Below are 103166 nucleotides of genomic sequence, written 5' to 3'. Positions count from 1 at the left end.
CAGTCAATGGCTGAACTGTCCGCAGAAAATCAGTAAGTCTTTATTTAGTTTGTACTGGCTCCAGATAATCAGATTTCACAGTTCAGGGATTCAACATGAAAAACATACCAAAGTCCCAAAGCCATTTAAGAGCTGTTCACAGACGGTAGGTATGGTTCAGTGGTGGAGCGCTTGCCTAGCATGTGTGAAATCCTGACTTTAAACCCCTAGCACTGTAGAGAAGACAAAACAAGTGTTCACTGGTACAAATTCGAGACAAGTGGCAACACAGAGAATAAGTAATTTAGTAATGCCTTGTTTTTAAACGTTTTTTTTTTTTTTGTTTTTTGTTTTTTTTTTTTTTTGGTTTTTCGAGACAGGGTTTCCCTGTAGTTTCTAGAGCCTGTCCTGGAGCTAGCTCTTGTAGACCAGGCTGGCCTCGAACTCAGAGATCCGCCTGCCTCTGCCTCCCGAGTGCTGGGATTAAAGGCGTGCGCCACTACCGCCCGGCTTAAACGTTTGTATTTAATATGTGAGCACTCAATTATTCCAAATATTTTTTTACTCAAACCTAAAATATGAGCATATTACACATGACTAAGATTCTATAACATCAAGAGGGGTGGGAGTGGGAACTGGGATAGGTATGTAAAATGAGAAAAGATTGTTTTAAAAAATTAATAGTTAAAGATTCTGTAACATCAGTAAAAAAAACTGAGAAGGCACTGAAATAGAACTAAATTTAGCTGCACCTGTTCCTGTGGGCCCATATTAGAGTCTAATCGCACAGCCATGTTAATAAGGAGCCGACGTCAGATCAGTCTATCGACCAATTTCCAGGTAATACCATTTGGAAAGCTAAAAGATTTTCAACTTTAGCCAAAATTCAATTAGATGTCTACTCATATTTAAAGCATCATGGGAATTCATTTGCCTTATAGTCCTTTTGGGTCACAATGGAAGCAAATAATCAACAAAGGCTTTCTGAACTGCGTCCCCAAGTCTCAAGTGTCACATGTTCCTGGACACTCAAGGACTTCATCAGGCAGGTGGGGAACAATTTTTTTTCTCTAACCAACAACTAGATGTTTTTGTATTTATTTTTGATTGCTATCCAATGGGTGTCTTCTAATGCAACCTAACTGAAATGATAAATACTGGCCTTTCCTGTCAGGCTTTTATCCTTTCGGAGCAGTAAGTTCCTTCTCTGTCTGTTTAGCATCCTTGTCTCTGCCCAGTGAATAGTACCCCTTGTTAGGAATGATGTCGATAAAGTGAACAAGGCGGTTGGCCATAGCGTAGAAAGCTGTGATGGTAGCTATGTCCCAGGCATCTTCTCTACTGAAGCCATGCACTTCAAGCTTTTTGAAATGGTCATCTGTTATGTCATCAGCTTGGGAAACAGCAAGTGCAAACTCTATCATGGCTTTTTCTCGAGCAGGGAGGTCAGACTTTCTCCAGTTTATACAGACCTGCAATGAAACACACAATCAGAATCTTAGTCTAGTACAACACAGCTAATAAAATCCAAGATCCAGTGGAATCAATGGGGAAAATCCCTCAAGGTTATTCTAGAATAAAGGGAGCAAAGTTAGGCCAGAACGAGAAATATCTTGGTCAAACCCAATAGAATATAAACCTGGAAATCAAGCTCAAAACCATGTCTACCAAGAAGTGTTTTTGCAGGACTAGAAAGACGCCTCCATTAGGAGTACTTGCTCTTGAAGAGGAGCTAGATTCAGTTCACAACCATCTATAACTCCAGTTTCAGGGAACCTGACACCCTCTTCTGACCTCTGAGAGCACCAGGCATACACATATGGTACACATACATGCAGGCAAAGCACACACACACACACACACATATATATATTTTTTGGCTTTTTGAGACAGGGTTTCTCTGTAGTTTTGGAGCCTGTCCTAGAACTAGCTCTTGTAGACCAGGCTGGCCTTGAACTCACAGAGATCTGCCTGCTGCTGCCTGCCTCTGCCTCCCAAGTGCTGGGATTAAAGGCATGTGCCACCACCGCCCAGCCAAAAATATTCTTAAAAGTCTGTTTGTTCTAGCTTCAAAACCCTCTTTATTTTCAGGCTGGAAAAATGGCTCAATAGTTAAGAGCATTTACTGCTCTTTCCCAGGACCCAGGTTCAGTGCCCAGCACCCACATACTGGCTCACACCTGCAGTAACCCCAGTTCCAGGGGATCCAATACCCTCTGCTAGCCTCCAAGGATACCTGTATACATATAGTGCATATAAACTCATGCAGGCTTGCACACATACCCATAACTTTAAAAAAGAAAAAAGCCCCCCCACCACTGGACACAGTGTCAATCCCTTCTACTCAAAGCTGAGACAAGAGGATTATTAGTTCAGTTTAGTAAAAGTCTGTGGGGGCGGGGAACGGGCTGGAGAGATGGCTCAGTGATTAAGAGCTTTGCCTGCTCTTCCAAAGGTCCTGAGTTCAATTCCTAGCAACCACATGGTGGCTCACAGCCATCTGTAATGAGACTTGGTGCCCTCTTCTGGCCTGCACTGTACACGTAATAAATAATAAATAAATAAATCTTAAAAAAAAAAAAAAAACCAAGACAGTGTCTCTTGAAAAAAACCAAACAAGTCCTCCCTTTTCCTCTAAACATTTGTAGCTTAAAAACTCTCAGAGTCAGCCGGGTGGTGGTGGCGCATGCCTTTAATCCCAGCACTCGGGAGGCAGAGGCAGGCGGATCTCTGTGAGTTCGAGACCAGCCTGGTCTACAAGAGCTAGCTCCAGGACAGGCTCTAAAGCTGCAGAGAAACCCTGTCTCGAAAACCAACAACAACAACAAAAAAAAAAACCTCTCAGAGTCAAAACCAGAAACCTCATACCTGAAGAGCTTGCCTTCCAGATGAGAACAGTAGAGCTCACAGGCTACCCCGCTGTCCCCAGTGATGCCAATCAAGACACAATATTTGTGATATTAATAGTTTCTACTTATCCAAGTATGGTGGCTCATGCTGAGGCAGGAGGTTCCCTGAGTATATGAGTCTACCTAGGCTACACCATGAACTCTAAGCCGTCCTGAGCTACAGTACAAGAGACTGTCTCACAAAGCTAAATTCATAAACAAAACCAAGAAGACCCTCACATTTTAGCCATAGGAGCTTTAAGAATGCATCTGACATTTCACATTAATTGTCTCACTCTCCGAGCAGTAGTAGTATTTTTATTATCCCCACTTCATTAAGAGGAAAGAAACTGCAACTCTGAGAAGCAAAGTAACTTCCTAAGGTCACATGGCCACGTCATGGCAGAGCTGGGATCAGGTTCCAAGTGCATGAGGTCCCACAGACTCACAATCATTTTCTCTGCTGGAGTAAAATACTGGAAACCCCTAAAACTAAACTTAGCAACAACAGTATGACAACTTGCTTCCTGGCAACCAGGAGGCAATACCTGAGAAACCCTGGATGAGCAAGGATCAGTTGACTGGAGGGGCACTCTAGGACAAAGGGGCCAATATGGAAGTTACCTGCAGGCTAGTCACACAATCTCCACCCAGGCCAGGCCAGGAGAGAAGACCATAGGGGCAGAGAGACTGATGAATCTCCACTTGAGAATAATTCAGAGAAAATGTTTTAGTTCCCCAGCTCCAAAACCAAGGGACTTCATTGTAGAAATTAGAACTAGGGAAGCTTTGTGGCTTCCTCATTGGCTGTCTCTATCCTCAGCCATCTTCTGAATAATTAGGATCACCTGTGATAGTCAAAAGCCTGACTTCAGATGAACCAAGGGCAAAGTAAGGCACCTACTGGGGAAACAGGACCAACTTCACAATCAATCTTGGTGATAAGAAAGGACAAAACCCATTCCAGAAAAATAGCAGATTGTCCCAAAGCCTGGGGCCAGCGCTAAAATAAAATAAATAAAAGGAAAGCTAATACTCTGACTTGGTTCCCGTTGTAATAATCAGTGAATGTACCATTTGGCACTGAGAAACGAAAGCAGTGCAGCATAGCAGCAAAGAACAGCTTTGCAGTAAGATCAGCTTACAGTTGGATGGTCCATGCCGAGGGCAGCCTCTGAACTGAGAGTGTAGAATAGTTAAAGACTCCCTTAGAGAAAAGGGAATGTAGGCCAAGTAACCAGTACTTCTGGATAAAGCCTGGGGGTCCAGTTACTCCCTCCCTCCACATGACATGCATACTGAACAAAGCAGGGGACTAGTGGTGGGAACTCAAACGGTGGGAAGAAGTTGAGGTGAATGCCCCACATCTTACAAGGACATGGGCTCTGCCCTTTCTCCAGGTACAGAGAGGCCCTAACACTGACACAGGAGAGGTAGGCACTGACCTGGTCAGAGAGTCCTGGGTTCTTTGAGTAGACCCTGTACATGGCGCTGTGGACAACAACGCTGTATAGGCACTTGTCACCCAGGCTGGTCACTATGATGATGAGTTCCTTGTCAGCTTTGCTGAGCCGACCTGGAGAGGAAAAGGAAAGGAGACCCATCTAGAGAGCCCAAACAGCAGCTTAGAAAGAACCCATCTGGCCTAGGCTTGTTTATCAACAACTCTGCCCACATGCCTACTTGCCGACCCTCGCCTACATAGTCATTCTCGTTCTTGTTATCTTCCGTCACTTGACTCTTCCTGAAGTCACCTTGTTCTTCTAGTGCCTGTTTCTCCTCTCGGGAGTATTTGTGAAGGTGCTGGTAAGGCCCCATTGCTGAAGGCAGCACCCATATATCTCACTGAACATGGAGAGTGTGCTGTTGTCTAGCCAAAGCTTTCGATCCTACTGTCCAGTATTCATAGTACCAGAAGGTACTCTGTATACTACCAGAGGAGAAAGGTGACCACCAGCAGCCCGGTCTGCAATGGTGACCTATCTGCAGAAGGCTCAGGTGCAATAGTGGCACCAAAGCTGTGGGAGTGACCAACAGCTATGATAGGATTTAAGGTCCACTCTGTGAGATGGAACCATGCCTGGCACTGCTCAGGGAGCCAAGGACCAGAGACCAGGTAGATCATGGACCAAGAGGAAACCCACATACTATTGTTCTGCTAAAGGAATGTATAATAAAATGAGTCCTAATGGACAGTCTGCTGTGCCTGCAGATCAGTATCTCAGGCAGCCATCATCACAGAAGCTTCCTCTTGTAGTAGATGGGAACTAATACAGAGACCCACAACAGGACAATATGCAGAGAGCGAGAGACTTTGAAATACTAAGTCCTAAGTGGATAAAGTCATCAAACCCCTTCCCTCAGGGCTCATGGAGCTATGTGGAAAAGGAGGCAGAAAGATAAGAGTCAGTAGGGATTGGGGACACCAAGGAAACAGTGGCTTTTTAGACACAGCAGAACTGATAGGCGTATGAACTCACAGAGACCATGGCAGCATGCACAGGGCCCTACAGGTCTGCACCAGGTAAGGTCCCAGTGCTGACAGGGGAAGTGAACATGAGCCCTGTCCTTCACCCAGAAGCTATCTCCAATTGCCAATCACTTGCAAAGGAAAAAACTTTTCCTCAATGAATTCCCACTGGATATATAAACCACACTTAAAAGAGTAGGCCCATGCCCAGCAGGAGATTTCCAACACTAAATGAACTCCATGGTATTTCTGGAGATTTTTTTGTCTCATAATGCAATGTTTGGACTTTTTTTTTAACCTTACTACTTATGTTTGTATATTATGGTTCTGATTTTGTGTTTTTATGCTATGTGTGTGTGTGTTCCTCTTGTTGTTTTTCTGTTCCCCCCCACCCCCATTCTGATTTGTTTTGGTTTTTAATTTGCCTGTTCGTTTTCTAAAGAGAGAGAAAGTGTGAAGTTGGATGAGTAGGAAGGTTGGAAGGATCTGGAAGGAGATGAGGGAAGGGAAACTATGATAATAATATATTGTATGAAAAAAATTCATTTCCAAAAAGGAAGAGTATATGTGAAAGCCCATGCATTTCTCTGACTTTTAAAACTACTCTGACCACAAAGGAGTACGGACATACGGCAGCTATCTCAGATGTGGTGAAGGAATTCCTAAGTTGCAGAGTTAACAGTTTTAAGATCAGAGACTACTTCCTAAGCTCAGCAAACCTGCTCCCACGCATAGCCTGTAGAAGCGGAAGTGACTTCATGTCTGGCACAGTTCTGGGGACTATATAAGAGCTATCCCTTCTCTCCTCACACCAGTTCTATGTGTTTAACAGTTCACTAGGAAGGAAAGCAGGGCTGCGAGACATTTCAATACTCACAGAAGTCTGCTTGTATTATTTTGAGCATTACTGGAATACTCATCAGTCTTCTCCCAGTGGGACAGAGAAGCTGCAGAAAGATGTGCTGCCAACACTATGGAGGCAAATCCTAAATAGCACTGGGAAGGGAAGCTGGCAACTGTAATAGGTCACAGGGGGAACAGTCCCTTGCTATTGAAAGCAGATGAGGAGGATTTTGGAGGAAAGAGCTGGTTTATGGGCATGAATAAGTGAAGAGACATCCTGGGGCATGGCAGAGTGAGCAGTTAAAGCGAAGAAAAATCATGAGACCCCTGTATTGTGAGAATTGAATGTAGCCTCTGCTGACTCAAACAGAACATAAGGAGGGGCTGTAGATGAAGCGGCAAAGGTAGCCTGGCAATAAGCCGTGAAGAACTACTGTGACAGACTGGCTATTTCCCAATGTGCTACTTACTCATGGTTACTTGCCAGGCACTGTGCTGCATGTGTTTAATCATAGCAATAGGAAGACAGAGGCAGGGGGAGCTCTGTAAGATCAGCCTGCTCTACATAGTGAGCTCCAGGCCAGCCAAGACTCATGGTAAGACCCTGTCTTAACAAACAAACAAAACCAATCCATATCTTTTACTCCCTTTTTTCTTTAGTAATTAGGATCTTCCAGTGCCCCTGAGCACATGGTCATGCACCTTCCTTTGTAGCTAAATGTGATGGACAAAATCCAGCCTATGAGATCTAAGTGGAAGTAATGTGTGCAACTCCTATGTCCTGACCTTATGGGAAAGGGACAAGTGACCACCATTGCTACTTCTTTTTGTTAGTGACATTCATGAGCCAGCATAAGACCGAAGGCAAGGGCAGTTCCTAAAATTAAGTAAACAATATATTGCTGGGCAGTGGTGGTACACATCTTTAATCCCCAGCCCTCAGGAGGCAGAGGCAGGTGGATCTCTGTGAGTTCAAGGCCAGCCTGGTCTACTGTGTGAGTAGAAATATTATTATTACTTAATTTAAGTTCTATAACTATAGTCATAAAGCTGCATTCAGACATTAGCTTCAAAATCTAGAGCTGCCACTGGATGTGGTGGTATGTGATTGTAATTGCAGCACTTGGCACGCTGAGGTGGCAGGATGCTGTGAGTTCAGGACCAGCCTAGGCTACACAATGAGTCCTGGGCCAGCTAAGACTATATAATCAGGCACATCTATCCATTCTCTCTCTCTTTCTCTCTCTCTCTCTCTCTCTTTCCTCCCTCTTTCCCTTGCCACCACTACTAATAAAACAAGAATCCAGAGATATCACAGAAGCTGAGCTGCTTGCTGATGTAGTAACCTAGGACTCTAGAAATGCTAGAGGTAGGAGCCCAGCAATATGGGCTTTATCCAAGAATGTGTTAGTACGCCTTTTCATTTACCTGTTTCTTTATTATAGATGGCATTGTAGTAAGCAAAGAAAGCTCTGAATTCCAAAGGCCGGTAAGACAACACTTTAAATACATTTGGTAAAAATCCTATCTGCAGGAAAAGAAAAAGACAGAGTCACACAAAATGAAAACTAGGATCAGAATAAGTGACAGTAACGAGGTGCGCCTGTGTTAAATACAACCTTGAGAAGGCCTCTCCTATGCATCCCTTCACCTTTCAGGGTATAACTGTTACTTCTAAAGTGCATACGATAATATCATTTAGGTTCTCCAGCTTAGGTCTAATATATTCCCAGCTACTAAAAACTACTATCAGAGTTCACCACACAGATGCTACAGAGCTGCCAGACTCCTGCCATGTATATACTGCTCTTCCTTGTTTCCATAGAATGTTAAAGCGCTGAATCTACCTTGGACATTATGGTCAAAAGTCTTAAAGAAAAAAAATCAGATTGTGTAATTATTATTGATTTATACAGAAGATATCACATGGATATATAGAGATACATTATTTTGATTCAGCTTTATTAAAATATGCTTTCACAAAATTGTTAAGGAATTAGTTTAAGCAATGCAGTTGATTTGATACTGTGGATTTTACAATGTTACTCTACAAATGGAAAAACAAATTATTTAAAGTGGAATAAAAACTAAACTACAATCAAAGGGCAATTCATGGATATACAAAGAGCTATATGGATAAACATATGCACATACAAGTCCAGTAATGGTAGATTGCTGAGATGAACACAGCATCTTTATTCAACTGGCCTCATAAAAGGCACCACTGAAAACAATGATGTGCTGGGCAACAGTGGCACCCGCCTTTATCCCAGCACCGGGAAACAGAGGCAGGCAGATCTCTGTGAGTTCGAGGCCATTCCGGTCTACAGAGTGAGTTCCAGGACAGCTAGGATTGTTTCACACAGAGAAACATTGTCTCTAAAACAAACAACAAAAAAGTATGTTTTGACCTAGAAACATATTCAAGATAATAATTTCATTAAAGAAATTTACATGGATATTTTTACAAAGAAAATAGGGAAGTAGAAAACATCAACATATTAATAACTAACTTTGTGTAATAGAATCAGATTGTTGTTTCACTTTTCTGCTTGATTTTAGAGGAAAAAGCAAGATACCTATTCCTTAAGCAGTTAGCATATATCCTCACTGAGATATATTGGTTATATATCTGCACTACACTAATTATATATACATACATATATATATATATATATATATATATATATATATATATATTCACAGTGAGCAAAGCACTAAGGGACAGAGTAAAGACGCAGAAGCCAAGAGGAAGAACATATGGTCTAAGGTACCTGGACCCAGGAAGGTTCCACCCGCAGTGGTGAGCTTAGGCAGACTGTGGCAAGCGGTACTGGCAATCACAGAGGCTTATACAGGGCTCCCCACTGGCACTGATCCCTGCAGCAAGGTGTACCTCACCTTTCTTTCCATCTCCTCCATGAGCTCTACGATGTCAAAGGGCAGGTCCTTCTTATAGGGAATAGGGTAACGACCAATGGGTTTGGAATTTTCTTCTTTCTCATCTTTGAAAAGGTAAGAATTCAGGGTCATCACAGGCAACCTTTTCCCAACTTTACTTGTCAAAAGGTGAAGAAGAGACTAAAAGAAAATAAAGACAAGTTTAGATGAGCTACTAAAGGAATTTCCTTCCCAGCCAGCCACTCTGTATCTGGTCCTAAAGGAGAGAGAACACACAGTTCCAGCTCCTGTGTCACTTTCCACTGGTTAGAAGTCACTGCCTTGAGGACTGTAACAAGGATTCTGGGCCCAACATGCAACAATGCTCAATTAATCAGTAATGTTAGATGGAGGGAGGGAATATGGTCTCATGGAATTGAGACTTGCAAGCCCAGTTCAGGGCTTGGACAGGGGATAAAGCTGCTATTTAGCATCTACAAGGTCCTGGGTTAGCATTTTACAAGGTACTGGGTGGGAGATAAGAGAAAACCAATAAATAAAGTTCATGTGAGGAACTATCCAAAGCAGTAAGGAAATGGAAGTGTATTAAGTAGTTACCAGGATACCTCTCACAACAGTACTCGTTACCAACCAAGCATCAGGATTTCACATGCACTTTCTAGCATTCTTAAAATCTTTCATCTTACCAATATGAAGATTAATGATCAGAAAGGGTATAGTGATCACACAGGGATAACTGTTTGCATCTGTTTTCAAATCCAGAACTGTCAGATTCTAGAATCTATATTCTTCCCACTATATAGTCCTGTCTCTTAAAAACTTATTCAGCTGGAGAGATGACTCAGTGCTTAAGAGCACTGGCTGCTCTTAACCCAGGTTTGATTCCTGCCACCAGTATGGTGGTTTACACTCATCTGTAACTCCAGTACCAGGAGGTCTGACACCCTCTTCTGGCTTCTATGGACGTTATACACATGCAGTGCACAAATATAACATGCAGACAAAACACCTAGACACATAAAATAAAAATCTTTTATTGGTGATCTTTTGTTGGTGTTTTAACAAATAAAGCCTAGTCTACAAAGAGAGTTCCTAGACAGCCAGTGCTACACAGAGAAACCCTGTCTCAAAACAAAGGATTAGGAGGTGTGACTTTGTTGGAAATCCCGGGGTGAGCTTTAAGGTTTCAAAAGCCCATGCCAAGAGAGTCTCACTCTCTGCCTACAGATCACGATGCAGCTCTCAGCTCTCACTCCAGCACCATGTGTGCACTGTGCTCCTTGCCATGATGAAAATGCACTAAACCTCTGAAGCTGTAAGCAAGCCTCCAATCACATGCTTTCTCAGAGCTGCCTTGGTCACAGTGCCTCTTCACAGCAGCAGAACAGCAACGAATGGCTACATTAATGTGTCAGTGTGACTGAAGGAAGTGACCCCAGGTGACTTCTGTATTAGTTACTTTTTTGTTGCTGTGCTAAAATACTAGGACCAAGGTGACTTAGAGGAACGGGAGCTTACTTGGGCTTATGGCTTCAGAGGGTTAGACTTTATGATGGTGAAGCAGAGGCAGGCATGGCAGCTGGAGCAGAGCTAAGAGCTCACATCTTGACTCTTGTACTGCAAACAGGAAGAACAAACTAGTTGTAGGTGGGGCTTTTTATCTCAAAGCCTATCCTCGGTGATATACCTTCTCCAACAAGGCCACACTGGCTAAGCTTCCATACACAGCACCACCAACTGGGGACCAAGTGTTCAAATGCCTGAGACTCTGGGACATCTCATTCAAACCACTATAGCTGTTAACATTGGTCAGTGTCTTAGAAGAGATTATCTGAACAGGTGGGCAGAGTAAGGGTGATACTCCTACTCTTGTTGGAGGAATCCTATTTGACAAAGACCCAACAGAAAAGAAGGCTACAGAAGGACAAATTCAGCTCTCTTCTTCTTTTTTTTCTTTCTTCCTATATATATATATATTGAGACAGGGTTTCTCTGTGTTAATAGTCTTGGCTGTCCTGGAACTTGCTTTGTAGACCATATTGGCCTCAAACTCTCAGCACTCCACCCGCCTCCATGCCTGGCTCAAGCTCTCTTATACTGGAACAATATCTCCTCCTGCCCTGAGGCATTGAAGCTGATATTTCTCACTGCCATCTTAGGTTCTCAGCTTTTAGCCTTAAACTAAATTCACCTCTGGTTCTCCAGCAGGTTCTATTCTATACTAATATGATCAATCCTCAGATGTCATACCTATCCTGAAAAGGATCCTGGGCCAATCATGAAATGATGCCATAGGCAACTATAGTCTTCTGTCAGTTCTACTTCTGTGAAGAAGCTCGTCATGGGTCCCAGCTTCCGTAGCTGCCTACTGCTGATGCGCACATTTCACACCCCGTATTTCTATCGACACTTGTACCTACTGAAAATGGAGGCCCGGGCTGTGAGGTCGTGTAGATGTCAGTCAGCTCTCCTACCCAGTAGCCAGGATGGGGTAAACAGCCACAGGCCCCAAAGCTCTGTCTTTATAACTCATACACCTGGGAGGTTTCCCTGGGCAGTCAGAAGCTGAGGCAGCTGGCAGTAATGTCAGGGTTAAAAGTCCTGAGGTATAGCACGTTGACTAGAGTCAGGACAGGCCAGGAACACACAAAGGAAAGGAGGAACTGGGAGGAAGAGAAGACAGCATAGAGGGAAGAAGAAAGTTTCAGGGAGGGACAGATACGGGCAGATAGGAGAACCAGGAGCAGCTGGGTCTTTTCTTGGTGGAGTCCCTGGATCCTGCTGCAGAGGTCTCTTGAAGGCTTTGAATGACTTAATCAGCTTCCATTTTCATATGAAATTATCACTGGGTTTAATAACACCTGAAAAGGGCTCATGCAGTGACAAGAATCAGACTTAAAAACCGAAACCTGTCCTTTCAACTACGTCATACAATGCATCCAGGAGTAAAGCATTCCTATCACAGTCTTCATATAAAGTCAAAACCCTTATATGGATGCTGGCAGCGCACACCTTTAATCCCAGCACTTGGGAGGCAGAGGCAGGTAGATCTCAGGGTTCGAGCCCAGCCTGATCCACAGAGTGAGTTCCAGAACAGCCAAGGCTACACAGAGAAACCCTGTCTCAAAAAAAAAAACAAAACAAAAACAAAAACAAAGCAAGCAAAAAACATCCCTAGAATGTGTCTAATAGTCTCCTAATCTGCTATATATACCATATAATAATATATACATCAGATTATATATATTATATATAAAATTTGAATACACTAATTCAAAACTCAAGATTAATTTGTTGGGTATTCTTCCCATTTTAGAAATGAGGAGGGAAAAGCACAAAAAGGCAGGTTAAATTTAGGCAATTTAGCCTCAAGAGCTCACATTCAGAACCATGTGCTATAGTGTCTAAACAAGCTCACTGCCTAGGATGACAACCCAATAGTAATTTTTTGTTTGTTTGTTTTTGTTTTTCAACACAGGGTTTCACTGTAGCTTTGGAACCTCTCCTGGAACTAGCTCTTGTAGCCTCGAACTCACAGAGATCTGCCTGCCTCTGCCTCCCAAATGCTGGGATTAAACGCGTTTGCCTCTACCACCCAGCACCAGTAGTAATTTTTAAAAACCTTTTTAAAAGATTTGTCTCTTATGTACGCAGTGTTCTGTCTGCATGTGCCCCTGTGTGACAGAAGAGGGCGCCAGATCTCATCACAGATGGTTATGAGCCACCATGAATGTGGGTGCTGGAAACTGTCAGGACCTCTAAAAGAGCAGCCAGTCCTCTTAACTCTGAGCCATCTCTCCAGCCCAATTTTTAAAATCCTTTAAAGGCCATGTGTGGTTACACAAACCTTTAATCCCAGAATTTGGAAGGCAGAGGCAAGCAGATCTCTGTGGGTTCAAGGCCAGCATGGTCTACATAGCAAGCTCCAGGACAGCCAGGGCTACAGAGAGAGACCTTGTCTCAATAAGCAAACCAACAAACGTTTTTAATTTTTAATGTTTTGGTTTTTCAAGACAGGGTTTCTCTGTGAAACAGTCCTAGCTATCCTAGAACTAGCTCTGTAGACCAGGCTGGCCTGGAAGTCACAGAGATCTGCCTGCCTCTGCCTCCTGAGTGTTGGGATTAAAGGCATGTGCCACCACCACTAGGAACCACCAAAATCTTTAAAGGTTTATTATTATTTGAAAAATTATGTATATGGAGGAATTATGTGCATGGACTGTAGGTAACTGTGACGACCAACTTGTCTGATCCCTTAGAGCTGAGGTTATAGCTGGTTATGAGTTGCCTAACGTGAGGACCAAACTCTAGCCTTCTGCAAGAACACATTCTCTTAAACACTGGGCCCTTTACCTTTAAATTTAATCACATCTATAAACCCAAAGCCTGTTTCCTGCTTTCCTCAAACACATTCAAGCAATTTAATTCTAAATCTATAACATCATAAGAAAGAACAACTTTCATTTGTTAAATTCACCAGACTTACTGGTAGGTGTCCAAACCTAACAGTTGATGTTGCTGCTACAGTTTGGATCTGAAATGTCCTCAAAAGGCAGTGTTAAAGGAGTTGCCTGGTGGCTAGCCTCTGGTATGACTGGAAGATGTTAGAACCTTTACGAGAAATAGCCTAGTGGGAAAAAAGTTAGGACATTCAAGGTGTGCTCTTAAGACTAGACGACATAATAGTAAGCATTTATTTGTGTGCTTATTGGCCATCCATATATCTGCTTTGAAAAAAAATTTATTTGGATCACATGCCCACTTACATTTTTAAAAAGATTTTTTTATTTATGTGTATGCGTGTGTCAACATGTGTGAACACGTGTGTGTGTGAACGCATGTGTGTGCATGCCCATGGAGGTCAGAAGAGCATGCTGGAGTTACAGGCAGTTGTAAGCCACTAGACATAGGTGGCTAGGATCTAAACCCTGGTCCTCTGCAAAAGCAGTACACATTCTTAACTGCTGAGCCATCTATGCAGCCCCTACATTAGTTTATCAGGACTAGGAGGTGGGCATGCCATAGTGCACACGTGGAGGACAGAGGACAACTATTTGTGGAGCTGATTTTCTTCTTCCACAACGTGGGTCGTGGTGATGGAATTGTTGTCAGGCTTGGCAGCAAGCACCATCTTCACCTGAGCCATCTCTCAAGTCTTCTTGCCCACTTTCAAATTGGAAGAATTGTCTTTTTATTGAAATGTAAACTTTAAGAAGTAATTTCCTTATCAGATAATTTAAAATTATTGTTTTGGTTTTGTTTTCTGTTTCTTTCTTTCTTTTCTTTTTTTTCCAAGACAGAATTTCTCCTTCTGTAGCCCTGGCTGTCCTGAAACTTGTTCTGTAGACCAAGCTGGCCTTGAACTCAAGAGATCTGCCTGCCTCTGCCTCCACAGTGCTGGGATTAAAGGCATGCGCCAACACTGCCTGCCTGATTTAACATTTTTATTCATGTACATTATGTATGTAAAATAATGGGTTTCATCATGACATTTTTATATGATGACATCATGTCTCCTATTTCACATGTTTTCTGTTACCTGTGACAAAGCCAACTTTTTTCCCCTTTGAGTGGCTGTGGTTGTGGTGATTTCCTATCTGGGAATCTACTGTCAGATTATTTACTCTCAGATTGTTATTATGTCTATTAAGAGTTTCAATTTAGTTCTAACATTAAGGTCTTTGATCTACTGAGAGAGTTTTTGTATGTCTTTTGAAACAAGGGTTCAACTTCATTCATTTGCATGTATTAGGTGTCCTAACATCTGCTGGAAAGTATCATTTTTTTTTCTCTACTGAATTGTTTTGGCATCTTTGTTAAAAATCAGCTGGACCTCAGGTCAGGTATGGTTGTACACACCATTAATCCTAGCATCCAGGAGGCAGAGGAAGGAGGCCACCTGATTGACATAGTAAGTTCCATGCAATACAGGGCTGCACAGCAAGAACTTCTCTCAAACAAACAAACAAACAAGTCAATCCTAAGCATAAGGCATAAGGGCTTCTTTTCTTTTCTTTTTTTGAAACATGGTCTATGTAGTCCAGGCTGATTTCAAACTCATGATCCTCCTACCTCAATTTCTGAATGTTATGATTATACACAATACTGGCTTTCTCAGATTCCCTCCCTCCCCCCCCCTCTGAAACAGGGTTTCTCTCTCTGTAGCCCTGGGTGTCCTGGGACTCACTCTGGCCTAAAAACCTGCTTCTGCCTACTGAGTACTGGGATTAAAGGCTGAGCCACCACCACCACCACCCACTACATTTCTTTCCTGCAAATTGGTCTGCTCATGCAGCGGCTCTGCCTCTCTCTGCCTTTCATTATGGCAGATGTACCTGGGACCGCCAGGTAGGAGCTGTGCTCACCACTTTAATTCTGAGAAGGAGTGTGCAGCACATAAACCCTTTTTATCTGAGTAATAGCTAAATCTGCCATGCAGCACACTGCATGGCCTGGAAATATCTCTGTGTATGGCGGTGGGAAACCGTCATGCTCTCCTGCCTGTGAACTCCTAGCAGACCTGATTCTGCTGCCTGCCCAGGCAGGGCCGTGACATGGTCTCAGGTACTTTCCTCCCGATCCTCAGTGGGCACAAAAGCATCCATACCTGAAGTGGGTGGCAGGCATCGGCCCCAAATGTTTCAGACCGCGTTATGGTGTGGGAAATCCTTCTGTATATGTGTTGCTTTTATTAGTTAATGAATAATAGCTGTGATAGGGCAGAATAGAGCTAGGCCGGAAAACTAAACTGAATGCTGGGAGAAAGTAGGCAGAGTCAGTGAGAAGCCATGTAGTCACCCGCAGGAGACAGACATGCCAGAACCTTGCCAGTAAGCCATAGCCATGTGGCGATACACAGATTAATAGAAATGGGTTAATTTAAGATGAAAAAGCTAGCTAGAAATATGCTTAAACTATTGGGTAAATAGTATTGCAAATAATATAGTTTCTGAGTGATTATGTCAGGTCTGAGCTGCCGGGAACAATGAACACCCCCCCAACATGCTCCAATAATCCATGTCTAGTCACTCCACCACGCTCCCTGTCTTCATTAGTAAGGTTCTGTTGGTGCAACTCCAAAACACAACTCCTCCACTCTCACTGGTGTTCTTCATAGTTGAATTGCTACTCTGGGTTCTTTCAATTTTCCCATGAATTTGAAAAGTAATTTCTCAGTTTCTGCAGTGAAACCAGTGGGGATTTTGATGTTTTAGAGGTTCCTCAGCTTTGAACTGCCTCTTAAGTGCTAGATCAAACCATTAGATCTCAATGCCTTTCAGCCATCTTAGAAAACAGGCTCTCAAGTTTACACTAGCATTTACAGGTTTAAGGGGTAAAACGTTCACTTTAGCTCAGTGTTTGAGAGGATGCAGTCCATCATCCTCATGCAAGGGAAACCCCGGAAGCTGGTGGCTCCATGGCAGCCGGAATGTGCCCTTGGGCTCTGCATCTTGGCTGGAGCAGCTCAGCTGGCAGCTTGTTCTGTTTCATTTGCTCTTCCGTATTTCATTCCCTTTGATGTGCTTCCCCTGGAGTCCTTTCCAAACTCACGTATGGCTCATTTCTTTCCTTTTTTCTAGACAAGGCCTCATATAGCCCAGGCTCTCTTCGAAATCACTATGTTGGGATGTTTTCTTCAAGTGTACAAAGATACGATTGGTTTCCTTATATTGTTCTTGCATCTTGCCCCCTCACTGAGCTTGTTATGCTTTATTTTATATAACACTTAGGATTTTCTATATGCTAGATCATGTCACCTACATAATACATGTATCTTTGCTTCTATTGATAATTTTTATTACCTTTTCTTACAGAATTGCCCTTGGTAGAATTTCTATTCTAATGTTAAACAGAACACGAAGAGCAGACTTCCTTGGAATCTGTCAAACGGTACACATGTATTCACTGAGTTGTGTATTAATTCTTTGTGTTTGGTATTTTTCATCAAGGAAGTCATATAGGACTAGCTTTCATTGCTGTTACTGATAATCCTGTGAGACCTTACACTATTATTTATCACTGTGATGCCTCTGTTCCAAATTCACCTGCACCAAGTGCTCTGATAAAATAGATCTAGACATTTAAAACATTTTCCTTTGCTATTATGACAATAAGCTTAGCATACAGAAAGCCCATACAAATATATGAGCCTGTGGGTCATTTCATGTGTGATTTAGAGTCTTGCTACTTCTTGCTATCCTCTTTGAAGCTCAGCTTTTTCCTAACAAAAGGACACAAATGGGTGGCATGTGTCACACATGCTTATGTTATAAAATGAGAATATAAACTAGAAAGATACATCCTTGTTTTAGAAATGCAATTGGCAGGGGCTGGTGAGATGGCTCAGTGGTTAAGAGCACTGACTGCTCCTCCAGAGGACCCTGGTTCAATTCCCAGCAACCACATGGCAGCTTGCAGCTGTCCGTAGCTCCAATTCAAGAGAATCTGACATCATTATACCAATGCGCATGAAATGAAGTTAAATAAAGTTTAAAAAAAAAAAGAAATGCAACTGGCAGGCCTGTGGTGGTGTCCCATGCCTTGAATCCCAGCACATATGAGGCAGAGGCGGGTGGATCTCTGAGTTTGAAGCCAGCCTGGTCAAAGGAAGAAACAAATGCAAATGGCAAATCTGTTAGAAACCAGAAAAATCATGTAATTGGGGCATTTAATATTAGTTCTATATTGTAATACATGAGGACCCAACTTGAATGCCACTCCAAATGAGAATCCATTAATAGCTAATAACACAAGTTCAGATCTGGGGGATGAAAATGAAGAAGCCATATGATATTTTATGGAATTGCAAACACATTTAATGTTTCTGTAAGCCTTATATTTGAGAAGTTATGTTTTTTGTGATTAAAAATCTGTGTAGCAATCTTGTGGAATAATCCTGTATACTGTGAAGATGTATTGTTCTCATTGTTAATAAAAGCTGATTGGACAATAGCTAGGAGGATTTTCAGGGCAGAGAGAATGCTGGGAAGAAGAAGGGTGGAGTCAAGAGGAGTGACCAGCCAGATGGAAAGGAATCAGGACACACAAGAAGTAAAAGCCAGGAGTATTGCCTATATTAATAGAAATGGGGTAATTTAAGTTGTAAGAGCTAGTAATAAGCCTGAGCTATCGGCCAAGCATTTATAATAAGCAGCTTCTATGTGGTTACTTGGGAGCAACTGCTGGGACACAGAAAATTCCACCTACACAGCAACTAATCTCTTTTGTGATGTGATAATTGTGGGAAATTACAGATTAAATCTTGTACTTGAAATAGATATTAATAATACCTTCATGAGCTTTTTTAGCCTGTTGTTATGGACTTCATTTTTAATTTTTAGAAATCAGTAAACTAAAAACATTAAAGGTCCATTTTAAAAGTTACCTCTTGCCGGGCAGTGGTGGCGCACGCCTTTAATCCCAGCACTCGGGAGGCAGAGGCAGGCGGATCTCTGTGAGTTCGAGACCAGCCTGGTCGACAAGAGCTAGTTCCAGGACAGGCTCCAAAGCTACAGAGAAACCCTGTCTCGAAAAAAACAAAAAAAAAAAAAAAAAAAAGTTACCTCTTGTAGGACACATATCTTGCCTCACCCCCTTCCTCCCTGTACTAGGAAAGGAGACACAGAGGATCCCTTTATCAGGTTACTACTGACAACATAATGCTAAGCATCTTCCCATGGAGTCAATGAATTCTCCAAGGACAGAGACCAGGGTTCAGCTTGTCTGCCTTACTCAAATAACCTGCTCAGAACAAATCTTCACACAGTTGTTATGTCTCAAACCCAGGACAAACAGCTGAAGGGCCTATTTAACATATCAAAGCTGGACCTGGATGCCAGGTTCTCCCAGCATCCCTCAGTCCTATCTGTTTCAGGGTATGAGGCATACCCTGCCCTCTACCCTGAACTGTCCAGCCCAGGAGCTTGGCTGCCTTTCCCCAGAAGCTCTTCCCTATATAACCCAGACTTTTTGGTCACCAGTCCCTTTGGACCTTTGGCCTTCTGGAAGCTGCACCTGGTTCCCCGTCCCCTCCCCCAGCCCCTTCCCTTTCCTCTCTTCCTACATGGCCCAGCTCAGTCAGGTCCTGTCTACTCTGGAGTCTCCCAGATGTCCCTGCCTCTGACAACGTTTGCCCACATATCTGTAGTAAACTTTCTTCTCTACCATACCTCAGGGCAGTCATGTCCTTTGCTTTTAATCTCTTTTTTCATTCAATAGTATCTGAGAGAAGAGAGACGTGTGGGGGTGGGGAAGAGAAAGCCTGATTTCATTAAGGCAGGATAGAGAGTTAGGAAATAAAGGGGTGTCAGAGAGGAAAGCCTCTTATCCACTTGGTTATAGCCTTTCTCCAGATGACACCGAAGAATCGTGAACATAACTGACTTGACCACCTATAAAAAGAACTCTACTGTTTGTGAGCTATCACAAGTGAAATTGTTAACAATGGCTAATGGGCTGAAGGGATGGCTTTGTAGTAAAAAGTGCTTGCAGTCCTTGCAAGGACCTGAGTCTGATTCCCAGCACCCACTCTGGTTAGTTTACAACCTCCTGTAACTCGAGCTCCAAGGGATCCAGATGCCCCATTCTGGCCTCCACAGGTACTTGCACCCACATATGTGTTCAGACATAAACATACACATTAAAAATTTAAAAAGCAATTAAAAGATTGCTAATGAACAATTGTTTAAGTCCAATCTCTTGTGACCTATGTGTAAGTAAATATAGTTTTGATTAATGTTTATTCCTAATACTTCTCCAGCCACAATCTGTAGTCTATATCTTTAAAAGTATCTTCTGTGAAGGCAGAAAAAGGAATATGCCAGCACATACTTTTTCTAACATCTAAACTTAAGTAAGATAGATATTAAGTGGCTTCAACCCCAAATCGATAATACTATTCTCATTCACAATCTCACTTGACTCTTTCCAAGTCCTTTATTTCTGCTTAATATAATAAACTTTATGTCACTCTGACTTGTCCTGAAATTTTTTTCTGTGGTACTATAATAGATACAGGTGAGGCCCCTAGGGGATGGGGGGGGGGTGCTGTAATTCCTTTGACTTCAGATATTACAAGTAAGCAAGGAAAAGAAATAAGAAGTTCCATCATTCCAACTTTGGCTTTGACCACCACACCTGATCGATAACCTGAGTTCTACCTATGGAACTAATGTGGTAGGAGAGAAATGGCCACTGCAAGGAGTCCTCCTACATCCACGAGTGTGCATCCTCCACCCCATACAATCAATGTAAAAAACAAACCAAAAAATTTTTAGAGAGAGAGAAAGACAGAGAGAAAGACAGAGAGAGGAGAGAGGAGAGAGGAGAGAGGAGAGAGAGAGAGAGAGAGAGAGAGAGAGAGAGAGAGAGAGAGAGAGAGAGAGAGAGAGAGAGAGAGAGAGAGAGAGAGAGAGAGACTTCTAAGTCTGGAAAACTTGGTTTGAAGTCCAACCTTTCTGGATGGTAATACTAGGCAGGCCAAGCAGAAATGAAGGCCTGTGGTACTCAAACACCAATATGGCCTCCACTAGAAATTCTCAATACAGAATTAGCCAAGTCCACTCAGGCAATTCAGGGGAAAGTCACACGCGCCAGATGGAGAACGAGACACCCACATGGCCTGCACTATCTTCTAGTGTCCTCGTTATTCCCCATGGCCACAGCCATTTACGCCACCATTTAAAGGGACTGTCAGCCCACCCGACTTCAGGACGTCCCTCGCGCCGCTTCAATCAGGGCTCCCCCGGCATGTGGGAGAGCTAACACTCACCGGCTGTCGCAGGACCCCGAGGAGTCGAAGCACAGACATGGCGGTGCACACTGCGGATTTCCCAGCTCGAGGCCTTCTGGGCACGTCCGGTGGGCGGGGCTTACAAGGGTCCGCCTTTTCCGGCTTTGAGCTTTGGGTCTCCAATGACTTATCCTCCGTGGTTTTTTTCAGTCCATCCAGGAGTATGATGGACGCTACGTTTCCCTTTCCCTCACCCTCATAAAAGTTCACCCCGTATGACTCCTGCGCTAGATTTTGTATTCTTATTTCTTTGGGAGACTTCAATCTACCTGGGGTAGGTGCTGAGGGTCAGTCTTGGGAACCTTGTTCACTCTCCCTCTGTGCCTTTAAGAGGCCTGAAGTCATTGAATACCCTAAAAAGCATATCGTTGAGCCATTTTGGGCTTGGTTACTTAGGTTCCAGAATACCTATGGGGTCCAAGCCTTTTGGAGAACTAGGTTGTAAAGGAAGAAAGAAGCACAATTTACTACTGCCCTGGGACTGTCCACCCCAGTAAGAGAGACTAAGCAACTGATAACAGTCTAGAGGTCTTGATCAGGTTCATTTTCTCTGCCAGTTAAAGAATTAGAAGGCAGGCGAAATCTGGAAACTCAACAGTTGGTAGCAGAAACATCGCAAACACGGAAGACAGAATCGGCAGTTGCGGAAAGGTGTTTATTAGGGGTAAGGAAACTCATACATGCAAACAGACACACAGAGAAAGACCCTCTGCGATCTAGAGGGCAAGGGACTCCGAGAGTCTATAACGCCAGTCTCTTCCGGACAGCTGGAGGTTTCAAAGTCTCGGAAGGGTCTTCCTCCCCTGATTTAGGGTTGGTCAGTTTGAAGAAAGCTTGGATGGTTGATCGGTCCAGAACTGTTGTATGGCATGTCCTGAGCAGGCCTTGAGCTTGTGGAACCAGGGAGCTGCTGGTGGGAGACAAAAGTCTGGGGGTCCCCGTGAGCTCTGCTGCCAGCGGAGAAAGATCCGTGTGAGTCTGTGTCCGTTCAAACTTCTGGAATCTGACCCTGAGCAATTTATTTTATATTTTATTTACGTATTTTAACTTTTCTTCCCCAATTAATAAAGGATCTCTCTGTGAAATAGATGTTTGAATGTGGTCTGTGTGGGACCCAAGCCACACAGCTGCTATGGCAGGCTTGATAGAGACAGCTAAAAAGTAGGCCTGAATTTCTCGGTTTACTGGTAGGCAGCAGTAGGTTCCAGAAAAAGCCATAAGCTGACACTACCCAGGGAGGGCCAGCATCTAAAGGGAAGTACCTGACATTCCAACCATTAGGTAAAACCACCGGACGTTCCTGAGCCCAGGACTCACCTATTCCCCTTTGCCAAGACCCCTAGACAAATGTTGGTGGGAGAGGGACGCTTGTTTGTCCCAGCTGCCCGGCTAGCTTACACCCGAAATAACCACACAGAAACTGTATTAATTAAATCACTGCCTGGCCCATTATCTCTAGCCTCTAATTGGCTAACTCTCACATCTTGATTTAACCCATTTCTATCAATCTGTATATTGCCACATGGCTGTGGCTTTCCAGCAAGATTCTAACTGGCGTCCATCTCAGGCAGAGAATCCATGGCGTCTCTCACTCTGCCCTTCTTCCCAGCATTCATTTCTGTCTTCTCTGCCTACCTAAGTTCTGCCCTATCAGGCCCAAAGCATTTTCTTTATTCATTAACCAATGAAAGCAACACATGAACAGAAGAACCTCCTACACCAGACAAATGTCAGCCAATCAGGGTCCTGAACCCTGGAAATCCCCTTACCCCCAACCTCTACTATGAAAAAAAAAAAAACCCTACCCCAACTGGGCTGGGCACTCTCTGTTTTCAACTGCTGTGTTGGACAGATGGAGAGTCCAAGCTTGAGCTTGAATAAAGGCTCTTTGCTTTTACATAAGGGATTTTGTCTCTGTGGTGGTCTTTTGGGAGTTCCCACCATCTGAGCATAACAGTTTGTGCCTAATGCAGTCCCAGAGGAAGCCCTCCACCCCAGCCTCTCCTTCAATTAGTGTGCTCCAAAAGAAGTAGGGGCAAGAATTGTTCTTAGTTACTGGTTTTCCTAAGCCATGTAGAGATAACTCAAGTAGGTGAAAAGGTATTGTTGAATCCGCATCACATGGAGCCCCCACCACAGAGCCTATATCCCATGCAGACACACTGGGATTTATTGATTATAAATTGGCTAACTTGGACTACAATCTGACATGCCAACACAGTGGATGGGGGATAATGCCTCCAGGCTTCAGGGTAAAGGGCTTTAAAAGGGAAAACCCACAAGCAAGATGACTTGAGCCTTCACATTTTGGGATTGGTTAAAAGTATCCTGTTCTGGTAAAAATAAAACGCTGTAGGTACCTGAGTGGCCTGTGGGCCATGAGGACCAGCAGATCCCATGCTGGGAGCCACGCAGTGGGTGAGAGACAAAGATACGCCATGCAGAGAAAGTGGGTATTTATTTAGTGGGTTACGGAGGGGAAAGGGAAAGGGGGAACGGGAGAAAGGAGAAAAACAGAGAGGCAGAGAGAGAGAGAGAAAAACAGAGAGGTGGAAGGGGAGAAATGGGGAGAAGGCAGCAAGGCAGAAGCTGCCTCTTTGGGAGACAGAGACAGAAAAGGAAGGTACTCAGACTGGAAGCTGAAGAAAGATCTGCTTGCCTCAGCAGAGGGGACGGAGGAGTGGGCGGAGCCTGTCTCTTAAAGGGACAAGACAGACCATTCTGTATACAACTTTTGAATTTGTTGGTTGGGGTATAGGGAAATTTTAAAACAGTGACTGCCAGCAGATAAGAATTTCAAAACAGTGGTTAATCAGATACCCACAAGGGCATCTGAAACAAGCAGATGTTATCTGGAGACCCTGGTGGGTCACTTTGACCAGGGCTGGCACAGTTCTTGGGAATGTTTATGACTTTGCTGGGCTGCATTCACCCCCCTTGTTAGGTCCTGTCTAAAATGGAGTTCTCAAAATGGAGTTTGTCCTGTTCCTTCAGTGTGATATGTGTTGTGGGAGGGGGTGTCTAGGGATTAATACACATAAAATTTATTTACATTAATTTATACATTACTATTTCATTATTAATTACTTAATACACATAATATCTATTAGGTACTGTGAGCTACAAATGACTCGAACTATAGCTGACAACTGTTATTCTTTCTTTTTTAAAATATTTTTATTTTATATGCACGGGTATTTTTTTTTTTTTTTTTTTTTTTTTTTTTTTTTTTTTTTTTTTGGTTTTTCGAGACAGGGTTTCTCTGTGGCTTTGGAGCCTGTCCTGGAACTAGCTCTTGTAGACCAGGCTGGTCTCGAACTCACAGAGATCCGCCTGCCTCTGCCTCCCGAGTGCTGGGATTAAAGGCGTGCGCCACCGCCGCCCGGCTATATGCACGGGTATTTTGCCTGTATGTGTGTCTGTGTGAGGGTGTCAGGCCCCTGGAATTGGAATTTCAGACAGTTGTGAGCTGCCACATGGGTTCTGGGAATTGAACTCGGGTTCTCTGAAGAGCAGCCAGTGCTCTTAACCACTGAACCATCTCTCCAGCCCCTACTGTTCTTTCTTTCTTCTATTTTATGCAAGTTAAATTGGTGGCAACAACCAAACAAGTTATATTTTGAAAAAACCTTTTTCTAGTTAAAACTTCAACCACCTTTATGTAGGCAGAATAGAAAGGTAAAGCCTCCAAACCTAGCTCATGTTCTATTCCTGGAGACCCTCAGTTCCAGCACCGGTTGATACTAAGCCAAAGACCAGACACAGGATGGGAGAGCTCCAAACGGACTCCAGCAACGGGCTTCTTTTTCTTTTCTTTTTATTTGTTCGTTTTGATTTTCGAGACAGGGTTTCTTCTTAGCTTTGGAGCCTGTACTGGAACCAGGTCTTGTAGCCCAGGCTGGCCTCGGACTCACAGATACCCGCTTTCCTCTGCCTCTCAAGTGTTGGGATTAAAGGCGTGCGCCACCACCGCCTGGCCAGCGGCGGGTTTCTTTCACCCGCCCTCGATGGACCACAGGATGGGTGAGCCGCTAGCACAGTCACGGCTGTTTGGGGAGGGGAGAAGTACCTACGAGCTGTAGGGACTAGTCGGCTGGCTAAGGTCTAATTCGAAAGCCCTCAACCACCGGAAAGGGATAACCCTGGTGGGCGGGCTAGTGGATGCGGAAGCGGAAGTAGAATACCGGAAGCTGCGACGACTCCCGCAATGGCCGAAGTACTGTCGGTTACGGCGGATTCCGTGGCCCGCTGCCAGGCGCGGGCAGCACACAAAGTGCTGAATCAGGTAGTCCTCCCTGGAGAGGAGCTGGTGCTGCCGGAGCACGACGACGTAGACGGCCTCGGCGGCGCCGGGGAGCAGCAGTTACGTCTCAATGCGGGGACGCGCCCGCGGCTGCGCGTTGTTTGTGGCCCGGGTTTGCGACGCTGCGGGGACCGCCTGCTGGTCACCAAGTGTGGCCGCCTGCGTCACAAGGAGCCCGGAGGAGGCGGCGGTGGCGTTTACTGGGTGGACTCTCAACAGAAGCGGGTGAGCAGACTCGGAGAGGCAGTGCTGCTGCGAAAACGGAGTCCTAGTTCCGGGAAGACTCCCTGCGAGTGGGAGAGGTTAAGGCGAGCCTAGCGCCGCGCTCGCTTCTAGGTCCCTCTGTGCGTCGGTTTTAGAGGAACCGCAATAGAAACACATCCTGAGAAGGGCGAAAGGAGAAAAACGCTCAAGAGTAGGAAGCAGCAGGCTTGCTGTTTGGAGTCCCAGTTGCAATGAGCCTAAATCACAGGGAGTTAAATTTCTCGTAGAATAAGTAAGAGCTTTCACATAGGAAGTGACTAATGGATGGGCGTCCTTGACTGTAAGGATGTATAAAAGATGCTGAAGTGTGAAACCCGATCCAGATCAACCCCGGATTAGAGGCTATAAAGTTGGACTGGTGCGGGCCGGTTTTGAACTTCCAGCTACTGAAGAGTTTAAGCTGGGAGGATTGGTTGAGACCCACCCTGAGTATCCTTGATAAAACTTGCTGGAGGTATTTTATAGTGGTATTCGTGTCGTTTATGGTTGTTCTTTCATTCTGTTTTGTAGTATGTACCGGTGAAAGGAGACCATGTGATTGGCATAGTGATCGCTAAATCTGGAGATATATTCAAAGTTGATGTTGGAGGGAGTGAGCCAGCCTCTCTGTCTTACTTGGCATTTGAAGGAGCAACTAAAAGAAACAGACCAAATGTTCAGGTAATGATGGGAGCCTTTGGTTTCACCAATGATAAAAAATAACCATTCCCCATAACTGTCAGAGGGTGACCTAAATTGTCTCCAGAGCATAACCGGTCTTTTCAGTTCTCCGAGATGCTTTCCAGGAGTTACGGAGGCGCTGCAGCTCCAGAGCCAGGGCTGTGTGCTTGGTTCTTCTCACCCAGGTTGAAGGGTTATGCCTGCTACCTGTCATGTTCTTACCCAGCTCACAAGGAAAATGGCCCTAGTCTAAGGGACGCTGGCACTGTCACCCATTGTTCATCTTGGCTCTAAATCCTTGGAGCTGACAGAGGCGTAATCTAATCTCGTTACTGCGGGATTTCAGGGTGAGCTTGCTGGGCAGACATTCTTCCTGAGGATGCGTGTGAGCCAGAAACTTGATGGCATCTATGGCACTTTTCGTCCAACTCTCACTGGTCTTTAGCCATTTGATCTGATTTGTTCCAGATCTTTTGCCTGCCGATCCCTTTGTCTCCCCATGTTCAAGCACTTGTTCCCTTTTGACAGAACCGGGCAGCGATCTCATTAATACCCCTGCTTCCATCTGTTGACATCCTCATGGTGACATACTCCCTTTTTTAAGAAGAAATTTACTTTATATAATGATTTTTTAAGATTTATTTATTTCATGAATATAAGTGCTCTATTGACTTTATGCTAGAAGAGGGTATCAGATCCCACTATAGATGGTTGTGAGCCACCATGTGGTGGCTGGGAATTGAACTCGGGACCTCTTAAGAGCAGCCAGTGCTCTTAACCACTGAGCCATCTCTCCAACCCCCATATTCTCATTCTTAACAGGAAAAACAGGATTGTTCAATCCCTACAGCATTTACTGACACTGTGCTCCAGGGGTCTGCCCTCACACTAGTGCACTTCCTGTAATGATGCTCAAGCTTCACAGCACCACTGAACTTTGTTTCCTTCCGGGATCTTTATTCATGATGGTCCTCTGAATTGCAGCGTCTCCTCAGCCTGGGAGACACCCATCCTTTGAGGTGACTTTGTAAAGTCATTCATCATCATCACTTTCCTGTATCTTTACCATAGCACTGGATTTATTCTTGAACTTCTTGTGAGTTTATTCACTCTCATTGCCCCGTGCAAGACCATGTGTTCCAGAAAGCCATAAAGTGTGTTATGATTCTCTCTAGGTTTTATAGTTACCCTAACCAGTGGGTACTTAAAAGCTATTTTTTAATGTATGCCTATTGAGAGTGTTTGGCTCCGTGTATGTGTTTATCAACTGTGACTGCTGCTTGTGGAGGTCAGACAAGATCGGGTCCCCGAAACTGGAGTTACGACTGGTTGTGAATTGCTAGGAGGGCGCTACCCTGGGTCCTCTGCAGGAGCAGCAGTACTCGTGACCTGTGAGCCATCTCTCCTGCTCTCAACAGAGAGTGTTTTAATGTTGAGTGAAGAGAACAAATGCATTGTTTCCTCAGCTTTATCATTTTAAAGTTGGGTTTTGTAACAATTTAAAGCAAATCTTCCATGAAGTAGCATTTGTGAATTACCACTGTCCCATTTTATTTTGAATATGGATGTCATGAGTTTTTCCTTCCTCTGGTCAAATATGTAACTTTTTGTGAGTAGTACTGATAGAACATTCTCTAATGACGCCAGGTTTAGTTTTTGTATCTGCACTGACTGCTAATGGCTAGTTACATTTGGCTGTTGGGCAGCTGAAAAGTAGCTAATGCAATGAGGAACTGAATTTTATGTCTTAATTAGATACAAGGTTAAATGTAAATTTAAATTAAACCACGTATAATTTGGACTGCAATTTTGAAGGGTGTTCTTAGACCTTGAAATGGCTCTTGTTGGAGGATTTCATGGTTATGAAGGGAGGACTCAACTTGAAAGTAGTATCACTGGTCCCTTAGCTTGAGAACTGTGGCTTGCTGGCATTCTTGCCCACAGAACAAAACCAGCACAGCATTGATAGGATATATGATGAAGGGAAGATAACTTACTTTTCTTTTAATCTTATAGGTTGGAGATCTCATCTATGGCCAGTGTGTGGTTGCTAATAAAGACATGGAACCAGAAATGGTCTGTATTGACAGCTGTGGACGGGCCAATGGAATGGGTGTGATTGGACAGGACGGTCTGCTCTTCAAAGTGACTTTGGGCTTAATTAGAAAGTAAGTTATGTAACCTTCCTCAAGACCCAATAATACCACTTTTGGGTATATATCTAAAGGATGCTCAATCGTGCCACAAGGACATGTGCTCAACTATGTTCATAGTGGCTTTGTTTGTCATAGCCAGAACCTGGAAACAACCTAAATGCCCCTTGATCGAAGAATGAATTTCAAAAAATGTGGTACATTTACACAATGGAGTACTACGCAGCAGAAAAAAAAATAACAACAGCTTGAATTTTGCAGGAAAATGGATAGAACTAGAAAACATTATTTTGAGTGAGGTAACCCAGACACAGAAAGACAATTATCACATGTACTCACTCATAGGTGTTGTTTTGTTTTGTTTTTTGCTTTTTTTTTGGTTTTTCGAGACAGGGTTTCCCTGTAGTTTCTAGAGCCTGTCCTGGAACTAGCTCTTGTAGACCAGGCTGGCCTCGAACTCAGAGATCCGCCTGCCTCTGCCTCCCGAGTGCTGGGATTAAAGGCGTGCGCCACCACCGCCCGGCCTCATAGGTGGTTTTAAAACATAAAAGAAAGCCAGCCTACAAACCACAATCCCAGAGAATTTAGACAACAATGCAGACACTAGAGACTTACATAGATCTAATCTACATGCGAAGTAGAAAGTATAAAAAGACAAGATCTCCTGAGTAAATTGGGAGCATGGGGACCTTGGGGGAAGGTTGAAAGGGATAGGGGAGAGGCAGGGAGGGAAGCAGAGAAAAACGTAGAGCTCAATAAATATGGAAAAAAATTTAAAAAATTAAATTAAATTAGGAAAAAGAAAGAAAAAAGAAAGTAAGTTATGGGCTGGAGAGATGGCTCAGAGGTTAAGAGCATTGCCTGCTCTTCCAAAGGTCCTGAGTTCAATTCCCAGCAACCACATGGTGGCTCACAACCATCTGTAATGGGGTCTGGTGCCCTCTTCTGGTCTGGAGTCATACAGACAGAATATTGCATACATAATAAACAAACAAACAAACAAACAAATAAAGTTTTTAAAAAAAGAAAGTTATACCTGTTAACTGCACTGCTTTAATAAAAATTTAAAAATATGTTTTAGCCGGGTAGTGGTAACTCACGCCTTTAATCCCAGCACTCAGGAGGCAGAGGCAGGTGGATTTCTGTGAGTTCGAGGCCAGCCTGGTCTACAGAGCAAGCTCCAGGACAGACTCCAAAGCTACACAGAGAAACCCTGTCTCAAAAAAACCAAAGAAAGAAAAAAAAAAGTTTACTAGTTGTTTGAGAATTTCATACAGTTATTTTGTTGCTCATTCTCACTCTTCTTCTCTCTTGTAACTTGTCCCACATCCTTCCCTACCTTCCTCCCTCCCCGTCCTCCTACCCCTAAGTCTGTATGCCCCTCAAGTTTGTGTGCTCTCTTTTTTTTTGTTGTTTTCTATGTAGCCCCGCTGTCCTGGAACTCACTCTGTAGACCAGGCTGGCTTTGAACTCAGATCTGTTGGCCTCTGCTTTCCAAGTGCTGGGATTAAAGGTGTGCGCCACCACTGCTCCCTAGCCCCCCAAATAAGCTATGATCCTCAAGTCTTAGAATTAAGGTGTTCAGGGGAAAGAGACTTTATACATTTATATGTTATACAACATTGGTGACATGACTGTAAATTCCGGTATGCCTGAAAAGTGGAAGGTTCTTGGAAGAAATGGGGCATTGAGCTGGGCACAGGTGGCATATTCCTGTAGTCCCAGCTACTTGGGAAGGCAGGACAGTTTTCAAATCTACAAATCTTGAGACTAGTTTAAGTAACCTAGCTAGATTTCATCTCCAAGTAAAAAGGGGCTGGGGGAGGGAGGTACAAGAAAAGGGGCATCAGATGGCATCGTGTGCTTTGTATTGGGAACGATGCTGAGGGGCTTTGAATAACCACGGGAACTACCCAGAGAAAGTCTCCTTAGGAGAGCCTCAACATGTCCAACTGCTTCATTAAACTTTCTTGTCTGTCTTTCCTACCAGGTTATTAGCTCCAGACTGTGAAATCGTGCAAGAGCTGGGAAAACTCTATCCATTGGAGATTGTGTTTGGAATGAATGGAAGAATATGGGTCAAAGCAAAAACCATTCAGCAGACTTTAATTTTGGCGAATGTCTTAGAAGCTTGTGAACACATGACAACAGATCAAAGGAGACAAATCTTTGCCAGATTGGCAGAGAGTTGACAGAGCACCTTTAATGGCTCATTTTAGTCAAGACTGTTTCCTGGGGAAATCTTTTTTTCAGAGGAATCGCTTCCTGTCAGATCTTTAGAAGATGCATATTGTCTTACTAGAATCCAATAAAATATTTTTATAAGAGTTACTGGTCTTGACTCATACATAGATAAGAAAATTATAAATTTTTATATAATAAATTTTATATATAGCATTGTTTGAAGTTACCTCCCGTAGTTCTGTAGGGAACTGATGTAGTACAGCTTCTATAATGAGCTATAACTCAACATTAAAATTGTTTGTTATAATAGTAAACTTGTTTGCCAGAGGGAAATCCATCTGTAATCCCATAAGCCAGCTGTTATGAATCCTGTAAGAGCTCATACTCACATACTGACCTTGTTGAAAAGTTCCAAGTGTTTTTACACCATTAGCTCATCCCTGGCAACTGCAGAAGACAGCAGTCCTCATACTGAAGCTCAGTGTAACACGGCCCAAGGCTTAACCACTGTATGGTTTTAAAATTGAAGTTATAGGATGTTATAACTTAACATGATATGTCTTCAGTTTTTTTCTTAAATAATAGTATGATGAGGATTTCGGATCTTATTCTAGCCAAATGTTAGTTAACATCAGTTACCACAATCTTGAAAAAAAACTACATGCTCCAGGTTTTAGATAAAGAGAGGTTTGGACATGGGTCGGAGAGAAAATTCTATGCTATTTATGTTAAGAGATAAAAATGTGGACTGGCAAGAATTACAAGTTAGTGGTTCTGGGTTTTCAGGCCTCTGAGTATGAGTTCTGCACCCCTGAATCCTATGTGGCTGTGGTCCATCCCGCATGAGAACTTAAGAGGTTTTCTGAGGCATAGCCTATTTTCAGTAATAACGTAAAATATATCAAGAAATAGTTGCCAGCCGGGCGGTGGTGGCGCACGCCTTTAATCCCAGCACTCGGGAGGCAGAGGCAGGCGGATCTCTGTGAGTTCGAGACCAGCCTGGTCTACAAGAGCTAGCTCCAGGACAGGCTCTAAAGCTGCAGAGAAACCCTGTCTCGAAAAAAACCAAAAAAAAAAAAAAAAAAAAAGAAATAGTTGCCAAGGGATTGAAAGGGAAAAGGAAGTAAGCTGAGAGGTCCTTTTGAGAAACAGAAAACATCTGAATTTGCTAGCAGCTTGACTTTCAAGTTAACCCAAAATGGGAGGAGTAACAGTTTTATCTGAACATGAGAAGCCTTCTGTCTGTATAACGGATGTGGGTAAGTGTGCTTGTGTGTCAGAATGCAGCATTCCTGGCTGCTCTATGCTTACTTTTTGACTAGATCTGGGGTGTATGTATGTGCAAAGCACTTGGCTTGTGTGAGGCTCAGAAGGCTATGCAAAGCTATACAGACGAGAAGAGAGGAGCGCTCCATGACCATAATGAGGACAGACAGCCACAGGAAAGAATGCCAGTCGGGCCCGCCCGGCTGGGCTAAGACAGCAAAGCTGATGTGTGCAGGCGCCCACGCCAGTGAAGAATCCACACATATACAGGTGAGAGAAAAGTAATTTTATCCAAGTTCAGTAAAAAGCTCTGACAATTAACATCTCTAAAGGTAGACATTTCACAAAGAGCTCAGTGTACAAAACATGAATTAACATCCAAAATGCCATTTATTTTGACAATTCCTTCATACATAAACTTTTTTTTTTAAAAGCCATAATATTAGGCTTTATCAGGGCATTGCCAGTGAGCACTGTAGTTTCCAGGCACTGTAGGTGACACAAAGCATAAACACGTGGTAAAGGCAGGTGTGTGTCACTGCCACCCTTTGCCCTGCCCTTTGGTCAGGACACCTTTGGTGCTTCGCCCACTACATCTGGAACTTACGCTGCCCATCATCCACTGGATTCCGAAGAATGTAGCCTTTTCCAGGAGAAACTCCTTTCTTCAGTGCTTCAGGCCAGCTGTGAGTCTCGAAGTACGTGGACAGGATATCAAACACTGTTGGAGGGAAACAGAACAGACTAGTGAAGGACTAACATGGAAAAGGGTGTTGTGGAATGTTCCACTGGCCCAGTGTCCTCTTGAGTTACGTGGTGGTAGATGATGGGAGGAGAGGAGCAAGGACACGGCCCTGCCTACGCACACACTGAGAGGAAAGGCTTGTGAAGAGAGAACTGCAACAGAGGAAGGTAGCACCATGGGAACACAAGCAAGGGGCCTGGTGTGGCCTGCAGTGGGAGGAAAGGCAGCCAAGAGGCCCCTAACTGAAGATACTGGCCAATGAAAGCAGACAGCAGGGCATTCTAGGCAAAGGGATCCTTTCAGCCAGGAACAAAAAATGAGGAATGCCTCTCAGTGGCCAGATGCCTGCCAGCAAGTACAGGAAGGAGAGTCACAGGGACTGAGTCAAGAGACAATACACTCAGAGCAAAGCAGCAAGCTAGGCGGTGGTGGCACACACCTTTAATCCCAGCACACGGGAGGCAGAGGCAGGTGGATCTCTGTGAGTTCAAGGCCAGCCTGTTCTACAGAGCAAGTTCCAGGACAGGCTCAAAAGCTACCAAAAAAAAAAAAAAAAAAAAAAAGGAAGAAAGAAAAGAAAAAAGAAAGAAAGCAAAGCAGCAGTCTGAATACACAGAAAACATAGTGACCAGCCAAGAAAAAAGACTAGTAAATGGCTAGGAAAAAAAACATGTTGGGTTGGATGATGTTAGCAGTACCTTGATTGATGGCCAGTATTTCTGAATGGTAGTTTTTCTCATTCTGGCGCCTGACCATGTATTCCTGGATTGGCAAGCGGGCTGTCTTCACAGAATGTTCTCGAGCTTTTTGGAATGTCACCTTCTGTAAATCAAATTTTCTTACTATAAAAATTATACATGAAGATGTTCATTGTAATGGACACCGCCAACATTGAAAATTCCTACACATTGCTACTTTTGTTGGCAGAAAGATAAGGAAGGACAATGTACTCAAATTACACACCCGAACAGTGCACCCCATTCGTGGCCGCCAGGAGGTCACCTGCCTGTCTCAGGAGGATGTGACAAGGCAGAAGGTGAGTGTGACCCTTGCCTCTGCAATAGCTCTTCCCCATTCTCAACTGTTTCTTTTAAACATTTCAAATCTAAGAAATCTCAGAGACTCATTAAATTAATTCCCATTCCTGTCATCTTCGTCTGCCAGCTAACATGTTAACAAATTTGCCTGAAAGTGAGCACAGACATCTAACAATTAGCCTCTCACTGAGAGCAATGGCGTTCTTTAATACACTACTTCTTTTTCATTTCTGAAAATCCTGTAAGATTATTTAACACACAACCATTATACTATTAAAGTCTCCCTGATGTCTCTTCTAAAGCTTTCTTCTAGTCTATAATCCAATCAAGGTGTCCAGAGTGCACTTCACAGGTTTTCATTTGTAAAAGAGCTCAATCCACAGGCAGGATTCTCCTGCCACAGGCTCCCAGGCAGATGGGGCCATAGACACATCACTGTATTTAACAATGTGTTATTTTCTACATTCTTTTAAAACAACTCGTTTTAGTTTCTATTACAGTGGCCTTTTGGAGCGTCCTTGCAGAATGTCCCATCCTAGACTTCTTGTTTCCTCATGATTAAATTTATATTTTTCAAATTTTGAGCAAGAATACTTGACAGGAAAGAGTAGCACACAGAATGTCTTTCCTAGTGATACTCAGGCTCATCAAATTTGGAGATGATGATAACCAACAATGGCTTCACTGTAATGGTACTGTGCCTTGGTACTCTGCCAGGGCACACTGAGTATGTATCTCAGATAGCTGGTAATGGCTTCACTTAATCCGTGGCCTGAATCATTGACTACACTGGGAGCAATAAAACAATGACTTCCTAGTTCCTATTAGCAGACTTCTGTAGGAGACCACTGCCCCTTTTTAGATTATTATTATGATACCAGGGAACACTTAGTTCTGGGATTAAATGCATGTGTATTTAACCATGCCCTGGCAGAACACTTAATTTCAAATACTTAGCTGTACTTAGTTTTAAAACTAAGTATCATCTGTGTTAAACATGTGCTTCATATATGTCTGTCTCATACAAAATACTTCTACATACATGATAAGCACATGTAAAACAGACCAACAAATATACCCAAGGAAAGTGAACCACGGCGCCTTGTGAGTTGGGGTCCAAGGTGGACGGACACTTATTTCTCACTATGTTCCTTTCTGCAAATGTAAACTCTTATGTCTTTTTAATGTACGCTAATTAGTGAACAGAAGCAAAAAATTAATATTTGTAGAATAGAAACAAAAATTAAAACTTCAGTAACAGTTTAATTATTCCAATGAAGCTCCAATTCAACAAAAGACACCTGAACAAGGGGCTGGACAGATGGCTCAGCGGTTAAGAGCATTTGCTGTTCTTTCAGAGGACCTGGATTTGATTCCCAGTACCTATAGGCGACTAACAAGAATCTATAACTTTGGTTCTAGGGGATCTGATGCCCTCTTCTGACCAGGCGTGCACATGGTGACAACAGACATACATATGAGCAAAACATTCATATCCATAAAATAAAAAATAAATCTGAAGAAGAAGCCTGGACAGTTCCACTGATTTGAGATCCTGTGGGAGTAAGACTCTCACACCAGTAAGAAAGTTAGCCTAGAAGAAGCCAACTATCTCTCCCAGAAAACCAAGTATGGAAAAGTGCTAAGCCAGGATCAGAGCCATCCTGGCAGAAAGAAGAGAAGAAGCAAAATGGCTGTGTCTACATCACCAAGCACGTCTACCCTGACTTCAGGTTCTGCTCCTGAAGGCCGGCCCGAGGAGAAGGGGGACCTCCAGGCAGGAGGGTGTTCTAGGAACAAGCTCTTCTTCTTGTTCCCATGCAGGGAACAGGGCTAGGCCTTCTGGGTAAGATAACAACGGGGCAAATGCCTCTACTATAAATGAGCTAACAGGATCCTTACCTTCTGAATGCTTTCATCTACTAGTCCACCGAGGATGTAAACCGTGTTCTCATCAATGTCTTCAAGGGCTAATGAAGGAAATGATATCAAATTTGTTTTATAATTTCTAAATCCAAAGAAAACAAAAGGAAAGAAATATCACTAATATTAATACAAAACAACAAAAAGCTAATCCTCTGATGACAAAGCAGACAGCAGATGTGAGAAATGCATGCCATGTGCTCAAAGCGACACTATGTTAGGAAGGAAGCAGGACCAGAGCTGCAAAGAAATGTGAGGAAATGAGAGGAGCACGACCAACCTAACACTAGCAAGTGTGAAAACTGTATCAGACAGGATATTCTGTGTGTGTGTGTGAGAGTGTGTAATGTAATATATACCCATATATAGAGAACACTGTTTTTAATATATATATATGTATATATATATATATATATATATATAAAATTTATTTATTATGTATACAATATTCTGTCTGTGTGTGTGCCCGCAGGCCAGAAGAGGGCACCAGACCTCATTACAGATGGTTGTGAGCCACCATGTGGTTGCTGGGAATTGAACTCAGAGCCTTTGGAAGAGCAGGTAGTACCCTTAACCTCTGAGCCATTTCTCCAGCCCCCTTTAATATATATTTTAAATATATGTTATAAACACACACACAGAGTCCAACTGGATCTGGGACTAACCTTGACAGCACTGGGTATCTGCCCATCCCCCAGTTTCTCTTCTCCTCCCCGTTCTCTTGGATGGAGTGAGGACCAATGATGACGAAACAAAAAACGAGGAACAAAGTCGTCCATGACGTCAGGTGGGCAGAGAAGGTACTTACCCCGTTCTGAGTCGGGAGTCAGGTACACAAGGCTTTCCAGAGGGAATAAACTAAAGCAGTCTTCTTCTGTCACATCTAGCTGGAAACACAGAGATTAGCGCACAGGTGGGGTGGCGTTCAAACAGCATGGTGCACACTCACACAGTTCCTGGGCATCTAGTGCTTCTCAGGCACAGCTCCACTGTCCTGGGCGCTGCAGGTCTGAATGATTCTTGCAAAGTGCTTAGCTGAAACAAACAGACAAACCACAAGCACAGACACAAACCACAGAGATGAGACAGAAAGTGACCAGGGCTCCCAGGACAGGGAGCACAGGCCACACTACAGGTGCGGGAGTGCCACACTAGGGATGGCTTTCCAGTGAAGGGAATACCAGAGCCCAGTTTCTGGGAAGAGGCGAAGATGACAAGTGAGAAAGGAACTAAAGCAAAGGAAATCACCTCAGACAGGACACAGGACACAGGAGAGGCAGCAAGTGTGCAGCCCTACACAACACACCTCACACCTATGGCTTCTGTGGCTCTGCCAGGGAAGGCTGCAATAACTTAGTCCAGGCTACACAGCGGCACGAAGGGAGGGGCATTTTTAGTGACATTCCTTAAGACAGATCTGGGTCTCACTTGCATATCTGCTGCTACCTTTATGAGCTCCTCAGCACAGAGATGGGAAGTCCTATAGTTCTTCCTAAAAGACACCGTAAAGCCACACGGCTTCTAAAAACAGCATTTCTCTTCCTCTTAACAACCATGTTTCCTGCCTCTCCATGACTATTTCCCAAAAACATTACGAGGATATGGGTTAGTATGAACTAGACAGGGTGTAAAACACAGTCCTAGACACTGGGAATATCAGTTTGCCAAGGCAGGGTAAAAATGAGAAAAATGTAATACAAGAACTAAGCAAGAATCTGAGACTTTTTAGAGTGCAACAGTAAATACATCATTTCTGTTCAGACACTGCACTACACTCAGCACCATGGGACTGGTTCCAAGATGGTCCCACAGACACCAAAATCTAAGCACGCTCAAGTCTCTTATAAAAATGTCAGTGGTTACATTTAAGCTAGATGCTCCTGAAGACTTTACACCATCTCTAGACTATCTTAATGCCCAGGACACATAAACGGTTCTTATGCAGTACTTTTAGTTTCCTGGTTTTGGAGATGGGGTCTCACAATGGCCTAGGACTCACTTTGCAGTTCAGGCCAGCTTCAGATTTGACAGTGTTCTATTTAGTCTTTGAAGTGCTGGGTTACAGGTGTGAGCCACCACATCCAGCTATATTGTATTGTAGAGAATAAATGACAATAAAAAAGTATGTGTTCACTACAGATGCAATGTTTTCTAATTTTTTTTAAACTATGGTTAAGCTGGGGGTAAGACAGCTCAGTGGGTAAAAAGACACTAGCCATCAAGCCTGACTTGAGTCTTATCCCAGGACCCATATGGTGGAAAGAGAGAACAATTCTCATTGTCCTCTGACCTCTGTATTTATGCCACGGGATACACACATACACACACTAAATAAAAGAATAAGCAGATGCAATACAGATGCAAGTAAATGTGTGGATGTGAAAGTCACAGGTAGAGAGCAAGCTGCACATCAGGGAATGGAAGAGTAAAGTCTTCCTACTAGGACAGGAGCACTTTCAGACAGTTCAGGGGTCAAAGGATTCTTACCAAGTATGCAGAAAATCCATCATTCATCCTCAGACACTCTTCATAGAGGGGACTGTCGGTTGAGAATCCAGTGAGGCAGATCCAAAAGGGCCTGCTGGCTTTTTTGTTTGAACCATACAACCTTCGGATCTGTGCAGCCAACCTGCTCAGTTCCTGTAAAGCAATGAGGACAACTCAGCAAACAAGAGGGACGGCTCCTGCCAGCCCACTACAAGCTGTGGTCCGCAGCAGTCACCCAGTGCACGCTGCGCCGCAAGACCCTCATGAACTAGCCTGGACCCCTTTACTCCAGGAAATAGCACATGGAGAAGTGTTATACTCCATGACATCACACACAAAGACCAAGGTTAAGACAACAGTGCTAGTTCAGAAATATTCCCAAGTGCAAAAACTGAGAATTCCTACTGCTGACTCTGCCATGGTATATTTAATGATATTTGGAAAGATTGCTTCTGCTTTTATCTAAAGTTTTTTTTATTATGTTCAGTATTTAAATTATTTAAAAAGGCTAGAGTAGCAACACGTGTGTGCTCCATTGGGTACATTTGGCACCATCACCCTAACTTTAAGAGATGCCACAGTGTGTTAAAGTTTTAACTTTCCCCTACAATCCTAGAAAGTTGTTTCATAATTTAGCTTGATTTGTGCTATACTGATTAAAAGGCGTAACAGGCGTTGGGTTTGATTTGATCTGTTCTCCCAGCTAATATAAAGGGAGACTGCCTTGTTCATGTTTTGTCTTCTCGTTCATGGCTGCTGCCTCTGCCTCCAAAGACCTGGGATTAAAGGCATGCACCATCACACCCTGCCTCCTTGTTCACTTTTTTTCCCTCTGTTTTTCGAAACAGGGCTTTCCTGTGTAACAGCTCTGGCTGTCCTGGAACTTGCTTTGTAGACCAGGCTGGCCTCGAACTCACTGAGATCCGCCTGCCTCTGCCTCCCAAGTGCTGGGATTAAAGGTGTGTGCCACCACCTTCTGGACATGGCTCACTTTTTGGAAGGCTACAGTTAGAGTTCTGCTGAGAACCTTAGAGATGCAGTCCTCCTAGTTTCTCTGAGAAACATGTACCATTAGCACACATAACAGTAATGCCTGAAATAAGATTCATTATGGTGTAAGGCCTCAAATTCAGCTCCAGTATTATGTGCAGGCTTGACTTCTGGCATAACTGAGAAGACTCAAAAGCCAAATCCAAGCTCCCCCTGCAGTCTGCCTTTCCAAATGAAACAAGTACCCCCAGCTAAAAGGCCTTTCTAATCGAGTGAATGAGGCACAGTTCCTGTTTATTCTTCTTTGCCCCCGAGCAGCCAGTGAAACCATCCAAACAAGTCAACCATTTTGTCCACTGGGACCTGGGGGACATCTCGCCCTTGATACTACAAAGCCAGCCCATTGCTTTCTCTTCCCAAGTGGCTTTGTGTAGCAGGCCATATCTTCCCCCCTAGGCTGTGAGTCCATGAGACTAATACACTGCTGTCAATCTCATCTGTTTGGGATCATGTGGCATGTGTTCAGCCATCACCAGAACCCTACAGGGTAAATCCCTCTCTCACTGGAGGAAATAACGAGAAATAACTAAAATAGAAACACTGCAAAGACCTCCCACAAGGAACCCTCCCCACAACAGGCTGCCAAGCTAGTATTTCTCTTCTAAGCAGGACAAAGGCTTTGTGTCTGGAGAACTGAGCCAGCAAGGGTCCATCCAGAACACATTAAGGCCAGAGTGGGAGACTCGAAGGAGACAAACTGCACAATAAACCAAAGAGCACATGTTCCTTTCCAACAGCCACCGTGGAACTCGGTCACCGAGAATAGAAAACCAAACCCTTCTGGATTACTAGAGAGCCACAGACGCTGGCGATGGTCACCCCTTCACAAAGGCTGCTCCTTTCCACGCCTCCCTCAGGCTCTCAATAGTCTACCTTCTTTGACATGTGCTGGGTCATGCTCAAGTCAACACACAGTCTTGGTCCTGAGTTTTTGGCTTCCAAAAGTTTCTCTTTGGTTAAGGCTTTCAAAAAACGCTTGCTGTGCTGGGGGCAGGTGCCTGCGACAGAAACACCAGAGAGGATTAAGAGTGGGCCAGCACAGGCACAATGGTCAACAACGAATAAATGGGACCTGGTGAAACCGAGAAGTTTCTGCATGGCAAAGGACACCATTATTTGGACAAAGCAGCAGTTACAGAATGGGGAAAGATTTTTACCAACTCCACATCTGATAGAGAGCTAATATCCAAAGTATATGAAGAATTTAAAAAAAAAAACTAGGTATCAAGAAACAAAATAACCCAATTAAAAAATGGGATATAGATTTAAACAGAATACTCAAAAGAGGAAACTCAAATGGCTGAGAAACAAATGTTCAACATCCTTAGCCATCAGAGAAATGCAAATTAAAACTACTTGGAGATGTCACCATCAGAATGGCTAACATAAATAAATAGAACAAGTGACAGCTCGTGCTGGCGAGGATGTGGAGCAGAGGGAACACTCATCCATTGCTGGTGGGAGTACAAACTTGTACAGTCACTATGGAAATCAGTGTGGTGGTTCTTCGGGAATATGAAAATCTACCCCAAGATCTAGCTATCCACTCAAGCAAAGAATGCTTCACCCACAGAGACACTTGCTCAACCATGTTCATTACTGCTTTGTTCATAATAGCTAGAAATGGAAACAACCTAGATGTCTCACAACAGAAGAATAGAAAAAGAAAATGTGATACATTTATACAATGGAGTATTACTCAGTAGTTAAAAAACTGACATCATAGCTGGGCGGTGGTGGTGCGCGCCTTTAATCCCAGCACTTGGGAGGCAGAGGCAGACGGATCTCTGTGAGTTCGAGGCCAGCCTGGTCTACAAGAGCTAGTTCCAGGACAGGCTCCAAAAAAGCGGGGCCGGAGAGATGACTGAGTGGTTAAAAGCATTGACTGCTCTTCCAGAGGTCCTGAGTTCAATTCCCAGCAACCACATAGTGGCTTACAACCACTGGTAATAAGATCTGGTGCCAACTTCTGTCTGCAGGGACACATACAGACAGACCATTGTATACATAATGAGTGAATGAATGAGTAAATAATAAAAAGCTATGGAGAAACCTTGTCTCAAGAAACAAACAAACAAAAAACCCACAAATAAACAAAACAAAAAACCAAAAAAAACAAAAACAAAAAAGAGTTGAGACAAGCCTAAGCTAAAGGCCAAGCTCTCATAATTAATAATGAGTCTCCAGGTCGAATTTGCAGGCTAGGGATCCAAAGATAGTCTGACAAGAAAGCCTGCAACACCAGTCTGTTGCCAAGACTATAAGTTGTTCACCACAAACTGACAGCAAGGCCCCATTGCTGCAGACAACACCTACACAGCACATTGAACATGGAGAAGCTGAGCTGGTGGCCTAAATAGAGCCTTCACCCTTCACCTGTCTTTGGTACAGGAAGGTACTCTGTATGCTAGCAAAAGAGAAATGTAAACACCAAGACGGCCACGAACCCTCTGATATACAATGGTGTCCTGACTGCAAAATATGCTGGGGCAATGATGGCATAAAGCTTGTGGGAGTAACCATCCAATGTCTGACTAAAGGCCCATTCCACGAGATGGAGCCCATACTGACACTGCTTGGATGGCCAAGAACCAGAGACTAGATAGCCCAGGGACCTAGGGAAAACCAAGTACTAGTGAACTAAAACAACCAAAAAAAAAAAAAAAAAAACCCAAAAACCCACATAAATAAAAACCCTGAATACATAGCAATAAAATGACTCCTAATGACATTCTGTTGTACTCAGATCAGAGGCATCCTCCTGCAGCAGAGACCCACAGCCAGACAATGCAGAGTCAGAGACCTTGGAACACTCAGCCCTAAGGGGATGTCTCTATCAAATCTCTCCCCTCAGGACTCAGGAGTCCCAGGGAAATGGAGGACCCTACGAAAACAAGGCCCTAAATCAGCATGAAGACAGCTCACATCAGTGAACGCACAGAGACTGAGACAGCTTGCACAGGACCTGCATGGATCTGCACCGGTTCCTCTGAGCATATATCTTCCAGTTTAGTGTTTTTATGGGATTCCTGAGTAGGTGTTTGACTATTGCGCCTTCTCTAGGGCTCCTTTCCTTCTGTTTGTTTTGCTCAACTACAATGTAATAGTTTTTGTTTTATCTTATTATGTAATTTTACAATTTCTAAGTTATAAATTATACGATTGCAGTTATCATTACCTGGGTGTTCTGCACGCTTGACTTTTCTTCTTTCTTTTTCCTGCTTCCTTTTGCTCTTCTTTGAGGAGACTATCCTTTCCCAGTGTCTCTGTTTTCTCTGCACATTTTTCTTCCATTATCCAGAAAACAAAATTATTTGAGAACTCCGTAAGAATCAGAAAGAAAAATGGACATCAGTTACCTTTCTTCATTTACATATAAAGTTAGAGAGGAAAAAACAAATCTACTGGCTTGTGTTTATTTTTAATTTTATGATTTCTTTGCTATTTTATTTCCATTGGTGAATATTCACTATACACAGTGCTGAGTTGTTATTATTACTGTATGCATTGCTTGGGATCTGACTCAGGGCCATGCAAGGCAACAGCACCTATAACTGAATGATTATAATTAGAGAGAACATTACCTCACCCCAGCATCATTAATAGTGACTTTCTCAGGTTATAGAAAACTCATTTTGGTATAGAATCTTAAGAACAGAGTTGGGAGTCCTTGACCCTTTTAGAGGCATATCAAAATTTCTTTTGAATTTCTATTTGCATTCTTAAGACTCAAATGAAAACGAAACCTTAATCAACCTATCAGGGAATGGATTCAACACTTAGAACACACAAAATTCATTCTCATCTCCTTTCATCTGCTGATCGACCCTTAGAGCCGGGTTCTCTGGGACACTCCTCACGGCAAGCTCACCGAGCCCCATGCTGCACTGTTTGCAGGGCACGCCTCTTCCTCTTGGTGCTCGTATTCCACATCCATCTGCAGCAGCTGGAAGATCTCAGACAGTCCATCTTCACCTCTGTCCTCTTGGGAACCGTCTTGTCCCTGCACCCCCAGTGACTCTGCTTTCTGAGCACTTTCTTCTAACTTAGAGTCCATGCGCTCACGGCATTCACACAGCTAACTCTACAGCCAAAAGAGAAATAGCGTTAACTGTGTTAGTGGTGAGCAGGTGTGCAGTACTGGTCCAGACTGACTGAACTAAGGAAAGCATGCAGCTGAGTATTCCAGAGAGGTAATTTGGCAAATGGTCAGCAGTAAAGAGCCAAATACACTAATAATATTCTAAATCTCTAGCTCTACTTAGGAGTCCTCCTCCCTTCTTTCTGTGTTACTAAGGATCAAATCCAGAGCTTTGCATGCGCTACCACCGAGTTAGATCCCCGGTTCTCTTTCTACTTTTTATTTTGAGACAGGGTCTCACTGTGAAGCCTTCAATTCACTCTGTACTCCAAGCAGGCCTCAAAACAGTAAACCTCCAGTCTCAGGCTCCTGTGTAGCTAGAAGTTCAGGTCAAAGCTACCAGGTGCAGGTTAAGTTTGAAATGAATTTATTTACTGAGTGTATCAGAAAGTTAACGGCATATACAAAATTCAATAACATATAGAATTCTTCCAGAGAAATGAGAAAAACAACACATTCTCTAAGGATTCTAGAAGTACCACTCTTTTCATGTATGGAAAGCAATGCTGACTATAAGGCTTTTCAAACCAAAAACATCTAAACCCGTGTGACGGCTCTTCTCTTAGCCGTGTACACAAACTAATCATCTAAACCCGTGTGACGGCGCTTCTCTTAGCCGTGTACACAAACTAATCATCTAAACCCGTGTGACGGCACTTCTCTTAGCCGTGTACACAAACTAATCATCTAAACCCGTGTGACGGCACTTCTCTTAGCCGTGTACACAAACTAATCATCTAAACCCGTGTGACGGCGCTTCTCTTAGCCGTGTACACAAACTAATCATCTAAACCCGTGTGACGGCACTTCTCTTAGCCGTTCACACAAACTAAACATCCACATCACGTTTGCTTTTTTTGTTTGTTTGTTGTTTTGTTTTTCGAGACTTGGTTTCTCTGTAACTTTTTGGAGCCTGTCCTGGAACTTGCTCTGTAGACCAGCTGGCCTTGAACTCACAGAGATCTACCTGTCTCTGCTTCCCAAGTGCTGGGATTAGAGGCATGCACCACCACCATCTGGCCATAATCTCTCCTTATTAAAAAGAGCTAAAAAAAAAAGTCAAAGGAATTGTAAGGGGACCTATGGCTCAGGGGTAAAAAAGTTCTAGCCACAGGAGTCGTATGAGCTGATTCGGCAGGAAGACCTGAGTTTAACCCCTGGAACTCATGTAGATGTGAAGGAAGGAACTGACTCCACCAAGCTGTCCTCTGACTTCCACACATGTGACATGGCATACGCACCAGCACATTATGCACACACACACACAAATAAAAAAATAAAGGCCCTGTTGGGGAGTGACTCGTTCTAATGTCTCTTTGGAAGTCTGGCTGAGAAGGAAAAGAGATAGGAAAATTTTGAGGGGCTCTAGAATCTTCCATGGTTGCTGCTTAAGAAGCTCGAAAACCGGGGTTGATGTTTTCCTGCCAAACTGAATTCCTTTGAGAGACTCTGCGAATAAGACTGGAGAGACAGTCCAGCAGTCAGGTCACTGGCTGCTTTCACAGAGGACCTGGGTTTAGTTCCCAGCACCCACACACCAGTTCATAACCCTCTCTACCTTCAGTTCCACGGATCCAATGCCATCTCTGGCCTCCAAAGGAATCAAGTTCACAGACACACATGAAGGAAAAACAGTTGTACACATAAAATATAAATAAATAAATCCTAAACAACAATAAAGACCTTGCGATCAGCAATATTTGGCATTTGTTGAACTTAACTACTTTCTTTTCTGTTTGTTTTTTGTTCCTTGCACCTTCCTAAATTCTGTAGTCCCTAAAGATGCTTTTTATACGAGGGAATCCAATAAAGACAACACCAACCACTACCCTGAATCTATATTGTATCTGCCTGCACACTCCTGAAGGCAGAGCCACCTTTCTCGAGCTTCGCACCTTTGGTGGATGGCATGAATCTTGGCACGCAATGGAAATTCAGTAGGTGCTGAAAGAGGTTATCATCTCAGAGTCCTCAAAAGACAAAGGTGCAGTTGAGCATCAAAACACATACACCTGCTGCTCTTAAAGAGGACCCGAGTTCTATTACCAGCACCCATATCAGGTGGCTCACTGACTATAGCTGCTCTCTAGGGGATTACTCTTTTCTAGACTCTAATGGCAACTGCACCCACATACACTTGTGTGTGCATGTATGAGCACATATACACATACAATTAAAAATAATCTTAAAAAAACACACAGATCTGATGAACCTGAACAAGACATTATCTATGCCCAGATTTGGCATTTCACCCCTTAATTAAAAAAAAAAAAAAAAAAAACTTTTCTCAAGGCAGAGAGCCTTTTCTCAAGCCTGTAACCCCAGCAGCTAGGAGGCCGAGGCAGGGAGACTGACTGTGAGTTCTTGGCCAGTCTAGCCTACACAGTGATTATATCCCACCTCAAATTAAAACAAAAGAAAAAAACTTTCCGAGCCTTAGTCATTCAACAGAGCTGCTAAGTACCTGACACAACAATGGTGTATCTGGGGAATTTGGCAGTGACATTTATTCCACTTTTATGAGGTTCCAATTTTCGACTGCTTTGAGTTCAACTCAAACTGGTTGTTCTCCTTTTTCCTACTCTACCATAAATCCTTCCAGGGAAAGAGGTCAAACATTTACCTCTGCACCCCAGAACTTGTACTACGCAGGAGCAGCCTAGGATGGGCAGAGGTGGTGCACGCCTCTGATCACAGCACTCGGGAGGCAGAGACTGGTGAATCTCTCTCAGTATGAGGCCAGGCTGGTCCCCAGAGCGAGTTCCAGGGCAGCAAAGGCGAAAGTAACACAGCAGAGGGCTTGCCCACCATGCAAAAAAAGAAAAGCCCCAGATCCAATCCGCGGCACTGCCTAACCAGGAGTGACCGCTCAGGTGACACTAGCACTAGGAGGGTAGAAAACAAGAGAGTCAGAAATTCAAGGTCATCCTTGGCAACACGTAAAGTTTGAGGCTAGTTTGGACTACCCGAGACCCTGTCTCAAAATAAGTAAATAAATCCATCAACTATATATTCATAAACAGATAGCAGCAGATAGATGAGTAAGGGTTTGAAAATTATACCACCCTTCTGCCTAGAATCTACGGCATTTTCCAGTTCACTTACAGTAATCCAGTATCTACACAGATCATAGCAGGCTATCCCTTCCACCAATTTCCCTTTTCCTAAAAGGTTCCATTTATTTATTTTTATTTGACTGACTGATAGGGTCTCACTAAGAAGCCCAGGCTGGCCTCCAACTCACAGATCTGCCTCGCCTCTCTCTGCCTTTCAAGTGCTGGGGTTAAAGGCCTAAAATTTTAATTCATTTTTTTAAAAATGATGTATCTATGCGGCTATGTGCACGGAAGTGTGAGGCATCAGAACCCCTGGAGCTGAGGTTTACAGGCAACCATGAGGTGCCCAGATACGGATGCTGAGAAGCAAACTCGGACCCTCTACAAGAACCTTCTTTCCTGCTAGCTCGGACTCCATCGATTTTCTTTAGCTGTCTCTCGTCTACCTATTCCCCCAAACGGACTAAATATCCCGATGTCCCTGCATAAACTGTTCTCTCTGCCCACAATGCTCTTTCCTTAATCTCACACGTCCTCGGCTCACGCATATTTTCACTATCCAACGCTACTCACTTATTTTTTTGTCTGATTTTCCCACACCCTTACAAGTAAATGTTTACTCGGGCATTCAATAAATACTTTTTGCATTAACTCCGCCATCCCCGCCTCAGACCTTTCACAGCCCAAGTGCCACCGGATGCGCACAAACGCCAACGCTAAGTGTCCAATCATCCTCTGCGTGCACAGGTCTCCCATTCTCTCATTCTGGGTAGTGGGGCCCCAAAGCTAACCCCTTCAGCACTGGAACACCGACCTGGACCACAGGCTGCAGGGAACGCGGGTGGGTCCCGCTGGCCCGTCGGCTGCGAACGACTGTGGGTGCCGCGGCTTCACGGTGGGACCCAGTATTCTCTAGCCAACCTTCAAAACAGGTATCGTCTCCGCGCCCTGCCACCCACGTACCTGACGACCACACTTCGCTTAGAAGAGATCAAAACGATTGGTCCCGCCCCCGAACTACTTCCGGATCCTGCTCAGCTTCGAGTGGCATTCTGGGAGTTGTAGTTTTCAATCCAGCAACTCTATAGAGGATGCCAGTAGGCTAGCTGGGCATCTGTATTGTGGGCACCCGTAAACTAGTTGAGGGTGGCAATTCCGGCTCCTCGCAGAACTCACGCAGCTCAAACAGGTGACCAGTCGCTTTCTGGCTAGCTGGACACTGCAAAACTGGGCCGAAACCAAGCTTTAAACCTTGTCTATTGTCAGTATGGGGCCCTTATGGTTTCCTGAATTTCCCCTCAACCAAAAGGGCCCATGAGCTAACACAGAGCCTTCCTGAGCACACTCTGCCATCAGACTGTGCAAGTTCAAAACCCAAACAAGATTTAAGAGGCAAGAGTCTAGTGGCGGCTACATCCCTGTGTATCTCCCTTCACATATCAAACCAGAAACTGGCGAAACGACCTTTCCTGGTCTTTTTTAAGATTTATTTTTGCTTATGTGTATGGGTGCTTTGCCTGCATATGTACGTGCTCCTCTTGAGTGCCTGGTACTTGGGAAAGTCAGAAAAGAGTGCTGGATCCCCCGGGAACTGGAGTTACGGATTTATGAGCAGCCGTGTGGATGAGAGAACCAAGCCCAGGTCCTCTGCAAGAGCAGCCAATGCTTTTAACTGCTGAGCCATCTCTCCAGCCCCCGCCCCCTAGCCTTGTGTTAAGACAATCTGCTACTTTCAGATTAATTTATGCAGTCCCAGGAGTTGCATTTTTAGAGAGACCATACGACAGATGAGCCTGAATTGTCTCCCTCTCATGAACCCAAAGCCTGGTTGTATTCCTTCTTGGTGCACTATTTTCTATGCACGGCTCTTCCCAATCCATACTTCAATTAAAAACAAAAACAAACAATAAAAATTAAAAAAAAAAACCCAGGGTCCTATCATGTAACTCAAATTGACCTCAAATTCACTATCATCCTGCCTCATTCTTACAAGCGCTGGATTCCAGTTGTGTTCCACTATACCCAGTGCTTTAAAAAAATATTTAAATTAATTTGTATATAGTGTTCTGCCTGCATGTATCCCTGCAGGCCAGAAGAGGGCACCAGATCTCATTACAGACGGTTGTGAGCCACCGTGTGGCTGCTGGGAGTTGAATTCCGGACCTCTGGAAAAGCTGCCAGTGCTCTTAAGCTCCGAGTCATCCATCTCTCCAGCCTTTCTCCTATATGACCCAGCTCTACCAAGTCTTCTTTGTTTCCTGTTGACTCTGGCTTCTACTCGCTGCGGGCATGCTTTGGCGCAGCTTGAAAGGTGGGTCAAGCCGCCTTCGATGCTTTTAGAGCTGAGCTCACAACCACGGGTCCCTCTGCCTCATAGTCAGCCATACTGCACGCCTCTCCGTCCTCAGGTTTTGGTGTCACCTCACTTCTCCCACTTTTCCTTCTGCCTTCACTCCTAGAGCTGCCACTGCTGCTCCAAAGACGCCTCTGCCGATCCCAGTGGCACCTGGGTGGAGTAAACTCCAACCCTGTCCCCCAGCGCCTTGTTCCACCTGATCCTGTAGCCTACCATTTCTATCTGCTCTGGTCTCCCAAGGCTTTAAACACACCAATGGCATTTGCACACTCTAGTCCCTCTCCTCTCTCTCTCTCTCTCTCTCTCTCTCTCTCTCTCTCTCTCTCTCTCTCTCTCTCTCTCTCTCTCTCTCTCTCTCTCTTCCACAGCTGGGTTTTAAAGATGATCATTAAAAGTTTTGTTTTTATTTATGTGACTGTGTGTGCCTGTTATTCTGTGTGCCATGCAAGTGCCCATTGAGGTCAGAAGAGGGAGACCAATCCCCAAGAACTGGCTGTTGTGAGCTACCTGATGTGGACGCTGGGAAGGGAACCCTGTTCCTCTGCAAGAGCAGCAAGTGCTCTTAACTCCTGAGCCATCTCTCCAGTCCCTGGTTCTTGCTCTCTAAGCTTCCACTTGAACTGTCTCCATTCAGAACAGTCTTCTGGTCACACTGGGTAGGACTGGCTCATCTGATCTGTTCTGGCACCTTTTTAAAAAGTCTCTTCCATGTCAGCAATTTTGTCTTTCCTGCTAATTAGAAGTTCCTTGAGAGCGGGTTGTGGTGATGCACGCCTTTAATCTCAGCACTTGGGAAGCAGAGACAGGAGGATCTCTAAAGTTCGAGGCCAGTCTGGTCTACATATCTACATAGTGAATTCCAGGACAGCCAAAGCTACATAGTGAAACCAAAATAATGATAATAAATAAAATGAAAAAAAAGAGGAGCCCATATTCACTGTGCTCATGAGTGTTTTACCTGCTCTCCCTGCATAGTAGATTCTGACTAACAGAATTATTTTTTCTTTCTTGACATCTAAACCCTACAGAATCTCACGGCCTGACATATGGTACCCAACAAATTCCTGCTGTCACCCCAGTCCTAATTAGTACTGCCTCTTACAGAGAGCCTTCCTTGACGACTCATGTCTCCAAAGATTCCTTTCCCTTTACATGTCTCACGTGCCTTCTCTTCGGTGACCCGGAGCCTTGCCATCCAGCCTCCATCAAGAACTCTTAAAGTCTGGTCCTCACCTCGCCTGCCTCATGGATGGAGTGTATCAAAGACAGTGCCAGAGAGAATGCCTTCCCTGCGCTGTAGCTTCTCAATGAGTACCGAGAGCTTCCTACCACTTCTCGACCTTACTCTTCCTCATGGGATGCACAGGGAAAAAGAGCAACCAAAGAAAGGTGGAGACAGGTGCCTCAGCTGTAGGCTTGATCTTCCTCCTTTCTGTATGTGTTTCTCATGGAACTGTTAAACACGTGTAACAATGTAGAATGCCATATTTTAAAGGGTATTCAAACTATCCACATAAAGCTTCTGGCATAGTGTAGGTTCTAGCTAATTGGACTCAGGTATGGTTCAGGTCAGTCAGGATTCAGTCCCAGGTGAACTCACTGGTGAGCGTGCAGATTCTGTCCACAGAAACAACTTATTCTGATCTTCTTAGCAAAGCTTCTGATGTTTCACACCATGCAACTTGGTTTCTAGCCTGGTGCCCTATTACTTTTCAGTCATGAAATCACTTCAAAGTTGTATTCAAGAGTTTAAAGTTTATCTGGGCAGTGGTGGCACACGCCTTTATTCCAACACTTGGGAGGCAGAGGCAGGTGGATCTCTGAGTTCGAGACTAGCCTGGTCTAGAAGAGCTAGTTCCAGGACAGGCTCCAAAGCTACAAAGAAACCCTGTCTTGAAAATCAAAAACAAACAAACAAAAGTTTAAAGCACCATTCTAAAGAAACGAATCCTCTCCCCCACACACGCTGATTAACTACTTACAGGTGACTGATTCGTCCCTCATCCTGCTTCTGCTGGGCAAAGCCAGAAATTAGGTGCCTAACAGGGGTAGAGCATTGACCTCACAGCGAGTCAGTAACAGGAGGGAAAGAGGACCTCTTTGATGACCTCTGAAGACCCAGAATGAGCCACCAAACTACATTTGACCAGACAAGAAAAGCCAGATCAGAAGTTGTCCCAAAGAAATCTTGAAAAGGGTTTGTCTGGGAAAACAGTGTGTGTGTGGTGTGTGTGTTAAGGGGCGGGGGTTTGAGTGAGTTGGGGGTACAACTTTCAGACTAAGAGAAACACAGACCACTCTGTTAGCAATACTTATAATCTATTATATAGCTTCCTAGATTTCTGCCCTATCAAGGAGACAATATGAGCCTCCTCATGTACAGGAGAGAAAACCCAAAACAAGAAGAGTTTGAGCAGCTTGTCCATGTCCATGATGGCTAAGTAGGATTACCTCGGCAAGCAGAGGCCAGGGAGAAGTACTGACTATATTTCTTCTGCCTTAATATTAGTCCAATAATGACAACTTTGATTTCCGGATTTAATGTTTGCCTTACAATATTAAAAACAAAAACAGGATGCCAGAGTCAGGGGTACAGTTTCAGAAAAAGCAGAGACGACCCCTGCACGTGGGTGACAGAGCGGCTAGGGAATTTACTGCCAATTAGTGGCAATCTATGCTTGCAGCAGAGAGGCAGCCAAGAATAACTATCAGGTCTCTGGTCCCGGGGCTGCAACTCCAGATTTGGAGGGTTGAACCTACCAATAACACATGTATCCACCTGTTTGTGAGGTGAGAGCCACAATGAAGTAACAGGGGAATCAAGACTGTTTTTTGTTTTTTTTTTTTTGTTTTTTGTTTTTTTTTGGCAATTCCTGAGTTCTTGGGACAAAATCTGAGACTTCTTTTTGCCTGATGCCTGCTGGTTGGATGACCATCTACTCTCCTATATGCCTGCACATTCTGAGGAAAAGCCTTGTGTCATTCAGCCTGCTGTTTCTCAGGTTCCTAGTACAGGCCCGGTGCAAAGGAAGGGAATGTCTGTTGAATGGATATGAGTGAACATTTTCTGTTTGGTTTTGAGACAGGGTTTCTCTGTGAATATCTCTAGCTGTCCTGGAACTCACTCTGTAGAGCAGGCTGGGTCTCAAACTCACAGAGATCCACCAGTCTCTACCTCCTGAGTGCTGGGCTTAGGGGCGTGCATCACGACTGCCTGGCTTGAATAAACATTTTTAATCCAAATTTATCACCACTCAGAACACGACAGGCTAAGATTAAGCAGCAGTTTATTCGAATACTCTACATAGTAAACATTTGAAGGGGGTGGGTGGAGAACTAGAAGAGGCTTCTTGGAGGACTTTCCAGGCAGGGTAAAGGGGCCTGGGGTAGGTGACTTGTTCACAGAGCAGTGGATGCCCGGAACTTCTGGGTCAAACAGAAGACAGCAGCTGTGAGGGCTGTGCATTGGCGAGCCAAGAGTTTCACACTGAGGTCATGGTAGCCTCTCTCACAGGTCAGTTTTGCAGCCTCCACAAACTGGTGGTAGGTATAAACCACGTCCCTCAGGTTCCCGGCCACTTCCTTGTGCCGGGTGGAGCAGCGGCTACAGTCTGTGAACTGGAAGCAGAGACCAGCCAGCTGGACCAGGTGCTGGAAGGTGACACGCACAGCACCCTGCATTTCTTCAGGGGACTGGTCCATTCTGATCACATGCTGACAGCTGGATAGGAGCTTCTGGGAGCCCATGCACAGGCGGCTCCGGCTTTCTGAAAAATGCCAGGTGCACTTGTCAATGGGGTGTTTGTTCCCAACACCCCAGGAAGCTTCTAGAATGTCCTGTAGCTCCAGCAGGCTCTCTGTGAGTTGGACAAAGCCCTCGGGAGCACTTGCAGGGGCAGTTTTCAGCTGTCTCAGAGCCCTGGAGCAGTACTCTGGCCAGACGTGGTTTTTCCTGGGCAGGGGTGTGGTACAGCTGTAGGCACGGGCTGACCTCCAAGGCAGAGTCACCTGGCTTCCTGCAGAGGGTGGTGAGGTAAGGGGGGCAACAGGATGTGTCTTTGGGTCTCCATCTTCTTCCTCTGTCTCAGGCTGCAGGCCTCGAAAGCACGTGGCATAGGAGAACTGGCATCTGCAATGCTCTATGCCAATCCCGGCAGGCACCACTTCGTCCATGCCAGCAAAACCCAAGGAGGTGGCCTTGCTGAGACCGGTGGAGCCTTCAGGGTGGCTCTCTGGGGCAAAGCACAGGAAAGACCTCTCAGGTGGAAGGCAAATGATAGGACTGTCACCTTTGCTGTCTGCTGGTGAGCCATGGCCGGAATCTGCTGAGCGGGGTTCCTCTTGACATGGTGAAAGTTTTGGCAGGGAAGGTACTGTCTGGACACAGATTTGCTGAGGAGTGTCCATAGGGGTTGTGTCTTCCCCTATGACAGGGTTAAGTTGCTCTGCCTTGACCCTCTCTGGAGGGAAGGCTGATGGGATGGTCTGCTCCCTAACTAAGAAATCAGGGCCCAAGTCCAATTCTGCCAATAGTTCCTGTTTCGGACAGGCCTGGTCTATGGCTTCTCTCTGCTTCCCTGGGGAGTCTTTGAGGGAACAGGACGGGGTCTGTTCTGTCCATGTTCCAGGAGTCTCTGAGGAGAGGGAGCCGGCTATTTCGCCAGCTGGAGTACGAACATCAAGAGCCCGTGGAACATTATCTGAGTCCATCCCAAATTCTTCCTGAAGTAGGGTGGGTCCATTTGTGTAGGTGACTTCACTGTCACTTCCCAAAGACAGCTGTCCTCGTTCTCCCTCTTCGGAAGCAGAGGCAGTCCCTTCTGAATCCACGCCACATTTACCATGCCTTGTCCCATCTCCAGGAGACAAGGACCCTCTGAATCTGGGGGTAACTTCGTGTATATGCTTTATTAAAAAAGACCCCAATTCCATTTCTGATTGGCCCCCTTCCTGCTCTGATGTGTTTTTTTGAGGGACATGATGTGTCCCTGGGCTGCCTGGATTAGGGTTAGCGCTAGAGGGAGGGGAGGTGCTGCCCTCAGGCTCTGGGGGGAGTTCTTTGGGGGTGGTACCATCTAGGTCTTGAAAGGGAGATAAGATTTGGAAAGGCCTGACCTGAGCAGCCTGTGGGTTGGAAGAACTTGGGTCGGAACAGCGAAGGCTGTGAGGGCTGCTTGCTGAGGCATTGTCAACAGTGATGGCCACGGGGGGAGCCTCAAGATTCTCTGCATTGCTGGGGTCAATTCGGAGGCGAATGGCAGAAATAGAAGACACTCGGGAGTCGATGACTGACTTGGTTTCCATGGTCTCTGGCTCCATCTCCATGATCCTGGAGGCTGGATTTTTGCTCTTTGTCTCCCTCAGCGAAGCCAGCAACCCCAAGGCCTTGGTCTCCAGGAGGCCTGGCTCACCTTGCATGTCCTGCAGGGAGGACACAGTTGGGGAGGGAACAGTGAGGGTCAGGTAGGGCTCTCTGTCATAGTAGCAAACGTCATCCATGTTCTCTTGGGAGGCTGATGGCTCCAGGGGGAAGGAGACCTGGGAGGTGTGGTCTGTCTGTAGGAAGGATCTTCTTTTCCTCAGAGTCTTGGCATACTTCTTCACCCCTCCCCGTCTGCTTGGTTCTCCTCCCTCTGGTCCCAGATGCAGGCTTTCCTCTGAGCTATGGGTTCTAGACTGATCCTGCAATCTCTCGGCACTAAGATTGGCAGCTCTGGGCCCTGCAAGTCAAGATAAGAGAAATCACATTAAGTACCTAGAAGCAGAGAGGCTTGCCCGTGCTTGGGCAGCATGTAGACTTGCCTGAACTCAAGCCCTACAGTCTCCTCATCTGAAAGATGGGAATAATGATTGCAGCAGACATTTGTTATGTAGCTTGTCCAAGACCTATTTACAACCTTTAGTCATAGTAGCATAAGCTTCTTTCCAGGAGACAACATCTCCTCGTACAGTCTGATGAAGACTGGCGGTGCTAGAGCTCAAACCCTATGCATGCTGGGCAAGCACCCCGACACTCATGCTCTCAATCCATAGGATGAAGTGATGAGATTCATAGCCCAGGCAGTTAGCTACAAAGTCTCCGGAATTTCAAACACACAACACACACACACACACACACACACACACACACACACACACACACACATTTTAAAAGGGTGTTAGAAAATGGCTCAGCAGGTAAGAGCATTGGCTGCCCCTCCAGAGGACCTGGATTCAATTCCCAGCACTTCCATGTCTACACACAATCATCTGTAACTCCAGTTTCAAAGGATCTGATACCCTTTTCTGGACCCCGTGGGCAATGCACACACACAGTATACAACATATATGCAGGGAAAACACCCATACACATAAAACTCATTGAAAAATTAAGAAAAATATAAAACCATGTGTGATGGTACATGTCTATAATCTTATCACTCAGGAGGCCTGACAAGTTTAAGGCCAGCCCGGGCTACATTAATATCAAGACTGTAACTCAACAACTGTTAATAATAGCAATGAGAAGTCATTATGCAGCCACAGGACCCTGACAACAGCACAGCTGAGCAATTCTGCTGCGCAGACTCCTGGCCTGGCTACCAGCCATATCTGAACCCAGTTCTTCAGGCTTGCTGGAAATCTCAAGGTTTTTTGCTCTTCAAGTTTCTCTGAATGACGTTAACTCCAGCCCATAGCTACTGCTGCTTCTGTCGCTACTTTTATCTTGCCTGTGAGGTTGGGGGGGGGGCTGCTTTCTTTGGACAAACAGGAACCCTGACCCTCAGTCAGTCACGAGGGGTTTGCATACGCTGGATGCTCTTTCTCAGAAGAAGCAGTGTGTGAAAGGGTCTTGGGATTTGGGCAGAAGGAATCAGGATCACATGTCAGCGGGGACTCGGAAGCATGTTAGACACTCAGATCAAACATTCCCAACCTGCTTGCATGATACTGAAAAATCTTACCAAATTCTAGGTCACCCCTCAGACCTCCAAAGTCAGAACTGCTGAGGTTAACGCAGAGGAACTGACAGACTTCAAACAAGGTTCCTCGGGTGGTTCTGATTTGCTGCTATGTTTGGGAGGAGCTGTCTTGGCTACCAATACCCTTTAATGGAGCTCACAGTGTGTCAGGAGCTGGACTGAAACCTAGGTACAAGAGTCCCAGTACTAGGCTCTGTGCTTGCACACTGACTCCTCACATGGACCTAAGTTTGAACTAGGTCACCATAAAAGAGTCCCATCTGCAAGTCCCAGCCACACCCCTCATCCTGCTCCTAGTATAAGGACTAGCTCAACAGGGCAGAGTTGGGGTCAGGGAGAGCCCAGCAGGACGTTAGCCAGGTTCTTGTGGGCTGTAGTGCAGCAAACCCATTGCTGTTCAGTTCCCATGGTCTACATAGTGAGTTCTGGGACAGCAAGATTACATACATACATACATGCATACAAACATACAAACAAAAAGAAATCAAGTCAACACAAGAGGGTGGTGAGGTCACTCACTCAGCGACGATGCCCAGGTGCCGTGTGCACGCAAGGAGCCTTTACACAGCTGTGCAAGTGAGTGCATAACTGCAAGCAGAGCCACAGCTGTGGGAAGAACCTGGGACTGAGATGGGCACCTGGCTCTGCTGGGGTAAACCTGGAAAATGCTCCCTGCAGAACGGAACCCTTAGCTGAGACTAGACCGTTGATGGGCAGTAGCAGCTGAGGATCAGATAATAACAGATACAAAGGCCTGCAGAGATGCGGGGGTGGGGGCGCGGGAGCGGGCAGGCAGAGGCCACCACCGAGAGCCTCACCGGTGCTGCCTTCAGGAGCTGAGCTGGCATTTCTGTCAAGAGCAACCACTAGAGGGCAGTATCAGAGAGGCACGGGAGAGGGCTGGGCTGAGCAGGGAGACAGAGTAGTAAGGGTATGTGTGAACATGGGTACACATGTGTGTCTTGCAAGATTTTCCGGTGAGCTGGGCAAGTATATCAGTGTGGAAAGACTTCGTATTGGTGTTTTGTTTGTGTGAGATGGTATATCATGGATCGTAAGTTAAATTTTTCACAATCTTTTTTGGAAGCTATATGAGGAACCCAGACAACAGATCCCCACCCTTCTGATATTAGGGGCCCGCAGACTCCCCAAAGGCCGTCAAACACCACCGACGGCATGTCTTGTTGCTCCTAGGATCCACTGATGGCCTGTCTTGTTGCTCCTAGGATCTGCAGTAGCACAGCTACTCTTTCTATTGGGCGCTCCAATCCTTTTTTGCGTCCAAATGATAAGGCCCAGCCCACTTGACACCTCTTCTGGGAAGCCTTCCCTGGTTTCCACAGTGGGATGAATTCCTCTCATCAACCGTTGCCCACAGTTCTTTAAACTTCCCTTGCAGCCTTGACTCAAGGCCATGATGTTTGTAATTTGGCCCACGGAACCCAGGCTGGTGCTGGGCCCTCGGAAGCTGGGACAGGGGTGGGGGTGGGGGTGGGAGGGTGAGGGGCTCACCTGAGAGTGTGTCTGGGGGTGTGAGTTTGTCAGCGGCATCATAGAACTCCTCCTCTGAGCTGCCATCCTCAAAGGCCCGTGCTGCCAGTGGGTGCAGGGCCAGAGCTTCCAGCATGGAGCCAGGCTGAGCCTCCATCCAGCCCTGCTGGCACCATGGTGATAGTGCAGTGCCCTGCCGGGAAGCTGTACTCTCCGAGCTGTCGCTCAGGTGGCTGCCTGGGGAGATGCTGGAACACAGGCTATAGTAGTCAGTCCGGCTGCCCTCATACAGCCTGGGGTCTAGCCTGCCCACGTTCAGTTCTGGTCCCCAGCTGCAGGTCCCCGAAGTTAGGCCCTGGGGACACTCTGTCTTCGGGCACTGAGGGTTGGCGTTCTGGGCCAGGTCCAGTAAACACAGAAAACCACTGGTCTCGATCCTGTTTTTCTCCTCTTGGCTGATGGTATCAAGACCCTTGGAGAAGCCTGGTGGGCCAAAGTGGAAGAAGCCTGTCCCGCTGGAGGAGCAGGCGTCCAAGTCATCCTCCTCCAGGGCATCCACCGACTCGCTGGAGCCACTGGTCCTGCAGCCTCGGCTCTCGGTGTTGGCTGAGTCAGACGCCTCGGATTCAGCGCTGTCAGTCATGCTGCTGGCCCCGCATGTGCTCAGGCCGTTCCTGGTCACCTCGGGGGTGGGACTGTCTCCAGGGGGCTGCTCCTCTCTAACGAATGGTCTGCAGAGGCTCAGCTTCACCAGGCGTCGGTCCGACAGGGGCTCCAGTAAGCAATCCACCTCAGAGGACTCCTCCGAGTCACTGCAGGCCCTAGACTCGTAGCCTAGGACAAATGGGACACAGAGTTACAAACTGACATCTAAGTCTGACAGACAGCTCTGTGTCCTGTTTCCTGTCACCCTGCTGGAGGGAAAAGACAGAAAGTAATTAACCCAAATCACAGCAGATTGACTGATACAAGATCCAAAGATGCCACACCATTGGGTTACCTGTTCCCCATCTGTCTGAGCCACTTAAGGACACAGGATGAGTCCATCTCTTCTTCCAAGGAGACCTATCTGCCTGTTGGTGAATAGTCACCTGGATCTCCCTTGTGTGCTCAGCTTTTCCTCAAACATCTCCCTTGTCCTGTCTGAACATCAAAATTACACAGGGAACCAAATGTAAAATGCAAAATAGATCCTTGACCTACCCTTAATATCGAGTGAGGCAGCAAGGGAGTGGGGCCTGAGGCTGCTAGGGGCTTCAGAGACCCTTTGCTGCAGTGGACCAGTTAGAAGAGCGGAGAGGTATCTAGTGGTGGGTACCTGGGAAGACTGAAACGATCGAGAGAAGCAACATTCGGCTAGGTTTCCTACTTTTCTCCAACTAGCCTCTGGAATAATTCCCTAAAAACATCTCTGTACACCACTTGACTCCCTCCCCCCACACCTTTTGCTGGCTTCCCCTCCCTATAGGGAATAATCACAGCTCCCTCCTGAGGGGCAGAGAGTCTCAGAGTGTGGTCTTGTTGCTCCTACCACAGAAAAGCCCTGATCCCTCTCACAGTGTGTCCTCACACTGCGGCTCTGACCCCTTTTGTCACAGCCCTCACAGTATGGCCGGTCCTGATCCCAGCAGACTGAAGCCAGTTCGTACCTCAGCAGACTGTTTGCCCTCTGCAGCCTTCTCCAAACTTCTCATGCCGTGCCTCCATGCTCCCTCTTTTCAAATGATCTTTCCTTTTTTATGTGCTCAGCTCTAAGGTGTTCTACAGCACCGTCTCTGACCATGGTGGCGGCTCCTCCTGCCATCACCCCCCAAAACAGCAGCATTCCCACCGTGTTCTCCTGACCAGCCTCCGAGCTGGTCAGCGCTCACAGATGCGTGGCAAAAGCAAAGGAAACTGCTGTGAAATATTCCTTTACATTGTGTGAAGATATGTCACTATGATTGGTTTAATAAAAAGCTAAATGGCCAAGAGCTAGGCAGGATTTTCAGGGCAGGGAGAAAGCTGGGAAGAAGAAGAAGGGCGGAGAAGCCTAATAGACACAGAAAGAATGAGACACCAGACAAAAAGGAATAGAGGTAAAAACCACGTGGTAGAATGTAGATTAATAAAAGTGTGGGTTGATTTAAGTTACAAGGGCCAGTTAGAAACAAGCCTAAGCTATCAGTCAAGCTTTCATAATTAATAAGAAGTCTCCCTGTGTTTATTTGAGAGCTAGCTGGTGAGACAGACTTGCTACAGGCAACATAAGCAAAGTGCATCACTTCCTTACTACGGTTGGCCCTCCAAATCTGCAGGTTTCTACATGTGGATGCATCCAATCATAGTCTCAAAATATTTAGAGTAAAATGCATCTGTATTGAACATGTATAAGCCTTTCTTCAAAAACACAGGATAATAATGGCACACTACAATATAAACTATGGGGGTATAGATTAGTGGCAGAACATTTGACTGTAATATAAATTATATCAATAAATTGCCATGTGCTTATGTGCATTTGTGTTGAGTGCTGACTCAGGAAACAAGAGATGGCCCCACTCAAACATGTTTATTTTGAATTTCCCCCAAAACTACTTTCTCTGGGTCAGGCTGGCCCTAAGCTCAGTCACAGGGAGAAAGGAGAAGAGCAAACCACCAAGGGTCTTAGAAAAAATGTGTCCTTGAGGACATCTAGAAGGCAGATTGTTCCAAACCAAGATTACTATTGTTTTTCCCATGGCATAAAAACATGGATAGTGGGAGCGAGAAACAAGAAGCTCCTCCATGAAGACGCAGCCTGGCACACTCTTTATCCATCAGGGTCCTCAGAAGACTTTGTTTGCTTGTTTTTTCAAGACAAGGTTTCTCCATGTGACCGCCCTGGCTGTCCTCACAGAGGTCTGTCTGCCTCTGCCTCCCAAGTGCCGGCATTAAAGGTGTGCGCCCCACACCTGGCCCCAGATGGCTACTTTTACAGGGCTTCTTCAGTCATCCTTGTTGGATGATGTAAGCGCCAAATCTGATGTCCTACTATATATTTATTGCTTGCTATCTTGCTCTTTTACTTTTGCTTGTTATAAACTAATAAACTCATTCATTCAAAACCGAAAGCACGGCTCTCGTGGACCATTCTCTGTATGAAACACATACATGACATTCACAGTGGGTAACTTAGCGCTTTACGTAATGCATATATGCAAGGCCGTGTGCAGGTTATAAATTATATACCATTTCATAGTAAGGACTGAACATGTGTGAATTTCAGTAAGCTCCAAGGTTGTAGGGATTGATCTCTTGTGGCCACCACAGGTGCCATGGACGGCTACTGTTCACTTTCCAACCATCTGTTCTCCTGGGGTGATCTCTGCCTACTCTGCCCGTGTGGAGGAAACACCATATAAGGGTAAGGTACTCTGCCTACCTCTGTCTAGCACGTTCCCAGTCTGAAATGGGGTGACGGGAGGAGAGTTAGACAACTGTCTCAGCTCAGGGGTTTCCCCCTGCAGCGGCAGCTATTAAACATTTATCAGGACGCCCCCGGAAAAACTACATCAATAGAACAGCTGACGTGGAAGCCACCTGGGAACCTGTTTTTCTTCCCTGCCCTTTAACAGCCCCCCTTACAATCTTTACATGGCATAATTTTAAGTCTCTTTTGTCCCCAGGTGCCCCTTTCCTCTAACTATGTAAGGCTGAGACTTTCTATCACAAACAAGAGAATGAGAAAGACTGCAGAGGCACGGGTGAGACCAAGCCATTCTCCTTCTGAGAAAGGGACACCTCCTTTTGCTGGGAAATAAGATACAATGGACCTTAGAGATGACTTTGGGAAACTCAGCAGGAATCAGAGACCTTCTAGCATTCCTTGGCATTTAGGAGACTACCGAAGTGTCTAATATCCAACAAAGATCAAATGTGTGGTTGGAAATAAATGGTCCTGTCCTTTCTAGGGAGAGACTCAGCGCCTCACCTTCTTCAGCAGACACTCGGTGAATCTGCTGTCTGTTTCCAGACCAGAGGAAAACTGAGTTAGCCGGGTCCACAAACAGCCGGTAGTATCCAGCAATCAAGCATGCCAGGTCTTTTGCGCTGTTGGATTCCAGCAACAGAGTCAGAACCTGCGAAGGCAAACAGAACCTTTCTGTTTCTGGATGGTCAAGATACAACAAGGCCGACGGGGCCCAAGAGAGATAATAAGTATACTCAACCATGGTACACAGTCTGGCCCTAAGCAGCCAATATTTTCACATGGAGGAGCTAAATCTAAATGATCAAGCGTGTACATAAACACACATGTGGACTCTGACACACTGTGGGTTCCTCATCCCTAATCTAAAAATGGTCCCCTTTCTTTCTCTCCTTGATGCCACTATCCCTAGCTGCCCCACCCACCCTACTCCTTCAGACAACTAGTGCCTTAGTGACCCGAGCTGTCACAGGAAAAGGAGGAATGAGTAGAGAATAAAGAAAGAGTGGTAAAGACAGAGGGACACCCTTGAGCACACTGGATGGAATCAAAGGAGGGAATAGTAAATGCAGAACCTTCCAGAAAGGCTCTGGAGGTACCCTGAACTATTTATCCATTTTAACTTCCACCCAACAAACTCTGAGTCCAGAATTTTTCACCAATAAAACACATAGCCCAACAAATAGAACAAAACCTTTCCAGGAGCCTCACAGGACAAGGCATCCCGTTTGCCACGCTCCACTTGAGACAGCTCCGCTTTGCCAGTTATATAAACAGTGGGTTTTATTATCACCCAAAGCCCATATTAACTACCCTAGAATAATTTCACACCAAATACAAGAGGTCAAACTCAGAATCTCTTCCTCTGTTACCTTAACATCCTGAAGATACACCTTGACCATGCTCACTTTCTCAGACTCTTCTGCCAGCTCCACGCGGCTGATGTGGGCAAACTCGGCCAGGGTGGACATGATGTTGAGTTTGCTATTGATAATCTGACTGATGCCATACTTGGCTCCAACTAGCAGGGCAATGTAGGATTCTCTATCCTGCAACTGCAGAAGAGAGAAGGCAATTAGCGTCTATTCGCAAGCTTGTGAAAGCATTCTGCATGTGGTCTCCTTTCGACAAATTCTTCTTTGGCAGTTTTGGAAATGGTTTTGCTGTGTAGCACGGGCTGGCTTCAAATTTATGGTCCTCCTGCTACAGTCTCCTGGGTGCTGGGATTACAGTGTGTGCCATGCCTGGCTTCTCTGTTTGTTTCCTGTGTTAGCCCCTCACCAGCATCCCCCAAGACAACACCTCAGCATGGGGCCCACCTACAGCTGAATTAAAAAATAAATTCATCTCCTATAAATTCTCTAGTTGACTTTATACAATTTTAAAATTATGTGTATATGTGGGTCTCTGTGTACATGAGTCCAGTACACATGGCGGCCAGAAGAGGGCGTTGAATTCCCTGGAACTAAAGTTGCAGGCAATTGTGAGCAGCCTGATATGGGTGCTGGGAACTGAGTGCATGCTCTTAACCCATGAGCCATTCCTTCAGAGCCCTTTCTAAGTCTTTTTTAACAGAGTACTGTCACCTCTCCCAAAACCGTCACCTTAACTTGTCACCCATGTGTCTGAATTCAGACTGCATCCCTCTCTTGGGATCTCACTCTCAACATTACTCGTAGAAGTCCTGACCCTTCCTTAAACACTCCCACCAAACCCCACAGCCACCCAGCATTAATCTCAGCACCAAGAAGACAGAGGCAGGAGGATGAGTTCCAGGTCGTCCTCCGGTATACAGCAAGTTTGAGGTCAGCATGGGATACGTGAGACCCTACTCAACAGATCAAAATAAACAAACAACAGCATCTTATGCCTAGGGAAGCCTCAGCCTCCTCAGCCTGGACAGCCTCTCTCCTCTGCGCAGAGCCTACACCACTTTTGTATGCCTCTGAGAACACTGGGCGCATCTTAACTGATTTCAATTACTTATACTCAGATTTCATATTACACGTTGAGTTCTTTGATGATAGAGTCTGTATTAGCCTGTATTTGCACTCAAGCCAGTCCTGTCTAACTGGCTGCCCTTTCCTGGGACAGGAACAGTCAAGGCAGGCTTAGGTTAGGAGGGTTGGAGCCTGCGAGAACACTAGAAGCTTTCCCAGTCCCTTCAAAGCCCTCTGTTCTGAAATCTAGTGTCTTTCCCACCGTCGGGGCCTTGTCCTTACACACAGACTCTGCCCATTTTTCCATTCCTCCAACTACCCACTTCCCTTCTGTCTGTGCTGCGAGGTCAGCAGTCTGACTGGATTGTCCCATCACTGAAAATAAGAAAATACTTAAAACCTCTGAATTCTCTCCTTACTATTCTTGAAAAAAAAAAAAAAAAAAAAACACGACTGGCCATTTGGGGCTGGTGGCATAATGGAGCAGAGTCCCTTAAGCCACACCATGAGCACCGACGTCTCCAGAGAGGAAGCAGGAGGGAGGGCTCAGGCAGAGGCTGGTTGCCTCGGTTAGTTTTTCTGCACTATCGGGGCCCAGCCTGGCAGCCGGCCCACATTCTCATCCATCACGCCCCATTCTCGCTGCTGTCCTTATGCATCCAAACTCGCACGGGTGCTGCTTACAACAGACCTCACCCCGGTGCTTTTCTCCCATTCTGAGTCAGGCCCCATCCAACCATCTGAAAGCCTTCTCTTCCTCGGATCCAGATGATTAGCAACGGCAGCATCTATCTTCCCACCCCACAACAGGGGCCATACCCTGCCTCACGACCTTGTCTTATGGCACAGCTTATTTTATCTTTGATGGCAGAAATCGTAACTAATTCAGCTCTGCCTCCCCCTACCATTTTCCATACACAAAGCCAGGGCCTGATAAATATCCGCCAATCTGTAAACAGTCAAGATCCCGAGCAAGCAGGAGTCCACGGTGATCTGGTACATACCATCAGAGTAGCGTTAAACACTTTCCCGCCATATGTCTTGAGTTCCCCAAGGATCTGAAGATAATTTAAGCGTAGCTGAGCAGCAGAAATAAGTTGCTTTATTAGACAAAAAAAAGTGTTGAAACCAGAGTTATTCATAACTTGCATAAAAACCCAGGCAATGTTGAAAATTTCCCCCAAAGCTTCACAACAAATTACTGGGCGGGTCAGCAGAAGTTATGGTCACCTTACCTTCTGTCGGGGTTCTAGCAAATTCTGGTTCCTCTTCATGTGAAAACTAATGGCTTTTTTGATGTCTTTGCCTTTCATATTTCGGAGTAAAGTTGGAGATATAAAATTCTCTATTCCCCAGTCTTTCCTGCGTGAGACAAAGGAGACAAAGGGGCCCATGTTTACAGTGCACATGGTTCTAATGAAGAGCAAATGTTGTATGATAGTTCATGAATCAAAGCAGAAGTTCTCAATCTTTTTTATTTTTTTTATTGTGTGCCTATACTAAGTCAAACTTCTAAGGAGATTCTGAGATGGTGCATTTTAGCAAGTGTATTCATGGATCAAGTGATCTGAGGGCAACTTGTGGGAATCAGTTCTCTCCTTCCACCAAGTGGGTCCTGGGGATTGAACTCAGGTCGTCAGGCTTGCAGCAGGCGCCTCTACCGCTCAGCCAGCCCACAGGTGTGTTCTCAGTCCTTTTAATAACAAGATATGTGGCATGATCATGCCTATATAAGAACAACTTTCCCACCCTCTGCTAGGGGACAAACACAGCATCTTGCCTATGCCAGGCAAGCTCTCTACTACTAGCTGTATTTGCTGCCCAAACACCCTTGCAACAGAGAGCACCTGTCCATCCCCAAAGCTAAGCTTTGGAATATTATTAGCCTAGAAGCCTCAGAAGCCCCCTAAAATTGCTCCTATACCAGGGGTAGAAACGAGGATCTGATCTATTTTTAAAATTTTATTTCTCTATGTGATTTGAATATGTAGACAAGCTAGAGCTGAGGCCTGGGGAGGGGCTTAGTATAACAGGATGTTAGCACTCAGAACTAAGAATCAAGAGGTGAATGAATCTTAGGACTTGAAACCTCCCCATTTGGGGAGGGGGTGTAATGTAGTAGCAGCTTGCTCACACCTGTTGGAAGACATCCCTGCCCTTAGAAGTTGTCAACTGACTGCCTCAGATTCCTTCTAGGGATTAGAAATTTCCAAAGGGACCCTGTGTTATTGCCTGTGGAAGTGTCTTCTACTTGGATGGGGGAGCCAGGCTGGGTGAAGGGAAATGGACGGAGAGACAAAGGCAGACGGGTGAATATCAGCTTTCTGTGGCGTCTAGGAGTCAGCAGTCACAAATGTGGCACAGCTGTCGCCCCTGCCACTCACTCTATGTACTTCAATGAGATCTTCTGCGGCTGGGCACAGGCATAAATCCGCTCCTGGATGTGCAGGGCTGCAAGCCGGAGAGCAGAGTTGCACTTCATCTCCACAGCAAAGCGCTCCTGCAGCACATCACTGCAGCTCTGCAAGAGATTGCACGGCATGGCTGGGCGACAAAAGAATGCACAGCGTGCCCCCTGGTCTCTTGGGCCAAAGACAGCAGGGCCAGCAGTCGGCTTTTCGGTCTGGCTCTGACAGGTCATGGCTGTGTGACCTCAGTTACATTTAAGAATCTCCGAGCACGGGGCCTTCCATTGTTAAGTGTATACTAACTATCGGATCTACGTTTCTTGATTTCTGTGGGGTTTAGAAAAGACAATATGGGCTGGAGAAATGGCTCAGTTGTTAAGAGCACTGACTGTTCTTCCTGAGAACTGGGGTTCAATTCCCAGCACCTACACAGAAGCTCACAACTGTCTGTAATTCCAGTTCCAGGGGATCTGACACTCTCACACCAATGTATATTGAATAGAAAAGACAATATGCAGGAATGCCAGCATAAAGCACACAATATTATAAAAATGAAGATATAACGCATTGGTGGTAATGAGGCTGCTACTGTTATTTCCTGGTACCATTTATTTTAAGAACTGGGCCAGTCAACCTACCACACCGAATTGCTTCTTCTGTGAACTGGTAACACCTCCCACATGACTCTTCCCATCCAAATTAAAACAAAATTAATCTCAGTCCAGGTAATAGAGGGCAGGACCATGCTGGTAGTCAAATAACCAGGTTTCTGGCCAGGCATGGTGACTCGTGCCTTTAATATCAGCACTCAGGAGGCAGAGACAGGTGGATCTCTGAGTTTGAGGCCAGCCTGGTCTACAGAGCTAGTTCTAGAACAGCCAGGGCTACAAAGAAGAAATATTGCCCCTAAAAATAAAAACAAACAAACAAACTAAAAGGAAAGAAGAGCAAGAGGAAGAAGGAGGAGAAGGAGAAGAAAAGAAGGAAGGAAGGAAAGAACAAATAATACAAATAAAAAACAAAAAACAAAGAGAAAAAAGAAAAAGAAAAAAAGGAAAGAACAAAAGGAAGCAATTAGGTATGGCTCAACTACTATGTGGGGACCTCAGATGCATGCTCCTTCTAAGACCCAGTTACATTATCTCTAACATGAGTTTCCGAAGCACTAAAGCCCCATTCTGCAATAAAAATGGAAATGATAACAATGCTTAATAGTATTAGAAAAAAATGTATTATCTACATTGACGACCAAGCCTCAATTTGATTAGTCTACTGCAAATCTCCCATTACAGCAACTCGGAGCAGGAACCCTGGAAGGGATAATGGGACTCACTGTCCCCAGAAAAATACAATTCCTCTGGGAGAGTTGTTTAGTGGCCACCAACCCAGAATAACCCAGCCTGCATCTTTGAGGACACTGTCATCCCAGGTAGCCCAGCCCAGTCACCTGTAGGTAGAGATACTCAAAAGCCACCGGGTCTTCTTTCAGCAGGTCCAGGGGGTCCTTGGGGACAAAGCACACCCTGAAGAGGCAGCGGGAGTCCTGTGATTCTTCCCTTTCCACCACCTGCCCAGGGGAAAGAAGATACTGTGATCTCGGGCTCTCTATAAAGCAGCTTACAAGGGAAAAGAGAGCAAGGGCGGCCCTGGTCTATTTCCGTCTTTCCCCAGACTTCTCTCTCTGCATGATTTCTTTCCCATGGTATAAAATGTGTAAGACTCAAAAGGGTGATATTTCTTCTGTCAGAGGAACGCCTGTCCATCTCAATACCCTCCCAGGGACAGCCGAGGACTCCTCACTTTGTGGTTTGAATGTGAACTCCCCACTGTCTAGCACAAGTTTAAACATTTGGGCAATTCAGTTGGCAGGGCTATTTTGGGAGACAGTGGAGCTTTTAGTGTGTGGGGCCTGGTTGGAGAGTGGGTTTCTGAGACAGGGGTGTAAACCCTGGGAGTATATCTCAGGTCTGCTTCTGCCTGCGGTCTCTCTGCTTCCTATCGGCCAACCACAATGTGACCAGCTACCACAAGCTCCCACCACCATGGAGAAATGCTCCTGTCGCCATGTCTTCCCCAGTGATAACGGGCTGCAGCTACTAAACTCTGGGATAATAATCCTCTCTGTCTGCCTAAGTCGCTTCTACCAGGGATTTTTATCACAGCCAGGAGAAAAGGAATGCATATGAGTGTCAATGTCCACAAGTAAAGATGAAGTTTGCAGTTGGGCAGTGGTGGCGCACGTCTTTAATCCCAGCGCTCGGGAGGCAGATCTCTGTGAGTTCAAGGCCAGCCTAGTCTCCAAGAGCTAGTTCCGGGACAGGTTCCAAAGCTACAGAGAAACCCTGTCTCGAAAAACAAAACAAAAAGGAGTTTGTACAATTCTACACCTTACTCTCCCCTCCCCCACATAAACTAAGTTGGGGATTTAGTACGATTTTTCTTCCCAAAGCAAATGCAAGAATATATATATATTTATATATATATATATATTTTATATATATATAAAAATTTAGAATATATGCTAATTTAAAAAAGGTTTGCAGCAGTTGGTGAGCGGTGGCTGGGTCATAACTCACTTGTAATGAGGAAGGCTAAATGACTTCCAAGGTCAAGGCTTCCCATTCTATTCCCCTGCTGAAGAAACCCTTCTCTTTCCCAACCGTAACATCTACCGCTCTTTTCATAGCAGACACCCTACAATGGTTTGTTGAACTGACCTGTGTTTGACTTGAAAGAGTCAGAACAACCATTTTACTGCATGGTCAAACGATTGGGTAGCACAGATGGATTGGCTGTTTGGCCTGTCCTATCACGGGGGTGCAGCTCAGTGGGGCAAGAGCCACAAAAGCGGTCCTGGACATAACAGCCAATGTCCCCTAACAGACATTCTGAGACAGCCGGTGCCAGGAAAGATCATCAGAGCCAGAAGCAAAAGACTTTATCAGAGAGGTGATGGGGAACAGCCACCTTACCCAGCTAAGCCTCTGCCTCCACATCTGTTAGATGGGTGTCCTGGACTCTGGATGCAAACCACGCCCGAGTCTTGCCCTGCTATCCCCAGGCTGAGTGAGTGCAGAAGACCCCAGCCCTAATGTGGCTGAGGAGCTTGGGCACCCCAGAGCAGGGTGGGTCCTCTACCTGCTGGATGAGCTCCTCCTCATGCAGTAGGTGCAGGCGGGAGACGCTGTACTGCTCCTCCAGGGCCAGTGCAAAGTACTCGATACTTCGGATAGACAGCTTCTCCTTGACTGTGAGGATGATGTCCTGGCAGCAGAGGGGAACGGGGTCACCTGATGAGTGGGCAGACTCCCCAAGCCTTACAGCTCCCCCACGACATCTGGGAGGGAGAAGCCGACGCTGCGGCGTCCCCTCCTAACACAGGCAGGGACCCAGCTCCCACGTCACCAGCCTAGCTTTTCTTCAGCGGGTGCAGCAACAGGGGGAGATTCCAGTCTCTTGCCTCAGATCAACTGCTTTCTGGACAGAATCCTACCAGCTACCTCATATGACTGAGAGAAACTGGCTTCAGTTTCTTCTTCTGAAAGGGAGGAAACAATGCCTACCGACTACCAGGGAGGCTGTCAAGATGGCATGGCCGATAATGCTGTGCAAAGGTTTGGTGGCGGGCCAGGCTGCCCTCACTCTTCTGTCCAATGGGCCCCGTCATGGCGAATGCCTCGGGAACTCACACATGCTGTTCCCTCTGACTTACACAAACTTTCCCTCATTCCTCACAGCGCTTGTTTCTCTCCCTACAAGTTTTAGCTCACATGTCAGCTCTTCAGAGAGGCACTGTGTGGCTACTGTGTCTAAATAACGCTCTGTCTATTATTCTCAGTTCCAGGGTCATCTTTGTTTGCTTTCCCTTCTGGGGATTGAACCTATGGCCTCACACATACTTGGCAAGAGCTCTCCTTCTGACCTAGGTCCCCAGCTCCTGGGGCATGTTTAGTAACCCCCATCATTATTTAATGTCCGTTTCTTTAATAAATTATGCTCTTTTCATAGAAGACAGTATAGCAGGTTACAAAAGGGCTCTGGAGTGAGACTGCTCATCCGTACTTCCCTGTGTGTTCAGGACACACTGCTTGTTCTCTCAGCACCGGGAAGTATTGGTAGAGCATCAACACCCAGCAACCGGACCACTGTGTATTCATTTCCCCAATAGAAGGCACGTAGGACACTCCCTGGTTCTCAGTGTTCTACATATGCTCACTTCTACCATTTCTTTTCTTGCTCATTACCTTTTCCCTAACAGACAGCAACTCGCTGCCAGTGTAAACCTCACCTATGCTGGAGTCTTAGTCAGGGTTTCTGTTGCTGTGATAAACACCATGATCAAAAGCAAGCTGGGGAGGAAAGGGTTTATTTGGCTAAGTCTTCCACATCACCGCTCATCATCAAAGGAAGTCAGGATGGGAACTCACACAGAGCAGGAACCTAGAGGCAGGAGCTGATGCAGAGGCCATGGAGGGGAGCTGCTTACTGGCTTGCTCTCAGTAGCTGCTCAGCCTGCTTTCTTACAGCACCCAGGACCACCAGCCCAGGGATGGCACCACCCACAATGGGCTGGGCCCTCCCCTACCAATGACTAATTAACAAAATGCCCTGCAGTTGGCTCTTATGGAGGCATTTTCTCAATTGAGGTTCCCTCCTTTCAGACGACTCTGTCTTGTGACAGGCTGACAGAGAACTAGCCAGCACAGTTGGGGGTCTGTTCTATGCCAGTGTTGGGACCTAGGAGATGCTCAGCATAGCGCCCCCTGATGAGTGACCGTGGACGCCCTATAGAGCTCCTGTCAGAACCTCAGACTTAGTAAGCCCCAAAGCAGAAAGTGCTGCCTGCTCCCTGTAACCCCTGACTCCCAGTCCTTTCATTATTGGTTCCATCACTTTCCACAACTAAACCAGTGACTGAGTCCTGAAGAGGGCAACTGCTTCTGCGATTCCACAGCATTAACTCAGCACCTGCTGGGTGCCAGGCCTTGTGCGTGCCATGAAAGAAAGCCCCGTCACTCTCTTAACTCTACAATTATGAAATATACACTTTTGGCATTGCAGACTGACTGCTTGATTTATGAAAAAAAATTTTATTTTGTTACATTTCATTCACTCATTTTCTGTGCACAGTTGTAGCCTGTGGAGGTCAGAGGTCAATTTGCGGAGAGATCTGTTCTCTCCTTCCACCGTGGTGGGCTCTGAGGCTCAAACTTAGGCTGTCAGGTTAGGTGGGAAATGCTTTCACTGGCTGAGGCACTTCACTGGTCCATATTATTGCTTTCTGATTGGTTGGTAAGCCTACCGCTTAACTCTGTCGGTCCTTTTCCCATCTTTCCCTTGCCTTGAAAGCACATACGCATTTCCTATCTTGGTAACGTGCTGTCCAATGGACCCTCCTGCCACCCAGTAGCCTGCCATCCAGAGAGATGTCGAACGCCAGCCGTGGAACAAACCCAGATCACTGCTGATTCTGTCACTAAATTCATGAAAACAAAGTCATGCCGGTCACTATGATAGAGAAGCTGAGTAAGTAACCTGATGGCCCTAAAACATTTATTGTCTGGTCTTTTATCATGTGGATCTAGGCAGTGGTTCTCAATCTGCCTAACACTGTGACCCCTTAATATAGTTCCTCATGTTGTGGTGACCCCCAACCATAAAATTACCTTTGTTGTCACTTCATCAATGTAATCTTGCTCCTGTTAAGGATCATAATATAAATACCTGACATGCATGATATCTGATATCTGACCCGTGTGAAAGGGTCATTCAACCCCCTAAGGGGCTGTGGCCCACAGGTTGAGAACCAGTGCTCTAGCGGCTGATCCCAGGGATTCATGTCAGTTAGGCAAAAATTCTACCAACTGAGCTACATCTTTGGTTCCAGAAAAGGACTTTCCATCCCCCATCCCCCACGCTGGGTGTGGTGGCGCACACCTTTACTCCCAGCACTCGGGAGACAGAGGCAGGCAGATCTCAGTGAGTTCAAGGCCAGAGTGGTCTACAAAGAGAGTTCCAGGACAGCCAGAGCTGCTACACAGAGAATCCCTGTCTTAAAAAAAAACTAAAAAGAGAGAAAGACAGGGAGAATAAAGGATTTTCTTGCTTGCTTTGGTAAAGGAGCGGGCAGGAGAAATCCCAATGACCTCATGTGGGTTTTCCTTTTTTCGCTGGTTGGATTTGTCTATACCCACCACTAAAAGACTTGCTTTATAAAATTTGGCTGCTGAAGGTAAGATTAGCCAGGATTATACTGGTTTAGCCTTTGCTCTCTGTCATAACTCCATCTTCCTAATTCCTCTGCTGTGAACTTTTATTGTAAATCCCCTCAAGGTATGTCTGGCTGTCACGGAAGGCTCGCTTGCCCTTCATCCACACTACTTTGATCGAAGACGACAGAAGTAGAACCCTGCTTAATTCATTCACAAAACTTCCCTTCTGAAGCAAAATAATGGGGCGAAGCGAGCCCAGCCCAGGGCTCAGCAGCAGAACAAGCTTGATCTTAATAAGGCAGAGGATCGTGACAAGCTGGGGACCTATACCTACAAAGTGGGGACAGTGCTGGTCATCTCCCAAGATTAGCCAGATGTTACATTAGATAGTACATGAGGAAGAGCTCAGCAGAGCGGCTGGCATGAATGAAACACATCCATTTCTCCCTCTCGTTCCTCCAGTGGCCTGGAGCTTCCTGGGTGGCAAAGGGCTTTCTCTACCTTCTAAGTAGACACTAAGGAAGAAACAGGTGAGAATTTGCGAAAGGAACGTACCAGAGCGAACTATTAGGTATGTTCCTAGGTGCGTGCGTGTGTGTACGTATGTGTGTGCGTGTGTTCTTGTACAAGTGCATGTGTCTTGGTTGCCATCTATAACCTACAACCACATCATCCCACCTCTACCTGCTCTTCAGCCCCTAAAGGCGTAGGCTCCTTATGGAATCGTCCACTTTTGTGGGTGTGTGTGTGTATGTGTGTGTGTGTGTGTGTTACGGTCTTTTATTTGTTTGTGTAAGATTTCCTGGAATTCACCATATAGACCAGGTTGGCCTTGAACTCACAGAGATGCGCCTGCCTCTGCTTTCTGAGTGCTGGGATTAAAGGCCTGCGTCATCACACTCAGTTCTTGTGCCTTTTAGCGTTTTGAAAAACAACTCAATTAGTTTGCTTCCTCTCTGCAGCCTCTCTCTGACTCTTCCTTCCATGTTCAAGAACACCTAGAGCCATTTCTCCTGTCTTTGGACAGTGCTGTCTGGCATTGGAGCCATGGCTACTCCCCCTCCCTTCCCTAAGAGAACAGCCTGTGCTCCCGCTGGATTCTTCATTGATAATGCCCATTTTCCGGGTGTGCACCTCATCCTCTGTCTGCCGTTGTGGGAAATCTTGCTCAAACACTGCCCGAGTAACGTGGTGCTGGCACGAGAAGGATGTGTCCTAGGTGACACCTGCACAACTTTCTTATCCCATCTCTGGACAACTTTACCCTGTTCTGGACAACTGAAGTTTCTGAGATGCACACCCTCTCTAAACTTGACTGACGGCTCCTGCAGTCCTTGACCAGACTGGATAACTGCTCTCGGAGAACCTCAAATGGGAATCAGTTATGTATAAGACACGCAAAGGCCTGGGCTTGTTTTCACATCTTGCCTTGGTGTTTAGCTAATTGGGTAGCAGGTGGAGGTAGAGACAAGAAGCAGGGAAGCCTGGTGGTTAAGGGTGAAGGCACAGGGGATAGAATACGACCTTGAACAAGCCTCTTTAACTCTAGGAATCCCCGGTCCTTCCCCTGCAGGAAGTGACAGAAACACCATCTTACTGGGTGGCTGTGGAACCAAATGAGACAGTACAGAACATATCTTTTCATGGGCTCTCAGACTGCAGTGGGCAGAGCGCTGAGGCCAACAGAGGGCCAGCTGTCCGGCCGTGCATTAAGCTAGCAAGTTCTCTAAGGAAGAAAGGTCCAGGTTTACTCTCAATACCTTCACAGTTGTGTTTGCCTCGAACTTGAAAGCTTTGGTCTGTCCATTCTCCAGGTACACCTTGAGCACATTGGGCATACAGAGCAGAGAGTTCCCCTGGAAAACACAAGAGCGGAGTTATGTCGCTGACACGTCCTTCTGGGCCCTGGCGTGCCAATCCCCAGCTGCCTGGCTCTGCCATTTTTGGAGCGCAGATCGCCGCTCATTGGCATTTGGGGATCTCTCCAGGGAGGATAGATTTGCTTTGTCCAAGAACAAGCATGAGGGCTGCTGAGTGGATGGGCTAGGAAAGCAGGGGTGAGTCTTGCCCTGTCAGAGCACGGCAGGAACGGTCAGGGGCTCACAACCGTTCACTGATGACTGATGTGCCATCTTCTGCGCTCTTCACAGGGGGCTTTCTGAGACTCTCAGACCCTCGCATGTGGGATGACGTGGAATGGGGGTGGGAGTGGAGGTGGAAAGCTTCCTTAGAGTACTTAGTACATTTTCTTGATTAATGCTTGTGGGAAGACCCAGCCTGTGTCTCCCTGGGTGGGTGGTCCTGAGGTGTATAACAAACCAGGCTCAGCAAGCCAGAGGAAGGAACTTGACAGTAAACAGTGTTCTCCAAACTAAGTCCATATAAACTATGTTATAATTTGTGATTTACAAGGCTTACAAAAAAAAAATTACAGTCCTGACGTCATATTTCCTGCTTCAGCTCCTGTCTCCAGGTTCCTGCCCTGGGTTTCTGCCCTGACTTTCCTCAGTGATGGAGTTGTAAGATGAAGTAAACCCTTTCCTCTCCAAGTTGCTTTCGGTCATGGTGTTAAAACACAGCAACAGAAACCCTAGCTAAGACGCGCTCCAATACCAAATCACACTCAGCTGAGGTGTGGGATTTCAAGCAGCCCCCTCTCCTGTCACCTCACATTTCTGGCTCTGGATGTAGAAATCTCATTTTGGATTTCCCACTTGGGGGCTTTCCTCCTTTGTACGTTGTATTTCTGATTTACAAGGCTTACAAAAAAAAAAAAAATTCAGGTCCTGATGTCACATAGCTCCTACCATTTGTCTCTATAAGCTTCTTTCCATTTTTATCTAACTCTGTACAAAAATTTTAGAGAGCTGAGAAAAGACTACACACAACTCTACATTCTTTTATTCTTATTCAACGTTTCATACATAATTTTATGTAGGTTTTCTATTTATTATTGCCAAAAGCTTTAATATATTCTAAGAAACTGATATATCAGAACTGACATAACCATCTCTCCTCGAGGCACACAGCATCTTTCTGGTTTTGGCTATTTATAATACTGATACTACAGCTATCTTTTTGTATATGCATTTCTTGCATTTGAATTTCCTTATATTCTAAATTTATAGAAGTGAGATGTCTTGGCCATATTTCATGGCAGACACTGAGCTGTGTCTCTTTCCACCTCCCCCGTAAGTTTATAAACTATTTCACAAAGCCCCCAGTGGGTGCATGATTGTAACTCTTTTCTCAGCATCCAGGCTGACATTTTTTTTTCCTCATTTGTTCTCATTTACTAACGAGCTGGGAGCTCACCAGCTTCATCACTTCCTAACAATTCCCTTTGTGTCTCTCTCTTTAACCATGAGCCAAGCCAGACCCATTTCCAAGACTTGGTTTTACTACTTTAGAACAATCTGGAGCGGTGTTTCTCAACCTATGGGTTGTAATCCCTTGCAGGGTCGAATGGCCCTTTCACAGAAGTCAAATATCAGATGTCCTGCATAGCAGATATTTACATTATGTTTCATAATTGTAGTAAAATTACAGTTATGATGTAGCAATGAAATAATTTATAGCTGGGGGGTCACCAACTATATTGTCACCAACAATATAGTTAAAGGGTCTCGGCGTTAGAAAGGCTAAGCACCGCTGCTCTAGAATGATGTGCGCCCTTAGAGCTGTCTTCTCATTTTCCAAGGGAAGCTGGACCAGTGTTACCAGCTTCTAAAACACTCGTGAGGAAGGGGAGGCAGGTCGTAGTGATGAGCGCCCACTGGCCTATAGCCTCTCCCATGGATGGCTGGGGTAGATGCCTATAAATGGCTGTTGGGGTCCCACCTGCACGCTTCCCAGAGACACTTGTGGGGAACACTGGTCCTCTAAAACTGCCCATCCCCACCAAAATCCTTATCCAGTTCAGTAGCCTGTCTGGGTCTCAGAACTTGTCCCTGTCTCGTGTTTTCAGAACAGACACCAGGGGATGAGGGATGATGGCCATTTTAAAGTGACAGTCCAGGCTAGCTGGTCCACACCTGTGGTGCCATCACTCCCCTGCCCTGGGCTGTTTCTTATCCCTCTACTCATTGTGTTCGCTGCTCTGCAATTCGCAAGTCCATCGCTTATCAGCCTTTTGACTAAGATTAAGTGAACGCACGTGCTGACTCTAAATGTAATCTTCAGAGAGGCTCAACCCATTTTCACAAGCGTTGACACCGAGATTCAAACCGTTGCTGACAGGCAGCAACCCAGGTTACTGATCGATGCTTTAGGCCTCCGCTGGCCCCTTCCCGAACAACTGCATCTTTCTCTCAGGTCTAACTGAAGGTGTCTGTTATATTGCAGGGCAGAGAGAAAATAAAGAGAAAATATGTGGACCAGGTCACCTGGGTCCTTTGTTTAAATGGCCATGGGCCCCATTCCTTCAATTTCTCTGGATGACAAGAAATTTTGACTTGAAAGTTTTAAAATCTAATACTGATTGTTGAATTCAGAATGGCAATAGTTACCAGGAATTTTATAAATTATGAGTAAACGTGTTTTTAATTGATAAATCCATATTAAAAATATCAACCTCGCCTAGGCGGTGGTAGCGCATGCCTTTAATCCCAGCACTTGGGAGGCAGAGGCAGGCGGATCTCTGTGAGTTCGAGGCCAGCATGGTCTACAAGAGCTAGTTCCAGGACAGGCTCTAAAGCCCAGAGAAACCCTGTCTCGAAAATCAATCAATCAAACAAACAAACAAAAACCCATCAACCGCAGGTTGGGAAATGGCTCTGTGGTTGAGACTGTTGCTCTTTGCAGAGGACCTGAGTACTCAGCTCTCGTACCCACAGGGTGCTCACAATTTTAACTCCAGCTTCAGGGATCCAGTGCCCTTTTCTGGTGCGCACACGCGCGCGCGCGCGCGCGCACACACACACACACACACACACACACACACACACACACACACACACACTATACAGACAAAGGTACATACACATAAATAAAAATTAAAACCATCACTCTGAAGGGCCAAATTTCCCTTAACAAATATCTTCTGACACCACATACTTCCAGCCTTCTTCCATCAACCTTGGATCTCTCTATCAAAAAGGACAAGAGAGTATGTCTAGAAAAAAAAATGAAGTCACAGAGACCCACGTTCCTGTTTTCTTCTTACTGTGTGATTCAGCAGTTAATTCTCTTAATCTAAGTCTCTGTTTCTTCTTTTGTTACAATTCCTCCTTTGCAGGACACAGCGATGCCTAAGGATGAGGCACAGACAGGTTTGCAGTGACGCCAGGCTGTGCCCACTGACCAGCTCTCCCATTCCTGACCAGTGACACCAGGCTGTGGCCCACTGACCAGCTTCTCCATCCCTGACCAGTGACACCAGGCTGTGCCCACTGACCAGCTCTCCATTCCCTGACCAGTGACACCAGGCTGTGCCCACTGACCAGCTCTCCATCCCTGACCAGTGACACCAGGCTGTGCCCACTGACCAGCACTCCCATCCCTGACCAGTGATGTACCTGGCTGTGCCCACTGACCAGCACTCCCATCCCTGACCAGTGATGTACCTGGCTGTGCCCACTGACCAACACTTCCTCAGCAAAGTGCACCTTCACAGGGTTGGTCTTCAGCCGGGCCCATCTTCTCTTCAGTCAAGAAAGATGACTTGGGGACTCCCTGAAATATATTAACAGGGCCACACTCTGGAGCAGCACATTCATAAAACCATTTACATCTTGTCATTCTTAAAAAAAAAACATAAAAAACCCAGCCTCATGGCTAATGTAGATTCATTTAAGCCCACATGAAAGGAGGGTACCCCATTTAAAGATTTCTTTTCCTAGGATATAAGAAATCCAGCCTAGACAATGTTCTTGTGTGTCTGGACATTGGAAACTCCAAATGGCAGCACACTATTGTGACACAAGGAAGACAAACAGGACTAGAAGGGAAAGACCTGAAGTTTAACCCAAGTGCTACCTCAGGAGCTGTGAAAACATCACACAAATAACTATGAATGGAAGCATGTGTGTGTGTGTGTGTGCCCCGTGATTAAAAGTCTTGCTGTGCAGTCATGAAATCATCAGGACTGAGTTCAGGTCCTAGTTTCTGGGTAACAAAGCTGGATCCCAAGCCTTTCTGGTCTCCATGTGCACACACATGCACACACACCAGACAGGCAGACACATGCACATAAGAAAATAAACCTTAAAAATAACCAGATGACTTTGGCTGTCTTCAGCTTTCTCTGAATTTCAGTCTCTTCATGGCACACATACGAGAGCTAGACAGAGCTCCCTCATGCTCTGGCCTCTGTGGCCAGTGTGACTGGCATTCTCTTCTCCAGACGTACAAGACTCACATTAGTAGGTAAGTTAAATGGCAACCCTTATACAGATCTTATCAGGTCACACCTGTGACACTTGAGCAGTGTTATGACTCAGACCAACAGGACGTGCTCTGACTGCTCAATGGAGTATTCCCAGCTGCATCCCACATTCCCTTCAACACTCTAGCAGGCCTTTTAGGCCAACCTTTAGGATGTCTGTAGTATATAAGGGTCCAAAGATGCCACTCTGTAGCCAGGGGAAGAGATATGTAACAGCAATGGGGAACGTGCTGGAAGCAAAGTACTGAACTTAGACATCACACACCAATGCATGAAGAGAACAAGTGACCCCGAAACTTTAACAAGTGATGTTACTTGGTGTGGCAGGACATACAACCCGTGACTCAGCACACCTCGGAGACTTAGCTGTTTTTCAAATCACAATACTAACAGAAACTCGAGCCTGAGAGGGAAGCATAGCTCTGCTCCCAGGAAGAAACACATGTAGAAATTCTTGGTTTTCCAGTTCGAAAAAATAAATGAAACAGGAAAAGAAAAAGTTGAAATCCAAAGCTAGTGATGAGACCAGACTACCTGAGTAAATTTAAGATTCTGATCCAGGTGACTCTAGGTGCTCATGGAACCAGAAGATGCCACAGTTGGCACTGCCCAAGATCAGAGAAATGAAGACATACTTAAAGCCTACAGATGGCCACTATCAAGTTCTCCACAATGAACATTAAGATTCAGAAAAGCACATACTGGGAAGACTGTTGTTAATTCTTGGTAAAAAAAAACAAAACAAAACAAAACAAAACTAGGAGCCATGCAGAAGGCTATCACTAATGACTAAGGAGTTACCAAGGACAAGTCAGAGCCAACCGAGTTCATTTCTCTTTAGAAGAGAACATTCCAGATTGACTGGCTAGGGTCCTGTGGATACGGCAGAATTCCTTCATTCTTGCAAAGCATTTAATAGTCTCCCCCACAACTCCGCTGTGGAGAACACCAGCTAGATGCAGAGCCATCAGGTGGGTTCAGCAATGGTTTATCTGGGCTCTAAGAGCCCTGCTTCCTTTTTCCCCTTCCCTTCATTATCTGTGCTGGGGATTAAACCCAGGGCCTTGCTCCTGTTAGACAAGAGATCTACCACTGAGCTCTAAGTCCTGATTTCTATCTAAGTAACTCAGGCTTCCTTTGGCTTAACCCTCCTTATTGATGTGTAGCTATGCCTTGGATGGAGACAGAGGAAGAACTTATGAATGCAGAACTGTAGGAGGTTATCAGATCTCAAGCAACAGAAACTGAACGAGATCCATGAGAATCAGGAGAAGCTGAGTCAAAGACCAGAAAAACCCAAGAGCAGATGTTAGAGGGCATAGAGGAACAGGGCTATCAACAGTGAGTGTTCAAAGCATCAGGGAAGCAGCAACACTGAAGACTCAGAAGATGGAGCAACCAGGGACAGAGGAGAAGAGAGGCAGAGGGAGGGAGAGCAGGGATCTACAAGAGGCAATCACAGCTTCTCACGCTAGGGAGGGCAACCTCCTAAAAGTTAGGGCTAGACCTGGAACGTGTTAAAGAAAATTAGCTGCCTGAGACTGGAAGTGGAGGACACCGGAGAAGAGGAGGCTCCTTGACAAGAAAGGACGATGATTACAGTTGGCAACTCTACAAATTAGCCTTTTAGTCTCAGGACCATAAAAGCACAGCCAAAACACCCGCCAAGGCAACATAACCTGACAGAGATTAATAGGAAGAGTGACTCTGAGGGGGGGAAATCAATTGGACAAGCAAGGGATGGAGGGCTCAGCTTAGAAGCTATTTATTTGAAAGCCCGCTCACTATTTTGCTGACCACAAATCGCACCCATGCCAACAATGTGATTGGCCTTGCCAAGTGTTAATCCATTTCTGAGCTCCACTAGCATGTTTGGTGCACATCAGAAGTGACCCTTCATTCCCAGGAGTACTCTTTGGCTGTTGGTGGAATACTGGACTTTTCTGGATGGCACCATTTGCAAGTATTTTAGGGTTTCTATTGCTGTGAAGAGACACCATGATCATGGCAATTCTCATAAAGGAAAATGTTTAATTGGGGTGGCTTATGTTTTCAGAGGTTTAGTCCACTATCATCATGGTGCAACATGGTGGAATGCAGGCAGACATGGTGCTGGAGAAGGACTGTTGGTCCTACATCTTGCAGGCAATAGGAAGTGAACTGAGTGCCACACTGAGAGAAGCTTGAGCAAAGGAGACCTCAAATCCTGCCCCCACAGGAATACACTTCCTCCTCAAAGCCCACCCCCACAGTGACACACTTCCTCCAACAAGGCCACAGCTACTCCAACAAAGCCAAACCTCCAAATAGTGCCACTCCCTATGTGATTATGGAGCCAATTACATCCGATCTACCACAGCAAGAATCACTACAAGATTGTAATCCACCAAGAACATCATCCGCAGAGTGAGAACTCACAAAACACACTGATGAGAAGTAACTGTTCAGCTTGAAGACATGAAAGCCATATTGTCAAATCTCAGAAGAGCTATCTCAGACAAGGTAGACTATTTTGATCTAGGATCGTCAGTGGGAGTTACAAGAAATTGGGGCCTGTCATTCCTGGAACTGTGAAACTAGCTACTTTGAGAAAGAATGGATCCATTGGAAAAGCCCAACACAGGGTCCACACAGTGGCTCCTGTGTTCTCACATCTGCATGCCAGCATTGCAAACCAGGCATCAGGCATCAGTCATATTATGTAAATACATTGATATTTTAAAGGAAAAATTCGGATGATATGAACTACCATTTATCCTAGGATTTCTGAACTCTTCCTGGGCTCACTGATAAAATGTGTTTTTGTTGCAGTTAATGCTTCAAAGTGTTAAGAGTAGAAAAAACTATCAGGGGCTGGAGAGATGGCTCAGAGGTTAAGAGCATTGCCTGCTCTTCCAAAGGTCCTGAGTTCAATTCCCAGCAACCACATGGTGGCTCACAATCATCTATAATGAGGTCTGGCGCCCTCTTCTGGCCAGCAGGCATACACACAGACAGAATATTGTATACATAATAAATAAATAAATATTAAAAAAAAAAAAGAAAAAACTATCAGCCAGGTGTGGTGGCAGATTCCTTTAATCCCAGCACTTGGGAGACAGGGGCAGGTGGATCTCTGTGAGTTCTAGGCTGGCCTGATCTACAGAGTGAGTTCCAGGACAGCCAAGGCTACACAGAGAAACCCTGTCTTGAAAGAAAAAGAAAAAGAAAAAAAATGCTGGTCAAGAGAATGGACTCTCTGGCCTGAGTAGACTTAAATTCCAGTTGGGCTGGTTCAGTCACTCTGGCTAAGGGACCACCTACGGGAGGGAGGCTCACCTTAAGCTATACTAACAAGGTAGTATACCTAGCTCTCTAATGAGATACTGTTCTCTTCCCTTCCCAGAAGCCCTGCTCCTAGTGCAGGAGCTCACTGAAGTCAAGTGGTATAGATCTGCCCTTAGGAAGAGCATTGTGTCCTTTTCCTTTTCTCTTTTCTCAGCATGCTTTCTTTAACCCTTTGGGCTCCCCCACCAATGTTTAGGGTTCTATTTCTCTAAGCCTCCTGCCTCTGCCACGTAGCTGCTAGCCTGCCATGTGTCTGACTGCCATGCCAGCTTCAATGTGTGGCTTTTCCCTTCTCTCCTCCGTGTTTTTCTTCTAGGCAGCCGCTGAGGCTCACAGCATGCTTGCCCCAGGACTTTTCTTTTAAACTCTAATAAAAATCATTCATTTTGAGGCTGGAGAGATGGCTGAGTGGGGTTAAGAGCACTGGCTGCTCCTTCCAGAAGACCTGAGTTCAATTCCTAGTATCCACACCAGATGGTTCATAATTGCCTGTAATTACAGCTCCCTCGGGCACTGCATTCACGTATACAACCCCCCACAAACACATACCCAAGCACATAATTTAAGAAAAATAACAATGATTATTTTCCCCCCTGAGACAGGGTTTCTCTGTGTATCTTTGGCTGTCCTGGAACTCACTCTGTAGACCAGGCTGGCCTCAAACTAAGAGATCTTCCTGCCTCTGCTTCCTTGAGTGCTGGGATTAAAGGTGCGCACCACTACTGCCTGGCTCTTAACTTTTTAAAATGCAAATTTTAAGCTAGAATATATTTTTCCAAAAAAATCTGTGTCCTAGCTATGAAAAGTAGTCATCAATGCTCTAGTTTTGGATTTTATAATTCCCAATCTGTTTAAATTACTTGAGGATTCCAAGAATCTACCATGACCACAGCAATGCCAAGCCTCCCTGTTGAAGCTAGTCATGTCTGCTCATGTTGCACTGTCTGTAAAATGTTTTGGAACACTTCTGATGGTGGCCTGGGAGGTCAGCCTAAGGTCAGGGCATTTCTCAGGGATCCTGCTGGCCAGAAATGGGGTTTCTGCAGATTCTCCTGAGTGCAGTACTCACATTCTACCCGGAAAGCTGGGTATTGGAACACAGACTTTTTTCCTTCCCTACGTTTCAGTTTTTAAGGAATAAAATACACACTGTTCTCTGCCTCACAGATCAAGTGTTCTATTTTGTCCAGTTCGTGGAACTGCTGTGGGAAACCCTTGCCTAATTAAGATTAAGATGCTTCCCATTGAGATGATAATAAGCTAAATAAAAAGAATGACTTACACCTGCACTGTTATTGATGCTGAGTAGCTATTCCCACTTTCATATTGGGTTCACATTATTTCATAGGCAAACTCTGGTTAGCATAGAAAAGTCTCCATTTAGTGTGCATGGAACATCCAGCTTCTCATATTTATAGCAAACATTTTAATCCTAATTGGGTGACTCTCCTTCCCTCCATCGTTTTCAAAGAAATAAAAAGAAAGCACTTGTTGAACAGGGAGAAGAGACGAGGTTTTCGTTTATGAACGAACGTTCAGACCACAGAAATGTTACATTTTCACACAACTGAAGGGCCATTTCTCCCACAATGCCTTTTTCCTAGCCCCATATGCACAGGAAATCCTTCAAAAGCCAATGGTCTGACAGCCAATCAGCCATATTGTTTACATCTTATTTTTATTTATTCAAAATTACATTTATTTATTGTGTGTACACACATGTGTGCATGTGTGTGTATGTGTGGTGACAACCACATGCCACAGTGTCCACATGGAGGTCAGAAAACAACTTGGAGGAATCAGTTCTTTCACTGTCTGGGTCCCAGACATTGAATTCAGGTCATCAGGAATGACAACTATATATATTCTCGAACACCATATGGTATGTGATAAAGTTGCCTTCATCCCAACTACTTAAAAACATTAAGGGTAGTTATACACACCTATAATACCAGCACTCGGAAGGAGGATCCACTATAAGATGTAGATTTTGATTTTTATTAATTTAATTAATTAATCATTTCAGTTGATTGTTTGGTTTACAGAGGCAGGATCTCATCTAGCCCAGCTTGGCCTCCATCTGGGTATGCAGCCAAGGCGGGTTTTGAACTTCTGACCCATCTGCCTCTGCCTGACCATTTCATGCACCACACTTGGCTATCTTATTAGTTTTTATTTTTTTCTCCAACTTCTTTTCACCAAAATACTTAACTGATATATTTCCTTTTTTATAATTAATATATTTCCTTTAAATAATAAAACAGTTAAGGCTATGAATTTTACCCTGATCATAGCTTCAACACAACAATTTTGTTGTTGTTTGGAGATATGGTCTCTTCCATGTAGTCCTAGCTGTCCTAGAACTCACTATGGAAACCAGGCTGGCCTCGAACCCACAGACCTCCTTCTTCCTTCCTCTCCTCTGGAGGGAGTAACTGGGGTTAATAATGTGTGTGCCCCCACACTCATCTTAGGTTTTATTTTAAATTATATTCCAGAAAAGGAATTTTTGTTTTTATGCATTTTTAATAGGGTCTCATATATAACCTAAGATAGCCTGGACCTTGCTCTGAAGCCCAGGTTGGCCCCCCAAACATTTGATCCTCCTGCCTCAGTCTCCTGAGACGCTGGGGTTAAGTGTAAGCCTCCACATCCATACCTACATGCGTTTCGTACTTGTTAATTTTAATGGAGGGAGAGTACAGTTTTTTGTTTGTTTTTCTTTCTTTTTTTACTCTTTTGGTTCTTTGGGGACCTGCCCCACCTAAATCACAGAAGGCTTATTCTTTTTTATGAATGCCTTTAGCTTGGCTTATTTCTAGACAGCTTTTCTTAAATTATCCTAATCTACCTTTTGCTCTGGGCTTTATCTTCTCTATTAGTATACCTTTCCTTACTTCTTACTCTGTGGCTTACTATTGTGAGGCTGGGTGGCTGGTCCCGGGGTCCTCTCTCCTTTTCTTATCCCAATCTTCTCTTCCCAGGATTCCGTCTCTCTATTTATTCTCTCTACCACCAGCCCCCACCTATCCTTTCTCCTGCCCAAGTTACTGGCCGTTCAGCTCTTTATTAAACCAATCAGGTGCTTTAGGTAGGCAAAGTAACACAGCTTCACAGAGTCAAACAAATGCAACATAAAAGAATGGAACACATCTTTGTATCATTAAATGTTCTACAGCATAAACAAATGTAACACATCTTCAACTAATATTCACAACCGGGGGGTGTTACTGCATATTCTTGTTAATCTAATATATAGTCAATTAGGTTAGGTTATTAAATACAATTAAAATTCCCTATGCTGCTCCCTCTTCCTTTTTTGATCTATGTGTAGCCAAATTCTTCAAATGTGAATTTTTTTGTCTATGTATCCTCCCTGGTCAGTTTCCTCTCACAACTTGATCCCAGGAGTTCCCCTGGACCTGTACCAAGGGCCCCTTTGGTGGTCCAGGAGTGCCATTTTCTGACTGTGCCCTACCTAGCGGTGGGCCTCAGCTGATAAAACTGTCACAGGTGACACTTCATTTGGTGCTTTGGATGACCTATTACACAGGCAAGGCATTTGCTGTCACCCATTATTTTTACCCAGTGACAACTAGAAGGAGGGACTTGTCCAAAGTCATCCCCCCTAAGCCTGCCTTGCAGCTCCCGGTGCTGCCCCTCCATGAGCCTACCCTGCATTACACACGGTCTCCTCCCTGAACGACAGGTCCCCAAAGTCCAGACCATATCTGCTTCCTCCATAGCTCCTGTGGTTAGGAGGTCTCCAGGTCATGTTGGCTGACTAGCCATCCCCTGCCGGGCAGCTGCCACCCTCTGCCCTCTGCCCTCCTTCACAAGGGATCTCCTCAAGGAGCGAAAGAATCTTGGGGTCAAGGAGAGTGAAATTAACATATAAGACAAAAGAGAGAGAGATTTACCGATGTGCAGCGAACAACAGTCATCGAAAGAGCATCTTCAGTTTCCCTGAAAAACAGAAGAGGATAAAAGAAAAACAGTCATTCATGTGTATGTGTATGTGTGTGGTGTGTGTATGGTGTGTTTGTGTAGTGTGCATGTGTATGTGGTGTGCGTGTGGTGTGTTGTATATGGCGTCTGTGCGTATGGTGTGTGTGGTATGTAGGATGTGTGGTATGCATGGGGGTGTGTGTGTATGTGGTATGTGTGTGTGGTGTGTATGTGGGTATGGTGTATGTGTGTGTGTGTTGTGTTTCTGTCTGGTACATTGTGATAAAGCTGCATCTCTAGAAAGGCTTCTCGGGCTCAGCAAGCTAAGGAGGACCTGGGAGTGCTCCTTCTGCCTGGATGCCCGCCTCTGCCATGTGGACACTCCACGGCCAACCAACCTTAAGGCTCCTCCTTTACTCTCATGTTGTAGGGAGCTCATACAGTTGTATACCGGCTAATTTTATGTCCAAAGATAATGTTATTTCTAAAAGTACAGTAATAACACAGGTAATTTAATTGTTTCAAAACACATAGGCTAAACATTCCTCTGTCGATAACAATCTATCAGCTAAAAGCTAACTCTTGGTGGCGTTTGGGCACACACAGGTCTCTGCAATGAGCCCAAAGCATGTAATCAAGACACGGAATAGACATTTTTATCTCAAGTTATCTTGGAGATTTCAAAGCGATCAAACAGGTACCTGTCACACCCCCACTTTCCTTAACAAAGAAGCAGGAGCTAGGGCAAGATCTCCACCCCACTTTGCCATGCCTACCCACAAGAAGAAGCACTTTATAAACTTTCATTTGACTTCCTGCAATACAAAACATGTAGGCCCGTGGAGAGGTGGGTACATCATTCCCTTGATGGTTAAACTCAACCTGAGGATCTCCACTGTCTGGGGGTTGCCTCTGCTCCAGTTCATGTGAGCGCAGCCCTTTTCGGGGGTAAATCACACAAATGCAAGGTCCCGGAGGTCCTGGTGGCTGCTCTATTAAGGATATTTTGGGTTTAAAAGATTTTTGGAGAAATTAGAAAGACTTTGTTGCTGTTACTGTCAGATTAGGGTTTTTTTTTTCTTCTTTTGTTTTTCTGAGATAGGGTTTCCCAGTAGCTATGGAGCCAGTCCTGGAACTCACGCTGTAGACCAGGCTGGCCCTGAATTTACAGAGATCCCACCACCTCTGTCTCCTGAGTGCTGGGATTAAAGGCGTCGCCACCGCCGCCCAGCAGTTTTGTTTGTTTGCCCTTTTCAATGGGAAATGAGTAAAACACTCACCTGCTTTTAGACACAGGACGCCAAGCTATAACAGCAATCCCTCCTGCTGGGAGTCCCACTGCACAGGGAGCAGGGTGACAACACATGCCAGTAGTCAGAAGGTCACCGTGGTGGCTCTTCTGGGAAAATGACACTGGATCTTGCTGACCTGACACCCAGGACCTTCTATAATCTGCAGAGCCTCAGCATTCCTCTGCTCCCCATCCATTGCCTCAGCTTATATTTGCCCAGAACATCACCCAAGTTCTACCCAGCAAGAAAAGGTCTGCTGCGAAAGAGGCTGGCCCAGTGCCTGCCTTGCAGGCACAAAGCCCTGGATTCGCTCCTCAGCATCCCATAAACCCGATGTGGTAAACACACACCTGTCTCCTAGCACTGCAGGAGGTGGGGGCAGGAAGATATAAGTTCCAAGGCCATGTGAGTTTGCCGCCAGCTGAAACTACGTGAGACTTGCTCTCAAATAAAGAGATAAATAAAGTTAAAAAGGTATAGCTGAAGTATTTCTGGACTCTTCTCTGCTTCATCAAATTGCGGCTTCTTCCTAAGTTGGAGTCTCTTGTGTCTGTAGCCTTGCTTCTCATGCCTGCTCACCCTCATCCCAGAAAGGTGTACACACATGGACCAGCACAGGCTTCTAAGTGGCTGCGAGAAGATTGCCTCTGCCTTCGAGGGTTGTTCCTTGCCCAGACTAGATGCTCAAGTGAGCAGAGAGGGGCCAACTGTACCCTAAACACCCAGTTCTAGACTGTGACTTAAAGTTATAAATACATTCGTGGATTCCTTGGAGTTTAAAACTGAATGACAGAAGAGTTAGCGCCACTGAAAAAATCTGTTGGAAGCGGTCCTCTTTGGGGAAAACAGCCCAATGACTTAGAAAGCAAACTCTGAAGTTCTATATTTACTTAAAATTGCCGAATCCTTCCTTGCCTGCTTCACAGACTCAGTTAAGGACCTGGCATTCCTGAAGCAATACTGGGCTTGGTTTCATAAATTCTTCGTGAATCTTAACTTGAACTCTGTCTGTCTGTCTGTCTGTCTCCACGGTAAAATGTGCTTCTTGAGGGGCGGACGTGGGGGTTCTGCACCTTCAGTCCCTCCTTCTCTGGCTGTGTGGGTTTCTGCCTCACTGGGATCTTGCTCAGAGAAAGAGCATCCCGCAAAGCCAGGCCAGGCCAGTTCACAAGGCAACACACTAGCCTCCCCTAACTCTGGCTTCTCGTTTCCATTAAATATAAAGTCACAGAGTCAGCGCTGATTAGACAAATGAGAAGCCAGAGCCTTGCACGTCCTGACGCCGTCTCTTCAGTCTCCTCTCCACCCGTCGTCACTCCTACTTGTCTAACTTAATAACCCAGGGGCCAACCTCCCAGTGCCCACACAGTCTCTTCATCTTCCTAGGCGTCCCCTGCACACCTGTCTTGCTCGTGGGAAGGTTCAGGCAGACAGGAAAGCAGTCGTGCAAATCGCGATGACACAGAGAGAGAGAGAGATGTGGGTGTCACAGCAATGAAATCGCACATACGCCAGTCAGGCTGCCACAGGAAGACACTCCAGGAGACAGCGACAGGGTTAAAGACAAGCAAACCTACTGGCGTCTATTTAGTTCAAGCTTTGGCACATGCTACCGTCAATCCTTAGAGGATAGGGCCAATGGAGTATCCACCAGGAAACTCCCCACAGTGCTTAGCATGGAGTCTTGGGCACAGTGATGGTTTGATAAGTAAGCATCCTGTGCCAATTGAAGATCCGTAGGCAGGTGGAAGCCAGCAGACCATACTACGGCCACGGCCCAAACACTAGTCCTGGTGCTTTGAAGGGGACAGGGCCTGCCTAAACGCTGGGTGAGCCACAGCACTCCTAAGGATTAGCTTTGCTCTTCCATCCCCTGTGTGGCTCTGGTCGCTGGAAGACAGGTGAATACCTGAGAATATCAACGGCTCGTTCACAGGAAAGGTCTTCAGCTGGCTCATTGTTCAGTTGAAGAATCTGATCCCCGGGGAAAAGCTTGCCATGAGCAGAGCCGCCTGTTGGGTAGAAAATCGGTAACTGCTCAGGCTAGAAAGGCTGAGACCCCACAAGTCACAGTGTACCCCAGTCTAGGTCCCTTGGGCACTGGCTCGTATGCAGCATCATTTTCCTCATTATAAGCCACTGTTTCAAGACCGGTCTCCTCATAAGCCACTACATTCTCCTTAGTTTCAAGAGATGGGGGAGCCTGTCCACAGGAAGAAAGGGAACAGAAACCATCCAAACCATCACAGCGGGCCAAGGGATTGTTCTTCTCCCCTCCAAGGAACTGAGTGTGTGTATATCCCTACGGAAATAAATGGAAATTAATATATTCTAACCAGCCTCAAATCTAACACCAACACATAGCTGAAGCATGCAAACAGGCACTGGGTGCGCCAGCCTGCGTCTCTACTTCCGGCACAACCTACATTTCACAGAGACTCAAGAGAAAACAAATCAATAGTCTCTCTCTCTCTTCCTCCCTCCTCCCTCCCTCCCTCCCTCCTCTCCCTCCCTCCCTCCCTCCCTCCCTCTCTCTCTCTCTCTTCCTTCCTTCCTCCCTCCCTTCAGAAGCTTCACAGCCTGGACCTGCAGGATTCAAATAGGGCCAGATTAGCCAAATACCTTCCCTGTCCGACATTGATCTGAAAGCCACAGGAGTGCTGAGCCCGGGGCCAAGGCCAGGGGAGGCTATGGCTCAGGGCAGCGAGTGATCCCAGGGCCACTTCAATTTTGGCACAAAAATCATGTGAAAAGTCCAAGACAGAATGAGGTCAGAATTTCCAGTTTCCCAGGTAGCATTTTCTGTCTTTCTTACAGGCCGGGGATTGGGGTAGGGGGAGAGAAGCTACTTCCCTAAGAGGGCCTAGATCCTTTTCTGTTTCCCCCATCAGCCCCTACCTGCTGTGACAGCCACCACTGTGAGAGGCAGTGTCTCCGAAATATGAAATCCATAGTTTCTGGAGGGAGGGCATCTTTGTCCGAGTGTTACGGTGTGGCCTCACTGTCGTGAGAAGCACTGCGCTTGGGCTCCCGGGTGGCCCATCAGCTGCAGCAACTCTAGCCCTAGAAGAGAAGGAGTAGGCTGAAAAAAAACAAAACAAAGCAACAGAATTCCAGAAGTAGATACCCAACAGCTCCGGGGTGGTGCAGAGAAAGCTGAGGCTAAGTAGACACCAGACCTTCTCTTTCAGGCTCAGAACCAGGGCTTTGCCCGTAGTAGGCAAGAGCTCGGCCACCAAGCTAAATCTTCAGCACTTGGTTTGGGATATAAGGTACGGTTATACAGTTAGGTGGCCTCCAATCTTGAACACCTTTCTCCTTCTGCTTCCAAGTGCTGAGAGAGATGAGACACGATGCTGGTGACAGTACCAAACAGGACTCAGCACCGCACTCGGGAGTTGAGGTCATGAGATGCCGTGGGCACTCAGAAGGTGGAAGAGCAGTTCCCACTTTGCAGGGATGGGGACAGGAATCCTGCCTGGACAAGGGAGGGTTTGGGTTGCACCTAGAGAACCGCAGCCCAGGTTCTGGACTACAGAGGAGACCAATGACGGGCATCCCAGTAGAGAGTACTGCTGGAGCAGAGGAGGGAACACACAGGAAGTACAGGAGCGAGAGCCACTCTGTTTAAAGGTTTCATTTTGATTTTTTAAAATGTGTCTGTGTGTGCCTATGTGTGTATGTGAACACGTGTGGGGACTCATGGAAGCCAGATGGAGGGCACTGGGAGTCCCTGGAGCTGGACTTACAGGAGGTTGTGAGCCATACAACATGGGTACTGGGAACTGAATTCTCGGTTTCTCCGCAAGAGCAGCCAGTTCTTTAACATCTGAGCTGTCTACTTCTGCTTAGATGTTTGATGACAGCTTATCTTATAAACGGATGTTCCTTAGGTGGTTTACCTACTTAGCTTTAGAATGCACTTTTGTTCTGCTAAGCTTTGTAACTGTGAGGATTTCTACATGAATGCCAGCCAGGACTGCCTCAGTACTAATCTCTAAACCATATCTACCATCACTAATCTAAAGCAGGCAAGTTGAAAGAGGTTATTTTCTATCCCTTAAAACCACAAAGCAAATCCCCCAAAACTATTTTTCATCTGTCTGCAGCAAATGATTTTTTTTTTCGCCGTAACATTCAGCAGTTCATTCTGAGGACGGGCAAAGAGCAATGAGCAGATGGTGTTTTATCATTACTACAAACAAGAGGACTGTGGAGAAGTAACAGCTCCCTCAGGCCTCTGCAGTGAGGTCTATAATTGATTCTCATCTGTTTACTAACCCTGTAAGGAACTCCGCCCTGATGCAACAGGACCTTTCCTATTGGACTCTCTGTCATTTAATGACTCAAAGTCCCACCAAGAATCAGGAAGTATTAAACACTGCCTCCAGAGTCAGTTTTCCAGACCCCATCCATTATTTGTCCAGGAACCCACTGATGTAGGAGCCTAGCAAGACTGGAGCGAGGACCCAAGCCCCCACTGCTTAGAAGCAGGGCCCTTCCTCCAGGAAGTGAATGTGTTACCATGAGGAAGGACCAGCAGACGAGGACCCTAAACACAAGAAAGACCATATAAGCAAGAAATCACGAAAATGTACATGGCTTAATCTAGTCCAGACTTTAAAAACCTAAACTTTAAGTCAAGCATACTGAGTATACCTATGGGAGGGGGGCTCGAGTCTGAGTTAAATAAGACTACCTACTTCAAAACAAAACAAATAACACCAGGTGTAACAGCCCATACCTGCAATGGCAGCATCTGAGTAGAGGCAGGAGGATCAGGAGTTCCAGGCCACAGTGGCCTAGTGGGCTACCTGAGACTGCTCAGAAAAAAACAGCACAAAAAAACCATATAAAAATTCTAATTGTATGTATCTGTGTATGCATATCTGTGTACACACATCTTCAAGTACCCTTGGGATCAAAGAGGGAGCTGAATCCCCTGGAGTTAGATTTGCAGGTAGCTGTGAGCCACCCAAAGGTGGGTGCTGAGATCCCAAACTCCAGTCTACTGCAAGAGCACGCAACTGCTCTTAACCACTGAGGCAGTTTCTCCAGGCTTTAAAGCTATAAAGTGGTTGTAGAACACAACTGTTGTCCCTCTGCGGGAGGCTGACACCAGGACGACAGTGGAGCCTAGGAGTTCATGGCCAGCCTGAGTAACACCAGGAACACACACCACACACACACCCCGCCACACAACTATCCAGACCATAAAAGGTCTTCTACATATAAGTAATATACTTTACACTGAAAGTAAAATTCAGTATCTGAGGGCTGTGATGTCTGGGGGAAAAGTATGGGCGCCCAAGTTCAGGTCCCAAGAACACATAATCCAGGCAGCATAAACGCCTATAAACCCTTCAAAAACCCAAGAGCTGGAGGTGGAGATAAGCAGATATCCTGGGACTCGCTAAGCCAGTCAGTCTAGCCAAGGAGCAGTGAGACACTGTATCAAAAAAATAGATGAATAATGGAAAACGATACCAGATGTCAACCTCTGATTCCAGACGCACCCATTCAAACACACATGTGCACGAAACACACCACACACACACACACACACACACACACGCACGCACGCAGAAAAGGCTCTCAACATTTGGAACTAGAGAGATGGCTCAGCAGGTAAGAGCCACGGGCTACTTTTGCAGAGGACCGAGTTTCAGATCCTAACATCCACATGGCAACTCACAACTGTCTGTGACTCTATGTCCATTGTCGCTGGCCTCGGCTGACCCTAGTCATACACAGGTGAACATATATACATCCATGCAGGCAAAACATTATACACATAAATAACAATCATCTGGGCTTTCAAAAAAAAAAAAAAAAAGCAAAGGATAGGCTGGGCCGGTGGCAATAGTGCACACCTTTATCCCAGCACTCAGGAGGTGGAGGCAGGTGAATCTCTGTGAGTTCAAGCGAGGCCAGTTTGGTCTACAACGTGAGTTCCAAGGACGGCTCCAAAGCTTATAGAGGCAAACCCTTTTTTTTTTTGTCTCAAAAAACCGATGAGAGACGAGAGAGAGAGAGGAGGAGCGAGCGAGAGCAGAGCGAGAGAGTGACGAGATAGAGAGAGACTGAGATAGAGAAGAGAGGGCGGGAGCGAGAGAGAGAGAGAGATTATGCCTATTTAATGTTACAAAAGAAAGTTTAACATTTAATCAACCTTTCTCCATTTTTCATTTATGTGTGTGTGTGTGCACGTGCACGCACGTGTGTTCATTCACTGCATACACATGGAGGTCAGAAGCCAGCTTTTTGGGGTTGATCCTCTTCTTCTCCATCTTTTCCTAATTCTGCGAACTGAACCCAAGCTGGAAGGCTTGCATGGCAAACGCTTTTAGGCACTGAGCCATCTCTCTCTGGACCCCCAGCTTTTTCCAAGGTTACAAAAGAAACCAATGGAGTTGGAGGATAAAACAAAAAGCCACAGAACGACTCCAACAACTCATTAAAAACAGATTAGTTTTGAAGGTGTATTTGGTTGCCAGACATTTTTAATGAACTAATGCTAGGCAATTAGAAAACAGCACCAGAGGATTCAGCTAACAACGTCAGTGGTATTCATTAACTCAGGGTCAGGGAGATTTAGTTAAGGGGAATGATGAAACTGTCATTGAAGCCATAAAGGAAGACAAATCTGGTACAGGTTAAACTAGGTTCCTGGAGTGGAGGTTGGATGAAGTATAGGAAAACAAAAGCACTCAGTTAAAACATAGACTTAAGGTCATATGGATTAGAAATCCTCTCAGATTAAAAAAATAAATTTAGAAGATTATATCCAGGCATGGTGGCACATGCCTGTAATTCCAACACTGGGAGGTAGAGGAAGATAGATCAAGAGTTCAAGGTCATCCTCAGCTACACAGTGAATTTGAGGTTGGCTTGGGCTACCTGAGACTCTACTTGAACATCAAAAAGAGAAGAAAACAAAATGTATTAGCTAATGGAGCAATAATAGCAGCAGTAGTAGTAACAGCAGGGGCATAGCCATCAGTGAAGGAGTTGCTTGGAATATAGTTCTATATGTAACATTCATTTAGCCCTCATAATAAACACATGAGGTATTTTTGCTTTTATAAGGAGACTGAACAATCTCTAAGCTATGACTGGAACTCCCTTCCTAAGGGTGAGCCAGTGGTTGTTTTGCATACAAACACACACACACACACACACACACCACACACACACACACACACGCCATATCTCCCAACTACTCACAGAACATAAGTTTTGCCCTGTGTTTTAACACACACACACACCACACCACACACACACACACAAACACACACGCCATATCTCCCAACCACTCACAGAACATAGTAAGCCTTGCCCTGTGCCTCCCCATCCCCAGTCTTCAAGTGCTGGCCCAGATCCACGGGCCTACGTCCCCTCCCAGCCCTTCACTCTAGCCCTGATCATCCCACCTACACTAGCTTTAACCTTTAGGTCTCAACTCTTCCAGTTAATCACTGCATGGAGTCATCAGGGAAAGCCAAGTCCAACTGACAATGTCTTCTCGTCAGAGTCTGCCCTCAGGACCACAGAGCACCTGGACCTTTGAAAGCTGTTTAAGCCAGATATCATTACTTGAAGTAGACACAACGCCACGGAAGCGCGAAGCCAGCTTGTGTAACTTCTCACAGCACCTGGTGAAGATGTCAGCGCACAGAAGACACCGAGGCTTCTCTAGTATGTAAGTGCAGGGCCACTGGGTGAGCAAATGAGTAAAATACTATAGATAAATAGCGTGATAGTGCTCGTTAGTTAGTGCGTGACACTCCTTAAGGTAAGGGTCCGATAAAGCCGACGAAACTAGCAAGACGTGTAAATGTATATGAAATCATTAGTAACTAGCGATATGAAATGTTGGATAAACTCATCGCTGTTTCATTTTCCTTTACGTTTGCTTGACTTGGGGTGTCGCTCAGCTCTACGACCACTGTTCTAGCCAGGACTCATCTGTGCCATGTCCCAGAGCTCAGTCAGTGGTATCCTTGGGGTGACAGTAATTTCTCAGACCTGATTCCCAGAGGTCCTGTCTCATATTCCCTTGCTCTCACCCTCAGTACCAAAAGATCTCTAAAGAGTGCGTGTCTTCCCCATCTCCACGGCGAACTATTCTATTTCAGTCCTGCGGTGGACTTCTGCCAACAGGCTCTTTACCAGTCGCCCCACTTTTCAGCCTTTCTGTCTTGCTCCTATGTCTCCCCTGACTGACCTAATTCAGACTTGTAAATATGGCTCAAGATAGCCCCTTGCCCATCACTCCAGCCTCCAAGACCAAGTCATCCACTCTCTGTTATTCTGTTTCCATCTGAACTGGTCTCTTTTGAGTTCTACACACACACACACACACACACACACACACACACACTGCTCTCTTTCTCAATATATCCCATTATATCCCACATGTGCTCGCTCTCTCTCCAACTCCTATTCAGTCTTATGATTTGGGTAGTAACATCTCCAGCTCCAGCTGCTGAATGTGCCAAAGAACCAGAAGTCTTCCTCTCCCTCCCCTTATTTTTAATAGTGTGTGTGTACGCAGGTCACAGGATAATCGGGTTCTCTCTTGTTTCTGTCACCAGCTACACGCTTCAGGACAGCGGGCCCCCAAGCTTCCAATCACTTCTCCTGCCTCCCATTTCACCATAGATGTTCTGGGCTGACCGGCTTGTGCCACTGCATTGGCTTCTTTAGAGTTCCCAGGGATTGAGCTCAGGTTGTCAGGCTTGTGTGGCAGGCACCTTTACCCATAGTGCCATTTCCCTGACATCTCTCTTTGTTTTTCTGGACATGTCTTATGACATTTGAACTCAGATTGGCTTCGGACTCCCTGTGTGACTGAAGATGGGCTTGAACTCATGGTCGTCCTGCCTCTACCTCCTAAGAGCTGGGATTACAGGCCTGAATCACACCCAGACACTATTCTTAATCAGACAGCCCTCATATGTATGATGGTCAAGGCAAGCTGTAGTCCTCTCTAGGCTGTAGTGTGCACTGCAAGAGCTGAGCCTCTCTTAATCCACGTGAGGAACTCAGAGCCAGTGGGAGTGTCAGTAGCTGGAGAATAAAAGAAAGAACACACACTCTTACCACAGGGTTTCAACAGAATCCACTTGATGCTTTCCAAACAAGTGGGCTTCAGTTACTATTTGACCCTTTCCCTGTAGAGGGCGCACTCTCTAACAATGGTAGACAAACAAGGGCCCGCTGTGTTCATTTCTCCCTGGATGGCGTCAGCGACTTTGGCTCAAAGTCTGGAGTTGACATTTTCCCCAAAGGCCACGTCTAGCTTTTGCTTGGAAAGGGATTATCTAAGTACACGACCAAACTGGCCTCTCTCTCTCAGGGAACATTTAATATTTGACAGTGGCTGAAAGAAATGGCGTCTATAACAAAATGTACTCTTCTGAGACATCTTTTAAACAGAAAACTGTTTAAAAGTTAAGTGGGGATCCAAAAATATCTCTCTACCACTGTGGTAATGCCTGGTACGAGCCAGTCATAAATCTGAGGTCATTTCTGTGAGCTTACACCCAAAGAGCAGAAGATGCGTTATACTAATGAAATTCCCATCCAATAACTGGATTTACCTCTAAGGTAGGAACAGAAAAAACACATTCAATTTATCATGAACAGTTTGTAGAGGCAAATGCTAAATCTCATAGGTCGTAAGTTCATGCTGAGCCGATCAATAACACTGAAAAGAGAAAATGTCAGGTGGAAATAGATCACACTTCAGATATTCTCCGGCCTTCTCTGTCCTCTGAAACCGGATTTTACCTCTACGCGGAATGATTCTGACGTTCCTGCAGCTTTCAGAGAAGCAGCTTAAATCTATGTTTAAACACCTTAGTATGTGTAGCTGGAGTGGTTTTAAAATCTGAATCTGGTCTAAACCAGATTTTCTAATTTGAAATGTATTCAGAAAAAGCGGAAAGAGAGGCAAGTCTGTATCAGGAAGGGAGTTAGCATGTTATCATAGTCGGAGGGAGGGATATTCCCGTGCTATGACAGGATCTAGGGGGTCAGTCAATGTAGATATTGTGCGAATAGCACTCCTACAGTTGAGGGGAGAACTTCCATCGTTACTATTTATTATTTTTGTGGTGTGAGGGATGGAATCCAGGGCCTTACACACACTGGGAAAGTGATTTAGTACTATATTACTCTATTACATCTCCCCAGGCCTGTTATTACTTTAAACACGATTCAGAGGTAGACATGGTGGTACAAGCTTGCAGTCCCAACACTTGGGACGCTGGGGCAGAAGAACCCAAGTTTCCAGCCAACCCTGAACAACACAATGAGTTCACAGCCAGCCTGAGGACGTGTCACAAAAATTCAAGCAGAGATTTTGCAAACAGTGTAGATAAAAATGCGTTTGTAGATTTAAGTCCAGGAGCCTTCCAGACTGTTTCAAATGTTTCAGCTTTTTGCTCACAGGTCATGAAGCAACAGAAAATCCTGGAAGATACCTGAAAGACAACTCATTTGGAATATTAGAAAGGACAAACAAAACTGCCTCTATTTTTATGGTAAGTAGACTACTTATCAAAGGGGTAAAACAGTAAATCTGGGAAGCGGATGGAACCAGTAGGAAGGGCTTGTGACTACTGAGATGTCATGTGTGTTTATGTATGTGAACATATATGGTGACGCATTCAGTTCTAGAGTCAAGCTAGGTTGAAAGAAACTTTTTTTGAGCTTAAAGATAAAACTAATTTTGCTGTGTAGAGCTCTCATCTCCAAAAGATTAGAAAATTCAATTTCATGCTTGTTTTAATAGCCAAGTGAAATTATTCTGTACAGTAGAATGGCAATTGAGCATGGAAGCTCTGATAAACGAAGCTTAGGAAAAGCCTGGTTTAGCAGGAAATGAGATGTATGATATAATTAATATAAGTAATTTTAACACAGTATATAAAACAGTAAGAGCAGCATCCCAGAAACGGATCCCATCTCCCATGTCAGGATGCAACCAACAGGCCAGCAGGGAAGTCGGGACAGACACAGTGATGGTGCCTCAACTGGCTTACTATCCTGGGGGTAGGGGGATCAAGCTATATCTTTATTTCCTAGATTATATTAAATAAATTCCACATTGAAAAATTAATAGAATAGACTATCTTAAGCTATACTGAATTAAAAATTAAGCTTTCATTAGGTCAAGATTTTGAAAAGAATTTCTTTGTACGTGTTATGAGTGTGGAGGCAGAGGTTGAGGTGGGGTATCTTCGTCTGGATCATATTCCACCTATTTTTCTTCCTTTTGAACTAATACACTTTTGCCTATATATGACACATACTATACCAAGTTGATGAGCGGTTACCAATACCCCTATGATACATCATGTGATGTACAAATCTAGGGGTAATGTGTCTTTCTTTTCCACAAGAATATTCAAAATCCCTGTGTTTCCTTTTTGAGACAGTCTTTTTAAAATTTATTTCTTTTGAAATGGTATCTCATCACTGATTGGGTGAACTGGCTGCCAATGAGCTCTAGGGACCCACCCTTGCTGGAGTTACAAGACACATCCCAGTTTTCCACATGGGTGCTGGGGACCTGCACTGTGTGGTCTCTTGCGCTGCGCGGCAGGCACTTACGACTAAGCCATCCTGCTGGCCCAGGTCAAGATTATTTTAAATTCAGAAGCAATAAAGAAACTCCAAGGAAAAGAAGTGCAACTGGAGTATATAAATACTAACTTTTGTTGGAAAAAAGGCAAAGTGGAACAACACTAAGACATAGATACTTCTACAGTCCTAAAAGATAGAAGAATGAATTTTGCCGGGCATGGTGGCACAACGCCTTACTGCCAGCACAGGAGGCAGAAACAGGCGGATCGCTGTGAGTTCAAAGCCAGTTTGCTCTACATACTGAGTTCTAGACCAGCTAAAGCTGCACAGTGGAGAGCCTTGTCTTAAATAAACAAATAAATTCAAACTTGTCTTAGTAGGGTTTCTATTGCCATGATAAACTACCATGACCAAAGCAACCTGGGGAGGAAAGGGTTTATATTTCAGCTTAGTTTCACGTTACAGCCCACCATCCAAGAAGTCAGTGTGGGAACTAAAGGCAGGAACTTATAGGCAGGAAGTGATGCAGAGACCATGGTGGAACTTTGCTTACTGGTTTATTCCTTATGGCTCAATTGCTTGCTTGCTTGCTTTTTTAAAATATATAATTTATTCTTATTCATGTCATTGGTGTTTTGCCTGCACGTATGTCTGTGTGAAGGTCGCTGATGCCCTGGAGCAGGAGTTACAGACATGTGAGCTGCTATGTGGTTGCTGGGAATTGAACCTGAGTCCTCTGGAAGAGCAGCCAATGCCATTAACTGCTGAGTCATCTCTTCAGTTTGCTTTGTTATACCACCCAAGACCACCTGCCAAGGGTGGCACCATCCACAGCAGGGTGGGCCCTTCCCACATCAATTATTAATCAAGGAAATGCCCAAGAGGCTTACACACAGGCCAATCTAGTGTGGGCATTTTTTTCAACTGAGCTTCTCTCTTCTCAACTGATTCTATCCCAATGTCAGGATAAAAAAAAAAAAGCAACCAATATAAAATCACATCAAGGGGCCATTGAAGGATTAGCTATTTCAAAAAAAAAAAAGACTGATTTTTATGATTTTAAAATGGTGCGCATATGTGTGGGTACCTGAGTGCAGGTACCTGCAGAGCCCAGAAAAGGCCCTGACCTCCTGGAGCTGGAGCTACAGGAGGATGTGGATGACGTACTGTGGGGGCTGGGAACTGTCCTCTGCAAGAGCCATACAATCTCTTAACCCAAGTCATCGCTCCAGCCCTACGGGTTAGCTCTTCTAAAAGAACACTCATACCGAGCACACTGTCACAAAGGAATATAAAGTCAAGCGGTCACCAGGGAGCCAGCTTCAACGCACTTCCCGGAATTACAACCACCCCAGGCTTCCCTCACCGAATCTAAATACTACAGCTGAATTTGACTAAAGACGGTAGCAGTAACACCTGGAGAGAATCCATTTCAAACCCAGAAAACCTGAGTAGCTTTGAGAGCTGACACTCCCTGCAGAAAAACACCCATTATGTAAGCAGGTAACATCATGCCAGTGATTAAAGTACCCGTTATTTCATAGGTTTAGCCAATTCACTCCTAGTAATACAGTTGGAGCCAAGCCTAGGGTCTAACTATTATGTGGAAAATGGCGTGAAGGACAAGAGTGGAATTATTCGGTCTTTGAAAATCTAAAAAAAAAAAAAAAAAAACCAAAACAAAACAACAAACAAACAAACAAACAAAAAAAAACCAAACCAGAGACTATGTACTTTAAATGGAGGTGACTGCGGGTAAGCTGCTTGCTGGACCACAATACATACTTCAGGGAATTCTTCTCACTGCTGGCGAGGGCCACCAGGACACCCAGAGCTAATGTGAGTGTTCACATGCGCTAAGTCCTAGGCTTTATTTGTAATGTATTTTTTTAACATCCCTATTCCTTATTTCAATTTCTTTAGCATTTTAAACTGTAAGCCATCCAGAAGTCCTCTTGGAAGGAGATAGGGAAATTAAAAAAAAAAAATAATCTATGGCTTATTGGTTAAAAGCGCTGTCTGCTCTTCCATAGAGCTCAGGTTCAGCTCCCGGCACCCATGTGGCAGTCCACAAGCATCTGTAGCCCCAGGTGTGAAGGGTTCAGTGCCCTCTCTTGGTCTCTGCAGGCACCAGACACGCACATGCTGTACAACACGGGTGCAGGTAAAACACTCACACGTGTAAAGTAAAACTAAAACTAAAAAATAAAATATTTGAGCAGGAGAGATGGCTCAGGAAAGGAAAGGAAAGGAAAGGAAAGGAAAGGAAAGGAAAGGAAAGGAAAGGAAAGGAAATGAAAGGAAAGGAAAGGAAAGGATAGGAAAGAAGGTAGGTGAGATGGCTGAGTAGTCTAAAGGACCCCAACTTGGATGCCCAGGATCTAATCTATCTTCTCCTCTCTCTCTCTCTCTCTCTCTCTCTTCTCTCTCTCTCTCTCTCTCTCTCTCTCTCTCTCTTCTCTCTCTCTCTCTAACAACAATAATATCAAAAAACAATATAAAAACCAGGCAATTTGACAGGCATATCATGTCTGTTTTACCAAAAACCACCAACATCAGACCTATGCCCGCCCAGCCAGAAGTTTTTGACCAGATTCATGGTATTAGGCATGAATTCTGTCCTGTGAGGAAGGCATCAAGCCCAACCTGAAATGGGAGCTACCCCTGTCTCAGCAGTAGGAGGGACAAGAGGGACTCTCCCTGAAGGCTGTCCATGCAGTTAGTTTGATGGGGCGAGAGAAATGTTTTCTTCAGTCGTGTAGCCAGTGGTAAGAGCCTATCTTCCTGTAAAATGAGCTATCCACATTCCTGCAAACAACCCTAAGGAAATTCAATGGGACACACACACATGCGCACATGCATAAATAAAAATGAACCTTAAAAAGCAGCATGTAGATTTGAGTATCTGGAAAGAGGATGGGGATCAATGGAAGTGGGAGGAGCAAGAGAAGAAAAGTGTGTGGGAATATGATTGAATACATTACGTGCATATATGAAAACACATAATGAAACTCATTGTTATGTATAGTAAATATAAATTGATAAAACTTCTATTTTATATATAATCTCACTATGTAGCCCTAGCTGGCCTGGAACTCATTATGTAAACAAAGATAGCCTCAAACTCATAGAGATCTGCCTGCTTCTGCCTCCCAAGTACTGGCATTAAAAGCATGTGACACTACACTTAGCTTTTTCTTTACTATAAATATAAAAACATTTTTTGAAAAGCTATCAGGTAGGGGCTGGAGAGATGCTTAGCGGTTAAGAGCACCAGCTGCTCTTCCAGAGGACTTGGGTTTGTTTCATTCCTAGCACCCACATCGTGGCTGACAACCATCTGTGATTCCAGTCCAAGGGCCAGGCCCCTTTCTGGCCTCTGTGGGCACTGCATGCACACGGTACAGACATACATGCAGGCAAAACACCCACACATTATAAAGTGGAGGTCATCAAGGGTCTTTGAGTGGGTTTGAGAGTGGTCTTATGTAATGGCCTCGGAAGCCTCTCTTCTGAGACTGAGCTGTTAGAGGGAAGCTAATTCTACTGGCCTTATCACATGGCCATAATGAGGCTCAGATAACCTGGGCTCCAGCCGCACAATCTGTAGTAAGTGTGTCATCAGCAGCGAAGCAGCTGTCCGAGCTCCTTCAGAGGGCTGGGTCTCCGTAACACCTGACAATGTCACTTCAGTACTGTGGCAGGACCAGATGGGGAAATCCCAGAAGAAATGAAGGCTTTGAATTTTATTCTAAAGTTTCTCATGGCAGCCATTTCAGATCTGTATTTGATATCATCTTACTTTGTTTTAGAAAGAAACAGGGACCATGGGAGAGAACAGCTCCCAGGAATGAGGACGAGGAAAGAATATAAACTTTTACCGCAAGTGCCCAGAAAGTGTTGTACGCACCATGTGTATAAGTATACGTATGATGATGATGTGATGATGATGTGTGTGTGTGTGGTGTGTGTGTGTGTGTGTGTTTGGGATGAGTGTGACTATATATGAGTGCATGTTGGGGCAGGAGCATAAGGAAAGACATTCCATTCAAACTGTTGGGCTAGTTTCGGTCCCATCTCTCTGCATATGGCAGACGATCAAAGCCAAACCAGAGACACCAAGCCCAAAGTCCTTTCTGAACAGGCACTGCACCAGAGGGGCATCAAACCTCTGTAGCACGTTCCTCTAGCAGCCCGGGGCCTTACCGGGCTGAGCTGTCCCGGGATCGCCGAAGCATCTTGCCACCATTTGCCTATTCTGTGTGCTTTCCGAGTCTGGGATAAAACTGCCCTCCAGCTCTTCCATTTACCTAAATGTATGATGAGAGAAAAACGTTCTAGGACATGAACCCAAGCCTGGTACAGGCTCTCTCTGCTACATCCATGGGATGCCTCCTAGGCCCGCCCGTCTGAAGACCACGGAGCAATAAAACAGTCCCCTTCTAGCTCAGATCTTCACAGTCCATACAGAGTGAACATCTCAGCATCTAGTCAGAAGAATCCAGGCTTATAGTAGACAGAATGCTTTGTGTCTCCCTCTCCCACATAAAGATTATTAAGAAGAAAAGCTAAGGTTTCCACTGTTGAGTTGCCATCAGGACCTGCAGCACGTGGCAACATTTTTTCCAGATTTGTTGCTTATTTTTATTACTTTGAGATAGTGTCTTGCTATGTGCCTAGGCTGGTCTTGAACCTGTGAAACCTCCTGTCTCAGCCATCCAAGTGCTGGATTTACAGGTATGCACCATCACACCTGACACGACAGAATTTCTTTTCTTTTTTTTTTTTAAAAGATTTGTTCATCATATCTGTAGGAGTGTTTTGCTCCCTGTTAACACACAATATATGCATGTCTTATGCCCACAGAGGGCCGAAAGGACTGTTGAATTCACTTGAACTAAAGTTACAGATAGCTGTGAGCAGCCATGTGGGTGTTAGGAATCAAACTCAAGAGCAACCAGTGCTCTTCCCTGAGATGCTTTCTGTAGCCCACAGCAGCGTTCTTTATCACGTGACTGGCATATTCTTCTGTTATTTTTGCTCAATGTTTCATACATAATTTTTAAATAGTTAATTCATCTAATTCCATACCAGCTTATAATAAAGACATGCAGGCTTTGTATTGTAGCTCAGTGGGCAGAGTGCTTGCTTGGCATTCAA

The 103166-nt window shown here is 45.3% G+C and overlaps 4 protein-coding genes across 6 annotated transcripts; 1 reads left to right on the top strand and 3 right to left on the bottom strand.

The window, feature by feature from the left end:
* Nucleotides 1–1157: 1157 nt before the first annotated feature.
* LOC119826052 lies at nucleotides 1158–9213 on the bottom strand. The gene is made up of 4 exons (XM_038347085.2): nucleotides 9082–9213; nucleotides 7609–7708; nucleotides 4313–4443; nucleotides 1158–1451 (listed from the first exon to the last, which is right to left on the bottom strand). The coding sequence occupies exons 1-4, from the start codon at nucleotides 9211–9213 to the stop codon at nucleotides 1158–1160; spliced, it is 657 nt and encodes a 218-aa protein (XP_038203013.2).
* Nucleotides 9214–25041: 15828 nt separating this feature from the next.
* Exosc3 (exosome component 3) lies at nucleotides 25042–30579 on the top strand. Its single transcript, XM_038347742.2, has 4 exons — nucleotides 25042–25400; nucleotides 25950–26099; nucleotides 28116–28267; nucleotides 30243–30579. The coding sequence occupies exons 1-4, from the start codon at nucleotides 25080–25082 to the stop codon at nucleotides 30442–30444; spliced, it is 825 nt and encodes a 274-aa protein (XP_038203670.1). The 5' UTR covers nucleotides 25042–25079; the 3' UTR covers nucleotides 30445–30579.
* A 1394-nt stretch (nucleotides 30580–31973) lies between these two features.
* On the bottom strand, nucleotides 31974–47133 carry Trmt10b (tRNA methyltransferase 10B). 3 transcript variants are annotated; one of them, XM_038348114.2, is made up of 9 exons: nucleotides 46956–47133; nucleotides 42816–43028; nucleotides 42123–42231; nucleotides 39818–39942; nucleotides 37895–38047; nucleotides 36216–36294; nucleotides 35387–35454; nucleotides 33146–33269; nucleotides 31974–32423 (listed from the first exon to the last, which is right to left on the bottom strand). In XM_038348114.2, the coding sequence occupies exons 2-9, from the start codon at nucleotides 42999–43001 to the stop codon at nucleotides 32293–32295; spliced, it is 975 nt and encodes a 324-aa protein (XP_038204042.1). In that variant the 5' UTR covers nucleotides 43002–43028; nucleotides 46956–47133; the 3' UTR covers nucleotides 31974–32292. The 3 variants fall into 3 exon arrangements, with proteins under 3 accessions (XP_038204042.1, XP_038204043.1, XP_038204044.1); XM_038348115.2 differs by having other exon boundaries at nucleotides 47105–47129; XM_038348116.2 differs by lacking the exons at nucleotides 39818–39942; nucleotides 42123–42231; nucleotides 46956–47133 and having other exon boundaries at nucleotides 37895–38036; nucleotides 42816–42913.
* A 4634-nt stretch (nucleotides 47134–51767) lies between these two features.
* On the bottom strand, nucleotides 51768–89969 carry Frmpd1 (FERM and PDZ domain containing 1). The gene is given in 17 exon segments (XM_042055957.1): nucleotides 51768–54217; nucleotides 56972–57784; nucleotides 60903–61050; nucleotides 61772–61954; nucleotides 63844–63939; nucleotides 64075–64201; nucleotides 65224–65360; nucleotides 66695–66814; nucleotides 68386–68511; nucleotides 73220–73315; nucleotides 77024–77092; nucleotides 77094–77132; nucleotides 85092–85137; nucleotides 88321–88423; nucleotides 89310–89406; nucleotides 89408–89493; nucleotides 89696–89969. Coding segments are annotated over 17 exon segments (4881 nt in total). The 3' UTR covers nucleotides 51768–51896.
* Nucleotides 89970–103166: the final 13197 nt, after the last annotated feature.

Source organism: Arvicola amphibius, chromosome 11 (genome assembly GCF_903992535.2).
Source record: "Arvicola amphibius chromosome 11, mArvAmp1.2, whole genome shotgun sequence".
Taxonomy (NCBI): domain Eukaryota; kingdom Metazoa; phylum Chordata; class Mammalia; order Rodentia; family Cricetidae; genus Arvicola; species Arvicola amphibius.
This window is presented reverse-complemented; position numbering and strand designations above follow the sequence as displayed.

Bases quoted from the DNA above. Each gene is read 5' to 3' on its own strand.
- LOC119826052 (XM_038347085.2), bottom strand. From the start codon at position 9,213: ATGACCCTGAATTCTTACCTTTTCAAAGATGAGAAAGAAGAAAATTCC. The intron at 7,709-9,081 runs GTGAGGTACACC...CTTTTCCTGCAG, and splicing joins TGGAGGAGATGGAAAGAAAG to ATAGGATTTTTACCAAATGT. The intron at 1,452-4,312 runs GTCAGTGCCTAC...GTTTCATTGCAG, and splicing joins ACCCAGGACTCTCTGACCAG to GTCTGTATAAACTGGAGAAA.
- Exosc3 (XM_038347742.2), top strand. From the start codon at position 25,080: ATGGCCGAAGTACTGTCGGTTACGGCGGATTCCGTGGCCCGCTGCCAG. The intron at 25,401-25,949 runs GTGAGCAGACTC...TCTGTTTTGTAG, and splicing joins TGGACTCTCAACAGAAGCGG to TATGTACCGGTGAAAGGAGA. The intron at 28,268-30,242 runs GTAAGTTATGTA...CTTTCCTACCAG, and splicing joins ACTTTGGGCTTAATTAGAAA to GTTATTAGCTCCAGACTGTG.
- Trmt10b (XM_038348114.2), bottom strand. From the start codon at position 43,001: ATGGACTCTAAGTTAGAAGAAAGTGCTCAGAAAGCAGAGTCACTGGGG. The intron at 42,232-42,815 runs GTGAGCTTGCCG...GGATAATGGAAG, and splicing joins ACAGTGCAGCATGGGGCTCG to AAAAATGTGCAGAGAAAACA. The intron at 32,424-33,145 runs GTACTGCTAACA...TCCCTCCAACAG, and splicing joins AATACTGGCCATCAATCAAG to TGTTTGATATCCTGTCCACG.